Consider the following 116,976-nt stretch of genomic DNA (forward strand, 5'->3'; position numbering starts at 1 on the left):
ACAAACAGTCCACAAAGCAAGGTATACTGAGAATTGAAATTTGGTGGCAAAATGGCTAGATTGTATTGTAGCAACATCTTTTTCAGCCCCAAACTATGAAAATAAAATTGGAGTCTTTAAATCACTCTAATGCACCTAGACTGACTCCCCTATCTCCCCAAACAGGCCAATTGCCATCCACAATCCCACCCCTGGAAATGTCACTGTGTAATGGGAAGACCTCTTGCAGCCATTCAACCAGTTCTAAGTTTGAGTCACAGCTTCGACAGAAAATGTTGCCCATTCACCAAGGAATGAAACATCTATTGCAACACAAACCTCACTGTTTATGGACTGCTGCACAAGTACAAAAAGGTGCAGCTGGTGTGATGACATTACAGCACAGATGTTATCATTGTGGTTATGTTGAATGCTTCTACCTACTCTAATTGTACTATAATCATACTGGATTTTATAAAAATTGTACTATCAGCTGGCAATACTGGCCAGGACTGGTTCTATCATTTCAGAGATAAGAATTATCTACAATGTCCACCCCAAAATTTTCATGGATTTTGAATGTAAAAGAAGTTCAATTCCTTCTACATGTGTCTTTCTTAGAAACATACCCTCTGTATAGAATATAGAATGCAAGACATATCCGCATGCCTTTCCAGATTTAGGTACATATCTCACACATACAGAGAGAGGGGGGGGGAGGGAGGGAGGGAGAGAGGAAGAGAGAGAGGGGGGGGGAGAGAGAGAAGAAATATACTTGCAAACATATTTTCCAGAGGCAACAGAAGCCGGAAGTTGCAAACTACTGCAGTCAGAGATCTCAGCAGATAATTTTTCTGATAGTTTTTGTAACAACTTGGAAAAGTTACTAAATGGGTCCTTAATAGATTGCATTTCCTGGAAAAAAACAGGACTATCCCCTAGAGAGAAAAATAGCTGATAAATTGAGAATTCAAAAAAAACCCAACAACAACACCACCACAGACTAGAAGGCAGAATTTGATCCTTTGAATATTTTGAACTGCTTCTTCAAACATCTGCTGCATTTCTTATCTGATTTTCAGTCTACTTACTGGAATGGCAAGTAGTAATATTATTGGCAGACAGTGATGTTGGAGACAGAGGATCATGAGTAGATTCTGACAGTGTGCAGATCTCCACAGATGTTTGACTCTGTCAATTTTTGCATTTGGGCTTGAGTGGAAATCTGTTTGCTTTCACCTCAAAGGAAAACAAAATCAGACGATGACTTCAAAAATATAAATCCTACTCCTTACTTTCTTTCCTATGAAAGATTAAAAGACATCTGGGCATGCTAGTATCTGTAGACTGATGTGCGGTCAATGTGCAACATAAAATTCAGTGTCCCGTCATGTTTAAGAACAATTTTGCTTTGACGTATTTTATCAAACAAATAATTTTCAGCAGATCCTCAAACAAAGTCAATCTAAAGCAATGGCATCGTTACCTATTCTGCATCTCTGAGGTGATCATTAAAAACCCTCCCGCCCTTCATACACATATAGACAAGTAAAAGTCTGATGGGTGATGCTCTGACTACCTGCCTATTTAGAGAACACCAACAGAAACCCTACTAAAGGACTTTGTGTACAAACCACTCATTCTTCCTTGACCAGAAGGAGAGATTTGCTTATTAACTGGGGAGTCTTCTGATCAGAATAATGATATAGAACAGGGATGAGTGGGATTTTTGCCAACTTCCCTTGAATAAACATTGCTTCAGCATTTCAGCAGGGAGATGAATCCCAGAGTGTGCAAGCTTGCCTCAGAGGAGCCGATGTTTTTAGCATGTGGGGCACATGCTTGTAAATGGAGTTGCGCAGAAATAAGTCCCATTAATTTCAGTAGGGTTTGAATGAAGTTTCTTGGGAATACGCCCAGTGTTTGCAATTCAGGTGGCCATTTGGGGTTCATCTCCTGTGACGATGACATAATGTTTTCCTTTACTAATACTTGGTGCCAAGAGATGAGGGGGAAAATAACTGCAAGATCCGTGACAGAAGGAAAATTGGTGCAAAGCAATTAAAGCTAAAAAAGAGAGAGAGAAACAAACAGATCCTCCCTGCCCTGAAACAAACCCCAAAACCTTTGTAGCATTCTATGTAGAATCCAGAGGTGGGTTTCAGCAGGTTCTGAACAGTTCTGGAGAACCGGTAGCGGAAATTTTGAGTAGTTCGGAGAACCGGTAAATACCACCTCTGACTGGCCCCGCCCCCATCTATTCTCTGCCTCCTGAATCCCAGCTGATTGGGAGGAAATGGGGATTTTGCAGTAACCTTCCCCTGGAGTGGGGTGGGAATGGAAATTTTACAGGATCCTTCCCCTGCCACGCCCACCAAGCCACACCCACAGAACCGGTAGTAAAAAAATTTGAAACCCACCACTTGTAGAATCCCACAACCAGCTACAATGTTTGCAAGTGAAAGTAGACAGACTTCTTGAAAACTGCTTTTATCTGATCTATAACTCATTTGCAAGGTACATACATCCCACTAGATTTTGAATAAGCCACAGCCATTCAGATCATACTTAATTCTAAGCCATAGGAGATTCAATCATAAATCATACATTATAGTTGAGCCCAAGAGTGTACCTAGCCAATGTCTGTCAAGAGTATTTGGTCTTATATACTCATGGATGTCATAGTAAGCAGATTGTGCTCAGTCAGATTTCATCTATCTTCCTCACCCACCCCTTCTACAGGCTACTAATTTATTCAAAAGTCATTTTAGCGTCTGTTCTTTTCTTATCTATTTCTCTTTTTTCATGTCCTGTTCTCTCCATTTAAATCCAGTGTGTCTAGAACAGTGGTTCTCAACCTGGGGTCGCCTAAGACCATCGGAAAACACATATTTTCAATGGTTTTAGGAATAATTTTAAGGTTTGGGGTCACCACAACGAGGAACTATATTAAAAGGTCGCAGTATTAGGAAGGTTGAGAACCATTGGCCTAGAACATTTACCATGCTTAGGTTTCTTTCCAGATTCTGATATTATTAAATCATCTCTTTTTTTGCCCCTTGAATCAAGATATATCTACTAATTATACTACTGTTTCCTCTTTCTATTCTGTATTAGAAACAGCAGCTTTCTATTAATTAGGAGTAAATATTTTTTTTTCATTTCATTATACTCCTTTTTCTATTGATAATGAAATACTAACTTTGGATTCCTTGGTCCTGCCATTAAAGCAAAGGCTGCAAAGGAAAAAATGTTATTACAGCTGCAGGCTGTCTATTGACTATTGGACCTTCTGAAGTTGGTATGGTTGGTATTTGCTTCACTTAGATTTCAGTTGCTTGTGTATTTAAGTCTCTGCACACTTTTCCAGCCTCCAATCACCAACTACCCATAACACAAAGCCAATCCATAACACAAAGCCAACTCCTTTACATTAAGAGAATGAGCATAAGTAAGACATCTTTGAACTTCCCTAGGAGCAAGGGCAAAAGGCATCAACTGGCAAGAAGAGAAAACACTGCAACATCCAGCTACTGGCCAATTTATGCAGTAAAATAAAAACAGGAATGGAAGGTAACCCAAAACCCAGGATGGTGGAGGAAGAAACCTAGCATTTCTCATGAATCCAGGGACAGAATGCAGATGATTCTGGCTAGTTTGGAGCTTGGAGTTCCTCTATTCTCTCTCTTCTGGAAAGAAATACAGTTGAGGACAATGTGGAGAAGAAACATAGACAAAGATGAAAGAGATAAGAAGAAAGAAATGCCATTCTTCCTTTAAAACAAAAAGAGAACAAATACACATTCCTAAATGAATCCTTTCCAACTGCTTGCCAACTCCCTTGATTCATCTTGCATTTTTAAGTTGTATTTCAGCTTGTCTGGCTATTTGAGAAATAAGATGTGTTCATACAGCAGTCTCTCAACTCCCCATCTCTCCTCATTTCATCCAGCTGTTTCAAATTTCTCGGATTTTTCTGCTCTGGATTAAGTCAAATTAATTTTCTAATTGTGTAATGGAGGTCATAGTGATTTGCTTTATAGATATATTGAAAGGATAACAGAAATTAGGACTTGCAAAGTATATTGAAAGACAAAGCATTAATAACTGTGTCCTAAAACATGGTAGCTCTGATTTAACTATTATTTTAGCAAAGGCTGAAAAATACACTTTCAGATGTATATGTGCAAGCATCTAAATGTATGGGGAGCAAACTGACTCTCAGACCAGTTCCTTTATTCACTTGGTGCATTTAGTTAGTCATTTCAATGGTATCATAAAGCCTTTGTAGTCCTGAAGTGCAGCCTCCTGGGATCAAATCCCTGGTTCAGTCAGAGTAGCAGTCAGACTCTGGGGGACCTAATACTGGAAGTTTCAGAAGGATCAGCAGGCTGTCTCACCGTGTGTGTGTGATCTCTTTATCCCATGTAGTGTTGGTACCAGATCCAGTTCCTGAGAACTAAGAAAAACGACCTGTTATGGCTCCTAGCATATGCCAATATTTGTTTTACTGACAAAATGAAGAATGGATGGGGAGGGGGAATGTACCAAAGCTGTTTTCATTTTGCTCTTTCCATAGGATCTTTAATTCCAGTTGCTTCCATGCAAAAGATAGATCCCAACAAATTCGTTTTTCTCTTAAAGTTCTAACCCTCATTTTCCTCCAGAGCCTCTTCAATGGTCTCTCCATTGGCAATTTCTTCTTCGCTGCTGTCAAAAACGCTTGCTCTGAGGTTGTGTCTTGTTGTGGGGCCTCGTTCCACATTACAGCATGTTCTCACCTTGGCCGCTTGCTTCTTGGGAGGCTGCATTGCCTCAAGGGAAGGATCATTATTGCTCAAATGCTGTTTGTTTGGACAGTTCCTTAGGTGCTTGATGTTCTTTCCAAGAAAGCAGGGCATATAGACAAAGGGGTATGCTAGCAAGAAACGAGACCATTGCTTGCGTAATTCAGCCTTTACCTGGGAAAAATGGGGGAAAAGTTGACAGTTAGGATTATAGCAGTCTTTTCCAACTGGGAATCTTCTAAATAAGAGCTGTGGCTCAGTGATTAGAATGCAGTATTGCAGGCTAATTCTGCCGACTACCAGCAGTTTGATCCTGACAAACTCAAAGTTAACTCAGCCTTCAATCCTTCCATAAAATGAGGACCCAGATTGCTGGAGGCAATATGCTGACTCTGTAAACCTGAGAGAGGGCTGTAAAGAACCGTGAAGCATTTAGATATAAATCTTAATGCTATTGCTATTGCTAACACAATATAGCTATTATATAGCATGGCTATTGGTGACTACCGAGTGACTGATTTCTGTCTCTCTACATTCAAATATAAGTACATCCATCAGATTAAACAATCCCATATTCATCTGAATTCATCTGTTAATCATATTTTTATTTTGCCTCAGCAATTCAGCATGACAAGTGAAAGGCATCTAACCAGTTAACGTGGAAATGGGAATGGGAATGGGAATGCATTTTCTCTCAATACTCCCAATATCACTACAACCCATTTTACACCATTTTGCAAAGGGGCATGAAAAATCACTGAAAAACAGAAGGAGGGAAATTCTTGAATCTGCTCTGTCAACTTGGATTCCATCCGCTTTTCTCTACTAAAGAAATGGGCAGCTCAAAACCTCTCTCCATAAAAGAGGCCCTCCCAGGAAGGCTATTGGCTTATTCCGTAGCATGACAGACTGTGCATGATTCTCACAAGTTCATCTGTTCTCAGAGAGGTGGCCAACTTGCTGGGTCAAGCCGGGTCTTTTCAAATATTACAAGTAATAGGATGGAAAAATTAATAATTCTTTAATCAATTTTTCCATAACTGAATGATCATAAAGAACCATAAGCCAGTGTGTTCTGAGCAGCTGGGGTTGGGATGCAGGGCTGAACAATGAGAAATGAAAAAGATGATGTACCTCGCCATTATAAAAGCAATATAAAAGTGCTACGAGAAAACCCTGGAAGAGAAAGAGAAAGTAAATTAGATTTGAGGAACATATGCCAAAGTACAATTTGACTTTATATAATCAGAGAATACTTTTACAAAAAAACTACCTGAAATATGAGCCATCATGCTGGCAAATTGAACATAAATGCAACTATTTTCCTCTTGCTCAAGAATCATTTTTGCCTCTTAACAATCATAAAGATTTCAACCTGTATCCTTCCTGAGTAATCTGCTTAATTTTACATTTTGCTGGAGGAAATGTCTGGCTTGCTATTTTAAACCACAATGATTGGTTACAATAAAATATATCATTTCTTTCTAATCAGACTTTTTTTTTACCTTATACTGTGCAGGAAAATTTGTAATTTAAAGTTTAGGGCACATTACATTTATGCCTGTAGAATTACATCTCTCTAGATTCTAGAATGTGGTTGTGGAATCTTGAAAGGTGATCATTAAATTTAAAAAGTTTTCCAAAAGATCAGTTCATTCTGCTTCTGCACTTATTATGCATGTTTTAAAATTATCTTTTCAGAACTACCCATATTGGACTGATATAAATCTAATATTGTTATATAAATATAGGTTAAGGAAGATACTGAATTTGTTGAGTTTTTTATTCTTTTTTGGTAGCAATGACAAACTGGGTTTGCTTTTTGTTGTTGCTTTTTTGTCTGCTAAGTAACAAAGATTCCGTTTATTGAAGGCATTGCTAATTAAGAATTATCATTATATATATTAGCCAGATCTGTTCTTCTGACTTATGAGGAAATGTAGAAAATTTGAATTTGGCAGTCACTACTGTACTTGAAGATTGTTTCAAAAGACTCTAACAAATAATTGAAATGACAATAGTGAAAAATCATATTAGGTTTGGAAAGAATTTTAGACAAATAATTTAGTTTAGTTTAGTTTAGTTTAGTTTAGTTTAGTTTAGTTTAGTTTAGTTTAGTTTAGTTTAGTTTAATGTGATTTATATGCCGCCCTATCTCCAATGGATCAGGGCTGCTCACATGAATAAAATGCACAATTGCACATTAAAACAATATAAAATTAAAAGTCCAAATTAAAACAATTTAAAATCAATTTAAAATCTATTAAGAAAATCCCCCGATAAGTCCAGGCTGTGAAACAACCAGGTCTTTAAATCGAGCGAAGGTCAGGGGCCATCCGGCGCTCCAAAGGAAGTTGGTTCCAAAGGGTTGGTGCGCCCACAGAGAAAGCTCTCCCCCTGGGGGTCGCCAGCCGACATTGTCTGGCCGACAGCACCCTGAGGAGGCCCTGTCTATGGGAATGCACCGGGCGATTGGAGATTGTTGCTGGCTGTAGGGGGTCCAACAAATATCCCGGGCCTAGGCCATGAAGGGCTTTATAGGTGATAACCAGCACCTTGAACTTTACCCGAAGGGCAACCGGTAGCCAATGCAGGTAACACAGGAGGGGTGTAACGTGGGAGTGTCGGGACACTCCCATCACAACCCGCACAGCCACATTCTGCAGCAGTTGAAGCCTTCGAGTGGTTTTCAAGGGCAGCCCTAGGTAGAGAGCCTTGCAGTAGTCAAGACGGGAGGTGACCAGCGCATGAGTAATGGTGCGTAGGGCATCTTGGTCCAAGTAAGGGCGCAGCTGGCGCACAAGGCGGACCTGGGCAAATGCCCCCCTGGTCACGGTCGCTACATGATCTTTCAGAGACAACCATGAATCCAGAAGGACACCCTTCTTTAATGAGATGTTGGTATTTTTAAGATTATGCTAGATATTGTTTATTAAGTGGTAGAAGTTTAATGTTTGTATCAAATCCTATTTTAAAAATGTATTAAAATATATTTTAAAGATTCTTTTATTATGCATCATTTATTAATGAGCTGTGATAATGGTTTTTGATTATTATTTTTCTCATCTGCATTCTGTAAAGGTGGTATTAAATTTGTTTAACCTACTTCCATCACCATCCCAAACTTACATGGAAAGAGCCAATGGTTAGCTGGATGAAGGTTTTGACATTCCTGGAGAATCCTTCAACATGATCATCCAAAATGAAACTAAAAATAATCTCATGAATTCCAAGTAAAGGTATTAACACAAGAGTTGACCTTGCCAACCTTAAAAGAAAAACAATCACCAACATGAATTAAATTCTTGAAATAAAACTCAACAAGAAACACATAATGGAATTACGACAGTCAATTCCTTGAGACATTGATTTGGGATTAATATTAGATTGGGATTAACATTAGTGATAATTCCATAATAAGACTGCAGCCCTGTGATTCTTGGAACAATGTCTGAGTAACTTTAGAACCAATTGTTTCTCCCTTTCAAGGTCACAGACAGGGCCTTCCTTGGTCTTGGAGAAGGAATCTGACATTGCATCCCCAAACTTTGTGAAATTGGGAAAAATCTAAGTTTATAAAGCTCTCCAAAGGAACCTAGTGAGGGTTGAAGGAGAAGACAAAGGGCCTGGGAATAAGTATATTTCATTTGTTTCTGTTTTAAAATACTAAATAAACCAGAAAGAATGGATATGGTTCTCTTGTTTCTGCCCTGATGATATTCAGTAGGTATAGTTTTAGTGACATACCCCAAGGTTAGACTAGTTCTACTTTTTTCTTAGAGTTATTCCTTAATCCTTCTACTTTATGATTTCTACTTTAACCTTCTTCCTGATATATATTTACCAGGTGTACATTTTGGAATTGTGGATTTGTTAGTTTGTTGCATCTTACATTCTGTGAAAAGTTGTCTAACCTGCTAATCAAAATAAAACATGATTGGTACAGCATATTGTCCCACTTTTCACTTTAAAATTAGTATCCATTTTGTTGCAATTTCAGTTTCTTTAAAAGCAACACATTCTTCTTAAAGAAAAAAGCAAAGATTCTTCTTGACCTTTAATAACAAACGCATTTAGCAAAGTAAATCAATGTTTCTCAATCTTGACAACTTTAAGATGTGTAAATCCCTTGGGAATTGGGCGGCATAGAAATGCGAGTAAATAAATAAATAAATAAACAAACAAACAAATAAATAAATAGCTGGGGAATTCTGGGAGTTGAAGGCTACAGATCTAAAAGTTGCTAAAACTGAGAAACATTGATATAAATCTTTGCAGATTTTCATTTACATTATCAAGTGAGTGAAATGTCAAACAAATATGTATTACAATATTGGCCAAATATATAGACTCCCATATGGCTGTGAATCAAATCCAGTATTTTTTTTAAAAAAAAATGGTGCAGAAAATTATAAGAAAGTAATATCTACCTGAACTTATAGTCACGAAAGGTCATCTGCTGAGCTTTAAGTTTGGAAAGTAACAGTTTCAGAATGTTCAGGAAGATGCAGAAATTAACCTTAGAAAACACACATCAAACATCACAGTTGGTTTCTCCAAATACGATAAAATTTTGTTTGTCTGCAAAATTATTTCCAACAGGGATTTCACAAGGGCAAGACAACTGCAGGCTGTTTTCAATAATTTTAATGTACTGTATTGAGTCTCGGCTTTCAAGTATTTCCTATACAATGTTGTTGCTCTGTCCTGCTTGTTATTTTGAAGGCTCAAAGCTTACTGATTGGAGATTGGGGAAGGAAAGGGGTAGTAGTGAATCAAAAGTAAGAGAAAAATGCTGAGATTTAGTAGTAGTGATTAAGTGGCTGCTACAGAAGAAAAATATATACAAAATATCCTTGAAAATAAAGAATTTTTCAAATGTCGTATTGCCACAAAAACAATAAATAAACATGTTTGACTTTTCTTACTAATTTAGAATGATGCTAGTTATTGGACACAGATCCTTCCTGCTAAGTTGCTGCTTGGCAACTCTGCACTCCTGTTAAGGAGTAATTACAACTTAACATTGATACAAGATATAATATTTGCAAATATCTACAGACTTTTGAACTACATATTTGCTACCTGAAACCTGATAGCAGAACAATAGGAATTCTTCATGTCTTTCTTACATTGGAAAGGCAACTCTATGTAAATGGAGGGTTGGTATGTAAACTGATGACCTGATGTTACTTAAGATTTGCAAACAAGTTGTTTATAGATGTTGGACTCTAACTCAAGTTTGAAAGCTCTTGCTGTACCTCAATGATTTGAGTATTAATCAGTGTACAGTAAAGAGTTTCCCAATCCAGGGGTCCCAACTGGATTGATTACAGGTCCCCATCATCTTTTTCCTTCTCCTGTCATTACATCTCCTTGAATTTTGTAAATTATTTAAGGTGCCTCTTTTGTCTTTGCTTATCTAATCAAGTATAGGGAAATAAAAGCAATATTATATTGAATTCTCTGCACAATATAATAGTAAGCAATTTTTCAGTGATCCTTACAACAATGGAAAATAATATGGGTCCTCGAATGATCCACCAGACTATCATGTTCTCATTTGTTGACCAGCATCTAGAAAACAAATAACATTTTATTATGTCATGTAATAACAAACGATAAACCACGTTTGTTATTATTTTTTTAAAAAAACTTTATAATTCATCTTGGTGAATTATAGAATTGTATCAAAACTCATATGAAAAGTTTTAAAAGCTTCAAGGAAGATCAGCAGAACTGCTGTTATATGCAGGATCTCTCATCCCTAAGACCTTATGTTTTGTTCTCTGGGAAAATAATCCATTGAAAAGATGGATTACACTTTTCCCCCAATGGCCACCACAAAAAAAGAAACTTAGCACTCGAGACTTCCTCTTGAGATTCCTTCAGAACTTCTGAAATTGAACTCATTTATTCATTGTAGAGGGATGGACCTAGAATCACATAAGTTAGAAATTATTCTGAATCTCTGACACCTGATTCAGAATGTGATAGCCACCCATCCCTCTTCTGGTGGAAAGGAATATAGTGTTATTGACCAGAGGATCAATAGCAAGAAGAGGAGGAGTCAGGAGTTCTTCAAAATATTCAAAACCCAGAAATGGACTGATCTTCATTTCGTGAGAATTGTTTGTGGCATAGTATAAAAAGTACCATCTAGATTTTTATACCACTAGACTTTACAAGGATGATAATATAAATAAGGTATATCTTTGGCACACTTTAGTGTCAAAATTTGTTCTCAGTTCTGCAACACTTTAGAAATTAAAATTAAACTTGATATGCAACTACAGGGATTTTGGAAGGAAGAATTGGATCAACTCAACACTAGCCTTTCTTGGTTTCTAACAAATAATCCACTGGAAGTTTTCAAAAAGAGATTGGACAATCATTTGTATGAAATGGTATAAGGTTTCCTACCTGAGCAGGAGGTTGGACTAGAAAACCTCCAAGATCCCCTCCAACTCGGTCATTCTGTTATTATATAAATCCCAAATTCTTCCCTCCCATTTTTTAGACTTTTTTAAAAAACTCTCTGATGGTTTTGGCTGTAGCAGACTATAACACAATTTCTTATTTATAATGGAAATGGAGATTGCCAATGGACTGAGTGAAGAATAGTCTGCTGTTAGGCTGGATAGACATGCATTGACTCTAATCTTACCATTTGTTTAGGACTATTCACAGCCTAAGATATCTTTGTGTCAGTGCTGTATACATCTTTGCAAACTGATTTCTGTTTTAACATGATGAAAATCTCTGTCCTTTCTTGCCGTTTCTTGTTTTCTGTCCTTTTTTTTCTGCTCCTCTTTCAATCTGGAGTAGGCCATAGAAGTGATTTTTGCTGCATTCTAACCTTTCTAGTGGGTATATTTTTAAAAGTTACAATTATTCCCTTAATCAAGAATGTGTTTAGGAGGCTGCAAACTTTTTTCGTATTGCCTAGCAATGCAGCCGCAATAACAAATGGTTGCTAATCTTTAGTCTAAACATTGTGGGAAAATAAACAAAAGGCTCTTTTTCTATTGGCACAAAAAAAAGGCAAGAAAAGAAACAATGAAACCGATTAAGGGAACATTTAAGACAGTAACTTACACATTATGCTCCAGTTGGTATTTTAGTATTCCCCAAGGAGCTACAAACAAAATTGGAAAACCTGAAAGGAAAAACAAGAGGTATTCTTGTATGACAAGACCTAATATGATTTCTGAGGATATCAAGTCTTTTGAGTTAAAAAGCAGTTCTTCTAGTTTGGTTGGTTTACTATTGCTCTCTTCTATTTTTTTCCCCAACTTCACAGTTTAATATATTATTAAATCAATATAACAAGGATACCTGATACATAAGTATTATTACTAGTTATGTAAATAAAGGAAAGACTAATGGCTTCAACAATTTTGTTTTCCTTAGAGTTTGTTCCTTGTAAAAACCCCTTTTTACTCCACTCAACAAATATGTTCATAGATATTTGCCTTATGGTTTGCATGTGCTTTGAAAGTCTCCAAGCAAATAATGGCAGCAGCAAACTTCAAGACTTGCATTTACCTAATAATTTGAAATAAAAATCAAGAGCAAGTTTAGCTTCCTATGCTGACTGGAATATTTTCAACAGGATAACAAACAGGTAATAAACCAAAGATTAGTTTTGTCTCATCCCAGCTGAATAGCTGAACCAATCATGAAACTGACTGAAAGATGTAAACCTATCACTCTATCATCTTCTTGGAAAAGTCCAAGCTTACCCCATCCAATGAAGATGTATCTCAGCAGCTGATGTTTCTCAAACAGCACAGTAGCTACTAACAACCTGTAGAGGTAAATTCCTTCTACTAAAAGCCAGTAAGAATTTGCTCCAACAACATATTGCATGAAAAGAGGACCCATCTTGCATAAGGCTAGTTTCTGCAAAAATGAGACAAAAAGAAGAATTAATAACACTGTGCAGAATCACAGGAGGAATTAATTTATTTTGCCTTTGAGTTTATTGGCTGCAAGAATACATGCTACTTGTCTGGAAACAATTTGTCAGTCATTACATTTCAAGTCCATAGGGAAAAGAGTTACTAATACTAAGCAGGTTGAAAATTCATTCAGAAGTTTAGTGTTTGAATTTTGTTCCTCTTTCCTTCTCCCTTCTTTTAAATTGCCTCATTTGGGGATATCATGTTTTAATTTATCGTGTTGTGGTGCCGCAGTTCTTAGAATGCTGTATTGTAGGCTAATTCTGCCAACAGCCGCACTTCAATTCTCACCAGCTCAAGGTTGATTCCGCCTTGCATCCTTCTGAGATCAGTAAAATGAGGACCCAGATTGGTGGGGACTATATGCTGACTCCGTAAAACCTCTGTAAAAGCACTGTAAAGTGGTATAGAAGTCTAAGTGCTATTGCTGTTGCTAGTTTTTCTGAGGGTTCACAGAATAGTAGTCTATAAACAATGTGTACAGACAAAAACAATTTTAATCTGCTACCTGACCTTGCCTTAAATAATTGCCTACATCAATTATTGTTGCTTAAAATTAGCCACTAGATCTCAGGCGGTAAACAAGGGATGAGCATTATATAAATGCTACGAATGAATGTAGCCAGAAAATATAACCCTGCAACTGTTATTGTTTCTGAATTTAAAAATGGATGTGGGCAACAACAGACATCATTCTTGCTGCTTCGGTCACTTAATATGAACACTGAGAGTGCCTGCTGCAATACCTCTGGACTCAAGGAAGAAATCCATCCACTTTCATCAGCTGGCCTTTCTGACTCTGAAGAAAGAAACTTGTAAGTACTGCGTGTTATGCTGTCTTTTATTAGAACTCCTGCAGCTCGGAGGATAAACGAAGCAAAGAGATTCATATGGATGTAGTTTCTCGTGCAATGCAGTTTCCTGAAGGGAAAGAGAAGCACAATCTATAAGATTGTCACAAAGTTTGTTATAGTTTTATCTGAAAGACCAATGTGTTTTTTTCTGGATGCGAGTGGGAAATTATACTCTTCTTTGAGGATGAGGGTGGCCTGCCTGACCAAGAAGAGTGTTACTGGACTGTTTGCTTAGCTAATTGTGTGGCAGGTGAAACTGTGTATGATGCCATAGCTAGGGCGTGTCAAATTTTTCAACTTTCAATTTCCAAACATTAGGCGTGCTCAAAAGTCCCAGCGAGCTTTCACTGCATTTGGATTATTCTCCTGATGTCGTGTTCCTCCTCTCAACAGAATCAATTTTTCCCAGTTGCTGCACAAATTAACTTCCGTTCAAAGGTTCCATTACAAAGAATCCTATAGTGCACTGTTTCCTCCATAAGGTGATCAGATTGTGATAGGATGTACAGGTAGTCATTGGCTTACAACAATTCGTTTAGTGACCATTTAGAAGTTACAACAGCACTGAAAAAAACAACTTATGACAATTGTTCACACTTATGATCATTGCAGCATCCCCGTGGTCATGTGATTAAAATTCAGACTCATATTTATGACGGTTGCAGTGTTCCAGGGTCCTGTGATCCCCTTTTGTGACCTTTCGACAAGCAAAGTCAATGGGGAAGTCGGGTTCACTTAACTACGGTGTTACTAATTTAACAATTGCGGTGATTCACTTAATAAGTGTGGCAGGAAAGGTCATAAAATGTGGCAAAATTCACTGAACAAATTTCTCACTTAGCAACATAAATTCTGGGCTCAATTGCGGTCATAAGTCAAGGACTACCTGTACTCAGATGTTCATAATCCTGTCCCTGACTGCTCAAACTTTCTTCATTGTGTTCTGCTCCTGTGTGCTTCTAGTACAGCAGGGATTGTGAGGGTTCAGACATTTTAAAGGGTGAAAAAATGGAATCATCATTTCAAAAAGCTCAGACTTTTAGCACTACTTGAAACCTCTTATCATAATATAATCACATTAATATTCCTGTGTTTGACAAATGAAAGCTCTTATTAGCAACATAACCAGATTCCAGGGGTCAATTAAGACAAATTAATGTACTGTATTTTGGAAGAGTCCTTATAGAGGAATGGTTTAGATATAATTTGCTAGGCAGTAGATGACTTCATTGTGCATCTCCTTCACCTCCTGAGGACCTGCGTTGCCTTATGCATAGCAAGAATAAATGTTGATTTAAAACAAAAGAATTATTATTTGCAAGACGTTCCTGCTACTGTTTATGTACTGGAAAATGTTCTTCTGGTCTGAACAGAGAGAAGGAAAAGGTAGCTGTTTAGCTGAGAGTGTAATAATGTTGATGATTGCAATCAAATTGTCAAAGTTGCAATATTTTAAAATTCTAATTCATTTTTTTTTTAAAGAAATGCATGCAGGAATATAAAATTGAGCAGGACTGAGCAAAACCAGAGCAACAAGTGTGGCAGCTGGAATCAAAAGTTATCACCACTCACCACTTACCACTCATCGCTCCAAAAGTCTATAAGAATTTGGTAACATTAAACATTACATTTGTTCCTTGGTTCTGGATCTTTTCATTTAGCCCAATTCAGAGCAACAAAAATGACATAACAAAATTGAAGCTTGGTCTAGTACTAAAAGGTAATGTATACCAAATACTAAAAAATAAGGAGACTTTAGATTTTTATGAAAATATCCTTATTTAACCTTCATATTATAAAATCCAACTATGGAAGTGATCGTTTGTACATTTTAATTTGAGAATATTCTTTCAATTCCCATGACATGTTTACAATAAATAGATGTGATTTCTATAAGCAACACATGTTGCTTATAGAAAGGAAATCGTGTAAAAGAGAACAAAACTCAGAACTTGTGCAATAGTCTGGGACAAAGGTTAATACCTTTGCCTAATTAGAATTCAAGGGGAGTTCTGTTGGCTAGCATTGATCCACAAGGAATTGGCATATTTTGAAAAGCATCAGTGAAACAGGTACAACAAAATGTGCCTAAACTGTAGATCGTACATAGAAAAAGCCTGATGTTTGTCTTGCTTCTGCATCTTTGAAGCATTCAAAGATTATTTGTCCATTATCTAACCAAGGATCATAAACAATCATTACAAGACAGCCCTCTTCCTTCCAAATACTTGGCTCTTTAAAACGAAATGATTGCTGTACTCTTCATGAATTATATAAGCATGTTTATATAATAAACTTTGGGATAACTAAAACTCTAAAATGATGAAAAACATCAACAACAACTCTCATACAACACTGAAGAACAAATCAAAGTACTATGTACCAAGTTAGAAATAAGCATTGGAGAAAGGTTGAAGACTCAGTTCCGTGGCACATTTTTATTAAGCCACACCTATACAAAACTGATCATATTTTCATATGAGAGCCAGTTTGGAGTAATAATTAAAGGCACCAGGATAGAAACATGAAAACCAGGAGTGTTAGTCCTGACTTAGGCAGCTGCATGACCTTGGACCAGTTTCTCTGTCCCAGACCCAGGAAAAAGGCAAGAGCAAACTACTTCTGAAAATATTGCAAAGAAAACTGCAGGGACTTTTTTAGGTAACAACAGGAGTCAAAATTGGCTCAAAGGTATCAAAACAAACCAATCCCCATATGGAACTATTAAGATTTCTTTTCATTTTTCCTGTTCTTTCTGTTCCTATTCTCCAGACTATACACTTTGTTACATTAAGTGGCCTCTCATTAAAGTCTTTGCTACAACTTTATCTTCTATTAGCTTAATGATACTCTTGTATTATGTGCCTATTATTACTTGGTTCATTACTGATATGATGTAGCATACTTCAAACACAACATGAATCCTAAGGCTTTGATGACTTTGTGAAAGGGTACTCAATACATCACTGTAATATTTAGCACAAAGTTCATTTTTTCAAAAAAGAATAATGTCCTTGCCATCAAGTAAGAATATTAAATCTTTTAGGCAAACTTCTGCGGGTTTTTCTACTTTCTCAAGCTCAGTAGTTGATGTATTTCATTGCTTTTATGTGTGAACATAAAATCATACAATGCAAATTACAAGGGAACTGAACCAAGTACATGAGGTTCAGGATGTTTTTCATGGTCAGTTATAATTCTGTTCAGTCAAAATGATTTGAGAGAGTTTGGATTCTCTCCTCTCCCTTCCTCTCATTACAATCTGTACTGTCCTATTCTTGATAGTAAAATTTTAATTGTAATTTAGAAAGTCCGTTGTTCCATTTACATGTGGATTTTACTAACTATCTTCCCTCTTGAACTCATGGTAAGGTTGTTTGCTTGTATTTAAGCTGAGCTGGCAAGACTTCCATTCTAGGTCATCAAACCTGAGAATATGTGAGGCTGGCTTGGTAGTAAATATTTGTTTACAGTAATAGCAATAGCACTTAGACTTATATACCATCCCATAGAGCTTTACTACAATCTCTGGGTGGTTTACAGAGTCAGCATTATTTGCATATTGCCCTCAACAATCTGGGTCCTCATTTTGCCAATGTTGGAAGGATGGAAGGCTGAGTCAACTTTGAGCCCAGACAGGATCAAACTCCAGGCTGTGAGCAGAGTTAGCCTGCAATACTGCATTCTAACCACTGCACCACAAGGGCTCCTAAATAAATAAATAACCGAATGCAGTGATTCCTCAACAATTCCTTTAATTTCAGTATTGTTTCTCTGTGGTTGACATTTCCAAACTAGTCGTGACTGTCACAGACTTATTTGAGGAAGGATGATTTAATTCTGATGCAAATACTTTTGGCCAAAAAATTTGGGTGATAGGGTAAATATGCTAGGATAAGATATATTTCAAATATTTTCAATGTTTGAGATGTCATCAAACACAATTATTTTACTAAGGCATGAGATATGAAAAACATTTTTTTTCATTATTCGAGTAAAATCTATAATTTTGTAATTCATTCCTCTGACCCTCTCCAAATTCTCTCTGAAAGGTTCCCTCATCTATTTTTCCTTTGTTAATATCTAATTTGGCCATTGTAGAAAGACATGTTTTACCTCTTTGTATATTTCATAGTCTGTGATCAAGGGAAATCCTTTGGGAAGATCTGACATCATCTCCTTCTCTGTTCTAACATATGTGGTGATGCATAAATCAAATAAATAAAATATTCTAATTAATAGTTTAAACAGACCATATTCTACTGAAAAAGAAAATGGTTATACTGACCTAAATAACAGCAGAATGAAGAGTGCTAAGACAAGGGAAACAAGAGAAATAGAATATCCCACAGTAGAAAGTTTTTCAAGCACCATAAACAATGTAAGGTCTTCTGGCTGAAAACAACAAAGAAACAACATAGTTAATGTAATCAAGTTTCCCGAGGGAGATAAATTCATAAATATCAGATATATGTGTCTAGTTCCCAATACAGCTACTACTGTGTTGACACATACAGCTGACTGCAAAATTTTAGGCATCCCTGGTCAAACTACATGAGTGAGAACCATCACTCATACTACGGTCATCATCCATCCATCCATCCATCCATCTATCCATCTATCCATTTATCAAAATTCTTAACTACCCAAATCCCTCATAGAGGGAATATGGTAATTCAGATGACTGTAATTCACTCTCTATGGCCCTTTCCTTAAAGATCACTCTGAAATTTCAGCTGCAATACCTCTGGTTTATTACCCTTACTGTAAATCACTTTGAATCCATTTCCATTTCATTCTCTATCCCTCTATCTTTTTTAATTCTTGGGCTTTTCTTCTAACAGGAGAAACAGGCAATCAGAGGAAGCATATTAAGATACAAATCTGATTGCCTAATGCTACAAACAAGGAGGTTACTGCCCACTTCATGCCATATTTAGAGAAACACTTAGCAGTCAGTAATTGAAACAGAATGCGATATTTGATTATTGCTTCTCCAATGACAGCTCCTTATGTGCTCCAAAGTGCCAGGACAAAGGAAACTCAAAAACAGGAGCTAATAGCAGTCAAAACTATTATAAACATAAGTTAAAACAACCCAAATACAATCCCAAAAATATAATAAAATATAATAACATTTTAATACTTTAACACAGGGTGTGCTTCTATTAACAAAACTGGATATGATGCAGTTTTATGGCTAGTGCACAAAACTTAGCAATTAAAAATGTGATTTTAGAATGTCTGTCATTTAAGAAAACTTCAGCATGGCTAAGCATTCTTTCCATTCAAGGACACATTAATTGAAAATGCAGTTGCACATATAATTTATGCTTTATGAAAATATGTTCTAGAGTTTCAGGTTCACCAGAGGAACAAGGACATTGTTTAAGTACTAGAGGGATTCTATTATATCTGCCATTCATAACTGCAGTGGAGAAGGCATTAAAACGTGCTGTGCAAAAAACCTGTAATGGGTGTCAGTAAGAATTATGGTGTTGCTACCAAAAGAAAAATTTTCCATCATAAAAAGGCACTATATTCTCTGTGTGAGTGTGTTTTCTTTCTTTCTTTCTTTCTTTCTTTCTTTCTTTCTTTCTTTCTTTCTTTCTTTCTTTCTTTCTTTCTTTCTTTCTTTCTTTCTTCTTCCCCCCTCTCTCTCTCTCTTTTTCTCTTTCTCTTTCTCTCTTTCTTTCTTTCTTTCTGTATCTGTGTAAGAGAGATTTGTTTATTTTGTTTTACTAGCCAAACCTCCATTCTATATTGACTTCCCTTCTTCTTTATATAGGACCATTGTGGAAAATAGATCATATGCACTATCTAATCACTGTGCATGTTCCTGAGTGCTTCTATATTTTGTACCTGGGAGCCGTAACATTGTTAAAACTATACTTCTGAACTCAACTTGCAAAAAAATCATTACAAGTTATGGTTCTTTGGGGTACAGAAACCCAGTATGCAAATTCTCAAAGGAGGATGTATAGTCAATAAGGAAACTAAATCAAATGTGGAATCTTGCTAAGTGTATTTATGGCTTGTCTCTCAGATTAGTTTGATGTGCTTCTTCTGAATAAACTCTGTAGTCTGGAATCCCAAAGGAGAGAGGGAGAGGGACTCCCTTAAACCTCCAGTCTACATCATGCTAACCCTCTTTTCTCCTACCCATTTTCATGCAAGGTAAGTTGCACCATAGGTGAGCTGTAATCACAGTACCAAACAAGACACAACATAGAATAATAGAGTTGGTAGGGACCTCAGAGGTCTTCTAGTCCGGCCCCCTGCTCAAGCAGGAGACCCTATATTGTTTCAGACAAATGGTTGTCCAGGCTCTTTTTTAAAGCCTTCAGTGATCGAGCAAGCTATTCCAATTGCTTTCACTGTTAGGAAATGTCTTCTTAGTTCTAGGTTAATTCTGTCTTTGGTTTCTTTCCAATCATTGTTTCTTGTCTTGCCTTTTGGTGCTTTGGAAAATAGTGTGAATTCCCCTCCCCCGCCCCCTGCCCCCTACACAGTCTTGGTAGGAGTCCCTCAAATATTGTATCAGTGCTATCATATCCTCCCCTCCAGTCCTTCTTTTCATTCATCCCCAATGTAACCATTCTTTGTATGTTTTAGCTTCCAGCTCCATAATCATTTTTTGTTGCTCTTCTCCAGAGTCTCAACATCTTTTTTTTGTGGCAGTATTGTGGCAACCGAAACTGGATGCAATATTCCAAGTGTGGTCTTACTAAGACCTTGTAAAGCAATACTAGAACTTCACTTGATCTTGATTTTATCTCTTTATTAATGCAGCCTAGGATTGCTTTGGCTTTTTTGGCTGCTGCCGCACACTGTTGGCTCATATTTAAGTGACTGTCCATTAGGACTCTCGCAGTTACTGGCATTAAGCCAAGTTTCACCTAGTCTATATTCAGTAGGCCAAAAGTAGATACCTAGTAGGCCAAAAGAGGATTCCCAGAGAAGATTAAATAGTGAATGTATCTCCCATAAAAGATGACCCTGCTCACTTTTACTTTGAAATGATTCTCCTCAAGGCATTCTGAGCGATTATTCCAAATCTCTGTTGTATTTTCGATATTTTGCCAAATCCCTTGGTCCAAGCAGACTCTGTATACATTCCTTGCACTTCCTAAAAGTAAACAGACACAAGCTCAAAGGTCAAGCCATGCATTTCATTTTTCAGGCCTGGTTTATTGTTGTCACCCTTTCATCCCATGCGTGGAAAGACCAAAAAAAAAGGAGACTTGGCTTACTGTAGGGTAGCTCTTTGTAATGTCTGTTTATTTGGGAGGTAACTGTAGAAAGCTTAATATTTCTCAGTGGATTAACACTGCCAAATCTGCACAATTCCCTATTTTTAAATATTTTTAAAAGCCTAAACCCATGGGATAAGACTGTATTTCTTTAAATAGCTTTTAATATCTTTGTCATGTTTCAAATGAATTGCACTTGAGGTTACAAAGCATTAATTAATTCAACATAATCGGGGTCTTTTTCTGTGGAAATGAGTCTCTGGTCAAAAGTGTCTCTCCATCTCTACTGTCTTTTGATGTAATATCCATGGGAAATTTAAGGCATCCATACTTCCTTCAAATATATCTGTGTCCTAAGCACAGCTGATCATGAACAGTTCTCGCCAAAAACAATTATATTTGAAGATATATGAAAACTTCCCCCCTGCCCATTTTCCATGATTTTTAGATTGTTTCATGTTGTTTCTTTCCATCAGTTACTGTCACAATCATTTTGTGATGATCATGCTTATATAAACACAGTCAACCGATCTTTCATTTAGCCAACAGAATTCTTTCTAGCTCTGCTACTTATGTTCCCTTTGGCTAGAAATAAAAATGTGAATATATCAATCTTGTATTCTGCTTCTGGGGGGTTGGGATGTCTTCTAATTTCGTTATATTAAGCATTAGCTAATATCCTAAGAAAATCACTCCAGATTTGCCATGTTAAGCACACAGAACTACTGGTTCTGCATAGAAAGAACTTTGCACTGGCATAGACGTAGTAGAATGCCATACCATATCTTTACACCATCTAAGAAATGACACAATCACTCCTGTTGCAACAGTTATGGGTACAGTACTTCCAAAGACTGTTGAACTGCACCCAATTTTGCTAGCAAGTGGTAAAAGATGATGGGAACTGTAGTTCAGGACATCTGGAAAGTCAAAGGTGCCCCCTCCCAGGCTTAGATGTTCAGTTTTAGGGACTGTTGCAAATGTAGGAAGGTAATCAAGTTCCAGATTTTAATACCACTACTTTTATAATTGCTATACTCTGTACTGATGAAAGCAGAATTAGATTGTAATTTAGTTAATTTTCCAAAAGCTACCAGATACTATTAGCACAGAAGAATTTCATTTTAGGTCATGGTGTACCCAACATAAAACTCCAAAAGGGAAGGAAAATTATATAGTGTATTACAATTTAGCAGTTTCCAAGTTTGCATTACCATTTTTAAGCCACGGTAAATAAGATGGACAAGCAACGGAGACATTTCCTGGTGGCGAATGAGGCCAGCAAGCAAACTGATCAAAACTTCCATTACAATATATTCCTGTGAAGAAGGAAAGAGAATACATTTGAAAGTTAACTAAATGTTACAAGAAATAGATCAACAAGGAATGCAATATCTCTAAACTAAGCTCTACAGTAATTATGTTAGTAATATATAACTTTGCATATTTGTTACTTAGTGTGAACATAAATTTACTTTTTGTAACCAAGCTACAACAGTTTCTGAAAATAGGTTTACATGCTGACCATAAGTAGTATATTAAGAGCACCAGTTTCCAACTTATTTTTCTTTCATAAACCAAACAGATATTGTTGAGACCAAGCCAATTTTTAAATGAAGCCATCTCACTTTTTATTTCTTTATCACAAACTTAGTGATAAGGTGTTTTTAACACTAACATTGCACCATATTGCAAACCAACATGGTTGGCTGAGATTCCAGGTAGATAGAAATGGTAATTTCGTTTAGGACACTCAGCTGATTAAACTAACAATATCAAGACCAATCAAAATAAATATAAACTGTCAGATCGAAACCATGACAGATAAATTTAAAAGGCATGGAAGTGTAAATATAAAGTAAATTTCCAGGGGGAGGGGCTTTACTTTTCCTCTCTTTGTCTTTTCTTTATCCTTTTTAAAAAAATTATATACATCTTGAATGTTACATGTAAAAAAACCCATACCTCCCTCCCTGCCTCCCTCTCTCCCTCCCTTCCCCCTCCCCCCATCTCTCTCTATATATGCACTTTTTGCTGTTTTCACTTTCAGAATTTCTTTAGCCACATACTAAAAGCAAGTACAATATGGTAAACCACAGAAAGTAATTCAAATTGTTCTCAGGAGGCCAAAAGGTTAGTCAGAAAGTTTAAAAATGAGTAACAACCAACATTTAGGTAAGGCAGACAAATAATATTTCAGCTAATTATCATCTTGGCCAGGTCAGAACTTCATGTTATATGTCAATAGGATATAAAGATGAGTAAAAGGAAACTAAGAGAGAAATCAGTAATTTCTGATGAAAACATGAAAGCAGCAATTTCTGATGAAAACATGAAAGCAACAATAGCTCATTTTTTATTCCTAGCAACAGAATAGAATAGAATAGAATAGAATAGAATAGAATAGAATAGAATAGAATAGAATAGAATAGAATAGAATAGAATAGAATAGAATAGAATAGAATTCTTTATTGGCCAAGTGTGATTGGACACACAAGGAATTTGTCTTGGTGCACATGCTCTCGGTGTACATAAAAGAAAAGATACATTCATCAAGAATCATAAGGTGCAACACTTAATGATAGTCAAGGGTACAAATAAGCAATCAGGAAATTATCAATATAAATCGTAAGGATACATACAAGCAACAAAGTTACAGTCATAGATAAACAGATAAATGTTCTCCATGACAATCTAGCCCTATCTTTGGTCTTTCAGGTCTTTCAAAGTTGCACTCATAGTCACTGTAATTAAATCCATCCACCTTGCTGCCCCGTCATCCTCTTCCTCTCTTTCCTTCTCTTTCTCAGCATTAGACTTTTTCCAGATAGCTGGAATTTTTTAATTAAGTAGGCTGACTTATTTTCCCATTTTATTAGGACTATTATCTTTTTTTTTTTTTTGCTTTAATTTATATGCCGCCCTTCTCCAGAGACTCAGGGTGGCTTACAATGCGTTAAGCAATAGCCTTCATACTTTTGTATATTTATACAAAGTCAGTTTATTGCCCCCACAATCTGGGTCCTCATTTCACCTACCTTTGAAAGGATGGAAGACTGAGTCAACCTTGAGCCTGGTGATATTTGAACTTGCAGTAATTGCAAGCAGCAGATGTTAATAACAGTGCTTTAGTCCACTGTACTACTGATTATCTATCAGTTCTTCTTAAATTCAGCATTATGTTGTATAAAATAGCCTCTAGTAAAAGCTTTACTTGCATCCAAGCCATTCTTAAAACAATGCCTTCATTTAAAATTAGTTTCAAAAAATATTTTACTTTCTTTTTACAGTTCTTCACTATTGCTCCTTTTTATAATAACATTTCATTTAATCTCCATCTAAAATAATTATGGATTTTCTTTTATAAACAAAACTCAAGCTTAATTGAAACTAAGTTAATTGATACTAAGCTTTCAAAATGAGTTGGGATGAAATATTTATAAAGATGAAGGAAATTATGAAATAAGAAGTCAGAAGGATTTAAAACTCTGTAAAAAAATGGACTGGAGAAGTAAAACAGATGAATAACAAAGTGTAGCAGAAGAAGAAGCAGAACCTGAGGGCAGAGTTAAGAGAGGAATCAGCCTGGAATTGTTATCATAATCATAATCATACATTTATTTGTCAAGCAGGTAAAAGTATAAACATAATTTGAATACATGAAAAGAGTAAGTAAAAAGGAATATTAGGGCAGGGATAGGGGCACGCTGGTGCACTTATGCACGGCCCTTACAGACCTCTTAGGAATGGGGTGAGGTCAACAGTAGACAGTTTAAGGTTAAAGTTTGGGGGGGTTTGGGGAAGAAACTACAGAGTCAGGTAGTGCATTCCAGGCATTGACCACTCTGTTACTGAAGTCATATTTTTCAGTCTAGCCAATATAAAAGTCCCACCCCCTCTTGTTCTTTTTTCACCACATGTACTTTGGACAGTGAGGAGAAAAAACAAAGAAAAATGTACGCTCGCCCAAAATAACAAACCTACAGTATCTCTGAAAGTAGCTAGGAAGCAATGGGGCAATGGCCACAGGTTTTACAATTGCTTTCCTACAAGACGGGAAAGACATCTGAGACACCAGAAGATGTCAAAGTCGATGTTTCCAGCAAGAGGGCATCGCTCACTATGCAGGTGAAGAGGAAAACAACAACAAATCTGTCTTTTCTACTTTTGCTCTGGAGCCCTGGCCCAGCTGATGGACTTTTGAAGTGTACTGCCTCAATGTGTGGACCCCAATGGAACATGGTGCATACATGTAAGAGCTCTTATCTTCATGCGGCTGGTGGTAGAGGGTGGAAGATGGATTTCTGCCTTACCCATGCTAATTCTAGATTCTTGTAGTCTCTTCAAACATTCATCTTTATACTCAAGCCATTTAGCTTTGGTTAGCTCAAAATTTCCTTTGACCTGTAAGTAAAGAAAACATATTTAGCCTATGACAGGATCCTGCCAATTGCCTGTTAAATGAAGTTTTGAATACCCACAACCACAACCTTCAGTTGTCCACTCTGCTATTATGAAAAGATTTACCCCTGCAACCTTTGAACAATGAAGCAAGCAGGACGTGTTAATTGCCATCTGCTGGATTGTTGACACATACTGTAAGCTTTTCATATCCCATTAAACTCTATGGCAGCTTAGCAAAATGGCTGACTTTTAACATCTGACATGAAGCAGAATGTTACAATGTGACAGTCTGAGACAGCTAAAGTAGAGAGGCTAGGCTTAAATAGGCCAGTGTCCTCAGTATGTGGGCACTTCAAGCATGCCTCTCTCTGCTGTCCAATGCTATTTGAGATGACACATTGTCAATACCATTGGTCAGGCAGTTGAAGAGATTAAACTTCTGCTGCTCCCTCTGTATTTTCCTCTGATACTCTTTGATATACCAGCAATGTCATTTCATCCCAACCTTTCTTCAAAGGACTTGTTGCACATTGTCAATGAGAGCTGGGGTGACAAACTTGCTTCTTGTTTTGTTCTGTGGTCAACTGGATATTTCTGAGAAGCTCACAAGCAGGACTTGAAAGCATACTTCCTGCCCAGAAAATAGAATTTACAGAGACAAGTGGTCTCTGAAACAAGGAGAAAACATTGTGCACATTCGTCACTTATTTTATAGGTACTCCTTGTTTACCTATGGTTTCGGACAAGATTTCTGATGCTAAGGCGTGTGGTGATAAAGCAATGTGTCATGGTGATTATGACAACAGACCTAGCAGTTCCATTTGCCATCATTAGTTGAATCTCACAGAGACATGCATCCCACTGTCATGTAATCATATTTGTGACCTCCCGCAGGCTTCCCCTTTGTTTGTAAGAAACTGGCAGTGCTGATCACATGACTCCAGGATGCTGCAACATGATAATTGCAAGTCAATTGCTGAATACCTGAATTGCAATCATATGACCATAGAATCATGTGACAGCCACAACTATGAGGACCAGTCGTAAGTGTCTCTCATTGTGCTATTGCAACTCATAATAAATGAGTGGATATTAAATGAGAATTGCCTGTATTGATCAAATTCCAGTCTGGTTATCCAGAGAGGGCCTGTGGAAATTTCCCTTCCCTAGCAAAGTCTGCATTGTAAGGCTGAGAAGACAAACCTTTGCTCCAACAGTCCTCACTTTATGGACTTTTCTGTCCCAGAAGAATGTGCAACTTGCTGCAGTTTCAGAAATAGGTTAAAATAGTCTTATTTCCAGATGTGCTTTCAGACCCCACCAATTGACTCTAGGGGGCCACCTTGCAGTTTAATGATTTTTAATTTTTATTTTGATGTTCTGATTTATTGGTTTATTTATTTAGGCTTACTTTTTGCTGATGTATGCCACCTAGAATCCTTTCAGAGAGAAATAGGCTATAATTACTTTAAAAAAAAACCTGTAACTAAAATATATTCCACTACTTGTATTTATACAATGTGATGAGATGACTCCATGGGTACAAAGAAAACTAGAAATTAGGCAGAGAATCCTACCTAAACCACAACATACTACAGCAAAAATATACAGGTAGTTAAAATATAGTTAGCAAAAACATCTTCAATATTATAATGGTTTGTGGCCCTCCAAAGCTCAATCCTTCCCAATAAAACCTTATTTCTTAGTATTTAATTCCTTTTGTTGGGTTTTCTTGGGTATCACATGAGCAGCATTGACACTGAGTTCATGAAAGGTAACATATGCAAGATCAGCACTGCAAAACTACAGCTAATAGATGTGTCAGGCCTGGAAGCCATCTTTTGCATTGGGACTTCAGACCTGCCCATATTTACTGTTGTGGGAAACTGGGAGAAGGGATTGTATGGAGCATGGGTGATATGTAGTCATAATAACATTCCTTTCTCAGAGAATCAAGGACATCTTGCCCTGCACCTGGAGGGCTGTGACTGGGAGGCATCTCCAGTTGGGACGGTGCTTTGATTGGACCATGTGATATACATGTGGGTGCTTTTGGATGGGGAAAATCTGGAAGCTTTCAGATTTGGGTTTTCTCAGATGTGCCAATATGACATCTCTAATAAAATGGAACTTTGAGGAACTTCAAGCCTCGGAGTCTTCTTTCATTTGGAGTGTTACTTGGAACCCTGACATTAACCCGAATCTTCTTTAAAATTCAACCAGCTCCCTGGACTCCGGGGTGCTGTCCGGGGTCCTGAGTCCTGAACGTCGACCCGAAACCGGGAGGCATGAAGACTGAGGGAAGATGATAAGATGTGTGATCGGAGAACTTTCACTTGATTGCTCAATCTCGAAGTTATATTGCAAATAGTCTGTCCACGCCTATTGGCTTATATGGGCTTCCTTGTAATTGTTGTTTATGGTGGTTTGAAATGGCAAAAGTGCTTCTCTTTTTCAACATCTTGTACAGTTGAAAGTAGTTGAATAAATAATATATTAACAAAGGAAAGATACAGAATTGATGTATGTTCAAGAGGAGATGTTAGAATTAAATTTACTAACATCATACCAAACACTGAACTTTTAGTTAAAACCCATCAAGCTGAGGAATCCCATTGAATCATCCTTAAGTATGTAATTTTCCTTTGCAAACTGCTTAATTTAAATGTTTCTTTCTCATATCAAGCAAATGTTAAAAGTTGACAAAAAATATTCCTTAAAAATCCATTTACTTTTTCAATTGTTTTACTTTTGTTGAATGATTTTTTTAAAAAATTGATTACCGGTACATTGTTATAACTATTATGTACTTACATAAAATCCTAATTTGTATATATAATTTGATACATTACAATTTATATAACTAAATAAAAAACGTTTAAAGTTATCCAGCAAACACAGTTATAAAGTTAATGTTTAACTTTTAAATTAAACATCCTATTTAGTTTTTCTTTTCCTTCATTGCATAAAAAAGTAAGTATGTATAAAATTCAATAGTAAAGTAACAAGTAAGAAACATGTTGGAGATTAGCTTAGTAAACTGACATGAAGTTCTTGGAAAAAATATTTTAGATGCTGTAATGTGTCTATAGCTATAAAGATCAGAATAGTACAAACCATAATAGTCCCTCTGACATTCTATGGAAATGAAAGCTGGACTTTGAAGAAGCAAGATAGGAAGAGTATTGGTGCCTTTGAACTTTGAAGTTGGAGAAGACTCCTGAGAATACATGTAGACATCCAGGAAAATAAACAAATGGATCATCAAAAACAATCAACCCACAGTTTCTCACTCAAGGCACAAATAACCAGCCTTAAATTATCCTACTTTGGACACATTATGTCAGGAGACCTAACTCTCCGGAAAAGGTACTAATGAGAAAGGAAGAAAGAAAGAGAAAAAGAAGATGTCTAGCAGCAACTTGGTGGATTCAGTTATCCTGGCAATAATGGACTCTTGGAAGATCTTAAGGACCAAATTAGAGACGTATCAACATGGAGAAAATGTATGAATGTAAGATTTGGCATAGACTTGATAGCTGTCATCATATAAAGCATAGATATCAGGGGTGAAATCCAGCAGGTTCTAACAGGTTCTGGAGAACTGGTAGCAGAAATTTTGAGCAGTTCAGAGAACCGGCAAATGCCACCTCTGGCTGGCCCCAGAGTGGGGTGGGAATGGGGATTTTGCAGTATCCTTCCCCCAGGAGTGGAGTGGGAATGGGGATTTTGCAGTATCCTTCCCCTGAAGTGGGGTGGAAATGGAGATTTTGCAGTACTTTTTCCCTGCCATGCCCACCAAGCCACACCACGCCCACCAAGCCACGCCCATAGAACCGGTAATAAAAAAATGGATTTCACCACTGATAGATATAGATACTGTAAAATACATAAACAGATATATAGCATGTCTATGATATTCAAATTTCATTGAGGTAATTAGGAAAAGGCTCTTTAGGGTGGCAATAATAAAAAAAAAAATTCAGGAAACCCTGAACTAAGGTAATATGAATGCTCTCCTGGGCAGTGAGTGAAATGATGTATATTTAAATAGGTATCAATTTCACAAGGTTAAACTCATAAAAGTTATGGGTTTAACAGATTAACAGAGTTGAAAGGAACATTATAGGTCATCTAGTCCAACCCCGCTCTCAAGCAGGAGACCTTCCATGTGTAGAGAACACCAGATTAAAAATGTACTTGTGTCCAAAAGCTAAACTCATCTAGAAAAACAGTAATAACAAACCCACCTGCCCCCAACATTGGCATTTCCAGGATGAGAATCTATTATATATTTAAACTGACTTAAGTCTGAAAAATCTGAAAAGTCGACATGACTATCAATGGATACATGAACGGAGGCCCTAATTTTAAAACAGAATGAAGCGTAACATCAAATAGATTGATTTGAGGGGCCATACTTATTTTTGCTACTTCACTGTTTGTGCTGTTGACATGGAAAGTGATTAAATCATGGTGTGATATAAATATAGAAGGCCCACTTAATAGAAAGAATGGAAACTGGCTATTTATAACATAATATATAATCTGTGGTTTGTGACAGTAGCGATTTTGCAGATGTGATGAGTGATGCTTTTGGTCGAACTCCTCCATCTGTGTTGTTTGCTGTTTGAGTCTGCCTGCTAGAACCTTTGGTTTTAAACAATGGCATATGGACAAATGGTCACTACTTGGATTACAGACTAGTGTCTGAGATGTAACCTGATAAGGAAATACATTTTAGTAAAAAGTTAATTAAGAGATATCTACATTCCAGTGTAATAAATTGATTTAACACTTATGGCTTTCTCCTAAGATATTTTGTCCAATTTTACTGGGTAAAAATGAAACATCTGGTTAAAGGTCAATATCTACTTCAGGCATCTACTATTCTGTGTTAAATAGGTAAGAATCCTCCAGATAGCATAGTGTTAGCAGCTAAAATACTAGAGTGGGAAAAGGAAGATTTGGGGTCCTCTCTTAGGCCCTGGAGCCAGCTAAATAGCCTAAGGCCAGCCTAATAAACATCAAGCTCTGTGACAAAAACTGTGGCAATACCAATTTCTTGTTCCATCGTTCATCAATAACTTCCCTGCATGAACTAGGTGCATGCAGTATCAAAGGGCTTCATACCAAGTCAGACAAACAACATCATAGAGAAGGACTCTTCCAACAAACAAACAAACAAACTTGTCGATCAGGCCAAAGTCAATTCTAGTTAAAAAAAATATGTTTCAGACTGGTCAACTACATGCCTCTAGTATACCTAAATATAAGAGATGGAGACCCCCTAATATTCCCCCCTGAAAAAGGTATTTGATGGCCGGTTGTCCACAACTAAGTGGTACTAAAGTGATACTAAATATCAAGACTATCAGCCATTGATAGAATCGTCTTCCATGAATTTACCCAACCTCCTTTTAAAACCATTCGTGTACTGTAAGTGGCAATCACCATGTACGGTGACAATTATTTCCACAAATTAATTATATGCTATGTAAAGAAATACTTTCTTCTGACAGTTCTAAATTTCATTCCAATCGGTTTTTTGGAGGACCTTTGGCCCACTTTGAGATGCAGAGAAAAGTTTTCTGCGTACTTCCTCTATGCTTTGAGTGATTTTCTACATCTTGATCGTATTTCTCAGTCACCATTAAGTTTCAAATGTATTCCATATTTGTCCCTTCTCTCATAAGGAAGGTATTTGAGCCCCCTATGTAGTTTTCCAGCTTCATTATATCCAAATGTAGATGTCTTGCTCGCTCGCTCTCAGAGAGAGAGAGAGAGAGAGAGAGAGAGAGAGAGAGAGAGAGAGAGAGAGAGAGAGAGAGAGAGAGAGAGGGCATTGCAGTGTTAGCTATTTAATTTTTATTGCTGTTCCTAATGATCTCCAGCACAGAATTTGCCTTTTTTTTTGCACATTGAGATGAGCCCAAGAGCTTCTTGATTTGTTACAGACATCTCTGATCTCAGGAGTATATATGTGAAATAGGTATTTTTACTCCAGTGTGCATTACTTTAAACTTGAATTGAATTTACTATTTGACTACTCAACTAAATTCACCCAGTTTAAAGAAACTCTTCTCAAGCACTTCACAATTTTATCTTGTTTTTACCATCAATCTGTATAATTGGGTATCATATACAAACTTGGCCAGTTCACTGCTCACTGCTTAAATTGAGATAATTTATGAATAAATTTAAAAGGACCAACCCAGATTTCTGACAGACTCCACTTCTTCTTTCCTTTTATTGAGAAAACTGACCATTTACAAGCAGGCCATTGGGGGATGTCACAAACTGACCATTTTGAGAAGTAGTCAAAATTTTCAAGTTGGCAGGAAGATATCAACATTAAAGCCTCTTCTCAACATGGTACTTTTCTGTTAATTAAGATTTCTCTTTCATCAGGTTCTGGATTACACTGCTATTTATTTTAACAGATGGTTGTAGACATTTGTAATGTTATTTAAAGAGTATCATTAAAAGATAATGAAATTAGAATAAAAACCAAATATGACATCAATCCTGCATAAAAATACACGACTCCAAAAATTTAAAGTACCATAAAGTGTACTGTTAGGGACAAAAATTAGAATCTTTCAAAGCCTGGAAGAACAGAATGGTTTTGATCTGCCATTAAAAACAGACATGTTCATCAATTTGATTTCATACATCATTGGAATTACTTCACAATATCAATATAGGAGCTAGAATTATACACAGAAATGTCCATATTATATTAACCAAAAATGGAAGATTGGTTGTTCCTTGACAGGGACCCAAGTTTTCAAGTCAGCCTTTGGAACAGAAGCCAAAGCTTCTAAACTGTCTTTAGTGACTGCTCATACAGAAAACCATTCCAGAGAAGAGCCATTTGTCACTTGGCTGAGTTAATGCCCTTGCCATCGTGTGAGTTGTTAGCACCTTGGCCAAAATCCCATATGCTGGCAAGAAATATGAGCAAATGCCTGCCTTTGCTTCAGCAAGACAGAAATCTCTGTTCCTGAACTGGCTGTGAAATTTTTCATGAGAATTGCTGTTCTTTGGAAGGATAGATACTGAAGCTGAAGTTCAAATACTTTGGCCACCAAATGAGAAGAGAAGGCTAATTGGAAAAGACCCTGAGGTTGGTAGAGATTGAGGGCAAAAGGAGAAGTGGATGGCCGAGGATGAGATGGTTAGATAGGGCCATGAATGCAATGAACAAGAATTTCAGCAAACTCCAGGACACAGTGGAAGACAGAGAAGCCTGGAGTGCTATGGTCCATGGGCTCACGAAGAGTTGGGCATGACTTAGCGACTCAATTACAACAATTCAAGTCTCTTTCCCATTTTCCCCCATGCAAACATTCTCCAAGCTTGCTGTCATGAACTTCTAACCCCTTTGACCAACTGTTTCTAGCTTTGCTGCTATTTATGTTCATTTTTCTGACATCCCATCTGAGGCAGATGAAGGAGGCAGAAACATGTCTCCAGTCAAAGGATTCCAGTCTCTTCTGCATCTATTCTGGCAATTTATCAATCCAACTTATTATTAGTTGAAGATGGTAAATGGGGTCAGTCCAAAGGATGGGTCCATTGTTCATTAACAGCAGTTATGTAGGCGATGGTACATAATTATTTACATGAGCCGTGAGAAAGGAATCCTCCTCTAGAGGCTGGAATCACTTGGGTTCTTCCTACTCTTTCCGTTCGTCCTTCCCAATGTAAGCAATTACTAGAGTTTTGTTGGTCAATGAACCTTATCTTAGAGGAATGGAAGTTATGCATGTGCATTGCTGTGCGTGTGTGTTTTCAAAAAACTGCAGTTAACTTAAGGCACAACTTGGCTTTAAAATAAACAGTGGGGACCTTGAAAGGAAAACAAAAAGTGCTGTTAGTCATGGACCGCATCTTATTTGCACATGCTGTCATGTTCATCAGTCATTTGTAGTTTTTTTCCCCTTCACCAATGGGTTTTGATTTTTTTTTTCCAAAATGTAACAGTGGTAGTTTCAGTTCAGAGCAGAAAACCAGCATAGAAGTGTGGGTTTTTAGTTCTTTTTCCTGCTCAATCGAGGAAAAAAATTAAAATTACTGAACCTAATATCTTTAAGAGGCTCTATTTATACAGCAGACTGAACCAGAAGATACTATCATCATGTAGCCAAAGATGTTATTCAAGTCTAATCTGGGTGGGTGGTTTATGATTCAGTCCCAGCAAACTGAGTTAATTCCATAAGCTATGGCCAACTATGGCTATGTTGACTCAGCCACCATGTTGCTGAATTCGCCTCTTGTTCCCTGAGGATGGGGATGGAATGGCAGGGAGAGAAAAGTGTGGCGATCTCATCTTCCAGCTCAGCCATAAACCATAAGTTTCAGAAGAATTTCCAGATTGCATTCTGGAACAATATGCCAAGTTTGACTTAAGATTGTTTCTGTATTAGACAAACAAAGACCATCGGAATCGCAAACAAAAATATCAAGAAAAGTAAACTTTTCAACTTTACTAAGATTAATAGATGCAATTGAGTAAAACAATTAAATAGAATAACCATACAGCCTTCCTTCCTCTCTTTTCAAGATTCCCCAACTTTGAACTTCATGCAGAGACTTTTACACCCATCCCACAGCCTACACTCATTAAGCTTTACCAATTCAAGGTTATGGACTAACTATGAACCTTTTTGCATGAATCCTTTCATGGGGCCACAGGCAACTGCTGGGAGCCTGTTGCTCCACTGAACGGGGGAAGACACAGTATGCAAACCTTTGCAAATGTATACAAGTCTACCTTAATAATCCAAACAATGCAGATTGAAAGTTCTATTCTGCCTCCATGCACCTTTCTTGGGCTGTGTTCACCCAACATACAGACCTATGCATTATTGAACTATATTATGTTGAATCACCCAAGCTGTTTTTTCAACTTTAGCCAACCATGTCATCACCTATTTGTGCCATCATATTTTTCGGTTTTCAGGGCTCCTTAAAGGGTGCATGCACCAAAAAAAAAAAAAAAAGAGGGAGGGGTGGATCTTCAGTTGTAACACCAATCTTGCAATCTTGTAATTTTGACCCACTCACACTGTGGACACTCCTGATTCCTTTAATGCCTACTTAACTAAAATTCTTAGTGGATGTGCAAAGGGAGAACAGCTAGAATTCAGTACATTCCAATGTGTCAAAATAAACAGTATTGCTAAGATACAATTAAACTTAGTCTTACCCCACTCGCAATGGCTATAGCTGGACTAGTGCTGTTGGATGACAAATTCCCACCATTTAATTCCCAGTTAAATATAGATTACTGTTTTCCAAGCCTTTTATGCTCACCCTGAAATATAAAAGATAAGAGCAAATACTTCCAACGGAGTGAGCCTAGTCTGGTCTCTGCTCTCTGAACATCATCCATAACATATCATTCAGACTAGAGTTTGACCCAAAGCATGTAAGAATTAAATGAGCTTGTGCAGGTATTGATCACGGGTCTGGATGGGAGTCAATAAATAATGACTAAATCCCAATGAGAGAGCATGATCACTAGATTCCCAGGAACTAAAGAGCTGCTATGTTGCAGAGGTTAAGACATTGGTCTAGGATCACGGAAACCCAGATTCATGACCATACTTGATCATGAAAACATAGTCAATGACTTTGGATTCAGGTTGTATACCCAGGTTGTTTTTGTGGAGATAAAATAAAGAAAGATCCCCACGTAAGGCATTTTGAGTGCCTAGAAATAAAGTAGAATATAAATAGAATATTACAACTGCTGACAGTAATACTGTCTTTCTAAAAGAGTAGCAACAAGGCTAGGAATATTCCTTTAGTCAATTTTATCACTGGAATTTCGGGTAGCTCAAAATTGTTCAAACAGCTTGAACTGGTCTTTTGTTTGTTCCAACTGTTCTTGAAAAGTCTATTAATTCTTATCTAGAACATTGCAATGTACTTGATGGGGCATTTTCCTTGAAGGTAACCAAGAAACTATAATAAGGCAGTTTGAGATGACTAAATTATTGAGCTGTTATGTTACTCATTAAAGTATTTAAACTCATTAAATGGGCCTGGTGGCTCAGCAGACTGATAGCATTGTGATTAATACCAGCTGTCTGCAATTACTGTAAGTTCGAATCTCACCAGGCTCAAGGTTGACTCAGCCTTCCATCCTTTCTAAAGTAGGTAAATTGAGGACCCAGTTTGTGGGGGCAATAAGCTGACTTTGTATAAATATACAAAAGTATGAAGGCTATTGCTTAACGCATTGTAAGCCACCCTGAGTCTCCGGAGAAGGGCGGCATATAAATCAAATTTAAAAAAAAAAAAGTAGCCCAACTTTTTCTAGGTGTTCACATGAGCCTGAAAAAAGGCTGCTGGTGCTGGCACTACTTTAAGAATTGCCTTAGGCTTAATAAATCAGGTTGTTTTCACAAAGAGCAGAAAGATGCTATTGTTCCAAGTGCTTCTTCCAAATTATTTTCGAAGTGCATACAATACTATAAATATTAGTCTGAAACAGTGCATAGCTATGTTATAAATTTATAAGGACTTCTGGAGTTTCCCAAAATGTTTTTATTTCAATCTTCCTTGGCCAGGGCATCCATGAGATGGGAATTTATAACCCCAGAATTCTATCTTGCATGCAGATTGCTAAATATTCTGGAAGCTTTAGTCCACATATCTGGAGATGAGGAGGTGAAGAGTGGTTGAGGAAGGTTATCCTAATCCCAACCTCACAGGGAAAATGAAAACAGAACACACTAATGAAAAGCAGCATGGAATGGAGGGAGGGGGTAACTTGATTCTCCCACCTGTTGAAAACAATATGTTATATGGAACTACAAGAATTTTTTGATTGCAGACTCCTATTTTTCATTGTCAGGCATTGATGTTTAGGCCCGTAGAAATATATAATTTTGAAATTTAATCTGAAGGCAATTCAAATCAACTTTCTAAATTGAGTCAGAAATCAAATGAAATCCGATGCATCTGGATCACTTTTGAATATTTTGGTTCTTTCTGCACATAAACTAAGCTTCTGAAAATTTGCAGCAAATCAATTCACTCTGACAAAGTGAATTCAGGGTTTGATGCTAATTGTTTTTCCAAATCAATTTGAATTGGGAAATTGAATTGGGCTGATTGATTGAACCAATAATTCAAATGGGATTTTATATTATTTGAACATCCCCACTGATGTTCGAGCCTCAAATTAAATCTGATGATTCGGTCTTTTTGGATCCTATACCATAAAATGGTTCTGTGGGGTTAACCATGTTTACTTTCTATTATTGTTCATTTAGTTTTGTACTGATCGATCTTACTCAGAAATCTATATACATGGATTGCTCTATAAATAAATATCCTGCTGATTTGAAAGAGTTATGGTTTTGGGATTAAAGTTTGTTTTAAAAAGAATTTTCTATTAATTGGAACATAAAAAGATAAATATCCTAATACTATCAATAATTTCTTTCTGCCTCTGGATCTTGGTATTTAGATCCTATTAAAATAATAAAAAAAGGAAATATTAGTTCTTTGAAGCTAGATGAAGAAATATATGCAGGATGGGAGAATCTAGATTTTGCCTACAGCTCAGTCCCAGTTTTAAACATCATGTCTACACAATAGCACTGAATACAAAATGAATTCTTTTCTGAGCAGGAAATGTGGCTTAGCCACTACAGTCTCAATCAAAGATGACAACCTGCCCCCCCCCCCAAAATGGGATTTTTCTTAGCTTTTCTCAAAATGAATAAAGAACCCCATTTTTCAGGCTTTTTCTTGAAGTCTTAAATGACTTATTCAAACAGGCTAAATAATCATCTGTTGTTTGGCATGTATTGCAAAAATGTAGCAATATGAGCATCAGTCTCAAAAATCAGCTCAGCTCTAATGGTTTCAAATTGAATTGAGCTCTTCAAGGTATATAGGCCTTCATCCCATGAGGTGTGCTATTAAGCCACTTTACTGCATAACTTGATCTGTGCTCTGTGTATCACAACACATAGGAACAAAGAAAGAGTTGACTGGCATAATATCACAAGAGAACAGCAAAGCCTATAATAAAACAAGGCTATTGCTACTTGGTGATAGTAGCTGTTGCCAATATAGCAATGCCAACAATGAGGTATTGCTGTGTAAGTACATCTTTGTTCTTGCTATCAGGGTGATGCCACAGATCAAACTGGGCTGGCATGGCAGCCACTGCTTGCCATACCTATGCTCACTTATCAGGACAGAAATTCAGAGAACTGTGTCAAATAATCCTCAACAGATTGGCTTTCAACCAACTGAGGTCTAATTAATACTGTGTTTCAAGACAGAATGGACTTTTACAATAGCATCTTAAACATGTTTCTAAAAATGAGGAAGATTTTGTACCATTCATACTGAAACCACTTTTATAGGCATAGATCTGAATGTGATCCAGGTGTTCAGATCAACTGAATTATCCATTCTAAGGGTAAAAAAGAAAACCTTTTTAGACATTTAAAAATTAAATCAGAACATTAAATCTAAATAAGTCAACAGCCAAATCTTTAAGTAAAAGTGTAGATCTGGGGGAAAAGACAGTTCCTGGATAAAAAGAAGATCATGAATTTATCTGCATTGCATTTCGGAAAGTCTGAACAAATGGCTGGATTATAATGGACTCTGGGAAGGAATCGCTGCAAAGATTGTAGTAGTGAACCTGAAATATAAAATGTTTGCATCCTAATGACTTATCTTTAGCAGTTATATGAAAGATTTGCATAGGTACTGTTGAAACAAGCAAAAGGGAAATGAGCAGATAAATAACATTTAAGAAGCTGACCAGCTCAAATAAATGAACTGTTATGGAAAAGCTGAATCATACTGACTCTGATTGCAATTGACAAGAAAAGCCACAGCCAATTTGCAAAAACATCGGGGGATTATAAGGCAAGCGGTGCCCAATCACATAAAAGTAAGCATCTACAAATTTCATATTGTTCCGTTAAAGAAGCACTATTTGTGATGATGTCCCACCAAGTGCAAATACTGAAAAATAAGCTCAGTGAAGTGTTCGTAGTTGAAACAGATAATTCTGAAAGTGATTTTCTTACCTCTCTGAATAGAAACAATATTGTGATTGCAAGGAATGATCCGAGTCGCGTCCCGTAGCACTGGATCATGGCGAAGAGAAGGGCGAGCGTTCAGCTTAATCCAAAAAGGTAAACTTCAAAAGTGATCCCTTCAGCCTGCTTTGCTTTGTGAGCGTTTTCAGACCTCTTCTTTTCGCAGCAAAAAAAGAAATGTATATCACTATCGTATCGCACAGACTTTCCCCCACTTGGAATATTTCCTGGTTCTTATAAAGGTAACAGATAACAAAGTTGCTCCAACAACCTGCAGGCGTCTAAGCATTAGGCTTCCTTTGGCTTCTTCTCTGTTGAAAGAATGAAGAGGGGAGGGAGAGGCTGGGGAGAGTTTACTGTAAACTTTAGAAGCACATTTATTTTTTGTTGTTTTCTCTTCTTGGCCAATGAGGAGTGAGAAGAGCATCAGGCAGCACTTGGAGGTTTTGCTGGGGTGGCTTCTGACTTTTGTCACCCAAGTGGCTCTCTCTGAAAAACAGTTGCTTAAAAGGTAGAAGAGTAAGGGAACAAGGACAGGAGAGAGAGAGAGAGAATCCACCCGCCTCTTTCTGCAAGAATTTGACAGACCAAGGCTGGTCCTGGCCTCTTGCCAAGGCACAGGCAGCTGAGCAATGTTCTTTAACTCTGTCCCTGAGGTGGCTAGACAGGGACTTGAAATATGTCGGTAAAGGAAACCAAGAGGAAATTATGGGCCTTTTTTTTTTTTTTTGCATCCTCTTGGGTTGAGGGAGTAGCAGGGGTGTCCAAATTTGGCAACTTTAAGACTTGTAGGTTTCAACTCCTAGAATTCCCCAGTCAGTCATTCTGGGAGTTGAAGTCCACAAGTCTTAAGGCTGGACACTTGGAATAGAACATAGGACTACATTCTATTGACTTGTGTGTGTTATGATCAGATCAGTAAAGCAAGGGTTTGTTTTTTTCTCCCCTCTCCCATACCCTGACAATATTTGCATATTTACACCCCACTGATTCTGTAAAGCAACAAACAAGGATTTCGGATCATAATAGTTCACACAACCTGAGCTGAATACTACAATATGTATGGAGGACTCTATCAACAAAGAGGGCCATGTCCGTACATATTGTAGCATTGAACTCAGGTTGTGTTAATCAATATGATCCCAAATCCTTTGTAGACAGAGAGACAAGAGTCATGAAGTGTAAGACTTAGGCCTCATCCAGTAATAGCACCTAGCAAAGTTTGGCTGATTGTAAAAACTAAGTTAATTTAGCCCTAGTTAGAACTTGGAGGGCAGACAACTTGAAATTAGAGACCTAATTAGAGATTAGGTCAAACAATATGCCAGAAAATAAAGCCAAACTCTTCTATAACATTAACAAGGAAACTGCACAGATGAATTAACCAGGAACTGACCTTGACTTGAGAATATAGTAATTTTTACAGCATTTCATTTAGACACAATTGTATACTGTCCCTTAACGCATAGCCCTAGGTTGGCAGAATCTGGGACAAGTAACAGGAGCTCACCCGTTACGTGGCACTAGGGATTCGAACTGCTGAACTGCTGACCTTTCGATCAACAAGCTCAGCATCTTAGCCACTGAGCTTCTGCCAACCTAGCAGTTTGAAAGCACGTAAAAAATGCAAGTAGAAAAATAGGGACCACCTTTGGTGGAAGGTTACAGCGTTCCATGCACCTTTGGCGTTTAGTCATGCCAGCCACATGACCATGGAGACATCTTCAGACAGTGCTGGCTCTTTGGCTTTGAAATGGCGATGAGCACCACCCCCTAGAGTTGGGAACGACTAGCGTATATGTGTGAGGGGAACCTTTACCTTTACGTTTAATGCATAGCCCAGCCTCTAAATTCCTTACAGTACTTGGAGGACTAGAAACACTGTTGCAGGGCAAAAGTGAATCACTTGCTAAGGAAACTCAGAGCAATACATCAATTCATTGTTATTATTTGTAAGAAGATTGAATTCAAGAACTCGGAGAACATGATATTAATTTACCTCCATGACATTCCAGAATTCATTGGAAGAAGCTTTAACATTTGCAAATCAAATGTATCTGCATAACAGAATAACAGAGTTGGAAGGACCTTGGAGGACCTAGTCCAACCCCTTGCTCAAGAGGAGACCCTATATATTTCAGACAAATGGTTGTCCAGTCTCTTCTTAAAAGTCTCCAGTGATGGAGTATCAACAACCTCTGAGGGCAAGTCATTCCATTGGTTTATTGTTCTCACTTGGTATAGTGAAATCTGGCCTTAGCTTTAGGCTTAGTGGGATGCAGAAGTGGAGGAATTCCTGCAGAGAATTCAAGACCATTTATTAGCTTCCCGTATAACTGTAGCAATGCTAAAAGTAGTTGTGCTCCAGTATAGGTGTCATAGCTTTAATTTTTTGCTCAAAAAGGTGGCGGAAAAAAATAGGAGCTATTTTAGCACTGATCTTGACTAATCAAGCTGAATTGGTTGAAAATAGAGATTAAGTGGGAAATCAGGAGAAAAAAAATTCATCAAATTTTTCAAAGAAAAAAGGATAGGAACAAAGGAGTCAGCAAAGACATTTCAATGAAATTGGAATGATACTTGAATTTCTAAGATGGAATTTCTTGAATCTGTTCAACTATCCCATCGCTATCAGACTCCCAAGCAAGGCCCTTATGGCTGATGTTTACAGGAGTTGAAATCTAACACATCTGGATAGCAGCATGTTGAGGAACCCTGCTAAGTTTAGTCCTGTTTTTCTCCTTTCCTGCTCGATAATGTACAACCCACTGTGCCTCTACAACAATTAATTTTTTGAAATAGAATGACAGCTTTAAAATATTGAGTGGATGGATTTTCCCTCTGCCAGCTATGTAGGTAGCGTTGCTTACATTTGAAAGATGCAGATTAGCCTGGGGATTCAGCAGTAAGATCACAATTGTACAATATGTGATGTTTCGTACAACTGCAGGTTTGGTGAACTAAGATGCTGTTGGGCTAAAACTGCTATCACCTCTATCTGATGGCCATACCTGTGTTCAGAATCTGAATATTTACAGGACCTCCTCTTGTATTTAGTTACCTGTATTTTTCCTGACTCACAATTTAATCCTAAAAATACCTACTTTAAGTAATTCTCACTGAACTCAGTAGTGTTTTGTGTATCCAGTAATAACTGGAACTGTTTAATTCCTTAGTAGCAAGAATGGAGATCATCCAATCCACAGGCCAAACCTGAAGAACTAGACTATACTACCCAGTCTGTGGGATTTCAGACCAGCCCTTTTCCTCCATCTCTACTCACTTCTCAGCCATGAAGTACTGCTTTCAAGAGAATTGCAGTGCCCTGAAGTAGGACTTCCCCATGCTTTTTTGAAGGGAAAGGGTGTGGAACCAAAAGGAAAAAAAAATCTCTTTGTGAGCCAGTATTTCACCTTCCCAACTTGGAGCACTTTTGACCTTTAGCTTCCCGTCATTTTGAGAAAGGAACTAGGCAAAAAGTATCTTCATTTGATTCAAACCATACATTGGCTGAAGGGGATCTGAGCTGGCATTCACTATGGGCAACTAAGACAATCTCTGAAAAGCAAATATGGGACAAGTAAACAGTTGTACTGCCTACACTCTGGTTAATTTCAAGAGGGTTCAGTGTGTACCCATGCAACTCACTTTTCTTAGAAAGAAGTAAATGGAGGCAGATCATGTTTTATGATGATACAAAGTTAATTTACGTATATACACCATAGGCTGTAACACCTAGGCAGCCTTGAACCTCTCAGAGGAAGTCAATACCAAACCACTTCTGTTCTGTTGCCAAGAAAAACACATGAATGTGTCACCAGGAGTCAAACTCAATGAGCAGTCTTTATCTTACTGTTGCCGGCTGAATGAAAAATGAAGGCTGATTACATATATAGTAGAACAAATAACTGTTTCCTCCAGTTTTCTAAGAGTATCCTACAGAGAACAAATTCAGTCTTCTGGCTCATTTTCAGATCTAGCCCTGTATACTCTCCTGCTATACATGTAAAGAGTTTCTTTGACCCCATAGTTTGTTTGATAGAGGACATAAAATTGGTCATCTCTATCCATCAGCTGCATTTCATAGGTCCTTCTAGCTCCTATATTTTTGACTATGACTTGTCTTTCTTGATCTTAAGAAGTCTCTCTCAGGAGACACAGTACAGTAGTCAACAATGACTGGCTTTACAGAAATCTTAGAGGGTAGGTTGATCTGAGGGATCAACTTGACCAGTCCTACTTATTCCAAACAGTTCTTTGGTCTGGCCCCAATGATGACTGGGGAAAAATATAACTAAATTAAAAAAGCACCTAAGGAAAACAGTATCTTAATGAGTCTATATTAAGGACAGGAATATGAACAAGTTTTATGCACTGGAAAGAATGGAAGGGGAATAGAAGAAGAGACTTATGTGGCACCACTAGGCATTTTATAATTATAAAAAGTCATAGAAAAAAAAGCAAAGTACAAGCATAACATGAATTGCAATTAGCTAGAGTTCTCGACATCAGTTAATGGAATTTTTAAAGGCACACCAGAGAAGGATGAAAAAATGTGCCAAGGAGTTGCATCAGGTATATGTAGGCACTCTATCCTCCAGTATACCAGGTTTTAGTTAATCAAGTGTAGCATATGGCAACCTATTTATGCCGACACATAGACACAAAGGTATCCTCTGTGCTAAAGTCATACATTACTTGAGTTCAGACATTGCACGAAGCTGCCGTTTGTTTTAAGAATGTTTGGCTGAATAATCCACAGAAGTCCTGTTCATATATCACGTGCAAATTATATTATGGCTAAAGCAATGTATGATCCTTGGCCATAAATTTGGACCGTCTGCAGGACTGGAATTTTTAGCCTCTGAGTTTATGCATTCTCTAAACTCTAACATGGTTTATTTGATTCTGTCTTAGCATCCATTATTTGCGAACACAAGCAGCTATTGATTATAAGCCATAATTTTGCCTTAGAGTTGTATATGAATGAAGTGATTATGGTTTGCTAAAACAAGTCATGACTTAGCATGATATAATAGCTGAGCAACTAAATTTGGCTTCAGAAACAAGGAGGAAAACTTTGTTAACATCCAAGTAACTATGTTAATATGTGGGATGGAGTTTTGGGGAGGAATGTGGTGTTTGGAAGAGAGTCTAGCAGGTATATATTTTTGGCTTCAACTCATTGCTCTTCAAATACACTGAACTACAATTCCCATAATTTATAGGTATTATATCTATCACAGAAGGGCTCTCATCAATTCCTTTTTGGAACCATTTAGTTATATAAATTATGGAGGCCAAATATTGCATATTGATGACTCATGGTTAACTGAATCCCCTTTGACTAAACCAATTGTGTCATTTCTGGCTGCTTGCCTGACACATTGAATAAGATTACCTGATTTGGGTTGGAAAAAAAATCTAGACAACATTGGATGACAGCAAAGATTTGGATATTCCTGTATTTTCCTGCTCCCAATTAGTGGTCTTCTAGATTTTTGTAGCCCAGATCTTGCAGCCTCAATTCTGAATCATAAACTAGAAAACATATACCGTAGATTGCATGCTGTGCCACTCAGTTCATTCACTGATTTATAGTTCAAGATATTGAATGATCCCCAAATTTAGGTCGAGTAAATCATCATTATTTTAACTATGGGTAAGCATCTCCTGCAAATAGAGCTACTGAGGCAGGTCAGGCTGACGGCTCCCTTATTTTCAGCCAATGCTGCAGCATCAGCATTTTCAAACCACTGTTGCATATTCAGTAGCCTGTTCAAGTGAACCAAAATCAGGTTTGCAAAGAACCTCTCCCTTGTTAGCTTTAATAGCTTTTTTTAAAAAAAGCTGCCTGATGAACAAACAGTGAAAACTGAGGTGTTCCTCCACTTCCCTTGATAAGCAGTTAAAAGGCTAGATTGGCCCAGCTTGTAATTTTTGTGGCATTATGCTGGTGACAGTACAGTTGTGTACTGTCTCCATTAGTATAACCTAGCATTATCTGCTTTCTCTTCCTCTGTGGCAGGCATCTCTTAAACTTCTATAACCTTTAAATAGTGACTTGATAGAAACACCGTCTACGTGGCTCTAAATGGAGGATGGGAGGAATTTACTTTTAATGTCACACAGAGCAGGGAGGAGATAGCAGAGATAGGTCTCTGTCCTACATTCCTTCATTTTGCATGATTATTTTTAGCTAACTTCCATCACCTTAGTTAAGTGACCTAAGCGGACAAGGTAGAAACAAAAGACACCTATCCTGCTATTTCCCAGATGGTCCATTTGAAAAACAAGATGTGCACACAGAGTCCTACATACAAACATCTGGATGATCCTTAGATGGCAGCAGAAAGATACATAAAATAATAGCTTTTCAAGGTTATTGTTTTTTTACAGATACAACTCGTAGTCCTGATATAACCAGTGGTCGAACAGAATGCCACATTTTGCAAGGGGGCATATACCACTTCCTCCTCTACTTTTTTCCCACCGCAACAACCCTGTGGAGTAGGTTAGGCTGTTCAGTTCAAAGTCGCCCAAACAACTTCTTTAGAGAAAGATGGAAGCTAGAAAAAGAATGATACACAACAAAAGAGATAGATGAATCTGTAAAAGGGCGTTTTTAAAAAAAATTCTAAGGAAGCTACTTTGTTTATAAGAATTTCTGAGTAAGGACATTTTGACCTAACAATACTCTGGGTTCAAATTATCCCAAGTGTGAAACAAAAATTGGCTGTCTTGAATGCATCTTGTGCATTGTGATAGTGATTTTGTGACTTGTAACCAACTTTCCTTTTTTTCCCCCAGAATTTTTCCAGTCCTGCCTGAACTACACAACAGCAAAAACTAACTCTTAATGTGCTGCTTGCTATCAGTTTAAATTGGAAAGGTTGATGTGGGAGTAGAGAATTGAAAATTAAACACATAGCCAAGCAGAAAAAAAAAATACAACATCGATGCTGTTTGAAAAAACTCTTTGCTAGAGCAATGTTAGAATTTATGTAGGTGGATTGCAGGTGGATTGTGTTGTGCTTTATTTTAAAGTCACATCTTGCAACATGTGTGTTTGTGTGCACACTATTGTTGTTCAGAAGAAGTATTGCTGCTGCAAGTTGTTTTTCTCTGTATGTATGGAGACAGAAAAATAGATGACAGACAGACAGACAGACAGACAATTGGTACTATGTTGCTTTGGTTGGTGAGTTAATTAATTAAGCTTGCTATTGGTGCATTCTGTATCTGCTAAGGTTTACTGAACTTCAGAGTACTCTTAGAAATGTGTACTTTGAGCTACTTGGTTGAGATTAGTGTGCATTCTGTACATGCTCAGATCATTTCCTGAGCCAATTAAGATTAATTGCCTGGGGCTTCTTCTGAGCTGACCCCATTAGGAGAGTTTGTGCCAGGTATGTTTGGGAGTGTGTATCTTGGTGAGAAGTTCACTGGTGAGAAGTTCTAACCCCGAGTCCCCATTAATAGCAGTTGGCCATGTTTTTACTGAAGAACTGAACATGGGTCTGATGAAATGTTTAATCCCCCACAGTAGCAGGCAAAGCATTATTACTTCTCCTATGTTACATTAGCAGATTGTCAGCCAACAGCTGTTTTTAGACTAGTAAATTTCTTTTTAGGGAAAGAGAAGCAGGAAAAATTCCCACCTGGTTTCATTGGCTATTTTGTCCAGCATTTGTCAGCAAGTTGCTCATGTTTACTAAGTTTTGACTCCTGCTGCTGATGCCAAATTTTACATAGCCACCCTGGGCTCAACTGAACATGCTGTCAAAAGTCATGCTCAGAAGCTGCTGGAATCTGGATGGGATGAAACATGAAACAAGTTAAACCTAAACCCAAGTAAGACTTGGGTTACTATTTGTTCATCATGGTTCAAGGCCAGCTCCAGTGATGTCTCTCAAAGGGGTTGCATTGCCCTTGAGATCAGAAGTCCTCCTTGACTCATGACTACTGTTAGATGGGCAGAGGAGGCCACGACCAAAAGACCTTTTCCCGGCTTCCTCTGGTATATCTTCCCACTTCCAGGAGTGGGGCTGAGAATCTGGCTGCAATGTCTCATGACCTACCACCATCTAATTAGATTTCTGTAATGCACTTTTCACGGAGTCCTAAAGGAGTTTTTCCAAAAGGTAACTGGACTTTCTTGGGGTTTTTTCCCCTTGAAAACATTTCGCTTCTCATCCAAGAAACTTCTTCAATTCTTACATGTAAGGAAATTCAGAACCGAAGAAGCTTCTTGGATGAGAAACGAAATGTTTTCAAGGGAAACCCAAGAAAGTCCAATTGTCTTTTGGAAAAGCACCTTTACATGACCTGGACGATTGAGAATCTCCATAGACACTTTGCACGGAGCTGCCTTTAACAACCATTTGAAAAGTGCAGTTGGTTCAAACTGAAGCAGCCTGCATATTGACTGGCACTAACTGCTCTGAGCATATTACATGTAATTGGCTTGACCTGCATTGATTGCCAATGGACTATGAGATGCTATTCAAACACTTAGTTCTCACTTTTAAAATTGTATCTGGCTTGGCACCTGGATTTTTCCAGGACTGTTTACCACCACGGGATTCAGCCTGACAAAGGAGATCCTCCCCAAAAAGGCTGCACGTAACACCCTATTTGTATGAGGTGAAGGGGACTAATGCTACAAGGTTCTGCTTTGCTGTTATTGTGTCTACATCAGAATAGAATAGAATAGAATAGAATAGAATAGAATAGAATAGAATAGAATAGAATAGAATAGAATAGAATAGAATAATATAATTCCTCTAGAAATGAGGCAGTCCTCCCCCAGCAATGGCTTTCTGAAAACTTTGAAAGGCCGAACATTTCCAGAGAGCTTTATGAAATGACTGCAGTTGTTACTTCTTGAATATCTATTTTTTATTGTTACATATATAATCATTGCTTTAATCATTAATTTAATGTTTTATTTTAAGGTTTTAAGGGGTTTTTTTTTCCTGCATATTTTCAGTGCATTTTAGTAGGCTGCAAACCAGCATGAGTCATGATGTTTGGGTGGTATTCATGTTTAATAAATAAATCCAGGAAATAAATCAGTCCTGAAGAGTTGGAGGAGTGTAGGGCGCTGTGTCATTCATTTGCCCTCTGGTAAATTAGTGAGTTGTGATTGGCAATGGCCCTTTGACAACTATTTTGTCAATAGGCAATCCCTCTTCCAGAGTAGTCATTTTATGAGAAGACACATGATCAAAATCTCTGTGTGCTTCTCAGCCCCCACAAATTGCCTACCTCCAGTTTTACACAATCTAAACTCCTGCATATGATTACATAGGAGAGAATCCCACTGATTTCTTTGGGGAGACAGCATGTACTTCTCCCAGCGTGTCTAAAATAAATTAACTGATGCATCTGCACGCACAATGTAGATATGTAAATAAACTGTGTATGCCTGGAACAAAGTCAAAACTTGATCCCAAATCCCTCTTCAAGTTTCAGATCTATATTTCAGGAGCAGAGGTGTCTGATTTAGTGTCTCTCAAGAAATTGTCTGCGCATCAGTTGACCTGCTGGAAAGTGGTGATAGAAAGTCCTCCAGAGCTTTTAGAATCAGGTATGTCCTCTCCTTTTGTGTTATCTCCCCAGCCTCCACTTAAGTTAGCAATCGGTAGCATTAGCAAAAAATAAAAATAATTGCCTGCCTTGGTTTGTCCAGCTGAGATCTGTCCTTGGGTGATGGTTGGCTTGTTCAGGGGGCTTTTTGCACTCTTGACAGGAGGCAGCTGCTTGGCTCTTATGCCTGCACTGGCAGCCTCTAAAAAAGCACATTTTTCTATCATTTGTTATGTAATATTTGTTCTCCATAGGCCAAAAATGCAAACGCCACTGTAATAGATGAGGTTCATCTTTTATCCTCCCTACTGGGTTTCCTCTCTTAGAATTAAACAAAGCAAGGAAAGCATGTAGGTTATATAGCTTCTGGAATTTTGTCCAACCCCTTCACCAACAGTGGCTATAAGAGGCATTTGTACTTCCTTCTAGATACCTTCTCTATGCGTGTTGAGAGTATGTCTACTCTCTCCTTAAGTTGTGTCTGGCTGCATTATGAAGCATAGAGTGGCTTGCAAACCCTCCTGTCCAGGTCATGTGACAGTGGGCAAGGGCCTAGAATGGCATAGTGGCTAATATTCCAATTATTGTTCAATCTTTTTTTTGAAGACCTCCAGTGATAGAGCACTCAGAACTCCAGGAGACATGCTATTCCATTGATTAATTGTTCGTGCTGTCGGGAAATGTTTCCTTAGTTCCAAATTGGATCTCTCTTTAGCAACCTTCCACCCACTGCTTCTTGTCCTATCCACAGATAATTTTGAAATTAAATCAAACCCCTCTTGTTTGGGACAACACTTCAAGTACCGGAAGATAGTAATCACATCTTCCCTAATCCTTTTCTTCATAAAGCCAGACATATCTAATTCCCACAACCGTTCATCATACAGTTTAGCCTGCACATTCCTTATCATTTTTGTTGCTCCTTTCTGTATTCTTTCTAGGGCCTCAGCATTTTCCCCCCCATATCATGTGACCAGAATGGTATGCAGTATTCCATGTGTGACCTCACTAGTGCATTATAGTGGTACTATCACTTTTTGTAATCTTGATGCTATCTCTCTGTTGATGCAGCCTAAGATTGCATTGGATTTTTTTGCTGCTACAGCACACTGCTGGCTCATATTTAAATTTTGTCCACTAGGACACTAAGTTCCCTAACATACTTACTACTGTTGAGCCAGATAGTGCCTGTGCTTTTGTTTTTTCCTGCCTAAGTGCAGGACCTTACCTTTCTCACCACTGAACACATCTTATTGGATAGGGCTCAAAATTTAAGTCTGTCAAGATTTTGATTTGGGATTACATGCTTTACTAGTACTGCAATGAACCTGAACCAGAGACTTTCAGCCCACAGCTCAGGTGTCTTGCTAAAAGATTGCTTCTTTATAATGTAGACACAGATTAAGGAAAAGCTTTAACTGGAAGTTCCTTTGCAGAAACTCCTTCTTGATGCTTGACCTGCAGAAGGCTAACAGACTCTTCTAGCTATTTTGAGCCTTGCAGCCAACATTGATGGGGGTGGGCTGACCCTCAATGATCCATGTGAATGGCAAGGTATCGACTAAGGAGAAAATGGATGAGAAGGAAAAGTTTTTGTTGTTGCTGTTGCTGGTTTGTTTGTTTTTGTGCACTGAGTCAGTATTGACTCCTGGCAACTGCCTGGACTAGGCTCTGCAATCTTTTAGGCAAGAAGTTGTTTTTTCCTTGCCTCCTTCCTTGGAATGAGAGAGAGATGACTAGCCCAAGATCACCCAATTGGTTTTCTGCTAAGGCAGCACTAAAATTCACAGTTTCTCAGTTACCAGTTTGGTGCCTTAATCATTACACCCCTCTCCCTTGGCAACTTTAAGATGTGTGGACTTCAACTCTCAGAATGCTGGTTGGGGGATTCTGGAAGTCAAATCTTAAAGTGGGCCAAAGTTGAGAAACAGTGCACTACATCACATTGGCTCTCTAATATCTAGTTAAGAAATCTTTAATTCCTGTGTTTGCATGGGACTTAATTATATTCCTAGGTCTCAACAGATGGGTGCATGTGAATGAACGATCTTCCCCTCTGAGTTCTGATTTCATTTTATTATTTCATTCCATTCTGTTCCATTTCTAGCTTTGAGTAGAGCTTTGACACCATGGTACTAACTTTTGGGGACTAGTATTTCCTGGGCTGTGACTTGTTCTGAGAGAGCAAAGTGCTAAGGCAGAGCCTGTCTGCCGGTTATTTGTCCTGTCTGATCTGAACACTTTTTCTGAGCTGTGTATGACGGAGGGGGGGTGGTCGGGAACTACTCCTGTGTGCTTGGAAGAGTGATTGCCAGGTTCTGAACTTCTTAAGCTGATCTCCGTCAGCAGTGACAAGAGCTTTGGAGCAGAGCTCCCAGCTTTCAGGTCTCAGCTGTGATAAACTAGGCTCAAATCATTTAGTCCCTGGAGTGTGTGTTGGCATCTCTGCTCCTCTTAAGTTCGGGATTGTTGCTCTGTTGCTGATGGGGAAAATTCAGAGAGGGGCTTTTCAGTGGATGTGAGCCGAGAGCATCAGCAGTGGGTGTTTCCAGCATCCTTGAATGCTGCCTCCTGCTGCCTTTAGAAGAAGGCAGCTCTCAGGCAATGGGGGTGGACAGGCGGCAGAGAGCCTCGGCAGCCCTCTCGCTCGGCTTCCTCTCTTTAATCTTCTCTATCACAGCCTTCAGCAGCAGCTACTGGTGTGAAGGAACCCAGAAAGTAGCCAAACCATTCTGCAGTGAATTCGCAGGTGGCACCCACTGCATTGGGATGAACAGCCCAGGTGGAAATGACAGCAGCATGGTTCAGTACATCTGGGAGACGGGAGACGACAAGTTTGTGGATCGAAAGTTTCATGCCGGTATTTGGCATTCTTGTGAAGAGATGATCAGTGGAAAAGGTGAGTGCCCTTCTGGGAAACAGTCTTCCTGATTTTTTTTTTTTTTTGAGAGAAGACAGTTGTGTCAATTCTTTCACGTTTTGGCTGGGTGGCTGTGTAGCTCTGTGTGCAACTTATGAAAGTAATTTGGTATTGTCTTCTGGATTTATTTTTACACCCCAATATGGTTTATGATTTCTCAGTGGTCTCCCATCCAAATAATAATCAGGTTTGTTGCTGTTTGATTTTTCAGGATCATCCAGTCAGATTGCTGTTTCCACCTGGCAAAAACAATGCTCAGATTTCAGCTGTTTCATTTATTTATTTTTTTAGTCTTACTCTTCCATCTGTATAATGGAAGCATTTCTTTTCATATGACCTACATCCCATCTATAAACAAGCTGTTAAATTACAGATATCATGTTAGTCTATAATGAGATTTGATTTGACTTTGCATGTTACACTACAAGGTTTGTCAGCCATGATTTATGTGCTAACACATGTAAATGTAACCATGATGATTTGATCAATAAATTGGGGATAAAACAAACCGTGTCTTAGCACATATCCAACCAATTCTAAAATATCTTCAAAGACTATGAAATGCTTTAAGGGAGGATACAAACTATTACCTGATGGCATCTGTTGCAAAATTATTTCCCAAAGCTCTGTTGATAATTATTGCTCATCCTTTTAGGCAACTCGCAGATCAAAATTTTCTTGCTATTCTAATATGAGGTTGGAAGGGGAGAAAGGATTATAGGGATTAAAATGATTTGTCCCATATTCTCCTTATTCAATACAAGAAGGGACATCACAGAATGCTATTTGGAGCGAAATGGGCCCATTGCCCGATTTGGCAGAAACTATACAGAGCCTTAAACTCCAGTCATAATAAATATTTAGACTTTAAAGGGCCATAAGACACTGTATTGTTTGCAAAGAATACAGCAGAGTTAACACTAAAATGAATAGTATTTGGGTGGAAAAGAAATTAAAACTCATAATGTTATCTCTTTCACCCAATTTATAAAATAACTAGAAAAGTGTTTAAAAGAGTAATCTTTGATGAGGTAGATAGCTATATAAATATATTTAATAAACAAACAAACAAACAAATAAAAAAGTAAAAAAAGTGGGATAGAAATTGTTTCACTTTGTTTACAATTTAGGAAACATACACATAAGCACACCCATACACACACTTTTATGCAGAATAATAATTGGTGTTAAGTCTGGGGACTTTGGAAGAACTTGTATTTTAAAATACAGCATATGATTGAAAAAGATAAAACCATGTTCCCTTATTCAGAAGTTTGGGGCTACCAGTAAAGATGGATTCTGGGAGAATCAGGATAATTGCCTTTTACCTGTATTAGCAAATAAGAGGGAGTTGTTGATGCCATTCATCATGTTTTAATGCATGAAGAATATAATAGCTTTTATTAGGTATATGGATTCATCGCACTCCTTTATTGGGTATATGGATTCTTCAGACTCTATACATTTACCAAAACATTAGCAGAATGATTCAAATTATAACTGAGCTGAATAGGAAACCTGAGTAGGCAGCCAAGGACAGAATTAATGTTGCAGATCAAGTGTGGGATTTCCAAACCTTTATTTTCTCCTCAAATAGAGGCTGAGTGCAAAACATTCAATTGTAATGGTCACTGACAATTGCCACACAGCACCCTTTTAGTTACTTGTAATTGTTTTTCCTGAGCAAGAATAAATCAGTTTATGAGGACATGTGGGGGAATGAAGAGAACACATATAAATGAAACTTACGTTTGGAGAAGTTTTCAGGCTGATTTTTCTTTGAGAACTGCTGTCAGCTCCCTCTCTTGCCATAGATATTAATATAAGATGTAGATACATATTTCCAAAAGTTTTGGAACTGTCATTTGCTGAAATGACCTATTCTTTCACCCCCCAAAGCATAGAACGGGAGCCACAAAGTCACCTCTTGTTTGACCATACAAGGACTAGTTGGCCTCTGGAAAGCCTTGAGTCTTGATGCTCACAGAGGAAAGCTTTTTATTTATTTATTTGTTCAACTTGTATGCCGCCTTGAGTCTTTGGAGAAAGGCGGCATACAAGTTGAACAAACAAATAAATAAAAAGCTTTCCTCTGTGAGCATCAGCACTGCTGGAGAAAACTGCTCCATTTTATAGGATGGTAGTACTGAGATTCCTAAGGAAATGATGTTAAAACGCACTGAGCCCTCGGAATGCTGAGCCCTCTTATGAATGCTGTGCCATACTTATTTGTAGGAGGGAAGCAAAATAAATCTTCCACCATGTTTACTTTTAATGAAAAGGGGTTCTCTGTTTTCAAGGAATTGAATAAAATAAATACAGTTTTGATCCCTGACTTCATGACCAAATTGTAGCCTCTGGAGACAACTGACTGCCACTGTGGTTTCCTGCCATTTTTAAGCTTGTAGCAATAAAAGTATTATGGGCCAATTCTTTACCTCAGGTTAGAACAAACAAATTCCTGAAATTTCTCTGCCTCGAACGAAAGAAAAAAGATATCTTTATTCCTGCCAATGTGATGTGACTCTTCCCCACTTCATTTTCCAATCCTCTGTGCTTCTGACCCTCAGTGGCTAAGACACTGAGCTTGTTGATCAGAAAGGTCGGCAGTTCGGTGGTTTGAATCCCTAGTACAGGTCTCCTGCATGAGCAGGGGGTTGGACTAGATGACCTCCAAGGTCCAACTCTGTTACTGTTACCCCTACTAAGAAAAAGCAGGCCTCTCTTCTGAATGTATATATGGCAAACCCATCCTAGTCATGGTGCTACATAAGGTAAAGGTAAAGGTTCCCCTCGCACATATGTGCTAGTCGTTCCCGACTCTAGGGGGCTGTGCTCATCTCCATTTCAAAGCCGAAGAGCCAGCGCTGTATGAAGATGTCTCTGTGGTCATGTGGCCGGCATAACTAAACGCCAAAGGTGCACGGAGCAAAGGTGGTCCCTATTTTTCTACTTGCATTTTTTACGTGCTTTCAAACTGCTAGGTTGGCAGAAACTGGGACAAGTAACGGGAACTCACCCTGTTACACGGCACTAGGGTTTCAAACCGCTGAACTGCCAACCTTTCAATTGACAAGCTCAGCATCTTAGCCACTGAGCTACCGCTTCCCTGTGGTGCTACATAAATCCTCCCAAAGAGAAGATTCTGAAAGTTTTGGCTCCACCCATTCTTGAGACAACTCTATGGGTCACAGATGAGGTACTGGAAGCCAGTTGCTAGTCTTGCCCTGACAGCTCATTTTCTTTCTACTAGTTTCCAGTCAGCCCTCATTGAATCCCTGTAGATGGAAGATGCATATCACTGTTGCTAGTCTTACCACTTGGTCTCTGGCCAATGGATCACAACGGCTTTCCAATTTTTGTTATCTTTTTTTTAATATTAGATCTGATTTTCATCAGGATGGCAAAACACTCAAGTCAGTTGCCTGCTTCTGCAAATTACCAGCTGTTGGCAAGCTGAGCACCCATTCACATATCTGCTCTTATTTCTTTGAGTCCAGGCTGCATCATGCATTGGCAATCATTGTGAAAATGCAATACATTTAACAGTTTCTATATTCTTCAAAGAAGTGCTTTATATTTAGTGCTTTATATTTATATTACATTATTTCTGAATCTCCTTGTACCAAACATACAGAAAGTACAGAGGAATTTAGATCTGGCTTCCAAAAGGGGATGGGGGTGAAACTATTACTTAGCCTTGAGAAGAAGGAAAATGTGAGACTCAAAACCACCCTGCCTTGTTCTCTTTAAAAAGGAGGGTGGGGGAGCAAAGGTTATGAACAGACTTTCAAAATTCTGTTAATATACCTTACAACAATAAAGTAGCATCACTGGAATTCCACTAGTATCTGTTTCTTGACCTGGCCTGTCTCAAAGCAAATTCCATATCAGATTCTGCCCAAGAGAAGATGTTTTTCACAGCAGGTCCCGTATATCTCTTTCATGGGACTGGACTGGCAAGATTAGAATTACCCAAACTGGAAAGATTTATACAATGATTTACCTAAAGTTTTCTTCACACTCCATTCCATTCTAAGCAGTATTCTACTGAGTGACTCCAGAGGCAATTTGGAGCAGTGCAGGGGTGTGATCATAGGTTAGCGCAAAACAACTTTGATATTCAGATGATTCCAGCTACAAGATAAAATAAGCAATGCTAGAAGAGACAACACCATCCACTTCAGCGAAGGACAGTAGACATAGAAACCACCTACTGAAGAGGTAACGCATAGCTTTGTCCTTCAGAAGACTGACAGCTGCTCTCCATTCTATATCAACTAATAGTAAAGCAGCTGTAATGGTCTGAGGTAATCATTATAGTCATAGAGAGAGATATTGTAGTAAGGGGCAGAAAGAGAAACTGGACCAAATTCTGGGTTTGAAAAAATGGTTTCAGCCCCAGTTTATGGAGTGATTTTTGGCAACAGTTACAGCATATTCAGCTGTTAAATCAGAAGAGAAAGTAAATGGCTAAGAATAGAATAACAGAGTTGGAAGGGACCTTGGAGGTTTTCTAGTCCAACCCCCTGCCCAGGCAGGAAAAGAACTTGAAGAGGTTTAGAGAAAGGGAAGAGGTTTAGAATTACAGTAACTTTTCCAGGGAAGGAAAGTCACTGAGAAAATTAGAAAATTAAAATAAGAACAAAGGAGCTATGAGATAAATTCTTCAGCACTGGAAAAGTTTTGTCCATCAACTCCAAAACCTAATCTGTGGAAAAATCCAGATTAAAGCACCCACAACAAGAGGTCGTCTAGCCTCTGAATAAACACATCCAGGGATAAAGAGACTGCCATCTCTCTGGTCACCCAGAGCACTTAAAGCAATGTTTCCCTTTTTGTTATTATTATTTTATTTAAAATAATATTTTATTAAAAATACAAAGATTAAAAAATTAATACAAACTAGGGAAATATAAAAAAGAAAAAAGTAGAAAGGGCAAAGAGAAAAGGAAAAAAAGGGGGAAGGGACAATGCATTTTAAAAGACATAATAAAGAAATATAGAAAGAAATGACTTCCCCCTTCATCAATACAAGCACAATCACTTTCTTAACACCTTCTCTAATGCTGCAACTAAAAAAACCATGCCAAATCTCATCTATTGGCAAATAATGCAGCCACATTTTGCAGTCAGCAAAAGATATGAGAAATAACAACACACATACACTATAATATATATGTTATTATATATATACCTTATTATATGCCTTTCAAATGATGTCCGACAAAATTTATTTCTTATCATCTTTTCTTCATCACCTCTCAATTTTAATACCATAGCTTGTCACTTTCTCTAAAAATACCACAAAAATTCTCGTCTTCCCATATCTTATCTACAAACAACTCTTAAAAGCTTCATCATTCAGTCCTAGTCAAGAAAAGCTGTTAGGAAAAAAAAAACTTCATATAGTCTAATCTTGATCAAATAAGCCAACTTTGTAAACATTTATTTTACTTTTAAAAGTCTTGATATTTATTCTTTTTCAGTAATGCCTTTTCTTTCTCTCTTTTCCTTTTCTCAGGAATTCTTTCATAAATATAATACATCTCTTTGGATTTACTTTGGATTTATAATACATTTACTTTGGAAGTAAGAAATTTGTCCAAATCACTTTTCTGAATTAAAACATACTTATCCAAGTCACTGTTTTGGCTTATTTGGGTGTCTCTTTTAACTGATAAAATCTCAGTCGATGTCATTTGTTAATCCTATATAACTTCCTTGTCAGTATTATTCTTGCATTCTGTCAATTTTAAATCTGAATCCAAACCAGCCTGATTGTCAGTTATATTTTCTTCTAACTCTTTTTTAAGCCCATTCTTATTGTATGAGACAGGTAACAATGGGTACATTGTTATTTATTTATTTATTTATTTATTTATTTATTTATTTATTTATTTATTTATTTATTGTTAGGGCTGGAACAATTTGATTGTTATCAAATATCTTTGAATTAAAATAGTTTTTTTTCCATTTTGTATTAGTGAATCTTTTCCTTTAATTATAATCTTTAATTTTTTTAGTTGCTTCTAGTAATGAACCTTCACAGTTTCCTCTTATCGTGTTTTTTTCTCATTCAGAACATTTCCTCAGTAAAATACTTCCTGTAGTTTGTTTAAAATCATATTAAAATATAAATAAATATATTATTATTTAATATATATTAAAGATATATAATCTATATATATCAGAATCTTTATATATTTCTAATATGATTTTAAACAAATTACAGAAAATATTCCAATTTTTCTTTTTCAAAGTTTTGTTTCCAGTCAATCTGGACTGGATTGTTAGTCCAGTTAAAAAATTCCTGAAATCCACATTTTAATTATGCTTTTTCCACTTATTTCCAAATAAAGAGCTTTTTTAAGTTTTAAACTTTCTTAAATCTTTCACTGAGAGTTTCACTGAGGAAAATCACCCAGTATAATAAAACTTGTCATTCTGAAGATTGTTAATATAAAAAAAAAGAATTTACCCATTTCCTGTAAATGTGATTAAGAGGGGAAGCGGGCAAATGTACCATCCTTTTGGGCAAAGCTGACTCTCCCAGTTCCCAGACCTCTAAAATCTACCACAGACCACTGTTTTATGGTCTCCTTGCGGGGACCATCTGTAAGGAGTACTCTTGGCAATCCCAAGTCTTCTCCTTGATCCAGAGAGAAGTTTGGAGACCCAATTCCTTCACCAGTTCCATTTTCTGCTACAATCATGAGCATTGCTAAAAACAAAGCTGTCTTTTAGTCCACTATTGCTTCTTCAGAAGTCCTAAAATAATTTTTTGCAATCTATCCATGATGGAAGTTGTATGCAATCTATCCGGTTGGGGGAGGTTCTTCTAAAATAGGGCTGTCAAACTCCCGGCCCGTGGGCCACATGCATTGCATGCTGACCACGCCCACGTCGGATTTAGCAAAGGGGGTAAAAGTCCCGATATGTCATGTGATGCCATCATGACAATGTGAGTTTGACACCCCTGTTTTAAAAGCTAGAAAATAATATTGAAACATACCAAGGTTATTCAGGGTTTATCCACTGAGTTGTCTCTCTGAAAATGCTGCATGTTTTGGTACAACTGTCTACATTTCCATAAATAGGAGATACGATTGGTTATTTGGAGAGTCTGTGCTGCTGGGTGATAAACTGACTCTCTCAGGGGAGTTTCTGATGAGATAATGTTATCCTGGCATTTGAGAGCAAACATAAAAGTGCTGATGGATTATACTACCAACAGCCCCTTTTCTAAAAGTGCAAGTAACGCAAGTGAGAAGAGACACTCCAGAACAAAAGCTGCCTGGTTATATCTGCATTCTGGTACCATAAACAAATACCAGAATAAGACACATGAAACCAGGTGGATGGATGCTTTCCGAAAAGATGGCTCCACAGGGATTTGCATTACAAATAAAACAGAAGTGGAACATTTTATCTCAGTGCTTCTGGCTTCCCCGCCATCTGCTTCCAACTTGCTGCTTGTGGGAAGCTCTTGTTCCTATAAATGTTAGGAAGATAAGAACCTGAGCAGGCAAATATGACACTTGTGTTTCTTTTTAAAAAAAATCTTTAATTTTCAAGTGTTCATTTTATGTGTCTCATAGGTGAGAAATGTAGAAGTTTCATCAGCCTGACACCCCCAGCAGTTCAAGGTAATTATATATTGTCAGTGTTTCAAGTTCTTTCTATATTTATATCTAGTGTTCTGAATCACAGGGAAAAACAATCTTTTAACACACACTCATGCACACATCCAGGTTTTATGAAACATACATTGCCTTAGATGGATGTTCAGAATTTTTGCTGAATGTTAAATTTGGGCCTGGATGAGACAGTCCTTAATTCTCCATGCAGTCCGCCTATATGTCATCTTAGAGATAAATCTTAAAGAGGTCCAACCTGGCTTTCTAATTTGGAAGCAGGAAAAGCAAGACTCTTCTGCAGGCTGAGTCCAATCCTCATGGCAAATTGATGGCAGAATGCTGATAATTACTGTCTCAAACATCTGACGAATTCCAGATTGGGGGAAGTGGCCATACTCACCATCCTTAAAATCAATTGCCAGCTCCTCTGAAAAGAAATCAAATTTGATAACCATGTACAGTATGTAGCCCTATTGCTGATTTATAGAAACAAAATATGTCTTTAAAATGGTCTTGGTGCACTGATTTGTGAGTGTGTGTGTGTATATATATATATTTTCCAGGTGTTCTATGGTTGTCCATTGCCGCAGAGATCCTCTATATTATTTTACTCCTGATGGGCATCACTCTCATGTTGATTGAAATCTGTCATTCCATCAGCGTCCTGGATGGGCTGAAGCTTAATGCATTTGCTGCTATATTCACTGTTTTAGCAGGTAACAGTTTGGTATTGCTTCTGTTGAGAGTTAAAGTAAGCCAAAGGAAAAAATGAACAAAATAAGACATCCCTGATAATAAGCTCAATCGGACTTTTGAGCACATGGCAGTAAGGCCAAGCGCTTATTTCAGGGTTCAAAAAAATATAAGATAGGGTCTTATTTTTGGGGAAACACGGTACTAGGCATAAAAAGATCAATTCTTAAGGAGGGGAAGAATCCTCTTGTTCTAAGAGAATTAACTGCTGATACTCAAACTCTCCACATTAAAGGGTGTTTTTGTGTGAGGAAAAACTGCCACCCATTGCAACAAGGGAACAAAAGATTTCTGGGAAGTGATGGCTGCAATGACAGTCAAGGAATGGACAGAAAGTCCAAACAAAATGAAGCACCTGGTTTGAATGTAAAAGGTTCCTAGCTCATCTCCAGTTAGTACAATTCCTCACACCAAAGATATCGAGGTGGATGAATTAGTTCTCTACTTGTCATCTTCTGCTTATTTATCTTTTTCCCTCACCGTAATTTAGCTCTGTTCAAATATGTCTTCCCCCCACCCCTTGGGAAATTCACTCAGTACTTTACATGCCCTAGAATCAATTCATCAAGGAGTAATTAGTTGAAACTATGATTGACTGTTACAGGTCTCCTTGGAATGGTGGCTCACATGATGTATACAACCGTATTTCAAATGACAGTAAATTTTGGTCCGGAGGACTGGAGGCCTCAGATGTGGGATTATGGCTGGTCTTACTGGTAAATTTTGAAGCAAAATGTTTCACAAAAAGTTGGGCATGAGTCAAATCATTCTGAGGGAGCCATTAAAATTAAAGCTATCTTTTTTTTTATTTCTTATCTCAATGACAAAGTACTGTAGCCATGTTTGAGAATAGAATCATAAAACCTTGCAGGCTTGCTTCTCAAGTGTATCACACGGATGCTTAATATTGATGGCAACATCTTTACAGCAACGGGTTGTGCGTGAAGTTCAAAGATGAAAAATATCTTGTCTTTCTCTGAGTACAGAAAGCTCTATATTAAGTTATCTTTCTCCTATCCCTGAGGTTTTGCAAAAGAATGATTCCTTTCTATACATATATTGACCCCAGGTATTTCATCAATTTGCCCAAAAGAAGTACAGTTGTGGAGTGGCTGAAAGGAGATGAGAAAATGAATCTTCCATCTGCATAAGCTTTTTTAGTTTAGCAGCCAAGCCAATTAGAGATCTGCTGGAAGGGATATATTTTACAAATATATTCAGAACCTATAAAAGGGTATTATCTGCTCAATAACCATCCCTCCTCCATATACTAGTAATAAATGTCTTTGTGCAGCCATTTTAGTGTTAGGATTGGGATCCCCCCCAGGATTGTCAAAAAAAAGATGATCCTCAACCAGCCTAAATTGCATTTGGTGGCATTGCTACTGATTGGTGGTTGAAATATCATCAAATCATCTCATTTGATGCATCATTTTTCATTAGTTGGGGGTCCTGTGGTGAATTAAAAAGAAATGCTAACTGAATGACAAAAAAAAAAATGTCACTGATGAAGCCTAGTGGCATTTCTACTTTTTCATTGGTGCCATGAACATGTGGAGCAGATTGGCCTCTTCCCTCTTCAGAATTTCCCTGTAGAAATGTTCATGTGAGCTCATTTATCCCAAATTTTAGAAGCAATGAAAGATAAAGGCACAAATGTGAAATCACAGTGAGTTTAATTGCAAAACAAGTCCAACAATATGTTCTTACATGGTGGAGAAACATTTTAAAAGATAGATTGTTAGAAATAAATGTAAATTCTTGGACTGTATAAGAGATCTGTGGGCTGTTCAGTCTGGGGGTGGGCATGTGTATGACTGTGTCCTGTCATTTCCCCCCCCCCTTTTTTTTTTCTCAAATTGACAGCTTGGCGTGGGTTTCCTTTGCCTGCTGCATGGCTTCCTCTGTGACCACAATGAACAGATACACAAAAACTATTTTGGAATTTAAATATAAACAGAAAAAACTGGAGAGAAGTCTACAAGCTAAATCCAATCCTCCTGTTCCAGAAAAAGCTTGGAAGATGTACGTTGACACCCTCCAGAGAACAACCGAGGACTTCATGCATCCCTTAACAGACATTCACAACCCATCCAGTCCTATGGGATTTGCAGAGTTAAATAACATTCCTGTGGCACATTGTGAAGAATATTGTTAAGGAGGAGATCCAGGATTGTTGATTTTGCTTTGTATTATGGAAAGTACCAATGTATGTATGTCACATTTTTCTTTTGTATGTTAAGAATTTATCTTCTAGTGGAAAGCCATGGTGATGACCTACAAAGGAAATAATTTTAACATGTCTAATTTTGGGTCTTCTCTTCTCTTTTGCTTTGACAGCGCTAGTTAGGTAGGGAGAGTGATTGATAGCATAATCCCATGCAGGTATCCTCAGAAGAAAATTCCACTGATTCTAGTGGGACTTACAATTCATTTGCAATTCATCTTGAGGATCTGCTAATATCAGATATGTTGATAGCATCCTCTATCCACACCAGCCCATCTGCCTGTCTTTCCCTGCTGTGCATCAAAAGTAGTGGTTTCCGACTTGTGCTATCAACTTCATCTGTTGACTTCATTTCATTGTTGGCACATGGTTCCATTTCTATTGGCTACCACATACTATTACAAGAACCCTTCTTTTCATCTGCTCATTGATACTGCCTTCCATGACCATTTGTGCCAAGCTACCAATCCACTTCTGAAGGGACCTCTCAGGGAACCTGTGTTTTTTTTGTACTGATTTATTCATTTCATCAATGGTCCAGTAAAAACCAATCTTTCCTTCCTTCCTTCCTTCCTTCCTTCCTTCCTTCCTTCCTTCCTTCCTTCCTTCCTTCCTTCCTTCCTTCCTTCTTTTTTCTTTCTTTCTTTCTTTCTCTTTCTTTCTTTCTTTCTTTCTTTCTTTCTTTCTTTCTTTCTTTCTTTCTTTCTTTCTGATTACTACAGCTCTGCCTGCTGGAGAAAAAAAAGGGGGGGCTAATGCTTGATTTCTTGACATGGGCCAGACAGATGAGAAGCAGGAAGGGACTCATAGTAAGCATGGTTTATATCAGATACCCTTGTGACCAAACTGGAGGAAACCAGCTTTATTTTTTTTTTAATTTTTTTTTAAATCCCACCTTTATTATATTTATAAATAATTCAGGATGGTGAGCATATCTAATACTCCTTCCTCCTACTCCTTTCCTCACAACAGCAATCCTGTGAGATAAGTTGAGCTGAGAGAGAGTGACTGGCCCAAAGTCATCCAGTTGGCTTTCATTCCTAAAGCGGGGCTTGAACTGAGAGTCTTCTGATTTTTAGCCCGCTGCCTTAACCATTAGACCAAACTGGCTCTTAGTCAGTTTATGCATGTGAGTCAGGCAGTTTAAGGTTATAATGCAGAAAAGTCCTTGTTTTTCTTTAGTGAGTCTAGCACATTTACAGTTAATTCCTCTGCACCATGGCATTTTATCTTGACTAGGTGATGGCATTATATTGAAAACTTACAGCTGGTATATTTGATGTGTATACCAGTAGTTAATAATATTGAGAAAGTGCTAAATATTTCAAAAAGGATAGAAGAGAAAAAGTACTTCCATGATTATTCATACATTTTGATGAAGCTAAATACTGAGCAAGGAAAACTTTTGTGTTTTGTTTTGTCTTGTTTTGATCTGTCCTTTTTTCCTTAAAATGTCTTTAGAGGTTTCAGCTCTGGGTAATTTCAGTAGACCTTTCTTATTAGAAGTGAAGTTTTATAATTCAGAATGAAGTTTCACTTCCCAAACCACCACGCGCTTTTAATAATGCCCAGAGAGGCACCGACAAAAGTTCCCTTCTAGCAAGTAATTAAGAAAACTTTCATATTTTAACTTTCAGGTGCCAAGGGATCCTTTGAGCAGGTAATTATTATCTGGCAAGCAAATCTCACCAACTGGGTTTTATACTTTTGGCTGCAGGCAAAGGTGAAATAAACAAAGGAAATAATTATGAAGTGTTTAATAGCTCAATCTTCTTCATGCCTTTCTTGGCCTTAGATTAAGAGTTCTGTAATTTTTGCTGTGAGTGACAGTTAAAGCAACCTGTATTATTTGGATAGGAGGACAAAATCATTAAATCATCAAACTTTACCAAAAATGTCCAAGGTCTTCTTACCATAAGATAAAACCGCTTAGGATTTAAGCTTCTCTTCCTGAGCCAGGTTGCAGGACTGCCCTTTCCATTACCAGTGTACAGTGCAGAGAAAATAGTGATTTGACTATAAAGGAAGGCGGGGGGGGGGGGGAACCTGTGCCCAGATTACTTCTCCAGGGGTTTGGGAGAAGAGGTGAAGACAATAAAGGAGAATATTTGTAACTCAAGGTTAAAATAAGGAGTCCTTAGCGCTCTCTGATCTTGGTTGTTTTCTTGCAAATGTTTCATTACCCAAACTAGGTAACATCATGTGTTCTAGCTTCAGAAAAGAACCTCTAATGGATTTCAGAATTCAGTAAAGAAAAGTTCATGGTTCAAAGCTCACCAAAGCTCGGGGTAAAAGGACTCTATTGTATTTTATTCTTACTGCTATATGCCTCAGATGCCACGCCCTTTTTGCAGTTCCACAGCCTGGATCAACAAATGAGGCACAGAATGTCAAAGAAACCATTGATCTGTGAGATATAGTAAAAGAGTTTTATATATTACTCTTAAAATCCTATTTCTGATGTACTGAAATGCATTAAAAATTCATACAAAGCAAGTTGTATAATCAGTGTTCTAACATCTAGATGTCGTCCCAAATGTAGTTTAGAGGAAATATTGTATGTTCCCAGATTTATGAGACAAGTGTAGCAAACTGGCAAACAGATATAATCTGAATTATTGCTTTAAATGGGTTTTACTTTCAAATAAGTATGTATAGGATTAACTAGACTGAGCTTCTGGAAATGTTGGTGAATTTATCATGCCAGATGACACTGATATGGAAAAGAAGACATCACTGCGAGTTCTGCTTCAAAAAAATCATATCTGTCTGTTTTCAAGGCACAGTGTAAACTCTATAATAAATGTTGGAGGGGGGGGATTGTACTTGATTTGCAAAATCTTCCCCCAGCATGTTTAGCTGGATCTCTGAAATAATTGGAGGTCCATATTAACCTAAACTGAATTTGGCACTTAACTTCAAATGTTCAAATTACGATGGGTGTGCTTGAGGACTGAACTTTTTTCATGTCATCTTTTTACTGTATCGTCTTTTTACAAGTGTAAAAACCTTTCTTCACTAGTGATGTTTGGTGGAATTTGATTCTTGCTGTGCAATAAAAAGAGCTGCACAATGCCTTGTCCCAATTCTCTGGGCTCTTTTTGTGGTTTGAAATCGGTAGATGTTTTACGGTATGGAAACATTACCCTAAGAATACATAAATCATGGCTGGGATATGGGGTTAGATTGAGGTTGGCAAACTATTCTATGATGTCAGTGTGAGAAAAGATTTCAAGTCTGTGTTCAGATATCACGCTCCTGCATCTCCAAACTGGATATCCCCTACATGTATTTTATCTTTTTGTTTATCAAATAAAGTCCATGAAAGTGGAGAGGAAAGGAGGGAGGGAGGGAGGGAGGGAGGGAGGGAGGGAAGGAAGGAAGGAAGGAAGGAAGGAAGGAAGGAAGGAAGGAAGGAAGGAAGGAAGGAAGGAAGGAAGGAAGGAAGGATGATTACTAGCTGGATAAATGTCTTGTTTGGTAGCAGTATGTATTTTTTCACAAGAAGCAAATAAATTCTATTTCTTAATAGGTCTGGAATAGCTTTGTAGACAATGTGGGGGAGAGAGTGATCAGAATGATGTTCTGAAAGGTAATGCCCTCCAGATGTATTGCTAGAGGGAATTTGTAATCTCATAATACCAAAAGGACAGCAAGTTAGAGGTGGCTAGGGCAAATTAGCCCTTTTCTAGTACCCCTCCCCCATTTTCAGTTATTTTCCCTTTTCTATTTTTGATAAAATTTCATATTGCAGTAATTTTTGCAATTGGGGAATAATGTTAGCAATCTGCTTCTGTGTATAATACAAATCCTGCAATTAATTCTTGGTTTGCCACGGATGTAGAAACTACGCAGCGCAGCATGTTCTATTCTGAAATCTTTTCAAACCTCGCTACAGGATGGCTTGATGTCCCACTGTGCTTAAGAAGTGTGCTAAACTTCAGTTATCTTTCATTATTGGAGAACTGGGGAAATTCCTATAGATTCGATTCAGTTTTCAGAATTCTTTGTGGGCGCACGTAAGATGAGAGAAAGTGACTTTGCCTTAAATTATTGTCTTTTCATCAGAAATGTCCCATTTCTTGATAGAAACAACTGCAGTGATAATCAGGAGGAATAATAAATCAGAATGGCTATCCTCATCTCTTAGAAGGTTGCATATTTATATTCTACCTCATCCATTAAGGACAAAATGTACGTCAGATGTTTGTTCAATCTGTTTTTTTCCCCCAGTTCTTTTTTCTTTCTAGCTTTAGTTTATATTAGCAGTAATGTTAATGACCATTTTGCATGAGAAAACATCATAAACATTTTGTTGTCCCCTCCAACATCCCTTCTGCTAGAAGCTGATACTCCGGAGCAAACCTCTTCACCTACTCAAATTAGAGTCCTGCCTACCATAGAAATGGCAAAACTACTTCCGAGAGCTTGTTCCTGTACCAGTGGAGCAATATTAGGAAACCTGAGACACATACACTTTTTACTTTGTCTTGTTTCCTGTCAGATCATAATCATTTTGGCCATTTGCACATTTTGTTGATTTCTGACTACTGCAGCATATCACTGGAAAAAGAAATGCAATCCTTATTTTGCAATAATTTTACTCATATCTTTATATGACACTTTAGAAAGATAGATGCAATGGCTATACACTAAAGATGTTTATAGTTTCATGTTCATACAGAAAAAACACAAAGGATAATAGAAAATAAAATGATGGATAAGTGGATAATTAGTTCAACAAACATAGGTTGCATTAGCTACAACAAGGTATATGATTAATCTGAAAGAAAAAGAACTAATAAAGTCTAAGTCATATATGACAACAAATAAACCAAAGGACCAGACAATTTTTTTTTTTAAAAAAAGAATAACATGATGGATTATATTTCTCACCCATATTAAATCAATTGCTGAATCCAGAAAAGGATTAAATTTCCTAGTCCCTTTTTCAGTGTTCTCATGATCTGAAAGAGAGATAGAGAGGGAAAAGATCTGGGTGACATGTTGTTGATACCAACCCTAAGATTCTAAGAACCATTTCCAGCAGGTCTGTGTAGATAAAAATACAGGTAGTCTTCGACTTACAACCACATTTGAGCCCAGAATTTATGTTGTTAACATAAACATTTGTTAAGTGAGTTTTGCCCCATTTTACAACCTTTCTTGCCACAGTTGTTAAGTGAATCACTGCAGCTGATAAGTTAGTAACCCAGTTGTTAAGTGAATCTGGTTTCCCCTTGATTTTGCTTGTCAGAAGGTCACAAACCTTGGGAAGATCACAGCAACGGTCATAAATATGAACCAGTTGCCAAGCATCTGAATTTTGATCATGTGGATGCTGCAAAGGTCATAACTGTGAAAAATGGTCATAAGTCACTTTTTTCAGTGCTGGTGTAACCTTGAATGGCCACTAAATGAACTGTTGTAAGTTGAGGACTACCTGTATGAGGGATGAAATAATGTGCTGAAAAAACCCTAGTATAAAGGCAGAAGCATCCAGTGAAAATAATTGACGGGAAGGTAGCTTCTTTTTCTTTTCATCAACACTGGATACCAAACTCTAATTAAATAAATGGCATACTCAATCACTGAGCCTTTCCTAAAAATTTTCCCCAAAACATTGCAAGCATACTTATTAAATGCAATTAACTTCTGGATTTCTAACCAACCCATTCAGACAGAACACATTCCAGAACAGAACAAAATGTTCTGCTAGACCAGTCCAATATAACTCATCTGGTTCAGCATCAGTTTTGTCATGGTGATCAAGCCGGAAGCCAGAATATCAGCCCACTAGTACCTTTTGCCTTATACACCTTAGCAAGTGGTGTTGAGAAGTATATTATCTTTTACAGTATGTGAAAAGTGACACATAGCCATCATGACTAATAATCACGGTTCTCCGTGCATGTCATTTTCTGTTGAAATGAAGGGGAAAAATTGCATCTGTCCTGAATGTCCCATCCTTCCATTCAGAAGATGGATGCATGCCTTTCCTATGATGGCTGAGAGTACGCCTGCATAGATCCTGTGGGAATGAAAACTCAGATACAATACTGGAAGCAGCTTTAATCACATAATGGCTTTATAATCATCTAAGAAGCTGAATGTGTGCTCACACATCACGTACACATGTGGCCATTGAATCTTGTTTTCAAACAAGATTCCTTTCCTTTCTTGACTGTGGATGAAAAGAGCAGCAGCTGTTTAACTATCCTGCCTAATAATGTTTATCAATCCATCAACTGGGGGAAGATAGCACTACTAGGGAAGGAAAAGCAACAGCCGTTTTCCTGGTGCCTGTTCATTGTGACGGCTATGCAGTTTTCAACATAGGCAAAGAGGATCAGCCTGGAAAAATGACGATAGAAAAAGAAAAAGCAGTTGAGAGAGAAAGAACTTACTGAGAAAGGTGTTCTGCTAAAAGGATTGTTCATAGATTTACAACCCCAAGCACTTTCCCCTTCCCTGGATTCTCCCATCCATTTGCACAATTTCCCTGGCCAAGAAAGTTTGCCTCACCGGAAGGTTATTGACTTCTATCAAAATCACTAAGAAAAAATATTGTTTACTTAAAACCACTGCAGAGAATAACTGAGAATGACACAGACATCAGAATAACATACTTGGGGAGACATCTAAAGGTGCCCCAATGTACTGCAATATCTATCTATCTATCTATCTATCTATCTATCTATCTATCTATCTATCTATCTATCTATCTATCCATCCATCCATCCATCCAGTGGTGGGATTCAAAATTTTTTACTACCAGTTCTGTGGGTGTGGCTTGGTGGGCGTGGCAGGGAAGGGTACTGTAAAATCTCCATTCCTTCCCCACTCCAGGGGAAGGTTACTGCAAAATCTCCATTTCTTCCCGATCAACTGGGACTCAGGAGGCAGAGAATAGATGGGGATGGGGCCAGTCAGAGGTGGTATTTACTGGTTCTCCAAACTACTCAAAATTTCCACAACCGGTTCTCCAGAACTGGTCAGAATCTGCTGAAATACATCTATCTATCTATCTATCTATCTATCTATCTATCTATCTATCTATCATCTATCTATCTATCTATCTATCTATCTATCTATCTATCTATCTATCTATCTATCTATCATCTAGCTAGCTAGCTAGCTAGCTAGCTATCTCTATCTACACATTATCTATCTATATTCTAGCACCTTATCCATCCATTTATCTATCAAAATATTGTCAGGCAGACAGTCACTTAAAAGGGATATCATACATTAATTTCCAGTTAGAAAGGATACTCCAATCTGACTATAAGTAGCATGCAAGCCTGGGGATCTATGTATGAAAAAGAATTAGCAGACCAGAAAATACCTGTATGTTATGAGAATAGTGCTGGGTTCTGGCTCCTATTTTTCATCCCCCTGTCTTCCACTCCATCAAAGCTGTATTTTCATATTTTTAGTATAAGCTTGACTCCAGAGCTACCAATTCTATGAGGCCCTTATAGCTTATGCCAAGGTACCATTAGTTGTCTTTGCATAGGACGCTGCATAAGAGGGTTGTTGCCTATGCATTTCAATAGAAAGAACGAAACTTAAAAGTTCTTAATTTTGTATGTCTCTACAAGGATTACTTTCACTTACTAAATGCAAAGTAGGGCAATACTGAAGCTTCCTGCGACTGGCAGTAGTCTGGATATGATGAATTGCTATATTCTGGAGAATGATTTTCATATACCTCTAGCTGTGCCAATGTTTTCAAACTCGATTTCCTCAAACAGAGGACTTTCAGAATGTACATGTTCACAAGAAGAAGGGAGGCACTACATTAAACTCCATGTTTCTTTACACTTACTTTAAGGGGAACTAATCTTGTATAATTTAACTCTCCCCTGTATCTGAATGAAAGGATTTAATTATAATCAATATATTAAACTTCTTTATAATATGATTTCACAAACACAAAAGAAATATTTGTTTCACTTGAGTTCAGCGTGAACAATGCTGAAGATTTCAGCGTGAAATGCACAATATTAAGAAAATTGGAATTCATTTTGTTGAGGCAGCTCTTTTTTAAAATGTTCTGGCTCTCAGCATTCGGAACATGTCACTATGGCTTTGCAGACCCTACATTGGCTGCTCATTGGTTTCCAGGTACATTTAAGATGCTGGTTTTGACCTATGCAGCCCTCCATTCCACCCAGTCTGACCAATTTGAACAATGACAGAGAAAACAGTACAAATTCCACACTTCCAGGAAGTTCACAGGACTGAAGCAAAAAGATATCAAAATAACAGAGTTGGAAGGGACCTTGGAGGTCTTCTAATCCAACCTCTGCTCAAGCAGGAAACCCTATACCATTTCAGACAAATCCTCTCTCTAATTAAAAAATCTCCAATGTTGGAGCACCCACAACTTCTGGAAACAAGTTGTTCCACTGATTAATTGTTCTTGCTGTCTGGAAATTTCTCCTTAGTTTCAGGTTGGTTCTCTCCTTGATAAATTTCCATTCCTGCCTTCAGGTGCTTTGGAGACTAGATTGATCCTCTCTTCTTTGTGTGTGTGTTGATGTCAATGCAATATTAGAAAAATTCTCAAACTAGTCCCTTTTTTGTTGAACTTTCAAAAACGTCTGAAGACAGTTTTTCAGAGAAACTTCTTTGAATTATGCCTGATTATGCCATCTGCATTTTTTTAGTAATTACCTTTATTATTCTTTCGGTTGGCATGGTTTATTTATTCTTTATTATTCTTTCATTTGGCATGGTTTAATGGCAAGTTATGATACTTTTGACTAATTTTGAACTTTATTGTGGATGTTCCAAGTTGTTTTACTATAAACTATATAAGCTACCAAAAGTCTTTTTGTTTGCAGGGGAATGGAAAAGTGCTTAATAAATAGATAAATAAAGAAATAAATTACTCTGGGTGAGCTGCAGAGCTGTTCTGATCTGGAAAAGCTTATGGTCAACTCACTGTGTAATCAAACATTTTGCTGTGCCAAAAACGCAATTCACAGCTTTTCCTGACCATCATGTAATTATTTTTTCCTGAACTTGGTGTTGACATACAGAAACTAATCAAGAAACAAATCTGTTATGTAGAAATTAAAGCTTGGAAAGTTTTTCATAACAAACAATTAAAAAGGAAGGGAAACATCACCGTGCGAATTCATGAATTGCAAACTGCTATGGACAACTATGGAAAAACCCCACTGCCAAAACTCCATTGAAAATACGGCTTATGTTTACTTGCATTTGTTGTATATATGTACAATGATAATAAAGTTTATTATTATTATTATGCAAAAAAGGGGCTTTAGAAACAAGCCACGTATTTTAAATATGTTTCTTTTTAAACATATTTAAATATTAAATAAACTATTAAATATTAATAAATAACTATTAAATAAACATATGGACCATTACAGGTTCTAAATACAAGGAATTAAAACTCTTTTACACATTTTTTGGTGGGTTATAAGACAATAGCAGAAAACATGTATAAAAATGGATTACCATAAATGCTATTAAAATAACCCACAGTATGCTATTCTTTATTATTCTACCTATAGGAAGCTCAACAATAAGTTAAAGCTGAGTTGGAATATATGTGCCTATGCTGTGTTATTTCTCTAGTCTAGGACATAGATTTTCAGCTAATTGTAACTTGCTCAAAGCACATTCTCACTCTCCTCAGTTACACAAAGTGTAACATAAATTGGCCAAAAGGTCCTTTAGACACTAAATGTGATGGCTTGTGTTATGTATATACAGTAGGTATTATTGAAACAGGACAAATTCACAAAGGCCATGAGGAAGGATTGAATAAGAAGAAAATATCATTTTTGGCCAAGGGGAAACCCATCTTGAATGTTCTCTTGAAAAGGAAAATTTAGATATCGAAATCTCATCTGCTTCCGCTGGTGCCCTTTTCTCAGAGATTTACTAATTTTGCAGATAACTTTTCTGGGAAAAAAGAAAATCTAGTCTTTCTTTCCAGTAAATACAGTACTAATAAACTGACTAGTAAGCCTCTTAGAGATCCAAAATTGCTTGGTCTGGATTTCTAAATATATATAAAAGGCTAAAGAGGAATCTTTACAAGAACTTTCAAAGATCCTTTCCTTTACCAATCAAACTTTCTGTTTTCCTGGCTCAGTACAGATATGATGCTTACTCTGAGCCTCCGTTTTTGAATAGAACTGAAGACAGGCCCAGAGTCAGGTCTTTGGAGAGGTGGTTTTCTTGCTTAATAATTTCCTCAGAGCACCCTTCACCTCCTTGTTTCTAAGGCTGTAGATGAGGGGATTCATCATGGGGGTGACCACGGTGTAGAACACAGACACAGCCTTATCCTGGCCTGTGGCAGAACTGACCGAGGTGGGCCTCATGTAGGCAAAGAGTGCTGTGCCGTAGAAAAGACTCACAACCAGGAGGTGCGAGCCACAGGTCGAGATGGCACGGCGTTGGCCGTCAGCTGAGTGAATGCGCAAGATGGCAATCCCAATACGGGCATAAGAGGCAGCGATGAGGATGAAAGGCAGCAGCAGAAGAATGGAGCCAAAGACAAACACAACTATCTCTGCCTCTGAGCAGTCAGCAGATGCCAGCTTGATCACAGCCGGTACCTCACAGAAGAACTGATTGATGCGATTTTTGGTACAGTATGGCAGGCGCAGAGCAAAAGCGTTGACAATGAGGGAATTGAGGAACCCACTCAACCAAGCAGCTCCTGCAGTCCAACGACAGAAGTGCCAGTTCATGATGGTGGTATAGTGTAAAGGATGGCAAATTGCCACGTAGCGGTCATAGGCCATGAGACCCAACAAAACACATTCTGCCATACCAAACACCAGGAAAATATACATCTGGAAGGCACACCGGACAAAGGATATAGCTTTATGCCTGGAGAGAAGATGTGCCAACATCTGTGGGATTGTAACTGAGGAATAGCAAAGGTCCAGCAGGGACAAATGGAGGAGAAAGAAATACATTGGTGTGTGTAAACGATGTTCAATCCCAATTAATATCACCATTGTGCAGTTGCCGAGTAGGGTAACTAAGTATATGACCAAAAAGAGAACAAAAAGCATAGTTTCGGTCATAGTCCCCTCTGCCAGGCCCAGTAGGACAAACTCAGCCACGGAGCTCTGATTGCACCACTCCATCACGTGTGCCAGCCAGGCAAACCCTGCAAGAAGAAGAGTTAGAGCAAAGTCATATCCCTCCCCTCATTATTCAGTCATTTTGAACATTGATACATTGCTTAGGTCACCTATTATAAAGTGTTTTGTCCAGGGATGACTCTAGAATGAGTGTCAAGCATCTTCTAACAAATAGATGCCTCCCACACATAGGAACTTTAAAAAAATCATAGTAACTTTAAGAAAGGCGGACTTCAACTCTCAGAATTCCTTAGCTAGCTTTGCTAAAAATTCTGGGAATTGCAGTCCATCTGGCTGAAAGTTGCCTAGGTTGGGAAGCGCTGCCTTAAATATAATTTTATTTTTTTCTCAGTACAGTTGCATAGAATGGTAGCTGCCTGGTATCTCTCTGAAATAAGTCACAACTCCCTGGCTTACAGAAAGAAAAATAGACAGACCTTTCCCTGCCAAAACAGGTTCATCCTCACCATGATATTTTGTTTATACTAAACATTCAAGATCTGGCATAACAATGGTGTAATGTAGAGGAAATTCTACCTCTTGCCTTCCAGATGTAATTTTGTCCACAAGCCAGCTTTTCCCTATCAGTCTAGCTATGCATCATCTTTGCACAATCACTTTGTAACCAGAAACATTGGCTGGGCAATTGCTTGCTGATGTTGATTTCTCTCACAATCCAAGCAACAAGATAGTTTATTTAAGGAAACAGCTGCAGACAAACAATTTCTTCCTCCTTCCTCCCCACCTTTTTTGCACAAAAACCACATAAGCAGAGAGACATCTAAAGGTGCTTCAGTGTATTGCAACAAGAAATGTTTTTGCTTTATAATATAAGCCCAGTCACTTAATTGCTTACTCATGCCTGAAGTTAATTTATCTATTTTATCTATTACCTTCTACTTCTAAACAAGCACTCTTTGTGTATTTGGTGAGATATATGTAAAATACCGGTAGAACCATTTCTAAATCCAAATAAGGATCTGATCTCCATGTATTAGCAAAATAAACAATGTGGGCTCTCTTGATTTGCAGGAGATCTTTTTCAAATTGCCTCTTTACATATTCTGCTTTTTGCTTCTCACATGTCTTGTACTCTCTGCATGAATACAGAAAATGGAGAGGCATCCTAGCGATTATTTTGTGAATTGCAATAGCAAAGGATGAGCTACTTTCCCTTGAAATAACATGCACAATGGGAAAGTTTGTTACATCCTGAGAACAGCCAACTGTGGGAGAGGGAAGCCATTTTGTTTAATGGCTTAGAATAAATTCAGTCAGAAAGAGAGATATTTTTCTCTCCTTCCTAGAGATTTCCATGGCTTTTTTCCTGAAGATCTACACTACAGAAAGCCAATCTGATGTGTATCCGATTGTGTATTACAATGTGTATTATATTTGCACATCTCCAATACCACCTCAACCTCTCTCCCCTCCCCTCCACATGTCTGATTATGCTGACTGGAACTAATAGAAAATAGAAAATGCAGTCAAAACATCCAGACATTTATCTGTACTGCTCAATTCTAGAAATGAGGCAATGACAGCTAGAGTATAGGAAATGATAAAATCCTTTCTAGAACAGACCAAAGATCTGCCTAGGTGTCCAAATCAGAAGGCTCCATTAGAAGTCTTAGTAAAGTCCAAGCATGGAACAAATACCATTTCAGACAGATAGTTGTTCTTCTGAAAAAATTCCATGTTGGAGCCCCCACGACTTCTAGAGGCAAGTCATTCTACTAATTAATTGTTCTGTCAAGAAATTTCTGCTTAGTTCTAAATTAATATAAGAAGAGCTACTGTGGTATGATGTTAAAGTGCTGGAGGCAGACATAGGTTCTCAGGACAAGACTCAGATTCTAGAAATAGAATAACAGGGTTGGAAGGGACCTTGGAAGTCTTCTAGTCCAACTCCCTGCTTAAGCAGGAAACCCTACACCACTTCAGACAAATGGTTATCCAATCTCTTCTTAAAAACTTCCAATGTCGGAGCATTCACAACTTCTGGAGGCAAGTTGTTCCACTGATTAATTGTTGTAACTGTCAGGAAATTTCTCCTTAGTTCTAGGTTGCTTCTCCCCTTGATTAGTTTCCACCCATTGCTTCTTGTCCTACCTTGGAGAATAGCTTGACTCCCGCTTCTTTGTGGCAGCCCATGAAATATTGGAACACTTCTATCATGTCTCCCCTAGTCCTTCTAGTCTTCCTTTATACATTGAAGCCATCTAAGTGCCTTATCCCTCTCGCTCATCCTGAGGGAATAAAAAATGTTATCTTCATTGGATCAGCCTGAAAGATTATGGTCTCTACTTTAAAGCAACCATCCCTATCTTCTAGAGGATAGGACATCAAGTCTAATCATCCCAAGAAAACTTGGCCATGCTGGCGGGGAAGGGGAAGCCTGTTAGGAAAATGTAATATATTAGAATGCATGGTATGCAGTTATTCTTTTATTTATCTTGAACATCCTGTTCATGGATATCATAAGGAATTTTCAAAGTCTACCATGTAGAAGAAGACAAAACTGGCTTCTAGCTATTTTCTCCATATTGAGAACAAAATTACTCCCTATCTTATCACCTAAAGAATAATAGTAATAATAATAATAGTATCACTATTTTCACTCAATTGCTTTGCTTTCAGTGTCTTTTCTCCCACTTTCTGCCATATCCTTTTTGAAGTGGGTGATCAGAAAAAGCACAGGTTATCAAAATGCAGCTCCAATTAGTTTGATATAAAAATCTAATGTTCAAATGTATTTTAGGATTCTTTATTGTTAATTTCTAGAATTGTATATTTCATTATAACCATATGCACCATAATTCCTAGAGTTCTGTCCTGGATAGGGAAAACGGATAAACTCATTGCTTTGTGAATAGAATTACTTTTCTTTCTTTTCATTGCACTTCCTCTCCACAATTGCTAATAGAGAAGGAGGAACTTTATTAATATAGGTTTTTGACTCATTGTGTTTCTTCCTTTACAGATAATAGTTCAACAGGAGCTACTATGGAATACCGTGTAACTTTTAATGATAAACCAGGAGAAAAATGAATTGGACTTAAGATAATTACATCTGGTTAATATGATTACTCCTACCTGTACATATAAAATATTTTCCTCCTGCTGACACTTAAAATATACAGATTGATGAGAATTTTTGAAAGGATTTTAGGGTTTATCAGAAATCTTAAGATCTGCACCTTTGCTTTATGAATAATAAAATCAAATTGCTTTATTCTTGGTAAAACCTGTTTAAATCAACACTGTGTGTGCTATGCAAAGAAAAACTTTTCTGAGAAAAATTATGCTACAAATCTATAGGATTTTAAATTTTTTAATCTACAGAGTCACTGATAATTGGAGATATTTCAAAATAAAATGTTTGGGAATGTCAATTCACATCAAGATATACAATCCTATTACAGTGAAAGGAATCCATCATTTCATGATACTCAAGAATCTAATAAATAATACCTATTGTCTAAGATTTCTAAAATTATCTGAGATTACTCAAATAATCCAATGGTCAAACAATGCCTAAAGAAAATAAATATACAAAATATAGTGATCCCAAGTATGAATTTACTTGCATTATTTTGGTTTTCCAGGTATACCGGCTTCATGAGATCCAGAGATGGAAAGATTTCAATGCCAAAAGTATTTGATCTTTTAAGTATCAGACAAAAATGGGGTGATCAGTTAGCATAAAGTCCCATGATGTCAGACACAGCCCATTATAAAATGAAAGTGTTAATAGGGAGTCCCAAAGTGCACATATACCTTTGTCACAAGCTGAAGGACCAAAGCATCTCCTGGGGACTATAGGAACAAAGAAGCATGAACTTTGTTCTGCCTTTGACTCATATCCACAGCTAATAATGATGACAAACTATTTTGAACTCTATAGGGGTTTGTTGAATTAGCTTGTGGATTTTGAAAGTCTAATGTAAATCACTTATCAGAAACATGGTCAAGAGGCTATTTTTCTGAGTCATTTCCATGTTTTTGAGGTACATTGTTATTATCCATAAAATTACAAATAGGCAGCCATTTATATCAAGGTCCTCTTGGGATCTTTTCACAGGAGTTCTTGAAATGGGCACTTTCATACTATAATGTTTTGCCTAATCTTGTCGATAGATCAAATCTTGATTTGTTTCAACAGATACCTTCCTTAGAAAGATTTTAAATTGACACCTAGGGAAGAAATGGCAAACTGGAAATGGATCTATTAAAGAGGAGCCTACAGCTATGATGGAATGAAGAGCCAGACATCTCTTTGTAATTCTACTCTGAGTAAGAAGAGAGCTTGAGATAACCTGTAAGTGCTCCATACAGTTCTCTATTCAAGGAGGCCTCAAGATAGCAGTCTCTGTCAAGGAGATGAAGGAATAGCCATCTTTTTGTTCAAACCATGATTGGCACTTTCAAAAGGACACTAGGTTTGCATACTTCCTATTGTAATTGTTTTTGGAAATTGCTTTTTACTTGCGTATCAGATAGTAGTAACTTTTTTATCAACAAGTTTTACAGCACTTGGTGAGTTTCCTTCAATCCTTAGAAAGTAAATTTTAAGTACAAAAATTATTTTAAAAAATCTTTTGGAATAAGCAACTAAATGGTGATTAGAACTCTGATTTTGGAAAGTTACAAATGGACTAAGGATCAAAGTGGATTTGAATTAATATTTTGGAATTAATTATAAAAATGCTTTCCTAGAAAAAAATGTTTTTGTTTTGAATTCTCTTTAAATAAATGATAGGATGAGACTTGAAGGTTGGAACTAGAAGGTACCTGAAGGAAGTAAAGATTATAATTAAATGAGAAGAACATTTAATTTGACTTAGTAATACAGAATTTAGCAAAATGTTTTAAAATTGGGCACATTGAAAGATATTTGTGAAGAATGGATCCAGAAGTGAACTATAAAAGTATCTGTCATTACAGATATTGTGTTTAAAAGATGTTATGAAAGAAGAATAAATATTATCAGGCAAGGATGACACTGATCTGAAAATGGATTTAGAAATGAGAGCCTGCAAAAACGATATGCAAAAAGATGCTATATTGGACATACAAATGAAATTGGCTGATATCTTGATATCGTGATAAAAAGATCATATGAACAATAACCAAAAGAATGACTTGAATAACTTTTCTATAGTGGACTTACAAAAGGGACTTATTAATACTTTCAAGAATTTTGTGAGAAGAGACAAAGGCAAACGAAAAGAGATCAAGTTTTAGAATATTACTTGAAAAGACTAAAGACCAAGATTGTTAAAAGGAAGAAATATAAAGTTGTCTTATTTGATCAAGGTTTGGTAATCCTTAATGGATATTTGCTGACATCGAGACTAAAAGGCAACATTTTAAGGATTTGTTTATAGATAAGAGATAAGTTATGGAAAGAAGATATCATTAGTTTTATTTTACGAGGTGATATGTTATTAAACATGTTTGTGATGAAGGCAACAATCTTTTATTTATATACTTCATTTCTTTTTCTTTACTATAATCTTATATAGTCATTCTTCTCTATTTTTCTTTCTATTTCTCATTGTCTATTTTTTTCTTTTTTTAGTTTTCATCTTTTTAAATACTATTAAATAAGTAAATTAAATAAAAATACTATTAAAAGTACTGTTAGCCTAGTATTGTTAGTCATAACCACTATTATAGTGCTATTTCCACCAATTCCAGATACCTTCAGCATACTTTTTCTACCTCTGATGCAGGGGTGAAATGCTCCTGGTTCGGACTGGATCGCCCAACCCGATAGCAATGGAGGTGGGTGGATTGGAGAACCGGTAGCAAAGATCCCTGACCCCCCCCCATGCCCAGCTGAGCCGTGCAATCATCAGAGGCTTTTTTCTTTATTTTTAAAAGCATTTTTCTACAACCTCTTCAGCCGAAAAAATGATTTTAAAAGTAAAAAAAAAAAGCCTCTGATGATCGTGCAGCTCAGCTGGGATCGTCAGAGGCTTTTAAAAGCATTTTTTCTACAACCTCTTCGGCTGAAGAGGTTTTAGAAAAAATGCTTTTAAAAGCCTCTGACGATCCCAGCTGAGTCGCCTGATTGGCACAGGTTTTTAAAAGCATTTTTTAAACAAAAAAAAAATGGTTTTAAAAGTACAAAAAAAAAGTTGGCCATACCCACCGAGTCACATTACCCCCCCCCACCAAGCCATGCCCACAGAACCAGTAGTAATAAATTTTACATTTCACCACTGCTCTGATGTCCCAACTTATCTAAGCCTTACATAAAAGCACCCAAAACAAACCAAAAGCCTATAGAATAGCAAAATGAGAATAGGTGCCTACTAGAATTCCTGTTCAACAATGAGTATCGGATTTACTCTTAAAGAATCCTGCAAAAGTGTCTATGGGGATTCTCAGAATAGAAGACTCAGTCTATGGGACTTCCAGCAAAGGAGAAAGTTTCACCTCTCCAAACAACCTTCTCCACTGATAAAGTTGTAATAAAATATCAAGTTCAAATAAGACAGCATTTCCTACTTGGTATCTTCCAGTTACGTTGAAACATTTCCCAGAATTCTCAAGCAGGGCAATATCAGCTTCATTTCTCAGCTGATCTGAATTTGAACAAGGTTTTGTTTTTTTTTAAAAAAGGGGGGGTTAATACAAACCAATGAGCCACTGGTTTGCCATCGATGGATTCAAACCACAGAATCCAATTCTGGAATAGTAGAAAAGTTATTGTTGCATTTCACGTGAATAGTAGTTTACTCATATTTAGTGACCCTTGAACTAAATTAGTGACACTTGAATAGGTTTATTCTATTGTGACTAATAAGTAGACAATCGATATTTCAGGGTGCCATTTTTTCTAACTCTACCTCTTTTAGACCCATCTACATTTTGAATTGGGATACTGAATGTCCTTCTCCTTTGCATTGATGAAGTGTTCCAGATGTTATTTCTGTGAAAAAAGCCCATATAACCAGTTGTGGGTTTGTAAGCTGCATCTTTTGTGTTCAATACTATGGAATGATTAGAATAGAAATTCTGCCTTCTCTTCTATTAGGTCTCATTCAGTTTGATGAAAGAAAAGTTACTTTAGAAATTATCTAACATCAGGAGAAAATTAAACTTTCACAGATGATGGTACTGTGCTCATTCAGTCAGTTGGTCACCAAGAAATGTGTGGGAATGTTTTCTCTTTCCTTGTGCAAATTTCTTTCCAGGACATTACAGTTTTCTTTTTCATCAATTCCAAATAAAAAAGCTTGAGAAAAAAAACTCCCATTGGGATTTTTCTATAATACTGCTGTGACAGATGGATTTTGATTTTGAAAAGATTTTTTCCTTCCCAAACAGAAATTGGTTGAAGTCATCTACTTGATTTCTTTTTCCACAAATTTGACAGAAATCTTCAAAATGTCATTTGCACCTAAAAGATGTGAGAGGTAACTCTGCCACTGCAGTTTGGTAAAATGTCCATCATTTAACTTGCACAAGAGCTACAGTTTGTGAGCTGCTTTTCCTTTCCAAAATGTCTACAAGTTTAATTAAACTTCTGGAATAAACCAGTTGGCAGGAGACACCACCTTATCGGCAGGCTGACTGCTTGCTTTCCCAGTAAATTATTAGCTTTATTGCAGAACTGTAGTTGGAAATCAAATGGGATTAATGTCTGCAGTAATTGCTTTTTGGCCTTTTATAATTCTAAGAGGAACTACTTCAATGGTTTTTTTCCCCTCTACTCTTTTCCTTTTCTTTTTTCCCCTTTGCATTGCAATAAATGAATGGACTACTGCATGCAAGCTATTTATAATATAAAGCAAGCAATAAGGAAATGAATACATGGATTTAAATCGATTTGTGTCATAGTCTTGATTTTACAAGATAAAATTTTATAAAAATGGGTTGCATTTCAGAAACAAAAAAAAATAGGGTTTGTGCAATTTTGATAATCTCCATATGCACTGACAGATGCTGAATAAATAATTTCCTATGGGGTTGAGTGAATGTGTAATATATTGCTAACTGTCCTGCTCACTGACCTCTGAGTATATTTTTGAAAAGAAAAATAAATCTGTGTGGCATGTACAGTATGATGGCCCTTCTGTGTGACTTTAATTTGTTATCTTTTTTGCTAGGGTATTTTAGCTATTCTATTTCTTCCTCTCTCTCTCTCTCTCTCTCTCTCTCTCTCTCTCTCTCTCTCTCTCTCTGTGTGTGTGTGTGTGTGTGTGTGTGTGTGAGAGAGAGAGAGAGAGAGAGAGAGACAGACAGACAGACAGACAGACAGACACAGAGACAGACTGCAAGTGGACTTTGCAGAACTCTTTTACTGGAGCTGGACCAGGATTGAGAGTGGAAGATCTAAGAAATCTCTTGATAAAAAGGTTGAGATCAGGCGTGAAATCCAGCAGGTTCTGACAGATTCTGGAGAACCGGTAGTGGAAATTTTGAGCAGTTCGGAGAACCAGCAAATACCACCTCTGGCTGGTCCCACAGTGGAGTGAGAATTGAGATTTTGCAGTATCCTTCCCCTGGAGTGGGGAGGGAATGGAGATTTTGCAATATCCTTCCCCTGCCACGCCCACCAAGCCACACCCACCAAGCCACACCACGCCTACCAAGCTACGCCCACAGAACTGGTAGTAAAAAAATTTGGATTTCACCACTGGTTGAGATTATTCCAAATTTTAGACAGCTGTCTTAATCTATTCTATCAAATTGCTTAACTTTATTGCCAGGCTCCCTCTCTATATAGTGCATCCTACAAGAAGACTGTGGTAGGTTTTTATGAAAGGGAGGATATTTTATGCTTATTTTCACATAGAGAATTATAATTGTGTTGCTTAATTTTTAACCCTGTGTTGTGTGAACCCAGGAAATCAAGTTAATTTAGTAAAGTTTGATTCAGTTAATGATTTTACTCTGGGTTTTGCCCAAAAAACCTGTTGCAATATTTTCAGGATCAGACTCAATAATATTAGTAAGAGTTAAAGGTTTAAATATACTTCCTTTTATTTACAATAGGCATTCTATATTCACTGAATATTCACAGATAGAAGCGAAGAAAAGGGTGTTGGTAGCTCCTTATATATACAATGGGTGGAGCTATGAGTGGGAGTGGTAAATTATGAATACATTAAGAAGTGAAGAATAAGTTAACCCCTGATACCCCATTCATATACTATTTACACATTAGAGAATAAGGCATTTACATCTGACAAATCCCCCTCTAAATGCCGATTCGTTATACAACACCAATTACACTCAGATTCAGGACAATACAAGACATACAATTTAGAAGTCAAATATTTGTGCTGCTTAGAAGGTAAAGGCTTTGTCAATATGTCAGCTAATTGTTCTGAAGTATCACAATGCACTGCTTTAATAAATCCATCCTGAGATAATTGTCTCACATGTTTAAATTTTATATCTATATGCCTGGACCTTTGTCCAATGGCATCAGATCTAGATATTTCAATGGCTGCTTTATTGTCTTCATGCATAACAAAAGGCAAAGCAGGTTTTTTCCAAACATCTGAAATTAAATCATTAAACCATACAAGGTTATTTGCAGCTTTGGATAAACAAACATATTCCGCTTCTGTCGTTGAAGTGGCCACTAGTTCTTGTTTACCGGTGTACCAGTAAACTGGACAGTCATTTAAGAGAAAAATATAACCAGATGTACTTTTTCTGCATGAGGTGTCTCCAGCCCAGTCCGCATCTGCGTAACATGCAAGCTTTGGTTCTTTATTATCATTGGGTTCTAATATTAAACAAAAGTCTAGTGTACTTTTCAGATATCTTAAAATTCTTTTAACAGCTTCCCAGTGATACATTGTTGGTTTGCTGACATGTCTGGATAATAAATTGAGTGGTAAGGCGATATCTGGTCTAGTCCAATTAGATATATAAAGAAGTGAACCTATGATTGATCTATAAAATGTGTTATCCTTGAATTCAGGGGAAGATTCATCAGTATTTCTAAGAAAATCAGTTTGCATAGGAGTATCACAAGGTTTGGCATTGTTTAAATTGCATTTATTTAAAAGTTCTATGATCTTATCTCTCTGAGTAAGTTTGAATCCTCTTCTAGTTTTATTAATTTGGACACCAAGATATTTGTTCACTTTACCTAGAGATTTCAACGAGAAATGTTCATTTAGCTTATTTACAAAAATTTCTCTTCTCTCTTTGTGTTTTCCTATATATAATATGTCATCTACATAAATCAATACAAATTCAATGTAATCATCACCCTTTTTGACAAAGAAACAGTTATCAGCAGTGGTAGCATTGAAGTCCATTGTTTTAAGTACTTTTACTAAACAATCATACCATCGTTTACCAGATTGTTTTAACCCGTATAAACTCTTGTTCAACAGCCAAATTTCATTTTTGTTTGTGTATTGACTGTGAGGTGCTCTTACGTATATTTCCTTATCTAGTTTTGCGTGTAGATACGCAGTCTGTATGTCATATTGAAATACATCAAGATTGAGTGCTGATGCTACCACTAGAGCTGTTTTGACACTCTCTGTTCTTACTGTGGGGGAATACGTGTCAGTATAGTCCTCCGGATATTTTTGTGCATAACCTTGTGCAACTAATCTAGCTTTGTATAGAGTATTGCCTCCTTCTAAGTTCTTAATTTTATATATCCACCTGGTACCAATAATTGTTTTATCTTTAGGTGCAATTGCAGGTGTAAATACATTTAATCCTTGTAAACTTTCCATCTCTTTCTTCATAGCTAATTCCCATTTTTCTTTTTCTTCACGAGGGAGTTTTAACACTTCCTCATATGTGTTAGGTGTTATTGGCTCACCATCCATATGCATTATGTAATCCTTATATTTATTTGGCATTTGATTTCTGTTGTTCCTAATGGTTCTTTCAGGTTTACTATTGTTGTCATGCAAATATCTTGCTTCCTTTTTTGTTAGTGCGTCTGTCTTTATTTTGTGTTGGCTATTTGTCCAAGTTTTGGTTTTGTTTTTATATTTGTTGATATTTTGTTTTTCTATGGTCCCTTTCTCATGAGATTCTGTATCTTTGTATTTATTTGGAAATATTTCATTAAGATGTAATTTAGACCAGTTGGCCTGTTCATGGAACACAGCTGTTCTGGATACTATAAATTTGTTATTGTTATCAATGAATCTGTACCCTTTAGTGCCAGTCTCATATCCCATAAATCTGAGTCTTCTGGATACGTTTTCTCCCTTTCTTCTCAACTGCTTAGGTATGTGTACGTCTGCAGTGACTCCAAATATGTGCATGTGTGCTAATTTTGGTTTCCTATTATACATTACTTCATATGGTGTCTTATTTACAATACTGGACCAGGTTCTATTTTGTGTGTAATTTGAATAATGTAAGGCTTCTGACCAGAATTGTTTGCTTAAGCCAGCATCTTCCAATGTGCATCTAATCATGGTTTGTAATGTGGAATTCTTCCTTTCTACAATTCCGTTCTGGAACGCGGAAAATGGACTAGACGTGTAATGTAGCATCCCTCTATCTTTTAACCATTGGGAGAATTCTTTAGACATGAATTCACATCCCCTATCTGTCATAATTTGTTTTATTCTGATATTGTGTTGTGTTTCTATGCGTTTGTAAAATTCCTTAAATTTTTGAAAGGTTTCATCTTTGTGTTTTAATGTATAAACAAACCCATAGCGGCTATAATCGTCTACTATTGTCAGGAAGTAACGTTTCCTATAAGTGATTGATGGAGTTAATGGGCCAACTAAGTCCATGTGTACTAAATCAAAAATTTTGTTAGTTGACCTAGTAGATTTTCTTGGCCTGGGACTAGTTTTTAGTTTTGTAGATTTACATACTGAGCATTCCAAATAGTTTTCACAATTTTTTATTTTGACACCTTCTGCGTGTTCAGTCATTTTTTGTACTACAGGAAAACTGGCATGTCCCAACTTCCTATGTAAGATGTGAGCACACTCATCATGAATTGGCTTACCTATTTTTGGTTTTTTTTCATTGTGTGTATCTACGTGGTCATGAGATATTTTACATTCATCATTGTCACTGTTACTAATATTTTCATCATCTGCTTCAATACAATCTTCCATATTTGAATCAATGTTATGTAACCATTTTTCCTTTGTTATCAGATAAGGTAGGCCTCCTTTAATCATCACAGTGCCTATATTTATTTTATTTTTCTCCAAAGTCGCTTTTCCCTTTGAAAAAACTATATTAATGTCAGAGTCTCTACTTAGTTTTATGGCACTTAGTATGTTATGAGGTATTTCAGGTATTAACAATACCCCCTCTATTTTTCCTAGACCAGGCAGGGTTACATTCCCTCTACCTAATACTTGAACCTTTTCTTGGTTAGCTACCTTTATTACAAATTTGTCTTCTGTAAATGAAGACAATATATTTTTGTTATTAGTGGTGTGATTAGTTGCTCCAGAATCAATAAGCCAATTATTGTTCTCATTTTGCTGTATTTTAGTGTTGTCTTGTTTATTTAATCCATTCAGTGAACCAGATTTTCTATCCTTTGAATTATCTCTGCCCCCTCTATTCTCTTTGTAATTTGGTGGGCTTCTATATCTATGTCTATCTATGGAAGACTGTCTATAATTGTATTTGTTCCTATATTCTGACCTATGTCTTTCTTTTGAAATTTTGGGACAATCTCTTCTATTGTGTTCCCTGGATCCACAATTGTGACATTTAAATGTTTCATTATATTTTTCTTGGAAAGCTACTTTCCTATAAGGTTTGTGTTCTGTGTGATTGCTAGAACGATTTCTTCTTGAATTGTCTTCCGCTATCAATTTATTGGATAGACTTTCTATGGATAAATATCCTAGATTGATAGTGTCTAAATGTGACATAAAACTGTCCCATGATGGATCAAGTGAGTTGATAATAACACTTTTCATTGTTTGGTCTGAAATCACCTCCCCCCTTAAATGCAGCTCAGCTCTTATTTTGTTCAAAGATATTAAATGCTCACTTATGGAAACCCCTGGTTTTACCCTAGACGAAAAGAAATCCTTAGACATTCTTGTGGTGGTAGCTACACTGTCGCTGTGAAACAAATTAAACATGCATTGAATAATTTCTGAAACAGTCAGATTTGGCTTGATGCTATGATACATTGCAGGAGACACACTAGATATTATTAAGAAAAATGCTCTATGGTGTAAACAATCTATTTTTAAAGTCCAAGGTCTTTTTGGGGGACTAGTGATAAAAAAGAGTAAATTCTCCTTCATAAAGACAACCTGGAGCTGTTGATACCATTCTTGCAAATTAATGCCATCAACCCTTAGCTTTGGGAAGTCACTGGGTAAATTTCCGACATTATTTTGTCCATTACTTACAACCTGAGGTAGTCCGTGGTCTCGCAAGTGTAGAAAATTGCAAAACGGCATGGGGATGCTCGCAACGAGTCTGCATGGTCTTCTTGCCAGTTCATGTCTTCCCGGACCGTCTGCGTAGTTCTGCGCATGCGCGTTGTCCATTTCTTCTTTGGAGTCGTCGTGGAAGGTTCTCTCTATTGCGGCTCGCTCGTTCTGTTCCTCTTCAGATGAGTCGGTCTCTGGTTCGATTTTGGGAGACGACGGCGGCTGCTCTTCTTTTTCTTTTGGGGGCGTTGACACTTGCTTCGGTCTGTGGTGTAGGGCGGTATCAACAAGGCTCTCTGGGTTCGGGCGTCGGCGCTCTCGAAGTCAGGATGGGAGCGGGCAGGTCTTGAGGTGTCGGCTTGCTCGCTCGCTTCTTCGGTGGCTCTTTGGTAATTTTTAGTTTTGGCCCAAATGCAGCAAAAAGCGTTTTCATTGCTGATTTTATTTGGGATTTTGTTGAATCATCTTCACTTTCTGATTCTGATTCTTCTGAGGAGTTTGAAACTTCTTTTTCATTTTCGTTGTCTGATAACGTTTTTCGCGCCAGGAATTTTGAATTGAGCATTTTGATTGGCTCTGCTTCGCTCACTTTGGAGGCCTGTTGAAACCAAGATGGCTGCCATTCAAAATTTTGCGCAGGATCACCGTTTTTCTTCTTCGTAATGACTTTCTCTGCAGTCGTATCACTCACTATTTTTGGGTCTTTAGACTTCTCATTAGTGATGTTTTTCTCTCTCGCTGCTCCGCTGTTCTTCAGCATATCTTGGAGGTTCGCGATGAGGCTTTCATCATTCTTCTGGCTCTTTAATAGTTTTAATATCTCTGACCTGAGTTCGTTATTCTCTATTTCGATTTCCTCCTGGTCATCATTTTCATCTATTATTTCTTCGTCTTCAGTGGTGTATTCTTCGGATTCTCTCGAAATTGCGTTTGTGGATTCGTTGATTATTTCTTGTTCTGTTTCCATTTCTTTGCTGTAGGCCCTGGTGTTGGGCCTATCTTTCTTAGACATTTTTAAGTTTTTATTGAGTCAATTAACCATCCTCTGCTACCAGCTTGTTGCAATATTTTCAGGATCAGACTCAATAATATTAGTAAGAGTTAAAGGTTTAAATATACTTCCTTTTATTTACAATAGGCATTCTATATTCACTGAATATTCACAGATAGAAGCAAAGAAAAGGGTGTTGGTAGCTCCTTATATATACAATGGGTGGAGCTATGAGTGGGAGTGGTAAATTATGAATACATTAAGAAGTGAAGAATAAGTTAACCCCTGATACCCCATTCATATACTATTTACACATTAGAGAATAAGGCATTTACATCTGACAAAACCGTTCATTCTTTCCAAGCTGCCATTTTGTCTCTTTTCCTGCTAGACAATATTTTTTTTGGTTTTCTCTTTCATGTGGCATTTCATGCTGCAGCTACTGAACATGCTCTGTGTATCCTAGGCTATTTCTTGTGAGGATTTCCAGGGATGGAATTCTTTCAATCACAAGGGGACAATCACTGCAACCATCATCAGCTCATTCTCCTTTGGGTACGCTTGCTATTGACATACATTATTCAAATGCATGGAAATGTTGGCTTCCCAGAGATCGCAGTCCTGCCTTCCCAAGGTGGTGTGGAGAGACCTTTTCTATGGAATATATTTCCAGCAATTCATTTCCAAGCTGGCAACAGAGGAAGATAATTTTTTTTCCCCACACCCTGTGTGGAAGATGCCAAGTAAACAGAGACAGAGCAAAAATTCTGCTCTGATATCTCTCTGCATTTCTATATTAAATGGGGAATATTAAATAAGTCACTTTTTATCTCAGCCAGCATAGACATGCAACAGGCTCCTGTCCTTACTGTAGCAATGTGGCTCAGTTTATAATTAACTGAGATAAATGGATATTTAGCTATTGTAGCTGCAGGCTCCTAACTAAGCAGCATATCAGGGTTCATAATTTCTGATGATTTCACCTAATTTTTTTTGCATATCTCTCTCATGCAAAGGATCTGCTCACTGGAAACATTGTGACTTGTGTTCTCAGAACTATAATCCAATTGCAGTGGTCCTGGATTCTAGCTGTTGCGTTCAGTTCCATGCATAAGACTACATAGAATACATTTGTGAGCAAAAGAAGGTATAAATATGCTTGTTCAGGCAATGGCTGGATTATATTTGAATTATATTATTTGTTTAATCATCCATAAGATCAGTATTTGAAATATAAGCAATTGCATGGGGAAGGAGGGTTTATCCTGAATGTGGGAAGATTTATTTTTCTGTCATTGGGTTGAATGAATGAGAACAGGTATATTCTATTACAATCCCAATTAATTGAATTGTCCTTTGGTTTATCTTCCAGAATGTGCACAAGTATTTCATTCGGGAGGGGCAAGGCTGATTTTGTGTGGGAAACACCTGGACAAATTAGAAGCTCTCTGTGATGCTTTAAATAGTGTGGCTGATCCTACTACAGTAAGACTCTTGTCTTAAAGATTTATATAAAGGCAACAAAAAGACACTTGATCTAGAATGGCCAAGCAATTTTTTCAGGGTTTTTGAATTAAACATTTCTTCCCAACAAATTAATTACTCAGAGGGCCAATGATCCTACCATTAGGTAGAAGTAGGAGGTTTCCTTACCTATTTTCATCTTACTTGAACAAATATGGGCAACACACTGTCTCCTTTGCCTTCCTTAAAATATTTATTGGTCTTAGACACAGGGAAGGAAATTGCTGGCCCACGCTTGTATTGAACTAAAGATCACTTGCTACTCAAGCTCAGGAAGGCAAATACTTTTCCCTGCTTCTACTATAAAGGAATATGAGCGATCAGCATAAATTTGAGAAGGTAGATACAAGTAAAAAAACAAACAAACAAGTGGTTGAAAAAATTATAGGACAAAAGAAAATAGCAATAGCAATAGCACTTAGACTTATACACCGATTTACAGTGCTTTTACAGGTCTCTCTAACTGGTTTCCAGTCAGCATATTGTCCCCAACAATTTGGGTCCTCATTTTACCCACCTCAGAAGGATGGAAGGCTGAATCAACCTTGAGCCTGGTGAGCTTCGAACTGCCAAATTGCAGTCAGCTGGCAGTCAGCAGAAGTAGCCTGCAGTACTGCACTCTAACCACTGCGCCACCACAGCTCAAAATAAACTGCTGTGGACAACTATGGTAAAACTACACTACCAAAACTTCATCCAAAATATGGTTTATGTTACATGCAAAAAAGGGGACTTTTGAAACAAACCATGTATTTTAAATATGTTTTTATTTCCATATGGGTCAATCCATGAGCCAGCGCGGTATATACCATAACTTACAGATTTTAGATAGAAGGAATTAAAACTTTTTTGCACATTTTTTCTGAGTTGTGAATCAATAGCAGAAAACATCTATTAAAAAGGATTAAGTATTAAATAACCTAGAGTGTGCTATTCTTTACTATTCCACCTATAGGAAACTCAATGGTAAATTAAAGCTGAGTTGGAATATATGTGCCCATGCTTGGTTGAGGAAAAGAAGACTTGCACAGACTAATCTGAATGGAGGTTGCCAATGAATTTCTTTCTCCCCTTTCCTCTCTGATCAAGTCTTTAATAAGCCCCAAGGTTCAAGAATCCTGCTAAAAAGCACTCATTTTCTTCTCTAACCTCTTATTGGTTCTCTTACTCAGGCAAAAGCTGCTCTGAATCTAATCTGGTTTGGGGAAATCATCAGGAAAAATTATATGAATAGAATAGAACTGGAAGGGATCTTAGAGGTCTTCTAGTCCAGATCTAAGCACCTGCAGCCTTGAGTTTGACTCCCCTGACCTATACCATCTCAGACAAGTGACTGTCCAGTCTCTTCTTAAAAACCTACACTGTTGGATCACCCACAATTTCTGGAGGCAAGGTGTTCCACCGGTTAATTGTCCTCACTGTTAGGAAGTTTATCTTTAATTCCAGGTTGCTTCTGTCTTTGACTAGTTTCCAACCATTATTTCTTGTCCTTGTGTAGGTAAGAACTCTAATGATTTAGTTCTTTGGTTTTCTAGTCTAGGACATAGATTTTCAGCTAATTGTAACTTACTCAAAGCACATTCTCACTCTCCTCAGTTACACAAAGTGTAACATAAATTGGCCAAAAGGTCCTTTAGACACTGAATGTGCTGGCTTGTGTTATGTATATACAGTAGGTATTATTGAAACAGGACAAATTCACAAAGGCCATGAGGAAGGATTGAATAAGAAGAAAATATCATTTTTGGCCAAGGGGAAACCCATCTAGAATGTTCTCTTGAAAAGGAAAATTTAGATATCGAAATCTCATCTGCTTCCGCTAATGCCCTTTTCTCAGAGATTTACTAATTTTGCAGATAACTTTTCTGGGAAAAAAGAAAATCTAGTCTTTCTTTCCAGTAAATACAGTACTAATAAACTGACTAGTAAGCCTCTTAGAGATCCAAAATTGCTTGGTCTGGATTTCTAAATATGTATAAAAGGCTAAAGAGGAATCTTTACAAGAACTTTCAAAGATCCTTTCCTTTACCAATCAAACTTTCTGTTTTCCTGGCTCAGTACAGATATGATGCTTATTCTGACCCTCCGTTTTTGAACAGAACTGAAGACAGGCCCAGAGTCAGGTCTTTGGAGAGGTGGTTTTCTTGCTTAATAATTTCTTCAGAGCACCCTTCACCTCCTTGTTTCTAAGGCTGTAGATGAGGGGATTCATCATGGGGGTGACCACGGTGTAGAACACAGACACAGCCTTATCCTGGCCTGTGGCAGAACTGACCGAGGTGGGCCTCATGTAGGCAAAGAGTGCTGTGCCGTAGAAAAGGCTCACCACTAGGAGATGCGAGCCACAGGTCGAGATGGCACGGCGTTGGCCCTCAGCTGAGCGAATGCGCAAGATGGCAATCCCAATACGGGCATAAGAGGCAGCAATGAGGATGAAAGGCAGCAGCAGAAGAATGGAGCCAAACACAAACACAACTATCTCTGCCTCTGAGGAGTCAGCAGACGCCAGCTTGATCACAGCCGGTACCTCACAGAAGAACTGATTGATGCGATTTTTGGTACAGTATGGCAGGCGCAGAGCAAAAGCGTTGACAATGAGGGAATTGAGGAACCCACTCAACCAAGCAGCTCCTGCAGTCCAACGACAGAAGTGCCAGTTCATGATGGTGGTATAGTGTAAAGGATGGCAAATTGCCACGTAGCGATCATAGGCCATGAGACCCAACAAAATACATTCTGCCATACCAAACACCAGGAAAATATACATCTGGAAGGCACACCGGACAAAGGATATGGCTTTATGCCTAGAGAGAAGATGTGCCAACATCTGTGGGATTGTAACTGAGGAATAGCAAAGGTCCAGCAGGGACAAATGGAGGAGGAAGAAATACATTGGTGTGTGTAGGCGATGTTCAATCCCAATTAACATCACCATTGTGCAGTTGCCTAGTAGGGTAACTAAATAAATGACCAAAAAGAGAACAAAAAGCATGGTTTCGGTCATGGCCCCCTCTGCCAGGCCCAGGAGGACGAACTCAGCCACGGAGCTCTGATTGCACCACTCCATCACGTGTGCCAGCCAGGCAAACCCTGCAGAACTGAAACAGGAAGAAGAAGAGTTAGAGGGAAGTCATATCCCTCCCCCCATTATTCAGTAATTTGGTACATTGGTACATTGGTTAGGTCACCTACTTTCACATTTTGTCCAAGGGTGACTCCATTTTCAATGTCAAAAATCTCCTGACAAATAGTTACCTCCCACACTGAATCTCTTGAAGTTAATGTAAAATATGCTATTATTTGGTTTCCAGTCTCCAGTGTAGGATGCAAGTCACTCATCCAGAGATTTATTTTGCTCCTTTTTTATTTCACCCTCCCTGATCTCTTTGTTCTGAGTTTTTCCGCTGCTTCCTCTCAAGCACTTTAAAGAGGTGATTGTCTTTATTAGTTTTTAGTTAATTTAGTTAATTAGTTTGTTAGCCTGTGTATACCTTAGTTTATTTTTCCAACCCCCCTTCCCTTATTTGCATCGTTGACTTTTTTTCCTATAGAAAGCTTGTCATCTATAACATAATAATGCAAGGCATAAGAGTCACTACAGCAAGAAAAGGCTGGACCTGCTTTAGACATGATCCTACTGCTTTGGAAGTGGATGTGGTCCATTAAAATGGTCTCATCCTGACTTGCTGTTCCTGTTCCCAAAATACTCAGATAGCAGCATGACCATGACAAGCATGAATACGTTTAGACATGCACCTATGCTGATCTTTAAAAAGGAAAAAAAAGGTAACTGTAAGATAGGTGGACTTCAAATCTCAGAATTCCTTAGCCAGCTTTGCTAAGAATTCTGGGAATTGCAGTCCATTTGGCTGAAAGTTGCCTAGGTTGGGAAGCACTATCTTAAATATAATTTTATTTTTTTTCTGAGTCAGTTGGTAGCTGCCTGGTATCTCTCTGAATGGTAGCTGCCTGGTATCTCTCTGAAATAAGTCACAACTCCCTGGTTTACAGAAAGAAAAATAGACAGACCTTTCCCTGCCAAAACAGGTTCATCCTCACCATGATATTTTGTTTATACTAAACATACAAGATCTGGCATAACAATGGTGTAATGTGGAGGAAATTCTGCCTCCTGCCTTCCAGATGTAATTTTGTCCACAGCTTTACAGCTTACAAGCCAGCTTTTCCCTATCAGTCTAGCTATGCATCATCTTTGCACAATCACTTTGTAACCAGAAACATTGGCTGGGCAATTGCTTGCTGTTGTTGATTTCTCTCACAATCCAAGCAACAAGATAGTTTATTTAAGGAAACAGCTGCAGACAAACAATTTCTTCCCCCTTCCTCCCCACCTTTTTTGCACAAAAACCACATAAGCAGAGACATCTAAAGGTGCTGCAGTGTATTGCAATAAGCAGTGCCTTTGCTTTGTAATATAAACCCAGAACTGCAAGGGCAAACTTATTGGTACAGTTGTATATCAATGTCCTGGTAAAGCAAGGAGGGACAGGCAATTGTCAACTCTCCAGATCTGTCAATTTCAGAGAAGGCCAATGACAAGAGGTTGGAGAAGCTGCATTCTAAACATCCGGAAGTCACTCAGTTGCCTACTCATGCTTGAAGTTAATTTATCTATTACCTTATAGTTCTAAACAAGCACTCTTTCTGTATTTGGTGAGATATATGTAAAATACCATTTCTAAATTCAAATAAGGATCTGATCTCCATGCATTAGCAAAATAAACAATGTGGGCTCTCTTGATTTGCAGGGGATCTTTTACAAATTCCCTCTTTACATATTCTGCTTATTGCTACTCACAAGTTCAGTACTCTCTGCATGGATGCAGAAAATGGAGAGCCATACTAGCAATCATTATGTGAATTGCAATAGCAAAGGATGAGCTACTTTCCCTTGAAATAACATGCACAATGGGAAAGTTTATTACATCCTGAGAACAGCCAACTGTGGGAGAGGGAAGCCATTTTGTTTAATGGCTTAGAATAAATTCAGACCAAAAGAGAGAGATTTTCCTCTCCTTCCTAGAGTCTTCCATGGCTTTCTCCTTGAAGATCTATACTACAGAAAGCCAATCTGATATATATATATGTATTACATTTGCACACCGCCATCACCACCTATCCCCATATGTCTGGTGATGCTGACTGGAGCTAATGGAAAACGCAGTCAAAACATTCAGACATTTATCTGTACTGCTCAATTCTAGAAGTGAGGCAATGACAGGTAGAGTATACAAAATGATACAATCCTTTCTGAACAGACCAAAAATCTGCCTAGGTGTCTAAATCAGAAGGGTATGTTAGATGTCTTAGTCCAATCATGAAACAAAGACAGTAATCTTTCCACTGCCTTCTCCAACTGAGCAATTAGAGCTAACCTAGCCTCTATGAATGGATGAAACTCCCTTTATATACATCTTGCTACTGCATTATGTAACAGTGAATTCTTAACATGACATGTGGTACTATATGAATTTGGAAGGAAATCCCATTGAATAGAGTGAGACTTAATTCTGAGAATATAACAGAACAACAGAATAATGGAGTTGGAAGGGACCTTGGAGATCTTCTACTCCAACCCCCTGCTGAAGTAGGAAACCCTATACCATATCAGATAGATAGCTGTCCTTTTAAAAAAGTTCCATGTTGGAGCACCCACTATTTCTAGAGCAAGCCGTTCCACTAATTAATTGTTCTAACTGTTAAGAAATTTCTCCTAAGTTAATATAAGAAGAACTATTGTGGTATGATGTTAAAGTGCTGGAGTAGGACTCAGGTTCTCAGGACAAGACTCAGATTCTAGTCCTCCTTTATACATTGAAGCCATCTAAGTGCCTTATCCCTCTCGCTCATCCTGAGGGAATAAAAAATGTTATCTTCATTGGATCAGCCTGAAAGATTATAGCCTCTTAAAGCCATCCCTATCTTCTAAAGGGTAGGTATCAAGCCTAATCATCCCAAGCAAACTTGCCCATGCTGAGGAGGCAGGGGAAGCTTGTTAGGAAAAAGTAATATATTAGGATACATGGTATGCAGTTATTATTTTATTTATCTTGAACATCCTGTTCATGGATGTCATAGGGAAATTTCAAAGTCTACCATGTGGAAGAAGACAAAACTGGCTTCTAGCTATTTTTTTCCACATTGAGAACAAAATTACCTCCTATCTTATCACCTAAATAATAATAATAATAATAATAATAATAATAATAATAATAATAATAATGTAATTAAAAACTTAATAAAAAGGCGTATGCAGCAAGACAAATTCCTTGTATGACCAATCACACATGGCCAATAAAGAATTCAATTCAATTCAATTCAATTCAATTCAATTCAATTCTACTCTACTCTACTCTACTCTATTCTATTCTATTCATAGTATCACTATTTTCACTCAATTGCTTTGCTTTGAGTGTCTTTTCTTCCACTTTCTGCCATATCCTTTTTGAGGTTGGGTGATCAGAAAAAGCACAGGTTATCAAAATACAGCTCCAGTTAGGTTGATATAAAGACCTAATGTATTTTAGGATTCTTTCTTTTTAATTTCTAGAATTGTTTATTTCATTATAACCATATGCACCATAATTCCTACATTTCTATCCTGGATGAGGAAAACGGATAAACTCATTGCTTTGTGAATAGAATTACTTTTCCTTGTCTTTCTTTTCATTGCAGTTCCTCTCCACAGTTGCTAGCAGAGAAGGAGAAATTTATTTATATAGTTTTTTGACTCATTGTGTTTCTTCTCTTACAGAAAATAGTTCAACAGGAGCTACTATAGAATGTAGGAATAAGGTTTGGTTCTTTTTTTTCTGTGATCATATCTCTATGAAATTTTAATCCAAATGTTATCTCTATCATTAAAGTAACTTTGATTATTTCATTTACAGGATTTAAATTAATTTCTAGTTTAGACTAGAAAGCTAAGCTTAGGCATAGCTTACTTTTTCTGAGAGAGAAAGATGGAAAAAAAAAAAAAACCAAGAAAACTTTTATAGTGCCATTAAACAGCAAAGATCACATTGATATGTTTTTTATTGGTCACAGTACAAAATCTGTACTTTTGCAAATCTCTTATATTTATCTGAGCAACTTCTTGCTGGAAGAAGAATAACACAATATGGCACCAGAAGCAAACCCTGTTTGATACCGGAGGTCAGAAATTTACTGAACACTGAAAGATCTGAACATCTACACAATGTAGATGTTTTCTGAAGCAAACACATTGTGACCATGCAACTATACCCCAATCCCCCTAGGCATAAAACTTAGAATCTGGGAAAGATTTCAGAATGAGAGTTGGGAATCTCAAGGAGTTACATGCTTTTCTTTGGCTCTTAAAACGAGCTATGATCATAGAATAATTGTAATCCTTTTGTGCAGATGTCTTTTCTTAAGATATATTGACATCCACTCCCATCCCAACTGTAAATTGTAAAACTGCTTCTATTAGAAAAACACATATGAAATTGATCTTCATGTTGATGGGGTCAAATATACCAATAAATGAATCAGAGAATGCCTATTTTCTGTTTCCCAAATATAATAACCACTTTCTTAGAATTCACTGGGTGAAATAAATGAAATAGCATTTGAGGTAGAATCTGTATATTTTACAGCAATAATGAACTGCTTTTTTAGAAAAAGCACAGGCAAACTTTTAATGGCATACCAGGACAGAAATGAATTGGATTTAAGGTATTTACATCAAGTTTATCTGATTACTCTTTCATCTAAAATATTTTCCCCCTGCTGACACTTAAAATATACAGATTGATGAGAATTTTTGAAAGGACTTTCAGGTTTATCAGAAATCTTAAGCTCTGCACCTTTGCTTTATGATTAATAAAATCAAATTGCTTTATTCTTGGTAAAAATGTTTAAATCAACACTGTGTGTGCTATGCAAAGAAAAGCTTTCCTGAGAAAAATTATGCTACAAATCTATAGGATTTTAATTTTTTTAATTTATAGGGTCATTGATAATTGGAGATATTTCAAAATAAAATTATTAGGGATGATAATAAACAGACCTCCATGAGGTCTGTTTGGGAAAAAAATGTAAAAAAAAATACATTTATCATCAAGGTTCACACAATTCACATCAAGACATACAATCCTATTACAGTGAAAGGAATCCATCATATCATGATACTCAAGAATCCATTAAATAACACCTATTGTCTGAACTATTACTCAGATAATCCAATGGTCAAACAATGCCTAAAGAAAATAAATACACAAAACATACTAATCCCAAGTATGAATTTACTTGCATTATTTTGGTTTTCCAGGTATACAGGCTTCATGAGATCCAGAGATGGAAAGATTTCAATGCCAAAAGTATTTGATCTTTCAAACATCAAACAAAAATGGAGTGATCATTTAGCATAAAGTCCCATGGTGTCAGACACAGCCCATTATAAGATGAAAGTGCTAGTTGGGAAGTCCCAAAGTGCACATATACCTTTGTCACGAGCTGAAGGACCAAAGCATCTCCTGGGGACTATAGGAACAAAGAAGCATGAACTTTGTTCTGCCTTTGACTCATATCCACAGCTAATAATGATGGCAAGCTACTTTGAACTTTATAGGAGTTGAAGTGGCATGTGGATTTTGAAGGTCTAATGTAAATCGCTTATCAGAAACATGCTCAAGAGGCTACTTTTCTGGGTCATTGTTATTGTCCATAAATTTACAAATAAGCGGCCATTTATATCAAGGTCCTCTTGGGATCTTTTCGCAGGAGTTCTTGAAAAGGGCACTTTTATAATATAATGTTTTACCTAGAGTTAATCTTGTTGATATGATTTAAAATCCTTAGAAGGATTTTAAATTGACACCTAGGGAAGAAATGGCAAACAGGAAATGGCTCTATTAAAGAGGAGCCTACAACCATGAATAAGCCAATGAATAGACAGCTCTTTGTAATTCTTCTCTGAGTAAGAAGACAATTTGTGATCACCTATAAGTACTTCCTACAGTTGCTCTATACAAGGAGGCCTCAAGACAGGAGATGAAGGAATAGCTGTCTTTTTGCTCAAACCATGATTGGAACTTTCAAAAGGATACTAGGTTTGCATACTTTCTATTCTAATTGTTTTTGGAAATTGCTTTTTACTTGCATATCAGATAATAGTAACTTTTTGATCAACATGTTTTATAGCACCAGGTGAGTTTTCTTCAATCCTTAGTGAAGTAAGCTTTAAATACAAAAGTGATACCCAAAAAGATGCTTTATTGGACATACAAATGAAATTGGCTGATATCTTAATAATTAAAAAGGTCATAGAAACCATAACCAAAAGAATGATTTGAATAACTTTTATGTAGTGGCTTTTCAAAAGAGGCTTGTTAATACTTTCAAGAATTTTGTGAGAAGAGACAAAGATAAATGAACATTGTAAGCTGCATTGTAAGCCGCCCTGAGTCTCCGGAGAAGGGTGGCATATAAATCAAATTAAAAAAACAAAACAAAACAAAACAAAAACAAAAAACAGAGATCAAGTTTTAGAACATTATTTGAAAGGACTAAAGACCAAGATTATTAAAAGGAAGAGATATAAAGTTGTCTTATTTGATCAAGGTTTGGTAATCCTTAATGGACATTTGTTGACATCAGGACTAAAAGGCAAAATTTTAAGGATTTGTTTATAGATTAGAGATAAGTCATTAGTTTTATTTTACAAGAAGGTGATAAGTTATTAAATGTGCTTGTACTTGTGATGAAGGAGACAATATCTTATTTATATACTTTTTTTTTCTTTCCTATAATCTTATATAGACATTCTTTTCTATTTTTTCATTTTTTTACTTTTCATCTTTTTAAACTGTTAAAATATTATTAAAAGTACTGTTAGCCTAAGAAGAATATAAATAACAAGCCTTTGCAGATGACCTGGTCTTTATTATTGAAGAACCATTAATAACAATAAATAAATTGATAGAATCTATTGGAGAGTTGGGGAAAGTAGCTGGTTTGAAAATTAATAAAGATAAAACTAAGATAATGACTAAAAATATATTGAAAAAGCAAAAAGAGGAATTGATGGAGATTTTAAAAATGCAGGTCACAAATAAGGTAAAATATTTGGGGATATATTTAACAGCAAGGTGTAGCGCACTTAAAGAAAATAATTATAATAAGCTTAAACAACAAATAGGGCAAGATTTGATGAAATGGGGAAATTTGCAGTTATTTTTGATTGGTAGGATCTCAACGATTAAGATGAACATTTTGCCTAGAATTTTATACTTATTTCAGACAATTCTGATCAAGTTGGGTAAGGAATTCTTTGTAGATTTGAATAAAATGATATTGAAATATATTTGGCAGGGAAAGAAGGCGAGAATAAAATTAAAGTTGTTACAAGATGCTAAAATGAGGGGTGGCTTTGGCCTGCCTAACTTTGAACTATACTATCAAGCAACAAGTTTAATGTGGATTAAAGAATGGATAACTTTGAGAAATACTAGATTATTGAATTTGGAGGGACATGATTTGTTGATGGGATGGCATGCCTTTCTATGGTATAAAGGAACTAAAATACAGGGGTACTTTAGAAGACATCAGATATGGGAAGCTTTATGGTTGAATTGGGAGAAGGTTAAAAAACATCACTATCTGAAGATTCCAGTCTGGGTATCTACAATTGAAGCTTTTTCATATCCAGTAATATTTAAAAGGGAACAAATTATTAGATATAGTGAATTATTGGATGAAAAGGGTGAACTTAAATTAAAGCAGGAACTAGAAGATCTGGGATGTAAGATGTACTGGTTTTCATATATGCAAATATTTTCTAGATATCGAGAAGATCTCAAACAAGAGGGTTTTTATAATGTATTGACTAATTTAGATAAGATTTTAATGGGTTCTGATGACCATGTAATTAAAAAGTTATATGGATATTTGCTAGAGGTAAAATTGGAAGAAGAACAAGTTAAAGAATCAATGATAGTGTGGGGGAAAAATTTTGGTTATGGTATTGACTTAGAGAAATGGCAAAAATTGTGGTCGCATAATTATAAAATGACAATGTCTACAGCATATAAGGAGAATTTGTATAAGATATTTTACAGGTGGCACTTACCCCCGTGAGGATAGGCAAAATGTTTAAGAATAAATTGGAGAAGTGTTGGAAATGTCATCAGACCCCAGGATCATATTACCATATGTGGTGGACATGCATAGAAGCAAGGAGATATTGGACTAAAATACACACATGGTTGGAAAAAATGACAAAGAGACATATTGACTTTAAACCAGAGACATTTTTATTAGGGATCTTACCAGAGACATTTAATAAAGAATTGCAATATTTAATTGTGAATGTTTTAACAGCAGTTAGAATTGTATTTGCCAAAAATTGGAAAGGAGAAAAGATACCTATTGATGAAGAAATTATTAAGAAAATGTTGGATTGTGCTGAAATGAGTAAATTGACATTTGAAATAAGAGAACAGGAAGATAAACAATATTATTTGATATGGGATTTATTTTATCAATGGATAGATAATAAAACATGGAAATGAAATATGATATATGAAATGAAATTAAGATAAAATGTGTAAAAATTTGTTTTGTTTATTTTAGTGGAAAAGAAACATGTGTCATATATTGATATCTTGAAGAGTTTGTGAGCACAAAAAGATTTTAACTGACCGAAACACTGTCTGTAATTGTTTGAAAGGATGATGCTTTTATGTTGTTTTTTGTTTGAAAATTTTAAAAAAAATTATATAAAAAAAGTACTGTTAGCCTAGTATTGTTAGTCATAACCACTATTATAGTGCCATTTCCAATTCCAGATACCTTCAGAATGTTTTTTCTACCTCTGATGTCCCAACTTATCTAAGCCTTACATAAAAGCACCCAAAACAAACCAAAAGCCTATAGAATAGCAAAATGAGAAAAGGTGAATACTAGAATTCCTGTTCAACAATGAGTATCGGAATTACTCTTAAAGAATCCTACAAAAGTGTCTATGGGGATTCTCAGTCTATGGGACTTCCAGCAAAGGAGAACATTTCACCTCTCCAAACAACCTTCTCCACTGATAAAGTTGTAATAAAATATCAAGTTCAAATAAGACAGCATTTCCTACTTGGCATCTTCCCGTTACATTGAAACATTTCCCAGAATTCTCAAGCAGGGCAGTATCAGCTCCACTTCTCAGCTGATCTGAATTTGAACAAGGTTTTCTTGATGTTTTTTTTTTTTAAAGTGGGGGGAGTTAATACAAACCAATGAGCCGCTGGTTTGCCATCAATGGATTCAAACCACAGAATCCAATTCTGGAATGGTTGAACTTCATTAAAAAGTTATTGTTGTATTTCACTTGTATAGTAGTTCACTCATATTTAGTGACCCTTGAATTAAATTAGTGACACTGAATAGGTTTATTTTATTGTGACTAATAAGTAGACAATCGATATTTTGGGCTACCATTTTTTCTGACTCTGACTCTTTTACACCCATCTACATTTTGAGTTGGGATACTGAATGTCCTTCTCCTTTGCACTGATGAAGTGTTCCAGATGTTATTTCTGTGAAAGCAGCCCATACAACCAATTGTGGATTTGTAAGCTGCATCCTTTGTGTTTCATACTATGGGATGATCAGAATGGAAATTCTGCCTTCTCTTCTATGAGGTCTCATTCAGTTTGATGAAAGAAAAGTTACTTTAGAAATTATCTAACATCAGGAGAAAATTAAGCTCTCACAAATGATGGTACTGTGCTCATTCAGTCGGTTGGTCACCAAGAAATGTGTGAGAATGTTTTCTCTGTCCTTGTGCAAATTTCTTTCTAAGGCATTGCAGTCTTCCTTATTTCATCAAGCTTGAAAAAAAACCTCCCATTGGAATTTTTCTATAATACTGCTGCTGTGGATGGGTTCTGACTTGGAAAAAGATTTTTTCTTTCAACCAACAGAAATTGGTTGAAGTCATCTACTTGATTTCTTTTTCTACAAATTTGACAGAAATTTTCAAAATGTCATTTGCACCTAAAAAGTGTGAGAGCTAAATCTGCCACTGCAGTTTGGAAAAATGTCCATTATGTCCAACTTGCGCAAGAGCTGTATTATTTAGTTGTACGATTCCTATTCCGACTATTACAAAAATACAAAATGATAGCACTGACAGAGACATAGCTGCATACAAAATTAGCAGTACACACTAAGTGTTAAACTAAAATATATTGATATATTTAAAATATTCTTATCTACATATAGTAATATTATGGTCAGCTTCTAGTGGCATTCCCACTACATAAGAACTCTGAAAAGTAAGCAATTCCATCTTGTATTATCATAAACGGGGCCAGTAACCTTGCTAATGGACTGGAGGCTCCTAATAATGATTTCCATGTTAAATAGAAATTCCAAGGGCAAGTTTAGAATTAATTCAAGGTTCCTGCTAACAAATAAATGAAGACCATTCCTTCCTAATGTTCAGTTATTCCACTGTTCCAAGCTGCAGAAGGACTTGGAAGCCCAGTGAAACAAAATAGGTCAGGTATGTGGCTGAGACCACAGATACTATATTTACTTTTTTAAAGTCTGGGGTGCAGCTGGGCACTATACATAGCTGCTTTTGCTCAAAGGACTAAGCTACAGCTTGTGGGCTAGCTTTTCCTTTCCAAAAATGCCTACAAGTTTAATTAAACTTCTGGAATAAACCAGTTGGCAGGAGACACCACGTTATCGGCGGGCTGACTACTTGCTTTCCAAGTAAGTTATTAGCTTTATTGCAGAACTGTAGTTGGAAATCAAATGGGATTAATGTCTGTAGTAATTGCTTTTGGGCCTTTTATAATTATAAGAGGAAATACTTAAGTGTTTTTTTTTTCCTCTACTCTTTTCCTTTCCTTTTTTTCCCTTTGCATTGCAATAAATGAATGGACTACTGCATGTAAGCTGTTTATAATATAAAGCAAGCAATAAGGAAATGAATACATGGATTTAAATGGATTTCTGTCATAGTCTTGATTTTACAAGATAAAATTTTATAAAAATGGGTTGCATTGCAGAAACAAAAAAAAATAGGGTTTGTGCAATTTTGATAATCTCCAAATGCACTGACAGATGCTGAATAAATAATTTCCTATGGGGTCGAGTCAGAATGTGTAATATATTGCTAATTGTCCTGCTCACTGACCTCTGAATATATTTTGAAAAGAAAAATAAATCTGTGTGGCATGTACAGTATGATGGCCCTTCTGTGTGACTTTAATTTGTTATCTTTTTTTGCTAGGTGAAGATGGGCATTATGGCTATTCTATTCCTTCCACTGCTTGTGGTTGGAATTAGTGGAATTGTATACATTTATCGGAAAGTTAATCAGCTGATGACAAAGTCTGCTGTGCGGAGCAAAGTTGTAGTAGTCACTGATGCTCTGTCTGGTGTGGGCAAGGGTAAGAGGTGCAGCAAATGTGTGTGTGTGTGTGTGTGTGTGTGTGTGTGTGAGAGAGAGAGAGAGAGAGAGAGAGAGAGAGAGAGAGAGAGAGAGAGAGAGAGAGAGAGAGAGAGAGAGAGAGAGAGAGAGAGAGAGAGAGAGATTGCAAAAATAGGAATTTCCTCCTGAAAATTTTATGAATGTTTGCCTTGTGGAAGCATCCAGGATTCTAAGAACTTCAGCATTCATAAAGAGTTCAGAATTCAGAAACCAATATTATAGACCAGAGTCAAGGCTTCAGCCCTGTAAAACAGTAGGGAAGCCATATAAATATGTGTACTTGTGCAGAAAGGGCCTTCTTAAGTGAGCATATTAAGAATTTCTCCACATTACTCTGTTTATTCTTATTCATCAACAAATTTCTTCCTATAGAACACAATCTGTATGTCCGTTTGCTCAATCTGAAACATTGCCTTCTAATGATCTGTATGCATTCTGAACCTACTTTAACACCTTGGAACAAATTACATTGGCTGCATAATTCCAAATATTGCAATTGAAATAAATTAGAGAAAATAACTATAAACCGTGTGGCATGAAGACACAAGAAGGGGAGGAGAAAGGGGAACTGAATTATGTATTGACAATTGATCTAGTGTGCAAGAAATTAGATTCTACATTGCTTTGTTGTTTTGTTTGGAGCCAACTTTCAGAATTCCATGCCATTAAAATGACTCACACTTTGCGCAAACTGCAAACAGCAATAAAAGCTCTATTTATTTCGAGACTGGCATCCACTTAATCTCTCTTACGATGCAACTATTGAACAGTCTATTAGAAAGAATAGTACTTAGATTCACGGTTAGTTAGAAAAGTGCCTCCACAAACTCTATGTTTTAGGAGAGAGAGAGAAAAAAAATCTATTTTTAGTTAGCTAGCTGTGCTGTAATGGTGAGAACCATTTGCACATACAGGACCTATGAAGTGGCAGCAATATGATATAAATAGCTTATTTCTGTAATCCCTAAATTATGCACTAGTGGTGAGTTTTAAGATCTTGCACCAAGCAGTTGAGATACTAAGGGTTATCTTGAAGCAAAATTATTGGCAGACCTTGTAGTGAAAACTTTGAACCTGCAGCCTGGTTTGGTGAATGGAGGAAAATCATAGCCACAGAAATGTCAGGGGAATGGAAAATGATCCCTCTCATGGAGATATGCAGGAGGTTTGCTGCTCTGCTGCCTGTCCGGTGGGGTGGGGGAACAGGAGATGTAAGCTGAGAAATCATCAGGGTCATGTGTACCATTGGCAAACACACTAGGAGAAGTGCATCAAGTGATAGAACAAGACAATATTACACTTTCATCCCAATAGTGAACTTTCCTGAACTCCTGTGTTTACTGCAGCTGAACCAAGATGGAGAATGGAAGATCTAAGAAATCTCTTGATAAAAAGATTGAGATCATTCCAAATTGTAGACAGCAATCCTAGTCTAGTCTATCAAATTGATTAACTGTGTTGCCAGGTTGCCCCTATATAGTGCATCCTACAAGAAGACTGTGGTAGGTTTTTTTTATGAAAGGAAGAATCTGTTTTAAATATTCTGTGCTTATTTTCACATAGAGAATCGTATTGTGGTTGACTTCGTGCAACCCACTAAACTTATAATTGTGTTCCTTAATTTTTAATCTTGTGTTATGTAAGCCCAGGAAATCAAGTTAATTTAGTAAAGTTTGATTCAGTTAATGATTTTACTCTGGGTTTTGCCAGAAAACCGTTCATTCTTTCCAAGCTGCTATTTTGTCTCTTTTCCTGCTAGACAATATTTCTTTAGTTTTCTCTTCCATGTGGCATTTCATGCTGCAGCTACTGAGCATGCTCTGTGTATCCTAGGCTATTTCTTGTGAGGATTTCCAGGGATGGAATTCTTTCTTTCAATCACTGCAACCATCATCAGCTCATTCTCCTTTGGGCACGCTTGATACTGACATACATTACTCAAATGCATGGAAATGTTGGTTTCCCAGGATTCACAGTCTTGCCTTCCCAAGGTGATGTGGAGAGACCTTTTCTACCAATTCATTTCCAAGCTGGCAATAGAGGAAGATAAATCTTTTCCCCCACACCCTGTGTGGAAGATGCCAAGTAAACAGAGACAGAGCAAAAATTCTGCTCTGGTATCTCTCTGCATTTCTATATTAAACGAGGAATATTAAATAAGTCACTTTTTACCTCACCCAGCATAGAAATGCTCCTGTCCTTACTGTAGCAATGTGGCTGGGTTTATAGTTAACTGAGATAAATGGATATTAGCTCCTGTAGCTGGAGGCTCCTAACTAAGCAACATATCAGGATTCATAATTTCTGATGATTTCAGCTAATTTTTTTGCATATCTCTCTCTCATGCAAAGGATATGCTCACTGGAAACATCATGACTTCCTTGTGTTTTCAGAACTATAACCCAACAGCAGTGGTCTTAGGTTGTAGTGGTTGCTCTCAGTTCCATGCATAAGACTTCATAGAATCCATTTATAAGCAAAGGCTTATAAAATATGTTTGTTCAGGTAATGTCCAGATTATACATTTGTTTAACCACCCACAAGATCAGTAGTTGAAATATAAGCAATTGCCTGGGGAGGAGGGTTTATCTGTATGCTAATGCTGAATGTGGAAAGAATATTTTTTCTGCCTTTAAGGTTGAATGAATGAGAAGTGGTGTACTCTATTACAATCCCAATTAATTGAATTGTCTTTTGGTTTATCTTCCAGAATGTGCACAAGTATTTCATTCAGGAGGAGCAAGGCTGATTTTGTGTGGGAAACACCTGGACAAATTAGAAGCTCTCTGTGATGCTTTAAATAGTGCGGCTGATCCTACTGCAGTAAGACTCTTGCATATCCTTAAAGATTTATATATAATTTTTTTTAATTTTTTAAAGACAAACAAACATTTAATACATCAATCCTCCCTTCCCTGTAACGCCTTGGTGTTATCTTTTAGGCTTCTTTTCCATCTTCCATGAGTTTCTTCTATCTTCACATTCATCCAAACTATTCTAATATTTCATTTCTAAATCAATATTATAGTCACCATTTATACACTTAAAGATTTATATAAAGGCATCAAAAGAGACACTTGATCTAGAATGGCCAAGCAATTTTTTCAGGGTTTTTGAATTAAACATTTTTTCCCAACAAATTAATTACTCACAGGGCCAATCATACCATTAGGTAGAAGTAGGAAGGAGGTTTCCTTACCTATTTTCATCTTACTTGAACAAATAAGGGTTACACAGTGTCTCCTTTGCCTTCCTTAAAATATTTATTTATTAGTCTTAGACTCAGGGAAAGAAAATGCTGGCCCATTGCTTATATTGAACTAAAGATCACTTGCTACTCAAGCTCAGGAAAGCAAATGTTTTTCCTTGCTTCTACTATAAAGGAACATGAGGAATCAGCCTAAATTTAAGAAGGTTGATACAAGTAAGAAAAGACAAGTGGTTGAAGAAATTATAGGACAAAAGAAAACACATGAAAGATTATAAGATTACATTCCAGCCTTCCCCAGTTTGGAAACTTCCAGAAGATTTAAATTATCATTTCCAGCATGTCCACCTGTGGATGAAGAATGAAGGTAGTAACTAACAACTTAGTTTTGGAAATTGTTGGAATGCTGAAGAAGGCAGTTAAGGATTAACTTACTGTTCTATGAACATAGGCAAATTATGAAATCTAATTCTGTTCCTCACATGCAAGTAAGTAAGATATGGACCTTATGTCATTTATTTACTCACTTGTTATTTGTTTATTAAACTTATATGTCACCGATGTTGCCAAAGAGACTCTAGGCAGCTTGCAATTAAATGATAACATTTAAGTATAGCACAGCCTAGTCATGACAGCACAATGCATGAATTTGCCAGCTTGCTGGAGAGGCACTTGTCTGAAGATAGTAGCAACCTAATAAAATGCACATGTAAATAAATAAAGTATTTAATCTCTAATTATCTTGTTCGTGCAACATAAAAAGATACATTAGAAAGACACATCATGTAAAAAAACCCAAAAACCCTAAAAAAAGCATATCTTTCAACTGAATAACTCTTAGGTGTTAAAGGATGGAAATAGACCATAGGCTGTAATATGCAGTTTCAGAAAAAAAAAATAGATTAGTATTCAGTATTTCAAACAGTATTCCGGGCATACAGTGTAAATATTGCAATATTTTTAAGGTAAAGGTTCCCATCGCACATATGTGCTAGTCATTCCCGAATCTAGGGGGCGGTGCTCATCTCCGTTTCAAAGCTGATGCGCCAGCACTGTCCGAAGACGTCTTCATGGTCATGTGGCTGGCATGACTAAATGCCAAAGGCGCACAGAACACTGTTACCTTCCCACCAAAGGTGGTCCCTATTTTTCTACTTGCATTTTTTACATGCTTTCGAACTGTTAGGTTGGCAGAAGCTGGGACAAGAAACGGAAGCTCACCCCGTTATGCGGCACTAGGGATTCGAACCGCTGAACTGCCGACCTTTCGATCAACAAGCTTAGCATCTTAGCCACTGAGCCACCGCGACCCCTGCAATATTTTTAGTGTTAGATCAAAACTAACTTATTTCCCAAGGCAGTTTAAAATTAGTTTTATTGCCTCTCTTTGCAATTGTATAATTTTGTTACCTCACAGTATTGTCTTATATAATTAATGATCGCAGGTTTTATTGGATGTTACTGGAAAATATCAAAATTAAGGTCAGTCTAATTAGTTTGTTTTTAAACAATGAATGAAGGATGCTGCCTTACACTTACACGTGATCCACATATCTTTTCCATACAAATAATCACAATCAGTTATTTCCAAATTTAAGGCAGACAATTACCGGTATATAAACTGGCAAATAGGCGATTCTGGATTTAAACAAGAGTACTACCAAATCTTTAAAAGTAATACTTTTTTTCCTAAGGAACTGTTACTATTTATACTTTTAATACATCAATTTTACTTCATCTTTGGATCTGATTGCCTCCTACATACCGTGTTTCCCCAAAAATAAGACCCTGTCTTATATTTTTTTGAACCCTTAAATAAGCGCTTGGCCTTATTGCTATGCGCTCAAAAGCCCAATTGGGCTTATTATCAGGGGATGTCTTATTTTAGGGGAATCAGGGTAGTCATGGTCATCTGATAAACCCCATGTCTTTTACCGTGAGCCATATGACTGGGAACTTTGGGAGCAGAAGATCCAAAAATAGGCAAGTCACCAAACTGGCGAAAGTTCTTTATTGTCTCTAGGAATTATTTCTCTTTTTTGTGTTGTGAAGTATTATGCTTCAAAAAAGTACTGGGATATCTCTGTTTTATAATACTGTAACCCTCAAACCCTTCTTCTTTTGTAGACATTTTCACCGAAGCTTATCCTTTTAGATCTCGCTGATGTAAACTGTATCCAAGATGTAGCTAAAGAAATCCTGGATTGTTATGGATGTGTGGATATTCTCATTAATAACGCTAGCACAAAAGCCAAGGGGACAGTTCAAAACATGTCACTGGAACTCGACAAAAAGATCATGGATGCCAACTACTTTGGACCTATAACACTCACCAAAGGTATACAGAAGACTGCCTCTCTTATCTTCTCATGTTTTAGGAATACAGGGAGTCCTTGATTTACCACCATAATTGAGCCCAAAATTTCTGTTGCTAAATGTGACAGTAATTAAGTGAGTTTTGACCTGTTTTACAACCTTTCTTTCCACAGTTGTTAAGTGAATCATTGAAGTTGTTAAGTTAGTAACACAATTGTTAAATGAATCTGGCTTCCACATTGACTTTGCTTGTCAGAAGGTTGCAAAAGGTGATTACACGACCCCGGGACACTGCGACCATCATAAATAGAAGTCAATTGCCAAACTGAATTTTGATCATGTGACCATGAGGATGCTGCAATCATCATAAGTGTGGGAAATGGTCACAAATCGTTTTTTTCCGTACCATTATAACTTTGAATGGTCAGTAAATGAATTGTTGTAAATCAAGGACTACCTGTACTATATTTTTGCTTTTGAAAGGAAGGAATCCTTAGTAATTTTATGTATATACATACAACAAAGTCTCTCAAATTTATTTCAGTTTAATTGTCATGCCTTTCCCCAGATAATTTCCCGGATGTAGAGCTCCACCCACATCTAATTGCCTCTGGAGGAAATAAAACGTTATCTGTAGGGCAACATGCTTTAATTTCTGATAACTGTTTCAACTCTTACTAGACTTGACTCAGTGGTGTATAACTACTTCAAACACCACTAGTGACTGTAATCTATCATTTCACATGGAAAAGTGGAGGATGGAGAGAGAATTGGAAGTGGTTAAATAAAAGAAAATGAGGTAGTAACTTTAGCAGCTTGTGCTGACATCTGCCTTGATTGCAAACTTGGGTGCATTGTGGAAGTATTCCAAAGACTTGCTGAGTTTGATGAGAGATTTATTAATGAAGGGGATTTGGCAGAATATTCCTTGCTGGTAAAGCATTTTCCCCTAATAGTATATGTATCTAATGACTGGATTGCTGGGCTCAGCCTTACTGGAGGTGTTTACTGTAGCGGGTTAGATGCCACTGAGTCAGCCCTGACTCCTGGGGAGTGTATGGAAAAATACCTGTCATCTTAACCTTTCTCTGGTGATAACTACAGCTGCTTTGGTCTTTGACCATAAAATCAATCCAATACATTCAACAAGTTGTTCAATTGTTGACTGATTGATGATGCACAGCTCTTCCAAGGACCTTCCAATTCTAATATTAGCCATCTCCAGGGATATATTAGTTACAATAAAAGGGAACAAACAAAAGTCCAAAATTACAGTCATCTAGTGCAGCAGCATTAGCCTGTCTTAGGTATCTACAGTGTTTTGCAGGGAATGGAACCCATGTGTACATTATGAGACTGCTAATTGCTGCAGAAGCCAAATAATCTGTGGATCCATTGGAGGTGTCTGCATCCAGCTAACCAAATGAAGCTTCCCGTCCTTCAAAAAAAACCTCTACTCTACACTTTGTGGAGTGGGAAGAATCCATAGGATCTAGCTTACACACTTTGGTTAAATGTAACAAGAATGACTCAATACACCAGTTCAAAAGCTGGGATTTATTCTATGTGCTCTTTGTTGTAATTCCTCATCCCATAACTACATTGAGCACATTTACACCTTGCCCAATACTAGTCCATTTGCCACACACCTCAAATATTTATGTGCTATGAACTAATCTCTGCAGCAAGAGTCTGACTCTTGGGAACTTTTAGTTTGGAGTCCAAGGGGAGGCTAATCACATCTCCTGTGTTTGCTCATTAATTTTTCACTAACAACTCTCCATGGATGATTTTGTTGCAGCTATATTATGTCCTGCTTCTGAAGTCCTCAAAGTGGTTTGAAATGAATGTTAACAGTAGACCCCAAAAATAATTACGATTCATCTGTGTTTTTGTGAAAAAGCATCTCAGATGTGTGATACGGTCAAGAATATAGAGATGTGGCTTATCCAGGAAAAATAAAAGAGTGAGGAAATATATAAACTCACCCATTAGCTGTTGGACATCGTACAGTATCATTCACCTTTTAAAAGCTGCTAGTTCTCAGATTACATCCTGGCTGTTTCAGATTGTATCTTGCCTGCATGTCCTGCCAGATTAATAATGTGCTTCCAGATCACATGGATCTGACTCAAATTTAGATCATAGTATATTTCCAAAGGTTTACTGTTCATTTTATAATATATTCACACATTATTGTTATTGAGCGTACGGTCCTCCATCTGCAATCATGTATTTCCTCTACTGCATCTTCATCTTTCTTCCCACTATAGAAAAATCTGTTTAAAAAGGTAAATGGCAGATAAATGCAATGTTTTTTTTTAAATTACTAGTGATATGCATCCTCCATCTGGAAGCATCCCAAACTCCTAAGTAGCAATTATAATGTGGAGAGATCTCATTCTAAAATGAGAAATGATATGGAGTTTCCATGCAAGGGTTATGTCTTATGTATGTCTCAGGACACAAACTCATCAGTTGAATGGTGCTAGTTGCCATTTGCTTTCTGCTGGTGCACAGAAAGGAAGAAAAACCTCCACCAGGTTTGAAGTCTTTGGAAGACAGTCGCTTCCTACGGTACTTCCTGTTAGTTCTGCATTGGGTAGACAGCGTATCTTACCTTTCAGCAATAATTAGTTGAAAGGGTCTGTGATTGGCAGTTGACAAGAAGAATGCAAAGGAGAAATGGACTGGATTAGTATTCAGTGGGAATTGTTTGCAAACTGAATGGTCTATGGCATGGCCAAGGTCATTGTTTTAATTTTACAGGGATGTAAAATTCAAGGCCCGTGAGCCGAATTCGGCCTACAGGGTGTTTAGATCTGGCCTGCTGGGCTACCCTGGAAACAGTGAAGGACCGGCCCACAGTGTCTCTGCCAGTGAAAACAAAGCGGCCCACCCGAGCTCTGTTTTCACTGGCAGAGGGTTGCAGCTGAGAATGAAGCTTGAGTCCCCATTTTTACTGGCAGAGCTCTTGGGCACCACAGGCGCCCCCGACACAAGTGATGTCAAGCTGGCTCTGCCCACCCTGGCCCCCCAAGGTCAACCCTGATGCGGCCCTCAATGAAATCCAGTTTGACACCCCTGTTTTAAACTAAAGGATGGATCTATGGTTGGTTGTATAATTATTTACTACATGTAAAAGAAAATACGGGGGGCGGATTAACTGCAAATAGCATGAAATGCCAGAGTCATCTTATAGGGGAGATAGGTGGAATAAAAAAAATGATGAAACCATGCTCAGTAATAAGTTAATGCTAAAAATAATAGGTTAGAGAGGGACAGCATGCTTTGCATGGATTAAATGCATGCATTTTTAATACAGATTTTTTTTACAAGACCATTCTTGGAAGTGGATGGCCCTATTAGGATAATAATCCTAATAATGATTGACTTAAATATTGTGCAAGGAAAAAATAATCTTCCTGAGTGGGAAGCAATTACTGCTACAAAAAAAAAAAAAACCAATTAAAAAATACAGACTTTTGATGTTGCTGTGATTAGACACTAATCTATTTACAATGAAAAAGACAGAAGCAAAGATAGGAATTGTCATTTAAAACAATATTTTTGTTGTTTAATTGCTAAACATTTTAAAAATGCACACAAATGAATTCCAGCATTGTTACATGGATAGCTAATGGCAGAGTGAATGTGAACTAAGCCAGCTCTGCAAGACAGTCTAGCATTATTATGCCAAATTTTCAGGCAAGGGTAAATGGGATATTACTTCCAACAGCAGTGTTTCTCAATTCCCTTGCTGGCTAGGGAATTCTGGGAGTTGAAGTCCACACATTTTCAAGCTGCCATGGTTGATAAAGACTGTCTTACAGAGTTATCCACAATGGTGAAATCCTTTTTTTTTTTTTACTACCGGTTCTGTGGGCGTGGCTTGGTGGCATGGCTTGGTGGGCATGGCAGGGGAAGGATACTGCAAAATCTCCATTCTCACCCCACTCTGGGGCCAGCCAGAGGTGATATTTGCTGGTTCTTTGAACTACTCAAAATTTCTGCTACTGGTTCTCCAGAACCTGTCAGAACCTGCTGGATTTCACCCCTGGTTATCCAGGACTGTTATTCAGGTGTCTGTCATACTATTTTGTTTTAAGGGAAATGTAATGAAACAGTTGAAATTAATTGTAGTATAAAGCAAAGACTCCCTCAAGCTGAGCTCTAGTAACTACATGTGTTGTGTCGGCGCGTTACCATAGCGATGGAAATGCCTGCACCTGATTGGTTGGGACGGGGTTGTGCTAAGCGCGGGAGGTTACTCGTTTCCTGATTGGTTAATGCTGTTCTGTTTACTGAGTATAAAAAGGCGAGCTGTCAGATAGACTGACAGTTCAGTGTTCTAATGTTTTGCTGTTGCCTGAAATAAACCAATGTCATGTTGACATCCTTGCCTCAGTTAATGACTATAATCCAACTCAACAAGTGGCGACGAAGGTGGGATTTTGAGGCGACGGAAGAAGTGAATGTTATTCTGAGCGGCCACACTGAGGTAAAGTGAATATGGTCACCGAGCCAACGTTAAAGTAAATACAAATGAACCTGACAGGAATATGGCCCCTCCTACATTCGCCCCATTTAACGCAGCTGCAGAGACGTGGCAGGCGTACAAGGAAAGATTCGAGTGTTACTTAGAAGCGAATGAATTCACTGAACTTTCAAGCAGCCAAAACCGCGCTCATTTTCTAAATGCTTATGGGCCAGAAGTATTTGCAATGGCAAGGGCATTAGTCGCTCCTCTTCCAGTACACACGGCTCCCTGGGAGGCGTTACGAGAGAAACTGAGGAGTCATTACTCGCCAGTTCCCTCCTGCATAGCCCGCCGTTTTAACCTGAGACAGATAGTGCAAGAGGAAGGGGAGTCCATAAACCAATACATGTCTCGCCTCCGAACGGCAGCTTTAGACTGCGAGTTCAGGGACTTGGATGATGCCCTTGTAGAACAGTTAGTTTGTGGCATCAGAGACATCCGACTTCAAAGGAGGCTGCTAGCAAGGAAGGAGTTGGACCTCCCAACAGCACTTGAGGAGGCCCAAGCTGCCGAGATGTCCCATAAGTCCGCAAGAAAATTTCAACCACATGCTGGTTTAGCCACTGCTGTTCATTATGAGGACGAGGCTATGGATGAGGAAAACAAGGCAGTTGTTTAAAGGCATCTACAACCGTAAAAAGGGGCCCAACGGGACAACCAAGATCCTCAAAATCATTTTGCCTCAGTTGCGGTGAAAATCACCTTTGGGCGAATTGCCGTTTCCGATCCGCCACATGTCGCCAATGTGGGAAACAGGGCCATATTGCTCGCATTTGCCGGTCTGGTAAACAATCCTCATGGGTTTCCAAGTACAAGCAGCCCGAATCCAAAACGTATTCCACCAGTGAATTGGCCATCTACCGAGGCCGCCGAGTTACTGAGGTGACCACCAACAAACACAGACCTGAGATGAGCAAGCTGTTCCTGACGGTCAAGATTGAGGGAGTGGCCTGCCAGATGGAAGTCGATACCGGATCCGCTAAATCGATTGTCTCCTGGACCACCATCAAGAAGCTATTGCCCAACCTCCACAAAAGCCAACTCCATACTTGCCCCATCAAATTACGTGATTATCAGGGCAATCACATTCCTATTATAGGCCAGGGCCGGTTTTTAGTTGAAAACAATAATTTTGCGGGCTGCCTCCCTTTAATTGTAGTGGGTGGTTCCCTTCCCAGCCTTCTGGGTTTAGATTGGTTCACCTCTCTGGGCCTTGGCATTTCTGGCATACACTCCATGTCGGCAGGAGCTTGTGATGCTCTGTATACAGAATTCGCGGATGTCTTCAGCGGATCTTTGGGTAAATATGTTGGTTCCCCTATTTCCCTAAATTTGGACCCTCAGGTAGCTCCTATTCGCCTCAAGCCGAGGCAAGTTCCCCTGGTTCTCCGCAAAAGTAGATGCGGAGCTGGATAAGCTCATCTCCCAGGGTGTATTAGAGCCCACGGATCATTCTAAGTGGGAAACTCCAATTGTAATTCCAATCAAACCTGATGGGTCTATTCGCATTTGCGCCGATTTTAAAAGTGCCCTAAATAAGTCTTTACAATGTAACCCATATCTTCTTCCAGTAGTCCAACAATTACTGCACACTCTGGTCCTGGCTCCATTTTTGCCAAGTTAGATTTAGCTCAGGCGTATCAGCAGCTCCCGGTGGATAATGCCTCTGCTGAGGTTCAGACCATCGTGACCCACTGTGGAGCTTTTAAGTGCCGGCGTCTACAATTCGGCATTAGCATCGTACCTGGCCTTTTTTAAAATTTAATGGAACGTTTGTTATTTGGGTTACCTGGAGTCGTCCCATACTTTGATGATGTTCTCATCTCCACTTCTTCTCGGAGTGAATTCATCAAACATGTGTGGACGGTTTTACTACGGTTCCGAAGTGCTGGACTCAAGTTGAAAAAGAACAAATGTCTCATTGGCGTGCCTAAGGTTGAGTTTTTAGGATATCTCATAGATGCCTCGGGCATTCACCCCACCCCTTCAAAGGTGGCGGCCATCAAACATGCCCCCGTCCCCACCAGTAAATCCGAGTTACAAGCTTTTTTTGGGGTTATTAAAATTCTACAGTGTATTTCTTCCCCATAAAGTTAGTGTGGCTGAGCCTCTCCACTGGCTCCTAGACAGAAACCCACCGTGGGTTTGGACTCTGGCCAAGAACCGCTCATTCCAAGCTGTAAAGGATCTGCTCACGTCCTTGGCTGTTCTGGTCCAGTACACACCAGACCTTCCCCTTACCTTGACCACCGATGCTTCCCCATATGGCATAGGGGGTGTATTGAGCCATAAGCTTCCTGACGGTCGGGAAGCCCCCATCGCGTACTATTCTAGGACATTGTCCTCCACTGAGCGCCGGTATAGCAAATTGATCGCGAAGCATTGGCCGCTGTGGCCTCTGTTAAACATTTTCATGACTACGTATATGGCCGTCTGTTTGAACTAGTCACGGACCATAAACCACTCTTGGGTCTGTTAGCTGGGGATAGGCAAACCCCCCAAATTCTGTCTCCCCGGATGTCTCGTTGGGCAGTGTTTTTGTTAGTGTATAATTACACTAACATGGGCAAATTGATAGCCCATGCCGACGCTTTGAGTCGCTGCCCATTACCAGTGTCCGTCCAGGACCCTGCCCCTGCCTCTTCTGTTCTCCTCATTGAAGAGTTACAAACCTCTATTTCTGCGAGAGATATAGCAACTCATTCGGCTAAGGATCGCACTCTTTCCAGGTCCTTGACTGGGTAAAGAGGAGATGGCCGGATGGCCAAATTGCTGAGGTTTTCCTGCCTTTCCAATTACGACAACAGGAGTTGTCTGTCCATAGGGGTTGTTTGTTGTTGGGAAATAGGGTGGTGATTCCGGACACATTGCAAACCCCGGTTCTAGAATGCTTGCATGAGAGCCACCCTGGTATCGTTAGGATGAAGGGCTTTAGTCGGAGTTACGTGTGGTGGCCCAAAATAGATCGAGACATTATGGCGTGGGTTACCAATTGCCAGAAATGCCAGCAGTCTAGACCTTTTGAACCAGCTTCCCCCCCCCCAGGAATGGGAATCCCCGAGGGGGCCTTGGTTGCGCATTCACCTGGACTTTGCCGGGCCATACATGGGACACACCTTTCTTGTTGTGGTGGACGCCTATTCAAAATGGGTAGAGCTGGTGAGCATGACATCCACCACCACAGAGGCCCTGATCCAGGTGTTACGCGGAATGTTTGCCACCCATGGTATTCCTGATATTTTAGTTTCAGACAATGGCCTGCAACTAACGTCCACCACTTTCCAGCTGTTTTTAGCATCATTGGGGATTCACCACGCCTGGGTTGCCCCGTTCCATTCGGCAGGGAATGGCCTGGCTGAAAGGGCCGTGAGATCCGCCAAGGAGGCTTTGGCCAGACTAAGTCCAGGCGGGTGGCCAGAAAGGGTAGCAGCCTATCTGCTGTCCCAACATTCAACACCGTGCCCTTCCACAAACCGAAGCCCAGCCGAAATGCTGATGGGCCGTTGTCTGAGAACAACTTTGGACAGAATGCATCCCGATTACTCACCTGAGTTCCCCATTAAGGGTCCCAGACCATCTAGAACTTTCAAGGAGGAAAGTCCTGTCTATGTGCGGAATTATGGGGGCGAGCCGTGTTGGTTACCGGGCTGGGTAATCAAAGTAACAGGTCCCTGTTCTTACAGGGTCCAGCTCGAAGACGGCCGAACGTGGCAGCGCCACGTGGATCAACTGCACAGAAGGTTGTTAGATGAACTGTTGGAGGAGGAAGGAGTCTCTCTGCAGACTTTTTCTGATGCGGCACCCCCAGATATAACAACAAGAAGATCCGCAGCCCCATCTCCATTAACCAGGGCAAACAACGATGCAGACCGCAATTCCAAAGTGGCTAGCTCACTGCCAGACTCACCTGAAGGAGCAGTTCTGGCCAAAGTTCC

At 37.7% G+C, this 116,976-nt stretch overlaps 5 protein-coding genes across 6 annotated transcripts in view; 2 read left to right on the plus strand and 3 right to left on the minus strand.

Annotated features, from left to right (window-relative positions):
• Nucleotides 1–2,563: 2,563 nt before the first annotated feature.
• Nucleotides 2,564–38,826, minus strand: GLP2R (glucagon like peptide 2 receptor). 2 transcript variants are annotated; one of them, XM_070934589.1, is made up of 13 exons: nt 38,318–38,826; nt 25,151–25,241; nt 22,052–22,156; nt 20,598–20,713; nt 17,873–17,979; nt 13,477–13,651; nt 12,512–12,671; nt 11,865–11,925; nt 10,274–10,343; nt 9,197–9,285; nt 7,896–8,034; nt 5,901–5,942; nt 2,564–4,940 (listed from the first exon to the last, which is right to left on the minus strand). In XM_070934589.1, exons 1-13 carry the CDS (start codon nt 38,384–38,386, stop codon nt 4,626–4,628), a joined length of 1,539 nt encoding a protein of 512 aa, XP_070790690.1. In that variant the 5' UTR covers nt 38,387–38,826; the 3' UTR covers nt 2,564–4,625. The 2 variants fall into 2 exon arrangements, with proteins under 2 accessions (XP_070790690.1, XP_070790689.1); XM_070934588.1 differs by having other exon boundaries at nt 20,592–20,713.
• An 11,698-nt stretch (nt 38,827–50,524) lies between these two features.
• On the plus strand, nt 50,525–61,391 carry GSG1L2 (GSG1 like 2). The gene is made up of 5 exons (XM_070934591.1): nt 50,525–50,819; nt 58,442–58,489; nt 59,044–59,196; nt 59,838–59,949; nt 61,100–61,391. The coding sequence occupies exons 1-5, from the start codon at nt 50,525–50,527 to the stop codon at nt 61,389–61,391; spliced, it is 900 nt and encodes a 299-aa protein (XP_070790692.1).
• Nucleotides 61,392–71,659: 10,268 nt separating this feature from the next.
• LOC139310248 (olfactory receptor 2D2-like) lies at nt 71,660–72,607 on the minus strand. The gene has a single exon (XM_070934408.1). The coding sequence runs from the start codon at nt 72,605–72,607 to the stop codon at nt 71,660–71,662; it is 948 nt and encodes a 315-aa protein (XP_070790509.1).
• An 18,010-nt stretch (nt 72,608–90,617) lies between these two features.
• Nucleotides 90,618–91,571, minus strand: LOC139310249 (olfactory receptor 2D2-like). Its single transcript, XM_070934409.1, has one exon. The coding sequence runs from the start codon at nt 91,563–91,565 to the stop codon at nt 90,618–90,620; it is 948 nt and encodes a 315-aa protein (XP_070790510.1). The 5' UTR covers nt 91,566–91,571.
• Nucleotides 91,572–102,111: 10,540 nt separating this feature from the next.
• DHRS7C (dehydrogenase/reductase 7C) overlaps nt 102,112–116,976 on the plus strand; it is a 22,259-nt gene continuing 7,394 nt past the window's right edge. The window contains exons 1-4 of the mRNA XM_070937501.1: nt 102,112–102,253; nt 102,777–102,936; nt 105,688–105,800; nt 108,313–108,523. Coding sequence (XP_070793602.1) covers nt 102,783–102,936; nt 105,688–105,800; nt 108,313–108,523 — 478 coding nt within the window. The 5' untranslated portion in view covers nt 102,112–102,253; nt 102,777–102,782. The remainder of the gene's footprint in view (nt 102,254–102,776; nt 102,937–105,687; nt 105,801–108,312; nt 108,524–116,976) is intronic.

The sequence above is a fragment of the Pituophis catenifer genome, unplaced genomic scaffold (assembly GCF_029215685.1).
Source record: "Pituophis catenifer annectens isolate HBS135680 unplaced genomic scaffold, rPitCat1.0.hap2 SCAF_2, whole genome shotgun sequence".
In the NCBI taxonomy this organism is placed as follows: Eukaryota; Metazoa; Chordata; class Lepidosauria; order Squamata; family Colubridae; genus Pituophis; species Pituophis catenifer.

Coding starts and splice junctions, on each gene's coding strand:
- LOC139310249 (XM_070934409.1), bottom strand. CDS start 91,565: ATGGAGTGGTGCAATCAGAGCTCCGTGGCTGAGTTCGTCCTCCTGGGC.
- GSG1L2 (XM_070934591.1), top strand. CDS start 50,525: ATGGGGGTGGACAGGCGGCAGAGAGCCTCGGCAGCCCTCTCGCTCGGC. Junction 58,490..59,043: donor GACACCCCCAGCAGTTCAAG/GTAATTATATAT, acceptor TATATTTTCCAG/GTGTTCTATGGTTGTCCATT. Junction 59,197..59,837: donor TATATTCACTGTTTTAGCAG/GTAACAGTTTGG, acceptor TGACTGTTACAG/GTCTCCTTGGAATGGTGGCT.
- LOC139310248 (XM_070934408.1), bottom strand. CDS start 72,607: ATGGAGTGGTGCAATCAGAGCTCCGTGGCTGAGTTTGTCCTACTGGGC.
- GLP2R (XM_070934588.1), bottom strand. CDS start 38,386: ATGATCCAGTGCTACGGGACGCGACTCGGATCATTCCTTGCAATCACA. Junction 9,286..10,273: donor CCATATTATTTTCCATTGTT/GTAAGGATCACT, acceptor GTGTTTTCTAAG/GTTAATTTCTGCATCTTCCT. Junction 5,943..7,895: donor TAACCATTGGCTCTTTCCAT/GTAAGTTTGGGA, acceptor TTTCTCTTCCAG/GGTTTTCTCGTAGCACTTTT.